Below are 144,179 nucleotides of genomic sequence, written 5' to 3'. Positions count from 1 at the left end.
CACGCGAACCCCTGAAATACACGTAGCTCGCTCCCCCAGGCCCGATCGCGTGAGAAAGTTCACGCGAACCCCTGAAATACACGTACCCCGCTCCCCCAGGCCCGATCGCGTGAGGAACTTCACGCGAACCCCTGAAATACACGTAGCCCGCTCCCCCAGGCCAGATCGCGTGTGTGACTTCCCGCGCAACCCCGAAATACACGTGCCCCGATCGCACAATTGCTGTATGTTGCCACTTTTGTAATGCGCAGGGACGCTACCGCCTGCCTTCGTGTGGCGGACGTGTATCGGCTTGTGCGTGTCTTTCGCTGTGCGTGGCTTTGCCCTATTCGATTCCATGAATACGTGTGGTTCGGGTGCGTGTGGGCGTTCCGTCTGCTTCCATGCAGTACATCCCCAGTTAAGCCCTTGTTTTCGCGAGTTGTTCCCCATTCCGCGCGTTACGCCCCGTGTTCCGCCCACTTTCTGCTGTATGCGCCGAGGTTGTGCGCTTTCACTGTGCACATCGCGCACGTCTTTTGGGATGTTGCAGTGACGTGTGCGCAATGCACGGGTTTGACGCACATCCCGTGGTAAACACGCGCAGGGACTTCCATGCCTGTTTTTTTCCGCTTGCGCCTGCTTGCGCCTGCTTGCGCCTGCTTGCGCGAAGATTTTCGGCGCACGTTTGTTCCATGAATCGGCCCCTAAATGTAGTCTTAGACTTTGGTAAGGGTAAGTCCTGTTTCTTTATGCGTTGTAATTCTGTTAATAGATATGTTCTATTACCAGTCTTACTTGAAATATGACTGGTTCCATTCAGTTCAGTAGTTGACATGGCCTCCCTCTCAAATAGCACATTTGCACATTCTTGGCACACGTTAATAAATTAGGCTCATTAGAAGTTTGCACAGAACATGACACATCAGTCTCTGCTTTTTTAGATTAAGAAACTTTGCTTCCCTGTAAATATTTTTACTTCCTTCTGGCACATTTAGCCATGATCTTTGAAGGCATTCATAATTTATACTGCAGAAAAAACATTTAAAAAAAACATAATTACTATATACATTTCACTGCCTGATCCCTACTAGTGTAACATAAAGTAATAAACACGATTAAGCATTTACCCCATACAAATCCATTCTATGAGCAGTATTAAGGAGAAATAAGAAAAACAGCAAAGGAATATTTAAACAAATAAGATAGTATAAACTGGACAGAAAGTTATAGTTTGCATCTGGTGCAAACTTGCATTTGCTGCACACTGTGTGCTAGCTCAGAACTGCAGCCAGATTTCTCTAACACATACAGCCTCAAGCTAATGTGTTTGTCCTACCTCAGTAAATGCACACACAGTGTAACGCTTACCATGTAAACATATCAGTTTCCAAAATAAAAAAAATAAATTAGCTATCATATCAGCATTGCAAATAGCATTTTTTTTATTTTTTATTGTTTAATCAAAATAAGATTTTTAAAATATTGGGAAATCACTCTTGCTTACACCCATACACCAAGTGCTTATAAAGTCCATTTTTATCTTTGGTGATTCAGCTGCTCTTGATTGTTTATTGTTTCTGGTTAATTGTGGACGTGCACTCAGTTAAGTCACAAATCAGTGGTGAGCAACTTGCTATCAATATGTTCTAAAATATTTGTTGTGGTGATTTGCCAGGCTTTGCGGGTACCGGCAATGAGCCTTGGCCACCATGTCTCTTCTTCTTGTAGGATATCAAATCCTACCATGGTGTACAGATAACGTTGTCTGATTTCTTTGGTGGCTGGACATGCCATCAAGAGATGTCGAATTGTTTCAATTGGTGGAGGGGTAATTTCATGACAGAATCGACAATGTGGCGATTGACTGAGACCTCTGATATGTAGAATTTCGTTAGTTTTGAATAGGTTCAAACGAGCTCGAAGGATTAGATTCCAGGCTTTTTTTGGGGGGAAATTGCTTTATTAGCTCCTGTAATTCATTTCGTTTTGTTGTATTGGCTGGGAGATGTGATGTAAGTTGTAGTTTTGCTGCCATGTCATTGGTCTTTGCCCAGTCCGCGTCTTTGAGTTTTCGTAGAACTCTGCAAGGATTTGTAATTAGTTCCTCCTCATCTGAAGCGATTGTCTGGAGCACGATTTGGTTTTCACTTTGCCATTTGGTTAGCATATCAGATTTTTGCCCATCCATCTCAAGTTTGATCATGCAGAAAATTGCGTGACTGTTTTCCATTCTACATTTTCTAAAGAGCATGATGGAATTACAGCTTACCGTACATTCTAAGGACTGTAGGCTTAATTTGTGTCTAATTGCTACTCCTGCTGTTGAATTCGGGAGTTTAAGCACCCGTCGCCAAAATGAGGCTTCCAGTTTGGCCCATATTTGCTTGGGGATGGTGGGCATTGCTTCCGTGCCGTATGTGATGGCAGGTACAACTTTAATTTTATAGAAGTTGATGATTGGCAGCAGGGAACATTTTCCAAATTTGTTGTCTACAGCCTTGGCTTGGGCCACGAGTTTTTTGATTTTTGTCTGTAGCTCATGTTGCATGGTTATTTCATTCTGTGAGCTGTCTAGGTGTACTCCCAAATATTTAAATGATTTAACAATCTCGATTTTTTTTTCCCTAAACAACAATTGAAGTCTTTATTTGTCGTTTCGTGTTTTTGGAGAATCGTAATTTTAGTTTTGTCTTTTTTAATTTCAAGGTGATTGTTGTTTGCATATAGTAGCAGGCCGTTTAGCTGGCGTTGCAGTCCAATTTGTGTTTGGTCGAACAACGTGAGGTCGTCTGCGTAAAGCAGGCGTCCTATTGTGGTGTTGCCAATCTTTGGTGGAAAAACTCTTGTTGATGCTTCCATCGTTTGAATGTCTCCAATATAGGCGAGAAAAAGTGCTGAAGCTAGTGGACAGCCTTGCTTCACCCCACGGGTACTTGGAATTTTGGATGACAGTTGGCCTTTACGACTCAAGCGCACTCTCAACGTGGTGTTATGATGAAGTGCTTGTATTGGGGCTAGAATGTCCTCCGGGCAGTTCCAGGTTTTTAGTTTATTCCACAAGCGAGATCTTTCAACACGGTCAAACGCTTGAGTGAAGTCAATAAACACTGTGAACTGATGTTGGTTTGTTTGTAGGGCTTTGCCTTTTAGAATGTTAAAGGCTAGGATGTTACAAGTTGTCCCTCCATTTTTTTTAAACCTGCTTGCAGATCTTCATTGCATGGGGCAGAGCTAGCCCATAGTTGGAATTTCTTTAGTAGAAGCGTAGCTTAAACTTTGCCTGTAACATCCAGTAAGGCTATTGGGCGAAAATTTGATGGATCCGCAAGATCGCCTTTTTTGTAGATTGGTATAATTGTTGCCTTAGTCCATGTTGATGGTATGGATCTTGTGTCCGCACAGCGCTGAAAAATGGCACTCAAGAAATCGGCCCACTCATTGGGGTGGGTCTTTAATTCGGCATTTGTCAGGCCATCCGGCCCTGGTGCTCTTGAGTTTTTGAGTTTTTTGATGATATCCAAAATGTCATCTCTGTTTTCAAAGTTGTCCCACTTCTCGACCCCTAGGCAATGGTCATAGGTTGTATCCTCAGTGACCGATTTGAACACTGTTTCAAAATGTTTTTCCGAAGTTATTTGATTGTTATTGTTCAAGATTTGATTCTCCAAAGGTTTGTCTATGGATCTCAACAACGACCAGAATTCTCTACTGTTATTTGTAACTAGCGTTTTCGTAATTTGCTCAGCATCCGCCTGGTACAGTTTATGCCTGTAAAGTCTCACCCAAGTTTTGTAAGCCATTTTCAGGCCTTTGATGTTTGCCTGTCCATCTAGCATTACAGATTGTTTTTTTTGCTAAGCGCAAAGCTCTTCTGTAGATGCGTCTTCTATCAAAAAGCTCCTTATTATAGAAGTGATTTGTATTTTGTCTTGTGTTACGTAAGACTTTTTTCACTTGTCTATGTGGTATTAGCAAGGGCTGATATTCAATTGGATTAGTTATTTTCAATTGTGCCCTTGCATTGTATTTTGACGGTAGGTCGTTGATAGCCGCAGCACTTAGTTTTAGCCTGGTGCCTTGGGCATTTGGCTCAAGTAGGAAATTTGTTTGGGCGCGTTGCTAGGTTGGTAACTGTCATGCTGTCTCTAGCAAATTATGATCGCTGGCTGTAGTGCAACGTACATTGAATGACTTTATGATGTGTAGGAGTGGCTGGGAGACAAAGATGTAATCAATTGTTGTTGCAGAGTTGCCTCGTTGCCAGGTTCGTTTACTGATGGTTTGTGGGAGCGCATTGCTCAGGTTATGTAGTCCACGAGAGGTAGTAAAATTGAGCCATGTTTTGCCTCGTTGTTCTGCAGTGGATTTTAAGTTGCTTGCTGGGGTTTTCTGCTGAAGTTTACAAACTGCATTTAGATTGCCGCATAAGATTATGTTAGTCGTGGGGTCTTTAGTTGTTACCACATCAATCGTATGTTCACACAAAGTAATGAAGTTGTTTGTAGTTATTGCTGCCGTGTTCCAATAGGTGTTTATTATTACAACTTTATTAGACGGGACTTCCATATTGCAATCAGTCTTGTAAACAAATTAAATTGCCAAGATTGATTGATTTGCAATTATTGTCTTTTTGATGACTGCGCCACATCCATTACGACATGCCGTCATTAATCCTGAGGTTGGGCGTCCTGTAGTACCTCTGGCTGCTGGAGCTAAAATGACATGATTGCCGTTTAGAGTTGGTGCGTTTTGCAACCATGTTTCTTGGAGGCAGATAATGTCATATTCTCTGAGGTTTAGCTTTGAAAGATACAGCAAACAAGAGAACGGTCAAGATCTCAACATTATACACCCAAATTTAACAAGCAGCATATTCTCTGAGGTTTAGCTCCCCTGGTTGAGTAAGATGCAAGTGACCTCGTGTGTTCCATGAACAAAACGTGATTTTTTGTAAGTACTCCTCTTCCTGTGGCGTTGACGATGCCTCTGTGCTCTTGGATGGCTATTTCTTACGTTGCATTGTGAGAGCTTTAGGTAACCAAGCCCATATTCCTTGTTTGTCTATTTGCGGTGCTTTCGCCTTTTGGTGCAGAGCAGAATCACCCTCTGTTTGTACTATGGTTCTTATCATGTTGTGCTCACTTTTCTTTGACCGCTGTTGTTCTTTCACTATTTTTTGATTATTTGAGGGGGTGGACCTTGTTTAAGTTTTTCTTTGTTGGTCTTCTCTGGTGTTGGCTGATTCGTCTTGTGTATTTGAATCCTCAACAGATTTGTATAGCTTGTCTGTTCCATTTTCATTTGTCTGTCTTTGTCATGATCACTGCTTCCAAGGAGTCAGGAACAGCCCAACGTCCTTGGAAGCAGGCCCCTAACCGTTATCTTAGGCACCAGCCGGTCCCCACTGGGACCTTTTGGACCTTGTCCTGGTGCCGGTGGCACCAGGCTCATCAAAGCCATCGGTCCCGGCACTGGAAGCGCCGGGCTCATAATATGTATGAAGATGCTTGGGTGGACTTACCTACAGCAGACCATGCTGCTTACTTACCAGCCACATAGGAATCCTCTGTGAACAGGAACTACTTTCTTACCTGGGTGGGGCAAGCTCCACTCCCTGGATACAACACGGGAACTCTTCTGGAACTGGAACTCTTTTCTTATCTAGGCGGGGCCGTGGAGGAAGACGCCTCATCACTCCAAGGCTATTTAAACCACACCCGATTGAACAAACGTGCTTCGCGTTATTCTGCATCTGCAGCAGAACGCCCACCGAGTCTGTTCCAGCCTTTCTTCCTTCCGATCCTGAACCTGCAAGAACAATACTTACCACTCCTGTATCCAGTATTCAGCAGCACCTGCAAAGACAAGAAACAACAGGTTAGCACTGCAACCTTTACACGCAGCGCTTTCCTCACCTGATCCATCGGCAGCGAACATTTCTTCACGCTGCACCTCCGCCTGTGAAGACAAAAGCATTGTTATTATTTACCGGCACTCCGCGAATTCCGGATTTCTTCAACGCTGCAATCCAGCATCTGAAAGACCAACGAAGAGACATTAGACAGGTATTTACTCACGTCCATCGCGCTTGCCACAGTAGAACGCCTGCAAATACTCTGGCGTTTTCCAGCATCTCTTCAGCACAAACTCACAGCTGCAAGGGAAAAGAGACAGTTAGAGCGCTTGCATTTACTTACGCATTTCCAAGCGCTTCATTCCAAGGCTCTGGCTCCAACTTCGGCTCTCTTCACACCATCTCCTATCTCAAGAGCCCTGCAAGACAAATAGGAAAAAGCATTATACAGAGTCCTGTTCTATATTAACGTGCCCACGCACCTAAAGACTAAAAGGACTAAAAAGGTGTCCAGAAACTCACCGCTCGTGCAGTTAACGACGGTAGCGATCCTCTGATGTCAAGAGGCCTATGTTTCACCAGTGAAGGAACTGGCAACGGCACCCTGCACCAGACGCAGATGGAGAGTCCAGCATTCACCTATCTAAGGTGAGCACGTTGACCTGGGGGGCTCCACGGAGAAGCTAAGAAGAGAGAGAGAGAGAGGGACATTCAACAACCCAGATCATTAACCCCCATATTCTTTCACCTGCAGAAATCTCACTCTTCGAATTCGACACACAGTGCGAAGAGGTTCGGCCCCAGAAGCAAATCGAGTCCTGCACATCACTTTTCGGGTCACAGACACCTTCCTGCCAAGACCAGCGCCTCCGTGGGAATCAGGTGAGCGTTACAGAACACGAAGCCCACCGCAAAACTCCTACCCAGGCGCAATGGAAACCTCAGACACTGATCAATTAGTCCAGTTGCTTGGGGAACTAAGAGCAGAAGTACATGCAGCTCGTCAGGAAACAAAATCTCTAAGAAGAGAGCTGATAATTTCCAAGGAGCGAACTGAGGACTTCGCTAGGCAATTGCTACAAACGCAGGCAGGACAGACACCCCTGCCCGCTCCAGGAGGAAGTTATCCTTCTGCATCATCCTTGAATCCAGTGCAAATCAATCTACCCGGCAATGTGCACTTGGCTCCGCCCGAACGCTTTTCTGGTGACCCAAAGAAATTAGCCGTGTTCATTAACCAGTGCCGCCTACACTTCTTATGTCGACCAGCTGCCTTCCCAACAGATCAGACCAAGGTGGCTTTCGTGCTTTCTTATCTCAGTGGCAGCGCCGCAGATTGGTCGATCCCTTTAGTCACTCAGGATGATCCGGTTCTGCATGATTTCCAGGCCTTCCAGTCCAGCATGGAGAAACTGTTCGCAAGACATGCACAAGGTCAGGCCTTGGACAATGAACTTCTTTCGTTACGACAGGGTAATCAAGACCTCTTGACTTATATAGCCTCATTCAATAGACTTATAGTGGAAACTCAATGGCCTGAGGATAAGAGAATAACGCTCTTCTACAGAGGCCTGCGTGGAGAGCTCAAGGATGTGTTAGCTCAAGTCGTGAATCCTCCACAAGAATGCTCAGATTATATTGACTTAGTTGTCCAATTGGACCACAGATTACAGAACAGGAAGGCTGATCGTTCCAAATTTGATACCCGAATGTTTTCTAAACCGCAGACCTCTACTAGGGGAGCTGACACTGTGGAACCCATGCAAATAGGGGGCATGAAAGGACCTTTAACCCAAAAGGAGCGGGAAAGAAGAAGACAGCTGCAATTATGCCTCTATTGCGGAAACTCGGGGCACTTTCTTCGAGACTGTCCAGTGAAACCAGCTAAGAAGGCTGTAGGAGCCGCAGATACCTGTACCACAAATTCTGAGCAGGGAAACGACCTAGCCCGACAAGTGTAGAGGTCCTCTTGCCGAGCATTAAAATCTGTCCCGTGACCTCGCATTTCGTGGTGCCTATGGTCCTCATTAGTCCTGAACGTCCGGATCGTTTGCATGCAATTGAAGCTTACATCGACAGCGGAGCAATCGGTAATTATGTGGACCGTGAACTGGTATCAAGGATGAATCTACCTCTTGTCCCTAAGGCAGTAAAGGACGTCATTACTACAGTGGATGGCACGGAGATAGCCTCCGGACCAGTAACGCACGCCACCCAAGAAGTGATGTTAGTGAGCCAAGATGGACACCGGGAGAAAATAGTGTTCGATGTGATCAAGGCCCCTCAGTTCCAGATCATTCTGGGAATCCCTTGGTTAGAGAAGCACAATCCTCAGATCGATTGGCGAGCAAAGACGGTTCAGTTTCCAGAATGTTTTACCACTTGTTATCCTCGGCCTGATGTTTCACTGGCGGCAATCTCTTCTGAGTTTCCCAAATTACCTCCCGAATACCAGGAATTCCAAGACGTCTTTCGGAAGGACCAAGCTAACACCCTGCCTCCTCATAGGTCTTACGACTGTCAAATAGATCTGATACCCGGAACAACTCCTCCTTGCAGTAGGATTTATGCCCTCACAGAGCCAGAGAATCTTCACCTCAGACAATATCTGGACCAGTACCTAGCTAACGGGTTTATCCGTCCTTCAAAATCTCCAGCTTCCTCGGCTTTGTTCTTCGTTCCGAAAAAGGAAGGAGACCTTAGGACTTGTATAGATTACTGCGCCCTGAATCAAATCACTGTTAAAAACAGATACCCGTTACCTTTGATCCCTGAACTCCTGGACCAAGTAAAAGACGCATGTATATATACAAAGTTGGATCTCAGAGGAGCCTACCATTTGGTACGAATAAAAGAGGGCGATGAATGGAAGACGGCCTTCCGCACCAAGTATGGGCTGTTTGAATATCAAGTTATGCCCTTTGGACTTTGCAACGCTCCTGCCGCCTTCCAGTATTTTATGAATGATGTCCTTAGAGAACTCATTGATGTGTGTGTTGTTGTCTACATTGATGACATCCTCGTCTATTCCTCATCTGAAGAAGAACACCGGAAACACGTTAGAGAGGTCCTCAAGAGATTACGTCAACATAACCTTTTTGCTAAGCTCGAAAAATGCGTTTTCAACGTAACTGAAGTTGAGTTCCTGGGATTCATATTGTCACCTAACGGAGTCCATATGGATTCAAAGAAAGTCGATGCAATCATCAAGTGGCCTTCACCAACCTCTGTAAAAGGAGTCCAAAGCATATTAGGCTTCGCTAACTTTTACCGCAGATTCATCCCTGAATTCTCTCGAATAGTCCTGCCCATCACCGCACTGTTAAAGAAAAACAAACGTTTTGAGTGGTCTACCGAGGCAGAACAAGCTTTTCAGGACTTAAAGACTAAATTCATTCCTGCACCTGTTCTAAAACATCCTCGCCCAGAACTCCCCTACATCGTAGAAACAGATGCTTCTAGTCTTGCTATGGGGGCAGTTTTATCACAAAGGGATCCGGTCACACACCAATTACATCCTGTAGCCTTTTGGTCCCGCAAATTTTCGGCTCCCGAGATCAACTATTCAATTACAGACAAGGAACTTTTTGCTATCAGATCGGCCTTTAAAGCTTGGCGGCATTATCTTTTGGGAGCCAGACACACAGTCACGGTAATGACTGATCACCGCAACTTACAGTATCTGAAGACAGCCAAAGCTCAGTCTTCCAGGCAGCTTCGCTGGGCTCTGTTTTTGGCTGAGTTTGACTTTATAATTACTTATCGACCAGGCAGTAAAAATGGAAAAGCAGATGCCCTCTCCCGGATGGGAATAGATGAACATTTGACCAATCCGGAACCAATACCCATAATCCCAGAACAAAGGATTTTGGGCTTGGTCAGCGCTCAATCCTTTGAAGACATTAAGACTACAGTCAAATCACTTTTAACTCCGGTCGACTTACAGGACTGGCAATTAAAAGGAAAAGAATTCTCAGTGGATCGAGACCTACCATATTTCCGAGGACGATTGTACTTGCCCAGTGAGAAAATACAAAAACAGGTAATCTCCTGTTATCACGATTCACTAATGGAGGGTCACCCTGGCATAACCAAAACCATGGAAAAGGTCAAAAGACATTTCTGGTGGCCATCATGGAAGAAGGACATTAGAGACTTTGTAATCTCCTGCGGTGTGTGTGCCCAGAATAAGAGTCAGAAGGAGAAACCAGCCGGTCTCTTACACCCACTAGACATCCCTCCCTGTCCATGGCATACCCTGTCCATGGATTTCATCACGGACTTACCTCCATGCTCAGGGTATAATACCATTTTAGTAGTCGTGGATCTATTCTCCAAGATGGCTCACTTCATTCCCCTGAAGGGCCTACCTTCAGCTTCAGTATTAGCCCGAGAATTCTTAGAAAACATCGTTCGGTTACACGGTTTCCCCTCAGTTTTGGTCTCCGATAGGGGAAGTCAATTCATCTCCCACTTTTGGCGAAGTTGCTGTCGTTTAGCCCAAATTGATGTGAGACTTTCTACCAGTCACCATCCCCAAACTGACGGACAAACCGAGAGGACAAATCAAACTCTAGAGCAATATCTACGTTGCATGCTCCAACAAACTGAAAACCCTTGGAAGGACATTCTTTGGATCGCTGAATACGCCTATAACAATTCAACTCATTCTGGAACCGGGAAGACTCCCTTCTTCCTATTATACGGACACCATCCTAGAACCTCTAACCTGGATCCTCCCCAAGAATTCGAAACACCTGCTGTGGATCACTTGCACTCGGAGATCACTCGTGCTTTTAAGGAAGCCACTGCCCATCTGCAAAGAGCTAAAGCTCAATTTAAAAAAAGAGCAGATCAGCACCGTAAAGAGTCCCCTCACTGCGCAGTGGGAGATCAGGTCTGGTTATCCACTAAGCACCTACCTCTAAAAGGACCCCGCACTTTCATCCCGAGATACCTTGGACCCTATCTTATCTCTACCATAATTAATCCGGTGGCTGTTAAATTGGAATTGCCTTCGGATATGAAAATACATCCAGTATTCCATGTCTCCTTACTAAAACCAGTGCAACCAGGAACCCGATTGACCGAACTCCCGGAACCTGTTTTAGTAGATGGAGAACTTGAGTTCGAAGTAAAGAACATCCTAGACTCCAAAATCTCCAAATCTAAATTATATTACCTGGTTGATTGGAAAGGATACGGCCCCCAGGAAAGGTCTTGGGAACCCTCAGAGCATGTCCACGCACCTCGTCTGGTCAAGAAATTCCATTTGAATCACCCCGACAAGCCAAAACCCCCGGAGAAGACACGCTTGGGAGGGGCCTTGAGGGGGGGTGCTGTCATGATCACTGCTTCCAAGGAGTCAGGAACAGCCCAACGTCCTTGGAAGCAGGCCCCTAACCGTTATCTTAGGCACCAGCCGGTCCCCACTGGGACCTTTTGGACCTTGTCCTGGCGTCGGTGGCACCAGGCTCATCAAAGCCATCGATCCCGGCACTGGAAGCGCCGGGCTCATAATATGTATGAAGATGCTTGGGTGGACTTACCTACAGCAGACCATGCTGCTTACTTACCAGCCACATAGGAATCCTCTGTGAACAGGAACTACTTTCTTACCTGGGTGGGGCAAGCTCCACTCCCTGGATACAACACGGGAACTCTTCTGGAACTGGAACTCTTTTCTTACCTAGGCGGGGCCGTGGAGGAAGACGCCTCATCACTCCAAGGCTATTTAAACCACACCCGATTGAACAAACGTGCTTCGCGTTATTCTGCATCTGCAGCAGAACGCTCACCGAGTCTGTTCCAGCCTTTCTTCCTTCCGATCCTGAACCTGCAAGAACAATACTTACCACTCCTGTATCCAGTATTCAGCAGCACCTGCAAAGACAAGAAACAACAGGTTAGCACTGCAACCTTTACACGCAGCGCTTTCCTCACCTGATCCATCGGCAGCGAACATTTCTTCACGCTGCACCTCCGCCTGTGAAGACAAAAGCATTGTTATTACTTACCGGCACTCCGCGAATTCCGGATTTCTTCAACGCTGCAACCCAGCATCTGAAAGACCAACGAAGAGACATTAGACAGGTATTTACTCACGTCCATCGCACTCACCACAGTAGAACGCCTCCAAATACTCCGGCGTTTTCCAGCATCTCTTCAGCACGAACTCACAGCTGCAAGGGAAAAGAGACAGTTAGAGCGCTTGCATTTACTTACACATTTCCAAGCACTTCATTCCAAAGCTCTGGCTCCAACTTCGGCTCTCTTCACACCATCTCCTATCTCAAGAGCCCTGCAAGACAAATAGGAAAAAGCATTATACAGAGTCCTGTTCTATATTAACGTGCCCACGCACCTAAAGACTAAAAGGACTAAAAAGGTGTCCAGAAACTCACCGCTCGTGCAGTTAACGATGGTAGCGATCCTCTGATGTTAAGAGGCCTATGTTTCACCAGTGAAGGAACTGGCAACGGCACCCTGCACCAGACGCAGATGGAGAGTCCAGCATTCACCTATCTAAGGTGAGCACATTGACCTGGGGGGCTCCACGGAGAAGCTAAGAAGAGAGAGAGAGAGAGGGACATTCAACAACCCAGATCATTAACCCCCATATTCTTTCACCTGCAGAAATCTCACTCTTCGAGTTCGACACACAGTGCGAATAGGTTCGGCCCTAGAAGCAAATCGAGTCCTGCACATCACTTTTCGGGTCACAGACACCTTCCTGCCAAGACTAGCGCCTCCGTGGGAATCAGGTGAGCGTTACAGTCTTTTTACTGACGTTGTCTTATTGTACGTATTGTTATCTGACTCGCGTTTCTCGAATCCTTCTGTAGCTTCATGATTTTTATTAGATGTTTGCATATCCACTTGTTGCTCACACTTCGTTAAAACCGCATTTGTAGATGTTATGTTCCTGCGTCTGTATTTGTTTGTTGATGACTGCTGATTTAAAATAAAGTATTGCCGCTGCACCGTGCTGATTGTTCCAGGGATCGACAATATTTATGTCTTTCTGATTGCAGGCTTCTTAAACTACCAATTTGGTGCAGGATTGATAGTACGGTTCTTCTGTTTAGAACAAGCTCATCTTTATTGTTAGATCTTTGTGTCATTTTGATTGACCATCTAAGGTTATTCTTTTTTTGACTATAATAGATGTTCTTCTCGTAAGTCGGTCTGGTTTGAGAGTTGTTATTTGCTTTATTGCGCCGTTTGCTTGGTGTTCGTCCTCTTTTTTGTTGCCGTTTATGAGCTTCGACCTGAGGTTTTGTTGATGATCTAGTGTCATAGTTGTGTTTTGGTTCGTATTGATGTTTTTCTTTTGGATCTTGCTGCTGCTTGTTAAATTTGGGTGTATAATGTTGAGATCTTGACCGTTCTCTTGTTTGCTGTATCTTTTTTCTGTCTTCTTTGGAGTTTTTGTGTCTTTCATCAATGTTGTTACTGGTGTCTTTTTTTTCCTCTTTTTTCGAAGGCCCTTCTCGCGATGGATTGTTGTTTTGCACTTCATTGTGTTCTCTCATCTGCATTTTGTACAATAATCGATTTTGTTTGTCTTCCAGTGTTTCAAAATCTCGTTCTTTTTGCTCTTTGATGTTACTTTTGTCTTTATTTGTTCTCCTGAGTGATGCTTCGAAAACTGAAAGATGATTCTGCGCTTTTGTTTGCTTGGTTGAAACTGGAGTAAATGGCTGATTTGAATCTTCATCTTGATATGTACTTAAATTCATTAATGTCTCATCTGCATCAGAAATACCTGCTGAGGTTAAGGTTTCCAGAGGAGTATTGGTGACTTTGTTGTCTGCTGATACAATGGCACTTGGCCCCTTTTGCTGATCCTTTTTTGGAGAGGCTGTCGTTGCAACGTGCCGCTTAATAGTAGTCACAGGGGCCAATTCAGGTTGGCTAGTGTTGGTCGATCGCTGATGTCTGACGTTAGTCGGCAATGTATGGGTTGAATCATCAGCTTTTTCTTTGCAGTTATGTGAATCAAATATTGCATATGAAGTTTCTGGAACCTCCTTAATCGTTTTGTTAGTTATAGTTGGTTTGTTCAGTACTAAGGCTACTTTTTCGACCTTTTTTTTCTTTTGCTCAGCCATAACTTGATGTAAGCTGGTTGTTTTGTTATTGAGATTGTTACATTGGGTCAAGGTCTTTTGAGCAGCTGCCGACTTGTTGTGGTGTGAGCTTTTACGTTGAGTCGGTGGTTTTGTCTGCTCTAACTGGTTATTGTCAGACGTTAGGTCGATTAATGAGTTTGTTTGATTGCTTGAATTCTTTGTGTTAAGGCCATTGACGTTTTTTGTTTCATGTGATGTGTTGATTGTGGATTTAATTGTATTCATTAGTTCACTCGTCAGTTGCCTGATCGTCTCCTCATTAATGTTGTTGTCTTCTTTGGCTGTTATATGTCCTTCAAGGTGTAAGACTTTGGTCAGGATTGTGGCTTGAATGACTTGTTGGTCCTTGACTGTGTCGTTTATCGCTTCATACAATTTGCAGGAAGGATTAAGGGCAATTGTTATTGCCAACATTATGCTTAACAAGTCGTTTTTTCTTGAGGATGAGTCTTGATTGGAACCTGGCGTCTGCGGCATGGTGCGTCTGCCAGGAGTCTATATATAATCACTTAGTCTTCTTTCTGGAGTTTGTGGCACGAAGGCGGCTCTGGGGAGTATGAGCGGTGAAAGATTACCTGCTAGGGGCAGGGCGTGTTTCCTTATGTCGTGATGGATACCCTGTATATCATGTTCTACTTCAGAGGAAGCCTTATTTGGAGATTTTGTGACAACAAGCATTTCACTAGTCAGTTTCTCTTTTTCTTTGGGATTTATTGAACCTGGTTTGTTATTGCTGTCTATCCCTTGGAGCGGACTTGGGTCATATGACTTTGATGTCAAGGTGCAGGAATATGGTACACTCTGGCCCAATGTTGATTCCTGCATGGCTTCCCTCCGGGAGCGCGTGGCAGGAACAATGCTACGGCGCGAGGTATGGAAGTTGGGCCCCTCTGCGGCTCAGCGCCGGTCGCCCGTATTAGAGGTGTGTCTCCAACCTCACACAGCGTTTCCTCCTCTTCGCCATTGGGTAAGTTGGAGACGTCAGATGGAAGCGTGGGGGGGGCCATAGATATATGTGGAGGCTATTTCTTTGTTTGCCCTTTTGGGACATGTACTGCTGTTAGAAGAACCATTAGTGGGTTGTATTCCACCCTTTCTTTGTATTATGGAACCATGGCCTAGTCCTCCACAGCCTTTCTTTGAGCTGCGTAGACTAGGGCTGTTTTCCTCGTCACACTCGGCGTCATTATTCACAGAATTTGTCAATTTTGGTTTTAAGGTCATCTCGCTTCTTTGACTGTGTTTGGCTCAAGAAGGCTGTTAAAATGGAAAGAGTGGGGGAAAAAATCAAGCACAATTTATGTGTCTTACCGTGGATCAGTAGCAGGGAATTGGTGACGGTCGGGTGTTGCAGGGAAACTTGATCTTCTGAAAGTTGTCTTGGGCCCCCTCGGCCTCCCACTGGACCACGACAGACCACTTGCTTCTCCACTTCCTCTCTGCGCGCGCTCTGCGCTGCAAATGATGTTTTATGGTGGTAGCTGCCACAGGGGTTGCTCCTCCTCCAATAGTCACCACAGTAGACAGACTCGAGTAAAGTTAGTGGAGTAGCCCATGACAGACCACTTGCTTCTCCACTTCCTCTCTGCGCACGCTCCGCACTGCAAATGATGTTTTATGGTGGTAGCTGGTAGCTGCCACAGGGGTTGCTCCTCCTCCAATAGTCACTACAGTAGACAGACTTGAGTAAAGTTAGTGGAGTAACCCACGCCAGACCACTTGCTTCTCCACTTCCTCTCCCAGCATTTTACTCAGTTCACATTATAGAATTCAAATGTGAAAACTAAGCAATATGGCACACATCTGCCAATTTAACCCCAACAATGCAAAACCAAAAGTCATCCGAGAAGTGTGCCCAAATGTATTCGTAATAGGACAGGCCACAAAACACTGCATCCTAAACTTTTTCATATCTTCTCAAATACAATCCCCATAAAACCTTACCATTCAGTACACCAACAGGACCTGCAATGAACTCTTATTACATACACTTGCAAAACCCTACACCTTATCATATTGCAGGCGACAATGCCTAATAACAGACTTCCTCTTTTCAGATCATAAAGTGTACTAATCATAGTACAGTATCAGCAAAAGACAGGACACATTCCAAATTCCACTTTTTCTCTATCTCCTTTCACATTAATATTAACTATTCATATTACTACTCAAGCACTGTTGTAAAAGCACACATACTGCACAGAATAACCTTTCTCAGAAACCAGATTTCTAGCCTTCTGTACTCAAAAAACTTAATTAATGCAATTAATGTACCTTGTACCCAACACAGCCAAAGTAATCCCTGAAATATGTATTTCCAAAACACTCAAAAAATCTCAACTTTTCCAAAAGATCCAAAGCTTTGCACATGAGCCAATCTGTCACCATCAGCACACTAGAGGTTCTACAAGCAGAATGACAAGTGCAAAGAAAATTATGCCTATGAAACATTTCAAAAAGCAATGACATTAAAAGGGGACTAAACTCAAAAATTACCAAAATGGCTGACACATTTTCATTTTAATCTATCAAATCCAAGAACACAATAAAATAGAAAAAATCAAGCCTACCAATTGCAAACACAGATATACTGACATCATCCATGCCCCACTGCTACTAATGCTTGAATTACAAGTAAGCATGCATTTTCAAGAATACAGTGACAGATGGAGCTAAAACTGTGTGGTAGTTGGAGACTGCTGGGTGTTTTGAGAAATGCATTTTTGTGAGAAGTTACTATTGACATTGACCTGGGTATGACTGAATTTAGAATTAAATGGATTGGATTGTGAGGAATGCGATGGTCCCATATTGGTTCTAAATTGTTGAGTCTGAGAAGCAAAGGGTAGCCAGATGTCATACTCATTTGTTGTGGTGGAAATTATTTAGGGAATGTACGAGACATGTCTCTCGTATTGGTGAAGAAACAAGATTTTGAAAAACTACTGGAACTTTTTCCTCGCACCACTTTAATTTTTTCCAAACTAACTGAGAGGTAAAAATGGAAGTGGACCACCAGATTTCCTTATAAAATTGAGAAATCTGATATAAGTGTGAATAAAGTATTTTCCTCTTTCATCAGAGATCACACAACTCTATTGATATCCAACAACAACATCCCTCTAACCTGTATAGACATGATAGAGTACATCTAACTGATCAAGGAAATGCACTCTTCCTTGACAACATTAAAGCAGCAATCCAACTTTGCTGACATACTAGACTCAGTGTACCTGTAAATAGTATTTTTAAGGACTACCTATTATACACATATACATATATATAAATGTATCAAGTAAACTACATTTTCAATCTTCCTTCTATGGGTGGCTCTTAAAAGAGTCTTTCAGGCCGATTCATGGAATAATTAGCGCGGCGCAAGTGGGCAAAAACGTGCGAATCGCAGTGGAATAGCGAAAATCGCAGTGCAAGTGCGAAAATCGCACGAAAAGCAGCGCACGTCGATTCATGGAAGGCCGTGCGCGAGAAAACCAGCGGATGTGCGATAAAAAAGTGCGCGGCGCACGTTGGCGCACAGGCCATCTAACAGCGTGCGCCAGGTCACAGCGAAAATCGCACAGGCCACAGCGAAATTCGCACATAGCGCGGCGCACGCAACAAAAGTAGGCGGAACACGGGCGTAACACTCGGAATGGGGAACAACTTGCCAAAACGTGGGCGTCACAGGGGAAGTACAGGGCACAAGTGCGCGGAACGCCCACACGCTCGCCTACAACACGTATTCATGGAATAGAATAGGGGAAAAAAGCGCACGCTCAAACCAGCGCACAGGCACAAACACGACCGCCACAAGAAAGCAGGCGGTAGCGTCTCTGCGGCTGTAAGAAATGTGCGCCAAAAGGTGCGCCAACAAATAGCACCTATATACTGCCATGATGAATGCCCCATACTGTGGCCCTCCAGGAAAAATGACGTGCAAAGGGGTACCCACAAACACGGACACCCGCTGAAAAAAAATACGTGTGCGTGTATACCGGGGTGCGCGGGAAGTCTCACACGCGATTTCAGCAGGGTACGTGCATCACAGGGGTTCGCGTGAAGTTATTCACGCGATCGGGCCTGGGGGAGCGGGCTACGTGTATTTCAGGGGTTCGCGTGAAGTTACACACGCGATCGGGCCTGGGGGAGCAGGCTACGTGTATTACAGGGGTTCGCGTGAAGTTCCTTGCACGATCGGGCCTGGGTGAGCGTGCTACGTGTATTTCAGGGGTTCGCGTGAAGTTTCACACGCGATCGGGCCTGGGGGAGCGGGCTACGTGTATTACAGGGGTTCGCGTGAAGTTCCTCACGCGATCGGGCCTGGGGGAGCGGGCTACGTGTATTCCAGGGGTGCGTGAGAAGTTCCACACGCGAATAGCCTGGGCGCGTGTATGTCAGGGGTGCACGGGAAGTTCCACACGCGAATAGCCTGGGCGCGTGTATTTCAGGGGTGCGTGGGAAGTTCCACACGCGAATAGCCTGGGCGCGTGTATTTCAGGGGTGCGCGGGAAGTTCCACACGCGAATAGGCTGGGCGCGTGTATTTCAGGGGTGCGCGGGAAGTTCCACACGCGAATAGCCTGGGCGCGTGTATTTCAGGGGTGCGCGGGAAGTTCCACACGCGAATAGCCTGGGCGCGTGTATTTCAGGGGTGCGCGGGAAGTTTTACACGCGAATAGCCTTGGCGCGTGTATTTCAGGGGTGCGCGGGAAGTTCCACACGCGAATAGCCTGGGCGCGTGTATTTCAGGGGTGCGCGGGAAGTTTTACACGCGAATAGCCTGGGCGCGTGTATTTCAGGGGTGCGCGGGAAGTTCCACACGCGAATAGCCTGATCGCGTGTATTTCAGGGGTGCGCGGGAAGTTTTACACGCGATTTCTGCACGGTACGTGTATTTCAGGGGTGCGCGGGAAGTTCCACACGCGAATAGCCTGGGCGCGTGTATTTCAGGGGTGCGCGGGAAGTTTTACACGCGAATAGCCTGGGCGCGTGTATTTCAGGGGTGCGCGGGAAGTTCCACACGCGAATATCCTGGGCGCGTGTATTTCAGGGGTGCGCGGGAAGTTTTACACGCGATTTCTGCACGGTACGTGTATTTCAGGGGTGCCGGGGAGTCCCACATGTGATTTGACAGTGTGGGTCCTCCCAGGTGTACCCTGTACACCCTCCACGGCCCCTGCAGGCAGCCCACACCACAGGGGACTACCCTGCATCCCTGGTCATGTCCCGCAGGCAGCCCACCCAACATGGGCATGCCCCCCAGCAAAGGCACATGTCTCCTTGAACTAATGAACACCAACTCATGTCCCCTTGCACCCCCACCCCCCAGCACTGTGGGGCACCTGCCAGCAGGCCCCCACCCATGTCCAACTCATGTCCCCCACCACCCCCACCCCCCAGCACTGTGGGGCACATGCCAGCAGGCCCCCACCCATGTCTCCCACCACCCCCACACCCCAGCCACCAGGGGCACCTTCCACCAGGCCCCCACTCATGTCTCCCACCACCCCCACACCCCAGCAGTGCAGGGGCACCCTCCACCAGGCCCCCACTCATGTCTCCCACCACCCCCACCCCCCAGCCACCAGGGTCACCCTCCACCAGGCCCCCACTCATGTCACCCACCACCCCCACCCCCCAGCCACCAGGGTCACCCTCCACCAGGCCCCCACTCATGTCTCCCACCACCCCCACACCCCAGCAGTGCAGGGGCACCCTCCACCAGGCCCCCACTCATGTCTACCACCACCCCCACCCCCCCAGCCACCAGGGGCACCCTCCACCAGGCCCCCACTCATGTCACCCACCACCCCCACACCCCAGCAGTGCAGGGGCACCCTCCACCAGGCCCCCACTCATGTCTCCCACCACCCCCACCCCCCAGCAGTGCAGGGGCACCCTCCACCAAGCCCCGACCCATGTCCCCTATCACCCCCACCCCCCCGCCACCAGGGGCACCCTCCACCAGGCCCCCACCCATGTCCCCTATCACCCCCACCCCCCCGCCACCAGGGGCACCCTCCACCAGGCCCCCACCCATGTCCCCTATCACCCCCACCCCCCTGCCACCAGGGGCACCCTCCACCAGGCCCCCACCCATGTCCCCTATCACCCCCACCCCCCAGCAGTGCAGGGGCAGCCTCCACCAGGCCCCCACTCATGTCTCCCACCACCCCCACACCCCAGCAGTGCAGGGGCAGCTCCACCAGGCCCCCACTCATGTCTCCCACCACCCCCACCCCCCAGCCACCAGGGGCACCCTCCACCATGCCCCAACTCATGTCTCCCACCACCGCCACACCCCAGCAGTGCAGGGGCAGCCTCCACCAGGCCCCCACTCATGTCTCCCACCACCCCCACCCCCCAGCAGTGCAGGGGCACCCTCCACCAGGCCCCCACCCATGTCCCCTATCACCCCCACCCCCCGCCACCAGGGGCACCCTCCACCAGGCCCCCACCCATGTCCCCTATCACCCCCACCCCCCAGCAGTGCAGGGGCAGCCTCCACCAGGCCCCCACTCATGTCTACCAACACCCCCACTCCCCAGCCACCAGGGGCACCCTCCACCAGGCCCCCACTCATGTCTCCCACCACCCCCACACCCCAGCAGTGCAGGGGCAGCCTCCACCAGGCCCCCACTCATGTCTCCCACCACCCCCACCCCCCAGCAGTGCAGGGGCACCCTCCACCAGGCACCCACACATGTCCCCTATCACCCCCACCCCCCGCCACCAGGGGCACCCTCCACCAGGCCCCCACCCATGTCCCCTATCACCCCCACCCCCCAGCAGTGCAGGGGCAGCCTCCACCAGGCCCCCACTCATGTCTACCACCACCCCCACCCCCCAGCCACCAGGGGCACCCTCCACCAGGCCCCCACTCATGTCTCCCACCACCCCCACACCCCAGCAGTGCAGGGGCAGCCTCCACCAGGCCCCCACTCATGTCTCCCACCACCCCCACACCCCAGCAGTGCAGGGGCACCCTCCACCAGGCACCCACACATGTCCCCCTGCCCCCAGGTCCTGACGATACTCAATCATGGCAGTAATGGGCAGCATACCCAGCACAAACACCCAGGCAAGGATTGCATCCACCCACATAGTGAATGCAATTACATGATACAACCCCAATGGCAAGTCTGTAAATGAACACATGTCCGTCACACACACATACACAATGGGTGCAAGTGAATGTCAAAACCCATATCATGACATGTAAGAAACCAATGAGAAAATACCACAAGTGAAAGTTAAAAAAACATGTATTAAAGATGAAAAATAAGTAAAAAAATCAAACATAGAACAATGGGGATAACAAAATAAATGGTCCATGTCCGAGAACAAATGTAAAAATAAAAAATACAAAGTAATCCAAAAACAAATGTTGTCCAAAGCAAAATCATGTGGAAGAAAAATAATGAAAAACCATTTCCTCATGGTGAACACAATCATTAATAAAAAAAATGTTTCTTCAAAAAGCAAACTATATACACGAAAATTCCAGGGTCCATGAGCCCAACACCATAAATGAAACCTACTACTACCTAATGAAAATAATATATACAAAAAAGTGGCCATTGTCCGAGCGGTCCAAAAAAACAAAAATTAATAAAGGAAACCTAACACTAACTAACTAAATAACTATATACAAAGGCAGCGGGCAAGTCCTGCGGCTCACTCGGTGATGTTGCTGGCCAGGGCATCATCGAACTCCATGTCGATGTCCTGGAGGCGGGACTCTGTCCTGGCCCCGAGGTCTCGCAGGGATAACCCCATGTCCAGCTCAAACTCCCTGCGAGCTTCCTCGAGGCACTCAGCCCGCCTCAACGCCCGACGCATGGAGAACTCCGCCCTGACCATGGTGAGCCGCTCCTCTTCCGCCCGCTGCCGCTCCGCACCTATCCGCTGGACCAACTGCTCCCACACGGAAGACACCACCATCCCAGGGTTGCCCTGCCCTCCGGCCGATGCCTGCCCCTCTGATCTTGAAGGCCCCGAGCCATGATGCCTCCCACGTCGAGCCTGCTGCTGCCTCCGACGCCACTGCCTCTGCCAGCACGACGGCATCCAGGCTGATGGAAACCACCGACGCCGTCGTGCACGTGCCCTGCCTGATGATGCTGTCACATCTTCCATCTGCTGGGGTCCAGTTGCTGTGTTGTCCACCCCTGCTGGACCTCCGACTCCCAAATGTGGCAGGGATGGGATCCCCACCGAGCTGGCTGCATTGGTCGAGGCAGGTCCACAGGGGGCCCTGGTGGCATCTGGGCCGGAAGACGGCAAGGAGAACGACTGGTGTATAGCCTGCACAGAGGAGGAGAGGGCCGCCAGATTGGACAACACATGCAGAAAACCCCCGAACATGGCCGATCCCAATTGGGCCACGTCGGCACGGTGCACTTCGTGATGACGTGCGTCCTCCTCCCGGGAAGCACGCACGGCATCACGAATCACAGCCGTGCGCATCGCGACCCCAATCAGGACCTTCTCCACACGGCCAGGGGTTCCCACGTCCGCAGGTGGAGGGGAGTCAGGTGACATGGACATCCCCTCTACCTGCGGACGGGCCTGGGACGGGGCATCCCTGCTGGTGCATGGTGGTGCACTCACAGGGTCAGGGACAGCGACATGCACAGGCCCCTCCACGGTGACCTGTGCTGCCTCCTGGCCCTGGCCCTGGACTGCACCACTTGCACCAGCAGGGATGCCCCCACCAGGCCCCATGTGTGCCCCAGTGGCGGCCTCCTCCTCCTCTGTGCAAACCACCAACCTGGATGGCTCCTCACCGTCTCCCACCGTAGCAGGCCCCTGTGGGGGCTCACCCACCCCTTCCGCTGCAGCCGTGGGGGCATCCCCGCCGCCTTGCTCCACAGCGCCGTCTCCGCCCTCTTCTTCACTAGCCGCTGCGTAGAGGGAGACAAAGAACACAAGCATCAGGGCACTGTACAATGGTCCCCTAGACAGGAAGCAATAGCAGATGAGCACCACTGTCAAAGTACACTTCCATCATGTCCCTCCACAACACATGGGTCAGTCCAGGCAAAACACACACAGTAACAGGCATGGTGCATGCCATGGACATTTCCATGCATGTCCAATGGACTCTTGAAACATTCAATGATATGTAACTCACATGCATCATGGCTCATGCCTATCACATGCACACACTTCACCTCAGTCACATCCATCTGGCCCCAAACACACCAAACACAGCGGATACAAGGGTAATTTGGCTGCTTCACTGAATCTGTGCATTGTCACACACATGTGTCATGCATCCATGGCATGCACAAGTCACAGACACGCAGGTCAGGCACACAGACATGGCTACCATATATGTACCTGGCATCAGCACCCATCCCTCACCCCCACCCATGTCCAGGTACAGAGACTGGCATGCTCTCATGTTCAGAGTCTTCAGTTCCAGCAGGGGTGGACACAGCAACTGGACCCCTGCAGATGGCTGATGTGCAGGCACCAAATGGCAGGGCACGGTGGCAGCAGGCAGGCAGGCAGGCAGCAGCAGATGGCACGTGGGAGGCTGCTCGGGGCACTGGGGGGCAGTAACTCAGCCTTCTGGGCAGGAGCGTGGTCTTCCGTGTGTTTTCGCGTGGCCAGCTTGATACGGAGTGATTTGGCACGTGAAAATCCTGCACGTCAGCGTGAAATCCGAGGAAAGGCCCTTAGCGCGTAAGCGCGTCAGCACGCATACGCGATTCTATTGGACCAGAGTCCCTCAGCGCGTAAGGGCGTCTGTGACGTGACCCGCACGGGTGTTCCCGACTCAGCACGTGATGACGGGGCACACGTGGAAATACTGCACGTCAGAGTGTCATCGCGTGTAATTGGACAAAAGTGCGCGTACACGCGATTGGCCTATGTACGTGTATTTCATGGGTGCGCGGGCACTTACACACGCAAGTACGTCAGCGAACCTGTATCCCGTGGTGCGTGTGAATTTCCACATGCTATTGTACTGGGAACTGGATTCCAGGGGTGCGCGGGTCACACGCTCACCTAGAACACGCGCAAAGCATAAATTTGCGCACTTTAACAATAACAAGCTCAGACGCCAGGATGAACATACCGTTCCTAGCAGCAGTGGCAGTGGGCTACCAAAGGAGGAGGAGGAGGATAGTCAGGGCCAGAATATTCACACCCAGAACCAGCCTTTTCGGGATGCCTGATGACCAGGTGTATGGGAGGTACAGGTTTCCACCACACATTATACTGGACCTGGTGAGTGAGTGGGAGGATGACCTCACATCACCCACCCTGTGCTCCCAAGCACTCAGCCCCCTGGAGAAGGTCCTCAATGTACTGCACTTCTTAGCCACTGGATCATTTCAGCGGACAAGTGCCATAGTGGGTGGGGTGTCACAGACCACCCAGTCACGCTGCCTACACCAGGTCTTGAACATCATCACTGCACGCCCATCAGTCCGCAGGCACATATACCTGCCCAGAACACCTGCAGAAAGGCATGCTGCCGCCCTGGATTTTTACGGTGTGGCACGATTCCCCAAAGTGCTAGGTGCCATCGACTGCACCCATGTGGCTCTACGTCCCCCCAGGGCATCTGAGCACATCTATAGGAACCGCAAGCACTGGCATTCCATCAACGTGCAGGTAGCATGTAATGCCAAGGCAATCATCACCTCAGTATATGCCAACTATCCCGGCTCCACCCACGACAGCTTCATTTATCGAATGTCCACCCTAAGCCGGGACCTAGAAGCTGGGCGGCATGGCGATACATGGCTGCTTGGTGAGTATGTATGCCACTGCACATGCATGCATGTTGGATACTGAGCAAGGTCACAACCCCACCAATGATACCAATCACCACCTCCACAGTGGACAGTGCCTACCCTCTCAGCCCCCACATGATGACGCCAATTCGGAACCCCACCACGCCACCCGAGGTAAGATATAACACAGCCCACATTACGACCCGGGGCATAGTGGAGCGCACATTCGGAGTGCTAAAGTCACGCTTCCGCTCCCTTGACCGTTCTGGCGGCCAGCTGTTATACGCTCCCCCAGTAGTGTGCAGGATCATAGTGGCAGCATGTGTCCTGCACAACGTTGCAACACGCCGGGGCCTGGCCGTGGACATGGTGGTGGCCCCACATCCCCAACCACATGCACAGCCGCTGCGCTTGGGAGAGGAAAGGGCACGGGGGGAGGCAGCCCGTACACAACTAGTGGCTAATTACTTCACATAGAAATCACACCCCTGTGGAGTGCACACTGCCCTGGCACATTCCATCTGACAATCAATGATGACTCAACCTGACACTGATCCTGAATGTCTGGAGAATGAACCGTGAATACCATATCAGCCTGAGATTGTTCACCTGGAAGTGTCACAATGTGTGCATCCCTACCCACACAGACACCACCAATGCAGTTTTGTGAAGTTACACATTCATGCAGCTAAAATGAATACCCACTTGCAAAATGCAACAAGAGGACAGTGCCATGTCAGCCAACCCAACCCCAGCACCGCCACACGACACACCGTGCCATGTCATGCTAATTGCAGGTAAACAAAGTAATCCCCACAACATGACACTAGTGTCACTATGTACAGTGTCCCTATTAGAAACCTGCAACACCTGAAATGCTCACAGCAATGCCGGACCAACAACATACTTGAGCACGTACTACCATTAACATGACATCACAAATGTTACATATTAGTAGTCTCACCACCTGGAAATGCCTGCACTCCCACCACTACCAACTGTGCAGTGTTGGCGCCATGTAGAGTTGTAGGTGCGCTGCTGCCAACATGGACCCCATCTCCAGACTAGAGGTCCTTGTGTAGACATGAGGAAGGGACCTGCAAATTGGGAGGTAGACACAGAAGAAGAGTTACACATCAATGCAACATGCAGTGTACAACACAACAGCAATATGCACTAGGAATGTATACACAGTATTGACTACAGACTGCCCACACAGCTCATGGGAGTCCAACGTCACTGTGTAATTCACTGTCACTTGGGCACACCCTTTGCAAGCCCATGGAAACGGGAAGCAGGAGGGGTGTGTGTGACTCAAACCCAAGCATCTGAACCAAATACATTACAAGCCTGCATCTGCCCAGCCACAATGCAGCGTATGCCCACAGGAACCACGGAAGCCAACAAATCGTCCCAAAAAATTTGGGAATAAAAGAAATCAAAATAAAAATAAAAATAAGAAACAATCAAAAATGGCCATTGATGGGCCCGGGGGGGTTGGGGAGGCCACCCAGGAGGTCCGAGGACAGGATGCACACCAGAACCCACCTGCGTGGATCCTGGGAAGATAAAACACCTCCATGGGCTCATGGCCCACACGGCTACCCTATTGTGGGAGTATCACTGCTGTCGCTATTATCACCCTGTGCAGCTGCATCCGGAGGTGGTTGCACTATGGGAGGCAGCCCACGCAAGGCCCTAGTCTGCTCCTCCATGGCTGCAAGCATGCGGGTGTGGTAGGTCTGGTTCTGGAGGATGAGTGTGCGGAGGTCCCCATGCAACAACTCACGGGATGCCCGGACCTCCGCCCTCGTTGCCTGCATCTCAGCTGAGAGCGTACGGGTGAGACGCTCCAGCTGCTGTTCTGTCCTTTGGTGTGTTGAAGCCTCAAGCTCAACAAGAGTCGTCCTGAGGTGAAGGAGCTCCTGCCTCAGGGCTTCCCTGTGGCCCTGGGACTCAATGGAGATGGCCTCCTGCAGAGTCGCCAGTGCCGCCCGCCTGTCCCTGTTGGACCCCAACATGTCCTCCCTGTGTGACTGGCAGATGGAGTCGGTTGCCTGCTCTAGTCGCTCCATCAGCCTTTCTGGGGGGACAATGGAAGTGGCCACCCTATCCATGGCCTGAGCCATCATCTCGGATGATGCAGCCTGTTGGGTTGCCATACCGTAAATGGATTGCTCCCATGCGGTATTGCCGGGTGGCGTACGGCCACCACGTCGGCGGGCACCACACCTGTCTAGGGCAAGGCGAACTGCGCCTTGCTGTGCCGGCACTGCCTGAGGCTGCAGGACTGCATTCCCCCTCTGATCTGCTGGCCCAGGAACAGGATCAGATGTCGCGGAGTGTGACCCTGCATCCGTAACCACCGAAGGCGTAGCTGCCAACACTGACATCCCCATGGAGGGTTCTGACCCTGGTGCAGGTGGGTGAGACAGAACAGAATCCCTCCCTGGAACACTCACCTGCGACGGCACGTAGGTCTCATCCGAATCAACACCTGAGTACAGCTCGGGGGAGGTGCAGCCAGAGACACCCCTTGAGAGCACGACCTGCAGCACTTGTGGGTTCTCCCCCACCACCACACCACGTCCCTCACTGGTGGTTGGTCGGCCCTCGGACCCCTCCTGGGTCTGCACCATCTCCACAACCCCAGCAGTATCAGGTGCGTCTTCCCCTGCAATGACATGAAAACAAAGAAATGGAAACAGGCATTAGCACCATGGCACACAATGAGGGCTGAGAAGCAAGAGAACCAGTACTCGATTGACACATGTCCCACATGACTAAAACCCTCCCATGCATGCACCCTCACTGCGTATGAAGTGCAGGCAAATGGCACACACTGATGACACCAAGATGGAAGATGAACACATTTTCTGCATGCTGCCTGGCAGTGGCATCACACATTGGCCTGTGATTGCCAGGTGATACACACATGCCATCACACAGATGGCATGTACCATTGCTATTGAGTGAAGATGGAGAGGAGGGCAGCACCTATTCATTCAGTCCAGTTCCCGCATGTAATCGCTTTTCTAATTCTAACAGGTCAGATTTTTCACCTGGAGCTGCCAGTCTGAAATGGTCCAATTGCACAGGGTCATGTGTGTACAAATGATATCCAGGTAACAAAGTCACTCCACTTTACCATAGCCATGTCAGACATGTGACTAGTGGACAGCGACATGCCTAGTGAAAGTGGTGGAATGCAAACAAACTGACTGAATGAACAGTGAAAAATGAGCAACTATGTTGTGGCCAGGTGACACTTCAAGGGCAACTGGCGTGCAGTTGGGCTAGATGTCTACTGTTGGCAGAAGGGATACTGCTATGGCCAAATGCAGCTGCGCAGGAAGTATTGCATGAAGCACATGGCTGACCCATACGACTCAGGCGCACACACTCTCACCTGGCACACAAACAGAAGCCCTCACACACACACCATGCACATGGATGACACACACATGCATGTGCACTCACCGGACAATGCCTCGTAATCAGCCAGATCTCCCACGCCTTGGATCTGTTCCTCCGTGACGTAGGTCCCAGCGACTGACTCATGTGGAGTGAGTTCCATGTCTACTACTGGAGACCCACCTCCAGTCACTAGAGTTGCGGCATGACTTGAGGCCAGCTTACTCTTTGCCCTGCGCTTTAGGTCATTCCAACGCTTATAGCAATCATTGGCTGTGCGCCTCACGATTCCAAGGGCACTTACGATGTCCGCAACGGTCTGCCAGTGTGCCTGGCGTTGTGCAGGTGTGGTCTTGGATCCTGCAACAATGACCATCTCGTTGTCATGTCCGGACACATACTCGACAAGTGCATTCAGTTCGTCATCCGTGAAGCTGGGCTTCCTGGATGGGCCGGACTGTGTAGCCGTGTCTGGGGCATCAGCCTGTGCCGGACGAGCACTCTTCCTCTTCCGCTTGGAAGGTGGTGGTGATCCTGAGTGTCCTGCGCCGCTCTGGACACTAGGGGCAGGAGCCCTGGTGGACTCTGTATCAGGAGTGTGGGATTGCACACTCAGCATGGGAGTTGGTGCAGGCATTGGCTCTAGTGTGATGGTGTCAGGGGGAATGTCAGCAGCATGGACTAGGACCGACACTGTCCTGGCTGGGTGTGTGAGGGCTGGGGTGGATGGAGCCGCAGCTGCCCCTGCAGCCTCTCCGCCCTGCCTCCTTGGTGCAGCAGATGACCTTGCTGGCCCAGATGCACGTGGCATGGTGACATCAACGTGCACCAGCGCACGTGTCATAGGCCTGCTGACCTGGAAGTCAGCCATGGAGTCAGCCAGATCTGGTGCCACAATGGGCTGGTCCAACAAGGGCTGAGCATGGATGGTGTCAGCCACATCAGCCTCAACGGGAGGGGGGGCGGGATTATGGGTGCCCTTGACTGGTCCTCCACACATGGGGGGACAGGCTCACCCTGCAAGTAACGACCACGTCCCCTACCGGATCCACCACGGCCACCACTTGTGGCTCTTCCACCTTTGCCACCCTTACGGAATCCTCGCCTACCAGCCATGCCACTGATGTAAATGTGCGTATGGGAGTGGCTGGAAACTATTGTCCTGGGCAATTGGGGGTCAAAGGGGTTGGGTACCAGATGGTAATTGTACCCTAGTGCTCTTGCAAGGCTGATTGTAACCCCTGGGGAAAGATGACGGGTCACGCTACGCACAGGAGCCCCAAAAAAGGGAGATGACGTGCACGCAACCCCTCCTAGACCACGTGTGCAGAAAGAAAAACCTGCACTACGCTGTGGCACCCAGTAACACAAGAATGAACGTATGCGTGTCACATGCAGCCTAGAATGACCTCTGAAGGGGTAGGCTACACACGGGGCAAGCACAGATGTTAGATACGTGCGTGACTCACCGTCTGCCTGGTAAACGAGCGTGTAAAAGGAGCACGTTTGGTTGGCAACACCCCCGCCAAAAGAAGATTTGTACGCTGTCTGAGGAGACAGGACAACAGTAGAAGGGAACACTGTTTGAGGGAACAGGCCCAGGTAAACCAGTAAAAGCGAAAAAAGAGAAAAATCTGTCAGAGGTAACAGGGAATACGAACTTGAAACGCCGTGAAGTAAATCGCGTGTGAAACGACAAGAAGTACAGAATTCACCCACTCGCTCTCCACGAAAAGCACGTACAAGGAAAACGTGTTCTACACATACCTTTTATACAGGGCCACACGTCCAGCGTCACTTACACGGCGTGTACGCGCTAGGGCCATTTCTACCAATTACACGCTTTGTCACTTCTGCGTGTAGGGACATTTCCACCAATTACACGCTTTGTCACTTCTGCGTGTAGGGCCATTTCCACCAATCACACGCAATTACACTCTGACGTGCAGTCTTTCCACGTGTGCTCTGTCATCACGTGCTGTGTGGGAAACACCGGTGCGGGTCACGTCACAGACGCGCTTACGCGCTGAGGGCCTTTCCTCGGTTTTCACGCTGACGTGCAGGATTTTCACGTGCAAAATCACTCCGTACCAAGCTGGCCACACCTACGCACACGGAATACCACGCTCCTGCCCGGAAGGCCAAACAACTGCCCCCCAGAGCCCCGAGCACGCTCCCACCTGCTGCTGCCTGACTGCCTGCTGCCCCTGCACTGCTGGGGGGTGGGGGTGGTGGGAGCCATGGGTGGGGGCCTGGTGGAGGGTGCCACTGGTGGCGGGGGGTGGGGGTGATAGGGGACATGAGTGGGGGCCTGGTGGAGGGTGCCCCTGCACTGCTGGGGGGTGGGGGTGATAGGGGACATGGGTGGGGGCCTGGTGGAGGGTGACCCTGGTGGCTGGGGGGTGGGGGTGGTGGGAGACATGAGTGGGGGCCTGGTGGAGGGTGCCCCTGCACTGCTGGGGGGTGGGGGTGATAGGGGACATGGGTGGGGGCCTGGTGGAGGGTGCCCCTGGTGGCGGGGGGTGGGGGTGATAGGGGACATGAGTGGGGGCCTGGTGGAGGGTGCCCCTGCACTGCTGGGGGGTGGGGGTGATAGGGGACATGGGTGGGGGCCTTTTGGAGGGTGCCCCTGCACTGCTGGGGGGTGGGGGTGATAGGGGACATGGGTGGGGGCCTGGTGGAGGGTGCCCCTGCACTGCTGGGGGGTGGGGGTGATAGGGGACATGGGTGGGGGCCTGGTGGAGGGTGCCCCTGGTGGCGGGGGGGTGGGGGTGATAGGGGACATGAGTGGGGGCCTGGTGGAGGGTGCCCCTGGTGGCTGGGGGGTGGGGGTGGTGGGAGACATGAGTGGGGGCCTGGTGGAGGGTGCCCCTGCACTGCTGGGGGGTGGGGGTGATAGGGGACATGGGTGGGGGCCTGGTGGAGGATGCCCCTGGATGCTGGGGGGTGGGGGTGATAGGGGACATGGGTGGGGGCCTGGTGGAGGGTGCCCCTGCACTGCTGGGGGGTGGGGGTGATAGGGGACATGGGTGGGGGCCTGGTGGAGGGTGCCCCGGGTGGCGGGGGGTGGGGGTGATAGGGGACATGAGTGGGGGCCTGGTGGAGGGTGCCCCTGGTGGCTGGGGGTGGGGGTGGTGGGAGACATGAGTGGGGGCCTGGTGGAGGGTGCCCCTGGATGCTGGGGGGTGGGTGTGTTCGGGGACATGAGTGGGGGCCTGGTGGAGGGTGCCCCTACACTGCTGGGGGGTGGGGGTGATGGGGGACATGGGTGGGGGCCTGGTGGAGGGTGCCCCTGCACTGCTGGGGGGTGGGGGTGATAGGGGACATGGGTGGGGGCCTGGTGGAGGGTGCCCCTGGTGGTGGGTGGGTGGGGGTGATAGGGGACATGAGTGGGGGCCTGGTGGAGGGTGCCCCTGGTGGCTCGGGGGTGGGGGTGGTGGGAGACATGAGTGGGGGCCTGGTGGAGGGTGCCCCTGCACTGCTGGGGGGTGGGGGTGATAGGGGACATGGGTGGGGGCCTGGTGGAGGGTGCCCCTGGATGCTGGGGGGTGGGGGTGTTGGGAGACATGGGTGGGGGCCTGGTGGAGGGTGCCCCTGGTGGCGGGGGGGTGGGTGTGATAGGGGACATGAGTGGGGGCCTGGTGGAGGGTGCCCCTGCACTGCTGGGGGGTGGGGGTGATAGGGGACATGGGTGGGGGCCTGGTGGAGGGTGCCCCTGCACTGCTGGGGGGTGGGGGTGATAGGGGACATGGGTGGGGGCCTGGTGGAGGGGTGGGGGTGATAGGGGACATGGGTGGGGGCCTGGTGGAGGGTGCCCCTGGTGGCGGGGGGGTGGGGGTGATAGGGGACATGAGTGGGGGCCTGGTGGAGGGTGCCCCTGGTGGCTGGGGGGTGGGGGTGGTGGGAGACATGAGTGGGGGCCTGGTGGAGGGTGCCCCTGCACTGCTGGGGGGTGGGGGTGATAGGGGACATGGGTGGGGGCCTGGTGGAGGGTGCCCCTGGATGCTGGGGGGTGAGGGTGATAGGGGACATGGGTGGGGGCCTGGTGGAGGGTGCCCCTGCACTGCTGGGGGGTGGGAGTGATAGGGGACATGGGTGGGGGCCTGGTGGAGGGTGCCCCTGCACTGCTGGGGGGTGGGAGTGATAGGGGACATGGGTGGGGGCCTGGTGGAGGGTGCCCCTGGTGGCGGGGGGGTGGGGGTGATAGGGGACATGAGTGGGGGCCTGGTGGAGGGTGCCCCTGGTGGCTGGGGGGGGTGGTGGGAGACATGAGTGGGGGCCTGGTGGAGGGTGCCCCTGCACTGCTGGGGGGTGGGGGTGATAGGGGACATGGGTGGGGGCCTGGTGGAGGGTGCCCCTGGATGCTGGGGGGTGGGGGTGATAGGGGACATGGGTGGGGGCCTGGTGGAGGGTGCCCCTGGATGCTGGGGGGTGGGTGTGTTGGGAGACATGAGTGGGGGCCTGGTGGAGGGTGCCCCTGCACTGCTGGGGGGTGGGGGTGATAGGGGACATGGGTGGGGGCCTGGTGGAGGGTGCCCCTGCACTGCTGGGGGGTGGGGGTGATAGGGGACATGGGTGGGGGCCTGGTGGAGGGTGCCCCTGGTGGCGGGGGGGTGGGGGTGATAGGGGACATGAGTGGGGGCCTGGTGGAGGGTGCCCCTGGTGGCTGGGGGGTGGGGGTGGTGGGAGACATGAGTGGGGGCCTGGTGGAGGGTGCCCCTGCACTGCTGGGGGGTGGGGGTGATAGGGGACATGGGTGGGGGCCTGGTGGAGGGTGCCCCTGGATGCTGGGGGGTGGGGGTGTTGGGAGATATGGGTGGGGGCCTGGTGGAGGGTGCCGCTGGTGGCGGGGGGGTGGGTGTGATAGGGGACATGGGTGGGGGCCTGGTGGAGGGTGCCCCTGGTGGCGGGGGGGTGGGTGTGATAGGGGACATGGGTGGGGGCCTGGTGGAGGGTGCCCCTGCACTGCTGTTGGGTGGGTGTGATAGGGGACATGGGTGGGGGCCTGGTGGAGGGTGCCCCTGCACTGATGGGGGGTGGGGGTGATAGGGGACATAGGTGGGGGCCTGGTGGAGGGTGCCCCTGGTGGCGGGGGGGTGGGGGTGGTGGGAGACATGAGTGGGGGCCTGGTGGAGGGTGCCCCTGGTGGCGGGGGGGTGGGTGTGATAGGGGACATGGGTGGGGGCCTGGTGGAGGGTGCCCCTGCACTGCTGGGGGGTGGGGGTGATAGGGGACATGGGTGGGGGCCTGGAAGAGGGTGCCCCTGGTGGCGGGGGGGTGGGGGTGGTGGGAGACATGAGTGGGGGCCTGGTGGAGGGTGCCCCTGGATGCTGGGGGGTGGGGGTGTTGGGAGACATGGGTGGGGGCCTGGTGGAGGGTGCCCCTGGTGGCGGGGGGGTGGGTGTGATAGGGGACATGGGTGGGGGCCTGGTGGAGGGTGCCCCTGGTGGCGGGGGGGTGGGTGTGATAGGGGACATGGGTGGGGGCCTGGTGGAGGGTGCCCCTGGTGGCTGGGGGGTGGGGGTGGTGGGAGACATGAGTGGGGGCCTGGTGGAGGGTGCCCCTGCACTGCTGGGGGTGATAGGGGACATGGGTGGGGGCCTGGTGGAGGGTGCCCCTGCACTGCTGGGGGGTGGGGGTGCAGGGGGACATGAGCAGGTGTGCAGGGTAGTCCCCTGTTTTGTGGGCTGCCTGCAGGGGCCGTGGAGGGTGTACAGGGAACACCTGTGAGGACCCACCCAGCCTAATTGCGAGTGATAATTCCCGCACATCCCTGTAATACACGTACCTGGCCAAATCGCGTGTGATAATTCCCGCGCACCCCTGTAATACACGTACCTGGCCAAATCGCATGTGAGAATTCCCGCGCACCCCTGTAATTCACGTACCCAGCCGAATCGCGTGTAGAACTTCCCGCACACCTCTGTAATACACGTACCCTGGCCAATCGCGTGTAGAACTTCCCACGCACCCCTGTAATACACGTAGCAAGCCAAATCGCGTGTGATAATTCCCGCGCACCCCTGTAATTCACGTACCCTGGCCAATCGCGTGTAGAACTTCCCACGCACCCCTGTAATACACGTACCAGGCCAAATCGCGTGTGATTATTCCCGTGCACCCCTGTAATCCACGTACCCTGGCCAATCGCGTGTAGAACTTCCCACGCACCCCTGTAATACACGTACCAGGCCAAATCGCGTGTGATAATTCCCGCGCACCCCTGTAATACACGTACCTGGCCAAATCGCATGTGAGAATTACCGCGCACCCCTGTAATACACGTACCTGCCCAAATCGCGTGTGATAATTCCCGCGCACCCCTGTAATACACGTACCTGGCCAAATCGCATGTGAGAATTACCGCGCACCCCTGTAATACACGTACCCAGCCGAATCGCGTGTAGAACTTCCCGCACACCCCTGTAGTACACGTACCCTGGCTAATCGCGCGTATGACTTCACGCGTACCCCTGATATGCACGTTACCCGCTTTGTGTTCCTTGTTTGGCAGCCCTGTAGACTGGTCCAGGGTTATCGCAGCCCTTTGCGATGATTTAGCGATTTTGATGGCTTTTCCTTGCGCGAGGGCGTTCTTGGGGGCGTTACTGGCGCTGCTGCAGGGTCGCTGCGATACTCTGCGCCACGGCTGGTTTGGGAGCCTGAAATCCATGAATACGCTGTGCACGGAAATCGGTTTTAGCGCACGTGCCTGGCGCAGACAATCGCACGCAGCCACCAGGGGCACCCTCCACCAGGCCCCCACCCATGTCCCCTATCACACCCACCCCCCCGCCACCAGGGGCACCCTCCACCAGGCCCCCACCCATGTCCCCTATCACACCCACCCCCCCGCCACCAGGGGCACCCTCCACCAGGCCCCCACTCTGCGCCAGCCGCTTGCGACACTTTTCTGCGAAATTCTATTTATTACCCTGTTTGTGTTTTTGGATGTAATTTGTAGTCAAACATGTACTTTCATTGCGACAACCCCCGGTACTTCTACAAATCCACAACAAATTTGCCTTAAAGGAATCAAAAAAACATGCAACATGTCTCTATCTTATTAATTTTCTTTTCCCAAAAATATAATAATAATAATTTTATTACGAATAAGTCCAAAATGTGAACTTTACACAAATAATACATCCAAACACTTAATACCTACAATCACAGCTTCAAAATAGAATCATATGGATAAGAAAAAATAAGAGGAAGAATACACTGAGACATAAAAACATAAGAGCATAATGGACATAAAAGTGTGGCACATAAAATACAATCAAAATATTAGTACTAAAGGAAACAAACTACTCCTCCAACCATCAAGATGGCATCAATTACAGGTAGTAACCATTCCTAGTCTTGTTCCACTCCAGGCTCTGTGGCATATGGGTGCTTCAATAGCAAACTTAGTCCATACCCTGTATAGTGCTAGCTGAGACCCAATAGAGTCTGAGTTTAGGCAGTAATCCCAGAAGGGCTCTCCCCTGATAGAATCATAACTGCATACCTGTCTACCCAGCAAACACATATATAATGGGCCCAATTGGGAGCACTGTGTTAAAACATGCCTAGCGGTCTCCAAGTTGTCCCCTGTCCCACAGATGCGGCAAGACCTATCTTTAGGCAAAATTCCCAACCGCGGCCCAACAATAGTTAATATCTGTAGTTGGTTAGTGCGCAACCTTAACATGAATTGCCACACTTCTGGGTCAGGACAGAGCATCAGATAGTGTTGGGTCTTCCTGTATCTGTGGATGACATGTGTGACAGCCTCATACCCATTCAGGGTAGACAAGTGGGTGTAATTCTGGTTCCAGTACCATCTATTCATTTTGTGCATAAAAGATTTCTTCAAATGCACAAATGCCATTGTTCTCTTCTTGTCGTGGGACCAGTCTATGTCCTCGAAAAGGGACTTATTTAACTGTTTGTAGCTGTGTCCATTGGGGGCCTTTTTGGCTTCAAAATGATTGCCTGCCAAACTAAGCAATTTACAGGTTGAAGTAGTCAGAGCTTTCAAATGGAACACTCCACGTGTGCTCAAAGCCATACCTTTGAGTGATGTTAATCCAAACTCCAGCCCTAAAAATTGAATGGGGCAGGCAGGGCCCATACCCAAGACTGATCGCGAATACTGACTCTCCAGAATATTAAGCCAGTTCAGAACCTGCATTGCTAATGCCTCCAGGCCATACAGGATGGCTGGGGCAAAACACTGTTGGTAAAAGTTTATAATCTCAGCAATGCTGTACGCTGCTGTCCCCATGGCGAATTTACAGGCCTGAAGTGTAAGAAGTTTGGCTTGTCTCTTTTTTTGGGTAATAATCAGACTCTAGTTAGGGTGAGCATCGCATTCAAAACCCAGGTATGGATAAGATTGATCAATACTAATCCTGCCAGACCTGTCTCTATCCCAGAGCGGGTAGGTTCATTTCCGGCAATTGCCACTATCTTTGTTTTTCCCAAGTCAATAGTTAGGCCCAGTTGGGCCACGTACAGGGCCAACTCCTCTAGCATGCTTTTGACACCCGATAGCGTTTGATCAAACAGTATGAGGTCGTCAGCATAGAGCATGCCTACGATAGGTGTCTCACCTAGCTTAGGAGGGAAATTTGCTTTGGTGGCCATCAGTGGTAGTAGGTCAGCTATATACAAGTTGTATAGCATGGGTGCCACCACACATCTCTATTTAACTCCCATGTTGATACAGATGGGATCAGTAGCCACTCCCTCGTTATCATGTCTGACTCTGGCACTGTTATCACTATGATAACATAACTAGGTCTTCAATATGATATGATATGATATGATATGGTATTTGTAACGCGCCTATACACAAGTGTTTCAAGGCGCGAATACATGTAATATCCAGCCAGGGCAATGACGCCCACTTAGCTTGGACCACAGTGTCTCACGTTTGACTTGGTCGAAGGCACTAATGAACTCGATGAATACTATATACAAGGTGGCATCTCGGTTATTTAGTGTGGTGTTAATTAGTTGATCCAGGACCCTAATGTTATGTGTTGTCCCGGAACCAGGCCTGAAACCGTTCTGTGCATAGCTCAGGATTTTATTTGCTACCACCAAAGACTCTAACTCTCTTTAGACAAGTGTCATGAATATCTTACTAGTAACATCGAGCATGGAGAGTAGTTACCGACATTACACCGGTCTCCCTTCTTATGCACTATTATAAGTACCGACTTTCTCCATGTCGACGGGATCACAGCAGATCTACAGACACGTGCGCTCAGTTATCCGGGTCCTTTTTCAACACTGAGTTTGCTAGCCCATTTGGGCCGGGCGCATTTGAGGACTTGAGGTCTAAAATAGCCTGATTTACAATTTTGTGGCTTAGTGGGAGAGACCAGGAGTCCATTCGTATCATAGTAGAGGGGGCAGATATATTGAGTTTAAAGAATTAAAGAACTTGTTCTTAATATGTTCTACCCACTGCTCCCCACTAATGGGATTCAAAATTCTTAGCCTCTGCTCCCCTCCTGCCTCTGCTACAGTTTGCCATATCTTTCACACATTTCTGCTGCAAAGAGTCTGTATGAAGTTTTCCCATTTCACTCTTTGTTGGGACTTACGATAGTGGCATAGCCATATATGATACTGAAGCTTGATGTACTTAATCTGTGTCACCCTCTCATACTGATTCAGCATACTAGGGTCAATCGCTCTACGGGCTCTGATTTCTCAGCGCATCAATCGTTTGCGGTCCCCGATCTTGATATCAAACTGGTTTCTGTCCACTAATTTCCATCTAGTCTTTACGACCTGTGGCCCCTTAGTCAGAGCCTGAGTGAGGGACTTAATCCACACCTCAATCTCCTCCGGGCTTTTCCCCCGGAGTACACTACTAATCCTACACCCCACGGGGAAGGTCAAAAGATTCCTTCTTTCAATATTGATCTGTGTCCAGCGGATCCAGTTACCAGAATGGTTCGGGATCACATCACTACAGACATTCTCGGGTCCCTTTCCCCCCACCCCCACTAAGGGTCAGGGTAACTGGGGCATGGTCACTAAAGGAGTTGAAAGCAACCTGTAGATCAATGATGTTGCCCAATAGACAATCTGACACCACCACATAATCCAAGACCACCCTCTTAGATCCCACTGCCCAGGTCATTTGGCCAGGACTATCCCCAGTTGTATGACCATATAGGAATGTGCACTTCCACTCCCTTAAATAGTTAATCCAGACATTCCCCTTAAGGTTAGATGTGCCTTGTGGCATGCAACAATAATCGGCTACATTAGGAAAATTTCCACAGATCCACATATCTCGTATTCAGATCCCCACATAAAATAACCGGATTAATTTCATTGTCAGTATTCCAGTCCATTAATATGGTGTCTAATTGGTCACATATAGGCTCAGTGAGTAAAGAACCTGGTGGGTCATACATACCAATGATTAGCATCTCCTGTTGAGTTCCCCCTCTCCTAGAAGGTGTCACCACCACTGCTAATACATTACCACCAGGTATGGGCTCATTAATCAGTCTTGGGTTATAAGTAGACTTAATTCCCATCAACAGTCCACGCTTAGGGTGCCCAAGCTCCCCTTTGGTAGCCACTGCCTGGAAAGTCACATAGCCATTGAATTTCACCTCAAAAGTAATCCAGGTTTCTTGTAATATGATGATCTCATGTGAGAACAAGATCTCCTGAGCACCACCCTCACTTAAGCAATGGCTGAAACCCCTGGTGTTCCAGCTCACTACTGACCAATTTCAATCCAAAGATGTTTTTGTGGCAATCATATTTTTTAACCATTCCCAACCTTGATTATCACTGTATTTAGTTAAGGTCTTGGGATCACTTTTAGGGGTAACTGGTTTAAACCTGGCACATTTACATTTAGTACATCCTTCCGGGTTGTCCTACCTGGTAGCCGGGATGTCCAAGACATAACCCAGGTAGCCCAGTGAAGCAGCTTGGAGCCTAATCAGAGCAATAGTCTCGGGCAAGCTGCAATGGACTTTGGTAGTCTTAGTGCTCAATGTGCGCAATGGTTCCACAAAGTCAAAGTCGCCCTTATAAAGTATCCTAAGAGAGGGTACCTTGTTGAACAAGGATAAGAGCGAGGCACGATTTAAATGCCGTCCATTGGCGGCTACCTTTGGTGCAATAGGTAAAGAGTCTATCACCTCAGATTCAGTATTGCCGGATTCAGAGGTAACAGCCGCCAGTGGTTGATGGTGCCCCTGAGAGGGAATACTGGGCCCTGCTGCATGCTTACAGGTTTCAGGTGCTCGATTAGCAACTTTGTCTTACCTCCTCTATTAACCAGCTTGTGAGTATGCTACAGTCTGTGCTGATCGCCTTTTGCACCGCGCAGCACGTTTCTGCCGTTATTTTGACATATTAGAGCTGCTTGGGCACAACGTTGAATTCAATGGGGGACAATTCACCTTATGCTTGTCCATTAAAGGAGGTAAGTCTGTGGTGGCTTGCAATTGTATCTTTGAGGATTTCTGCTTTACCAGCCTCCCCTGTCGTTTCGTTAAACAAGGGACAAAGTCACAGGATCAGTCAGGCCATTGATCAGGGTGGCAAGCAAGGGCGGCGGAGCCAATTCATAGTTCACTCCCAGTGGTTCCACAATGGCACAATCAGGGGATTCCCCTATAACTGGAGGGGGTATTTGTATAGCTTCCCCCACAGGTCAATGGCTGGATTTTCTGAGGGCTGTTTGAGAGCTATTAGATGTTTATGTAAAATTGCAATAGTCGCCCCCTGAAGTTTCAAGTCTTCATGTATTGTGCCACAAAGTTTTAATAACATTTTTACAAGAAAGTTTAAGATGCCATTATTATGGCTTTTCGAGGTCTCATGCGTACTGTACTCTTCTTCAGTGAGACCACTTGTTGATAATACAGTGTTGTATAAAAGGTTTGGACTAGCCGACAGCCTTGCGTCCGCCCTGTGCTTGGCAGTGGAGTATCCCCAATTTCAAAAGCCAAAGGGATATCTCCCACCGCCACTGCAGGAGGCGCTGTTCTCAACATTACATCACTCTTGTGAGCAGTTGATGCTTGTTCCTCCTCTCCTACTAAGGGGTCTGGACCAGGGGGCTGTGGACCCAATTGCTCTTTAATCGCTGCACCTCTTTTTCCCCATCCATAGTAGGGGAGGAGCATTCCTAGAGGGCATAGCACAGTTGTAGCGAAGAGTCGTAACCAAGATTCAAGGGTAAATAGCTATTTTCAGCCTCTGATAGTGGAGGAATGATGTCCTGAGCAGAACTCCTCTCCATTTTTCTACCTCACTAAATAACTTCTAAACTGTCCACAAATAACAGTATGTATGTACTCTTTAACTCCACATCTTCTAATAACACACCTCTCTCTGAAGACATGGGCCTCATTATGAGGCTGGCGGTAGCAGTGCCTGTAGCACAGGCACTATTTATTTTAGTGGCAATATTTTCCCTTTAAAAAGGAATACATTGCAAAATGTTGTGAAAAACGAAACTAAAAGTGTTCGTTTTTTAACCTCTTCATGCATATTCCATTCCTAATGTTCTCTCCATGCAAGTTCAACACTCATCTTTCCACCCCCAAAACGGCCCTTTTCATAGCCACCCTTCCAAAAAAAAGAAAACAGACTGTATAAATCGACAATTAACTCTTATATGATACATTGTATATTATTTTGTCTTAGGAAAGTGACATTAGTATACATTTTTCTTGATAACCGTGGCTATACTAAAATGTACCAGGATATGAGATGATATGGCATTTATTACTTGTCTATACACAAGTGTATCAATGCGCTACGAGGCAAGGGGGGGAACAAAGGGAGGACAGACAATGATCCTACTAGGCCAGGTGTCATTCAGATCACGCAAGTGCATGGGATGGAGAAGGGGACAAGTGTGGGGGGAGGGGACAGTGCAATACATGGGAATACAATAATAACAAAAAGTAAAAAAATAATGACCAGCAAGTGCAAGGAAGTGCAGACGATGGGTGTCAAGTGCTGATAGTGGCACTCTAGGAATACAGAAACAGTCTCGAGTGCGTGGGTTGCCGGGCAGGCAGTGCGGGTGTGTGCGACTGGTGTGGTAGGGACCTGGGCCCGAGATCTGAGGATGGCAAGGTAACCAGTGCAGTTGCTGTTTCAACATTTTGGTACCCTCCCTATAACTTTGCCCTCCCTGGACAAAACCTCACCATACTTTTCAGAACCTACCCGAGGGGGCCATATACTTTCTTTCCATATTTTGGTGAGTGTTTGTCGATAGGGGGCAAATTTATAAGCTGCCCAAAAAGTACTCTTCCTATGGATTGAGCAACTTAATCATAACAGCACGGCCGCTACCACACCTTCATCTGCCTTATAACTTATTTCATGTCTTTAATAGCATTGTGTAATAGAAAAAGCTTAATAAATGGAACCTAATTGTGTAGAGCTAGTCTTTAACTAGTCTCAAAATGGCTGAGAGATTTAGCAGTGTATTTCCATCCCCTGCCTTGGTCACATCGCCTTCATAGAAATAAGGAAAGGACTATGTTCAGCAGTCAGACTACAATAGAGTCCTTGTAGAATGCCTTTCAAACACACTTTCTGCACTGAATTAAATGTATGTGAACAAGTAATGGGTGGGCTACGAAACGTGTTGTACCGTGTTTTTCTTTGTCCGTGTGGCATTAATAAACTGGAATTGTTTTATCCACTTTTTTCCTTGTTGGTGGATCTTATTACAGGCACTTTCAGGGCTCCTTTGAGTGCAATTCCAAGCGTGAGTCTGTGCACTATCTCTGTTGCCCTTCTATATATATATATATATATATATATATATATATATATATATATATATATATATATATATATATATATATATATATAATCAGTGAAAAAACTGTGTTAAAGTGTTAATCTGCATTTATCCATGGTATAGTTAGCGTGGGCTAATCCAAGATTCAAGGGTAAATAGCTATTTTCAGCCTCTGCTAGTGGAGGAATGATGTCCTGAGCAGAACTCCTCTCCATTTTTCTACCTCACTAAATAACTTCTAAACTGTCCACAAATAACAGTATGTATGTACTCTTTAACTCCACATCTTCTAATAACACACCTCTCTCTGAAGACATGGGCCTCATTATGAGGCTGGCGGTAGCAGTGCCTGTAGCACAGGCACTATTTATTTTAGTGGCAATATTTTCCCTTTAAAAAGGAATACATTGCAACATGTTGTGAAAAACGAAACTAAAAGTGTTCGTTTTTTAACCTCTTCATGCATATTCCATTCCTAATGTTCTCTCCATGCAAGTTCAACACTCATCTTTCCACCCCCAAAACGGCCCTTTTCATAGCCACCCTTCCAAAAAAAAGAAAACAGACTGTATAAATCGACAACTAACTCTTATATGATACATTGTATATTATTTTGTCTTAGGAAAGTGACATTAGTATACAGTTTTCTTGATAACCGTGGCTATACTAAAATGTACCAGGATATGAGATGATATGGCATTTATTACTTGTCTATACACAAGTGTATCAATGCGCTACGAGGCAAGGGGGGGAACAAAGGGAGGACAGACAATGATCCTACTAGGCCAGGTGTCATTCAGATCACGCAAGTGCATGGGATGGAGAAGGGGACAAGTGTGGGGGGAGGGGACAGTGCAATACATGGGAATACAATAATAACAAAAAGTAAAAAAATAATGACCAGCAAGTGCAAGGAAGTGCAGACGATGGGTGTCAAGTGCTGATAGTGGCACTCTAGGAATACAGAAACAGTCTCGAGTGCGTGGGTTGCCGGGCAGGCAGTGCGGGTGTGTGCGACTGGTGTGGTAGGGACCTGGGCCCGAGATCTGAGGATGGCAAGGTAACCAGTGCAGTTGCTGTTTCAACCAGTAGGTCAGCAGGGTAGAAGAGGAGAGAAAGCAGAAGTCAAGAGAAAGGTTTTGAGGTACTTCTGGAACCGGAGATGGTTCTCCTCAAGTTTCAGGGAGGAATGGAGGCTGTTCCAGAGGGAGTCAAAAACCGAAAAGGCTATAGTACATTCTTGTTTGGTGACGGGGGGCCTGACTCGTGAGGGTATAACAATAGAAACAAAGAAAATGAGTCAGAGCTACCTCTCCTTTCAAGTGCTAAGCAGAGATTAGCATGTATCTAGAGTCTAGTGGGACACATTAGATCACACTAGTGAAGCACAAAATATAAACACACCAAATGTATTCTTGTTAAAAAATACTAATATTAAAACAGAGAAATAGAACAGTTTCATGAGGAAATTGACAGTCTGGTGTGTAAGGAATCATACATTCAAGAGTGACATCAAAGCAATAAATGGCATTTTATGTTAACATGAAGGCTGATTCAAAACTTTTCACAGTGCAAGATGCATTTTGTGATGTTAAATGAGTCAGGAATCAATGCCTGACTTATACCACAAGTTCGGGAAACTTGATAAATTCTCTAAAGTGGTTGTTTGATACCGGAGTACACTAATCCAGGTCTCTGCAGTTCTCACAAGGTAAATAGAAAATGCATCTTGCACCGTGAAAAGTTTTGAATCAGCCTTCATGTTTACATAAAATGCCATTACATGCTAATCTCCGCTAGCGCTTGAAAGGAGAGGTAGCTCTGACTTATTTTCTTCGTTCAAGAGGGAGGCCCCAGCCAAAGAAAGATATCTACCACCAAGTCGTTGCTTGGAGAAGCTACTGACCCTGAGGGAGTTGGAGGTGGATGAGTGAAGCGCTCGACAGGAAGATATTTAGGAAGAGAGAGTTGAAGATATTGAGCCCCCAGCGCCAGAAGGCCTTGTGGACAATGCAAAGGGTTTTGAACTTAATCCTTGCAGCCACTTGGAGCCAGTGCAGAGATTTCAGCCCTGGGAAGATATGATCCCTGGGCTTGAGGCCAAGAACAAGTCTTGCAGTCCTGTTTTGGATGAATTGCAGATGGCGGAGAGTAGAGGCAGGCAGATTTAGAAAGAGGCTGTTGCAATAGTCCAGCCTAGAGAGAACCAGATCTCTGGAGACAGTGAACTTCTGGGAGAAGGAGAGGAAAGGAAGAATACCTCTGAGGAGGTTGGGTTGGTAGTGTGACTTCTTAGAGACATCAGAGATGTGAGGGGAGAAGTAGAGTGTGGAGTCGAAGATGACCCCAAGGTTTTTAGCCTCACAGGTGGGAGCAGGAGGAGGGCCAAGGGAGGCCGGCCAGCGTGTGGCAGAAAAGGAGGTAGTGGGTGAGCCGATGAGGAGAATCTCAGTCTCACTGGCATTAAGGCAGATGTCACTGGCAGCACAGCACTCCTGGATGGCAGACAGACAGTCGGTGATGAGGGAAGGAGAAGAGGAGGCTGAAGGTAGCCTGAAAATGAGCTGAGTATCATCCGCATAGCACTGAAAGTTGGGGCAGCGCAGTGGGCAAGAAGTGCCAGGAAGAGGTTGAAGAGCCAGGGAGAGAGGTTAGACCCCTGTGGAACACCAGAGGTAGTGAAAAAGGTAGCGGAGAGGAAGGACCCCAGTTGGACCTGGGAGGGTCAGTCAGAGAGGAGAGAGGTAATCCAAGCCTGGGCCTGACTGGTGATACCCAAGTTATCACAGAGACATTTGAGCAGGGTGGCGTGTTTGACGATGTCAAAGGCAGAGGAGAGATCAAGCAACATGAGGACACTGGGGGTGTTAGAATCAAGGTTGGAGAGCAGGTCTTCATGGAGGTTCAGGAGAGCAGTGTCTGTGCTTCTGGCAGCTCTAAACCCAGACTGATGGTCATGAGGACAACCAGCAGTTTCATATAGCTGCAGGTATTTGACAAACACCTAAAAATGTTGTTTATGCACGTTCACTGACTTCATTATTCTCCCCTTACCCTCCCCATACCCCAACACACCACCCCTACCTCATTATGATGTCCCTTGAACTACTTACACTTATCCACTCTATGTTTGCTATGATGTACTTACATTTCACATATCTGACATTATGGGCATATAGATGTGGTTGCAAATGCGGTGCTAGCCGTGGTTACAGTAAAATTCCCACAATTTCACATGCTGTCCTTTTTCCCCTCCCCACCTCTATCCTGATGTTATCTGAACATCTCTACATCAGTTTTTTATACTTTTAAAGTTGCAGATAATCGTGCCTACAATCGCATGTCTTGTGTGTATGTATAGCTGCGGCTATCAGTAATTTCTGAAGTCTGCGGTTATTCAAAAAGTCTTTGTGTTAAACTTCTTATTTCATACATTCTAGAGTCCACAATTTCACATGCTGTCCTGTTTCCCTTTGCCCACCTCTAGCTTGATGCCATCTCATGCTTTCACACCCTGCAGATAGTATTGCGTACACTTTTTCGAAATACTGGACGCAATAACCCCAAACCCCTCCGGATCTTGAGTAAACGCTTTGCGGCCACGTTGTTTTATACCTGGTCCAATTCCATCCAGTGGTTTCTGCTGTGCAGTGGAGCAAAAATTGGCTTTTTAGATCTATGGGAAAATGAATTGGGACTAGGGGAAACTGTGTTTTTTTCTTATCTTGATAACTTTTTTATTGTTTAACGGATCTTTCCCAAAATGTCCAGTCTGTGGGGTGGAGGGGTTTCTGTGCATACAATTCTGTCTGCAGAATTTCAACCAAAACAGTTGTATGAGTCAAAAGTTAGGTAGAAGATCATTATTGTGATTTCCTATGGTACTCAACATGCACCTTAAATATAGTTTTGCGACCACACTATAAAAGTAAAACCAAAAACTCCCAGAAATTCGGCAGTTATGGTAAGCTAAGTGCTCGGGTGGTCACGTGGGTTTCAGAATGATGTGAGGTCATCCTTAGTGTGTTGTGCGGTGTGACGTGACAGGGGTTCAACTATTGGCCGTGTGCTTGCCAGGTCGAATGTTGCCAGTGCCTCTCGTCTCTAACATACATTGAAACAAGGAATAAGGTTACCATGAACTTACTCACCGAATGATCGTGTCTCACTTACTAACTAGCATACTAGATTGGCAACAAGGATGCGGAGCTGGCGCGGAGGGGGCGGCGGAACGAACGAGGACACTGCCCTCCATTTATATCCATCCCACCTGGTGGGGCCAGCAACTCGGACCCGGTTGTGGATGGTCCAAGGTAGTTGTGCTGGCCGTGCTGTACCGACTTCTGCCGACCTGGTCCCACTGTAGCGGGGACGGAGAGCGGAGCCCGGAGAATGGTGTGGTGAATTTTTATGACACTGTAGCCGGGTGCCCTTGGTGGGGTTTGGAGGCCAGTGCAAGTGCAGGTAGGGGCAGAGCCGAGGTACTGGGCTTAAGCGTTTGCATTGTTGCAGAGTGGTGACAATCTGCAGTGAGGCAGCGGCATCCTCTAGGTTGTGCATCGCATTACCAGCAGGATTGGCCACTGAGGATGGCTGAGGGGTCCCAGGCTTGATTCAACAAAGTCCATTGCAGCAGTGTGTATCACTAAGTCCAACCAGCGAAATGGTCCTTGCTGAGTGGCACCTAGAACATTGTGACCGTGGTATGTGCGGTAGTGGGCAGGCCTTCCCTGTGGAGCCCGCTATAGGACTGGTGATGTTGTCAGTTGTTCAGAGGGTGTTCCAGCATGAACTGCTGGAATACAACATTAGAGATATTGTTTTGGAACGCAACACATCTTCCATGGAGTCCGGGAGAGGGTGTGTTACTGTTCCAGTTTGTAACTGTGGTGAGGAGGAAACGGCTGCATCTAATCTGGTGACACCGGATGTGACACTGGTTTCTTCTGTAGTGTGTGGAAAAAGGGAAATTGCCTCAAAAAGGAAGTCTTCAGGCGGTACCTACCTTCCCTGGGAGCATGCGAAAAGGACATGCTTACATAGATATCCTGTCTGCGATGTGGAAGAGTGCATGCACAGCAGTTGTTGTGACAGCTGTGGTGTCTTACTTCAATCACTTAGGAACATTGATCCAGAGTTGTAAGATTTTTATGTGAGGATAAATAACCTCACATTGGCTGAGGACTGACTGCCAGGGTGTCGGTTGAGGCCAGTGTGTGAGTTGTCGTGGGTTGTGTTGTGGCCGTCGTTGGGCCTGTGTCGTGTGTATTTGTTGTGGACCTTTGTAGTACTGACTGGCGTATCATGGCCTAGGGTATGTTCTTAACAGATTGTATTATTGCTGCAAATTGGTTGTTGTTTTTCCAGAAGTGATTCGACTGGTGGGCACGTAATTAATTGCCATTAAATGGATATTATTTTGCATGGATCATTTTTCCTATGCAGGCGGAGGGACGGACTTGAAGTACAGGGTCAATATTTTAAACATATGTTATTTTTACATGTTTCCTCTGCAAATGGGACTGGACTTGAGGGTGTGGGGTGTTTTTCCCTCATGCATGTGTATTTCTACCCATTTGGGAGCTCGGGGTAGTAGTGTTAGAGCAACTGCGTTAATTTCTAGAAATGTACTTGGTTGGGCTGCTGCCCCTATTACAGGTTCATTGTGCGATTGTGTTGTGGTTGGGGTGGTGTGCGCGTATGTGCAAGCTGTAGCATATGTAAACCCGCGTTTGGTACACTGAAGATCATTGTTTCAGTGAGTGGTCGTGCTGTTGAGTGCATTACATTGTGGCGTAGTGCAGTCATATTATGATGCATTTTTAGTCTTTTTTGATGTGTATTGATGTGCTGAATGCCAGGTGGGTTCAGGGAATGCAGTACCTTGTGGCGTGTGGGTCACTGAATGCCGTGTGGGTTCGGTCAGTGTTATGATGTTTGCATGGTTCAGTGATAGTATGATGTATAGTGACTCATATTATGATTTGTATCGGTGCGCTAAATGCAGGGTGACTTCAGGGAGTGCAGCACCTTGAGGCGTATGGGTTAGTGGGTGGGTTCAGTCAGAGTTTAGGTTGTTTTCGGTTTATTGGAGTGCAATTTACAGTTTTTGCCTCATCCACTTAGCACCTGTTGGATTCTGTTAGAGGACATAGGGGGTCATTACAAGCTGGGCGCAAAGGGATACCGGGCACCGGTAATGACACAGGTGCCGGTAATCCCTTTGCGCCCCATTCCGATGTTTCTTTGCGGGTCCCTTCCTTAACGCCTGGTTTTACCAGGCATTAAGTACGGGACCCGCAAAGGGATACCGGGGTCAATAACGGTACCACAATTTGCGGTACCGTTATTGCCGCCTTCTCCCTTCCCATTGAGCCCTATGGGGGCTCAAATGGGAATGGGGAATGGCATTTCAAATGGGGACTTACCGGTCCCGCAAAAATCGGAATGGACCGGTAAGTCCCCATACCACCACCTCATTGGCGGTACCGGTATTGGAGCTAGTCATGGCGTCATGACTAGCACCAACCTCGGAATGAGGGCCAAAGTGTTTTGTGGATTCGGTTTATTGGAGTCTGATTTACAGCTTTGACGATTTTGGGTCAGAGAAATCTAATGTCTTCAAGCGTTTTTGTTTTTAGGACGTGCCGTAGATGGCCGGGTGGGTCTATGGCAGTATTCAATTCAGCACAGTTCGGTGCAGTGGGGGCCCAGCCGTGTTTTCCCTGTAGTGGCTTGCAGGATACCGGCTGGGTCCTGTCTGGGGTTTGGTTTGGGTTACATTCACGTAATCCTACTGTGGCTTTCCTGTGTTCGTGCGCATGGTCGGTTGGTGTATTTGGGTTATTTGTTGCTAACCCATGGTCGCGCATCTTTGGGGTGTAAGTTGTTGATTATTGGTAGTTGGCAGTGGCCTGGGGCCATGTGATTGTGTTTTGGGTGACATGGGGGTGTTTCTGGGGAGTTAATGTGCTGGTGTTGGCTGTGGTTGGTTTTGTTGTGTGTTTTCTCTGGTGGTTGAACCTGTTGAGTGTCGGGACCTATGGGAAGGTGTGCGTGTTGTTGCTCAGGGCCGAGCTGGGTGGTGCTCAGGCATGGCAGGCCACAGGCTATGAGGGGCAGCTCAGGGCAGAAGGGGTTAGTGCACGTACGGTTTTCGATGGTTAGTGCGGCATAACTTTTGGAATGCTTGGGTGTGGCAGGCCCGAGGTCCAGCCCGGGACTAGTGGAGGTGCGTTCATTTTGTTTTCAGTCCTCGTGGGTTTGGGTTTTCTGTTTGGTTAGTTGTTATAGGGCGTTAGTTTTGTCACGGTGGATCGCAATTGGAGGTTAGGTGTTTGTGCTTTGTGCTGGCGGTGGGTGCTGGTGGTTTGGTGGGTGTCGGTTTTGAGTTAATGTTCCATTGTAGTTGACGGGATGGCGTTTTTGTGTCATTGGAGGAATCCCATGTTGGAGTAGTGGTGCGCTGTGTGGGGGAGTGTGTCTGCGAATTCCGGATGACATGAGTGATGTTGTGGGTATGTGTTTCCATCGGTGGTGGCTTTGTTCTAGTACATTGCATGCTGGCTACACGTTATGCATGCGAGACTGAGCGGTGTAGGGTCCTTTCCTTTTCAAAACTGTGCAGAGGCAGAAGTGTTATAATGGTGCTTGGATGGTCGCATGAGTTTCGGAATGTTGTGAGGTCATCCTTAGTGTGTTGTGTGGTGTGACGTACTGGGGGTTCCCCTTGTGGCTGTTGGTGATCGTTTGCTTGCCGGGTGGGATGTTGCCGGTGTCTCTCGTCTCTAACCTACTTTGTAACAAGGAATAAAGTTACCATGAACTCACTCATCGATTGATTGTGTCTCACTTACTAACCGGCATACTACAGTAAGTAATCATAACTCGCGCCACCACTGTGCACTGCTAAGACTAACACCCAGGACATCAAAGATGACATCACAAATGTCATTGATGACATCACTAATGACATCACATATCTGTGCCACTTGTTTTTGTTCACTGACATATGTAGACTAGTTGTTTTCGTTGACGGACAGTGAGAATTTGAAAAATTCAAAAGGTGCTACATATGTAGACATTAACCTTCTCATATATTCTTAAAGTACTTACCTTACGGTGTTATCTCAGCTCATGGTGCAAATATTAACTTTAATGTTATTGACATTTCCTGGTGATGTTGTTTCTTTCTTCCTTAGGTTAGTTTTCCTGTATGCGCATCTGATTTGTATGCATTGTGGGTCTTCATATGTTTTGATTGCACTAACATAAGTGTGTAGTAAGTCTTGAATTGTTAGCTGGTTATGCCATGTTTAACAGTACTCAAAACTCTCATTACGTAGCATTCATTAATTCACTATGTTAAATTATCAGATTAAAAATATTGTACTTCTATAGTGCATGCTGCAGTCATTGCCTATGTGTATGTATGAATAGGTTCCTTTATTACCAACAACAATCCAATATATTGTTTTATTTATGTGACTACATTCCTTAATACATTAAGTATTTCTTGATAGATCATAACTGGCGAATTTCTGTTTATTTTCAGTTTTACTTGTAACCATAACGTCCCTTTAACAAAGTTTTTTGCACTGAATTTTCATAGGTTTTCACCAGTGCACCCTAATGTGCTACAATTTCCTAATAGCATACTTTCCCCCAATATATCACCATTTTCTGCCAATATAGAAAGTTTTAGATACGAACTGTGATATTCGCCTCCTCTTGGAAAAAATGTTAACACTTCTATCAGCTTACTTTCGTGCACTCTTCTGACAGTGTGACGTGACCACATGCGTGCGTGCAGTGTGATGGTGTGTTTGCAATGTGTCAATGCTTCACCAAAGGGTCCATGCTTCACAAACAGTTTGAAACTGCATTTTCAGCTGATTTAGCAAGGTTTAAGTTGAAAATGTACTCTTGCATAGTTCCTAGACCTATTCTTACTGATTTTCCATCTGCAATCCACAAGAATGCACATGCTGCGAACAATATTAGCACAACTAAAATTTAACTTAAGAAATGGGATCAGCCATGGCCTTCCCTTTTCCCCAGGAGCCACCACTCCCACCTAAAGGGCCTCTACATCTGAGAAAGCGCAATCATGCACAAAATAATCAAGAGGACCAGGAAGATGAGATAGAGGAAATGCCCACCTCCAGCACCCAGAAAGAATCATGGGTGTGGCAGTTTTTTACCACCATTGGGGATGGACTGAAGGCTAGGGCTACAAAGTTTAAATGCACTGAGTGCAACATTGTACTCAGTAGTGGACAACCTGGGCAGTACTCCTACAGGACCACCTCCATGCAATGCCACACCAAATCCAACCACCGTGTTGCTCTCAGAAAGGCTGTTCCTTCCTCAGAAAGTAGTAAGCTCTCTTCATCTATCACATCTTCCAAAATCGCTACTGCTACCACACAGGCCACTCCTGTGAGGTAGAAGATCCCACCAGCTACCTTTCACAACATAAGAGAGGCTATTGATCCATATCTTTCCAAGACAACATTACTCTGTATATACTGCAACACACCACTCTGCAGGGTGGAGCAGTTCAAAATTGCATTCAACGATGTAATCAATGAGCATGGGAAGCACTGCCCCTACCTTACATTTAAAGTACGCCCAACATCTTGCCCTATCCTATCCCCCTCCTTATCTGTGGTTGATGCCCCTTCCCTCACTTCAATCCCCAAATACAAACCCAAAAAGGTTCCTTTAGGAACCACCTTTCACAGTTAAAGAAATAGAACTAAATAAAATAATATTATAGATTCCATCTACTTTACACTTCTCAGTAAAGTAGGTAGACTCAATAAGATTCTTCAACATTTTCATTAGTATTTTGTATTATGCTAATGGTATAATAAGGCAATATGCCCCTCGCCGCCAGCCCATTACTGTGTAAGGTAATGCCTCCGGGGCCCATAGTTACAGGCCCTCACATAGCAAGGGCCTTAATGAAGGCCCCGGGGCAATTACCTTACGGGTTAAAGACCCATCAGTGAGGTTTTTATTGCCATTAGTACCGGTCACAGCAGGGTACTAATGGTGGTTTTTTTTTGGTTGCCAGCTCATGCAGGCTTACCATGTGGTACATTTATAATAACCACACTGAGTATTAATGGACAATTGTGTACCTACTTATGCCATGCCAGCCACCTAAGTCCTAAGCTGGCGAAAATGCACACAAGCATCTCTTAATCTAAACTCTTAGAACCTCCTACACATTGACTGCAGTCATTGAGGGTGTTCCAACCACAAAGCACATTGAGACCATACAAATGGGGAAAGAGCGCCATATAAATAAGCAATACAATACAATACAATACTAGAGAACAACATAAAAGGACAGAAACATTTTTTTTTTCCCAAATACTTTTCTCTAGCATATAATAAGAACCATAATACATGAACCTTTATAACTATCCGCAGTATTCGCAGTCCCCTTTCCAGGCCATGCATCCTTAAAAGACCGGATGGCACATGCACACCATTGCACAGGATATCCCTCCAACATGTTTACTTTCATATTTGTAACACTCTCTCATTGCCTACTTTCAAACAGTCCATCCACCAATAACTTTCAAAAACTCTACATATAACGCTATCAACATATTGAACTTATCACACTTCTGCACTCCAACTGCCACTTAACAAATGCACAAACGCATTGTACAGTTAGAGAAGTGCATAAATAGAAGGGGCAGTATGGAAGGGCAAGTGCTCATGGGAGCCCTGGAGGGAAGTGCTCAGTTATGTCAAGGTGGGAGGCCACTGGCTAACTGCTGGGGCAGAGGAGTCCCAAGCGTGGGGTTCATCTTAACCATAACATCCTTTTAACAAAGATTTTCCTGTCAATTTAATACATTTTTACAAGTGAAAATATTTCATGACGTTACATCACTGTATATAAGTTATTACTAATTCCTCTTTTAATGTATATGAAAAACTATAAACCTCCTTTAACAAACATATTTTTTGCAACTCATACCTATGTAAGTCATTATGAGCAGTGTATGATGGGAATACACATTATTTTTGAATTGCCTTTGGCATGAGGGTCAACCAAACCACCTCTATTATTCACTGTACCTACCCTGCATCCTAGTTCAGTGCCCACTATACCCCAATAATGTGACCAATGCCAGGTGCTCATGGCTTGCAGCCATGGCCAGCCTCCAAATCCATGAGGCATGGGCTTCAGCCATGCCACATTTCCTAATAATAAAACCATAGTACATATTTTCTTTTGCCAAGGGCCAGGCCCACAACCCAGACACCAAATTTATATCACCATTGTTTCCACTTACATTCTCACACTTTTGTAGAATAATTCACAAGACAGATTTGCAAAAGCATGCTTTCCATTCTTGCTGATGCTCATCCCACAAGTCTGTTGTAATCAAGTCCAGAACTTCAGGCTGTAACCACAACCACATTATTTTTTCCCATTCAAATCGAAGGCTTCGGCCATGGCACATCTCTTTATAAGCAAATGACAGTGCACATGTCTCCTTGCTTAGGGCCAGATCCATTGCCCAGGTACCAAAGTTATATCACTTTGTTGTGTACTTACATTTTTACACTTTCAAAAAAATTAAACACTGTACAAATTAGCAAAACCATGCTTGGAAGTTCTTGCTGATGCTCCAAGTGCATATTTGCCACAATCCCATCCACCATTTCAGCCTATAGCCACAAGCAGAATTTCATTTCCCATTCAAACCTATCCAGATTTTAAAAAGCTTTACTGCATAGCCGGTCCCTGGTGGCCATGCCCACTTTAACCCCATAGCCACTCCGTCATGGTCATGGCAACTGTCCATGGCCACAGGCTATACCTCAGTCACCAAAATTACATCACTATTTTTTGTACCTACGTTATAACACTTTTCAAAAAATAAGAGACAGACACATTGCTTTCGAGTCCTTGCCAATCCACCTTGCACAGGTTTGCTGAAAATCCACCCATGTTCCAGTTTTTGAGAGGTTTCAAAATGTACGTACAGAAAATAGTCATTAATTTAGCCATATTGTGACAAAATCCATTCACACTTTGTACAAACATTCAAGGTTGGGTCTATATTCTTTTCCACTACCGTTTCTGCAGATTTGTCAAATGTCAACAAAGTTATAAGACATCCAAAATATTGAAACCCCCTCTAATTTCACCACCTCTTGACAAAATCCCACTAAACTTTGCAAAAACATTGAAATCTGGGTCTAAAATTGTTTTGCAAACCTTTGTACAGATTCGCCAAACACCAACAAATTCATAAGTATTTCAGATATGTTCTAACCACCCCCTCTAATTTAGCACTCTCTTTGCAAAACAGCACCAAACCTCGCAAAACTATTCAGGGTTGGGTCTAAAATAATATTGCAACATTTTAAGCAGTTTTATTGAGTGGCACCAAAGTTATAAGCCATCCAAAAACTCCTATTCACTGACCATATTATGCAGAAATATCAATGGATGCGCCTGAACATCTGAGATGTCTGCGGACACCAGTGAAAGAAAAGCATGATTTTTTTGCTTTATATGGCCATATCCCATCACATCTTCAGCACCCCTCAACTCCCCAGACATAGTTTCATTTCATTAGTTTGACAAGTGCAATGTTGTGTTTTTCAAAATATTTTTACTGCAATGTCCGCGGACACCGGTGGCTGTCTGCGGAGCCAACATGGTGACCGTTTCCAAGGTTTTGAGACACCTCACATAATTTATTAACCAATCAGTGGGCATGTCCAATGTCTGTGGACATCATGCCACTGCCTGGTTGGTCCCGGGAGTTGTCCGCAGAACAAGTAGGGAAGTGAGTCCACGGACCGGACCCAGATATCACAATTCCTTTTTTACCTACATTCTGGCTGTTTAAAAGAATCTACTGGATGGATTTACACCAAATTTAAAAAAGCACACTTTTGGGCAAATTTGGTGAAAATCCATCCAGCGGTTTGGGCTGCAGGCATGAGCTAAATTTTGTTTCCATTGCATTTATGGAGAAAACCACACATTTTGGTACCCTCCCTATAACTTTGCCCTCCCTGGACAAAACCTCACCATACTTTTCAGAACCTACCCGAGGGGGCCATATACTTTCTTTCCATATTTTGGTGAGTGTTTGTCGATAGGGGGCAAATTTATAAGCTGCCCAAAAAGTACTCTTCCTATGGATTGAGCAACTTAATCATAACAGCAGGGCCGCTACCACACCTTCATCTGCCTTATAACTTATTTCATGTCTTTAATAGCATTGTGTAATAGAAAAAGCTTAATAAATGGAACCTAATTGTGTAGAGCTAGTCTTTAACTAGTCTCAAAATGGCTGAGAGATTTAGCAGTGTATATTGATCCCCTGCCTTGGTCACATCGCCTTCATAGAAATAAGGAAAGGACTATGTTCAGCAGTCAGACTACAATAGAGTCCTTGTAGAATGCCTTTCAAACACACTTTCTGCACTGAATTAAATGTATGTGAACAAGTAATGGGTGGGCTACGAAACGTGTTGTACCGTGTTTTTCTTTGTCCGTGTGGCATTAATAAACTGGAATTGTTTTATCCACTTTTTTCCTTGTTGGTGGATCTTATTACAGGCACTTTCAGGTCTCCTTTGAGTGCAATTCCAAGCGTGAGTCTGTGCACTATCTCTGTTGCCCTTCTATATATATATATATATATATATAATCAGTGAAAAAACTGTGTTAAAGTGTTAATCTGCATTTATCCATGGTATAGTTAGCGTGGGCTAATCCATTCATTCATCCATTCATTCATGCACCCATTTAGTATAAGCTATATTTAGCACTATAGTTTGTTTTGATCATAGATCGACATTTGCTGAGAGTCATGCAGAAATATATTTAGCTTGTAATTATGAATGGCACATTGTAGTGTTTCAAAGCGCTATTGTGTTTTGTCTGTCATGAATCCGGCTCATGCTGAGCACGGAGAGGAAAATGTGTTCACAGCCGAAGACATTGTGAGCGATGTTATCATAACAAACGTGACTCTTGGCAGAATATTAGATTTAGCATTCACTGTGAAAATAGCCTTGGCTGGCTGCAGAGAAAGAGATAGCTTGAGACTGTCTTGTGCGAAGAGACAGGAATGTTACACAATATGCTTGCTTTTCTTAGAATAAAATATAGAATATGTCATTGTGAACTAGTACACAATTATTCTATGTTGAAATATGCATTTACATTGCCATAGAATGTTTTCTATGCATGCAATTGCAATTATAATATGTGTTGCGGAGAGGCTGGGAGGGAGCGGGGCAGCTCTCAGTGGTATGGGGTTCAGTAGAGCATTGCTAGAGAAAAGCTGTGAGGGTTGGGGTTTGCTAATAGCACTCATAGCTAGAGAGTGCTGTTTGTTAGTGACTATTGCCATGCATAAATAAATGTGCATTCTGTTTATTACAATTTCTGTATCTTGTGATCTCTCTGTGTCTGTGTGTGTTTTCATTCTTGTTTCAGTATAGTATTTTTAGAGTCTTACAAAAAAGAACGTTATGGTTAAGTTGTGCTAATATAAACCTATCGGTTTCAATGAAAAAATGTTGTTAAAGAGACGTTATGGTTCACTTGCCCTAATAAAAACCTATCAAATTCAGTGCCAAAACTTTTTTTAAGATACGTTATAGTTAGTTTGGAGTAATAGCAACCTATCCATATTATGGTTACAAGTAAAACCAAAAACCCCCAGAAATTCGCCAGTTATGGTAAGCTAAGCAACCATAACTTGTGCCACCGTAACTGCTAAGACTAACACTGATGACATCAACAATGACATCACAAATATAATTGATGACATAACTGATGACATCACATGTGCAGTTAGTTTTCATGAAAAGTGCCTACAAGGGATTATGAGTATCACGTTGACAAAACAGTGTAAGTGGTGGTTGGGCGACGCATAATGAAATACGTACTTCAATAAGGAATGTACTGATATAAACAACATGCCATTCCAGTGTTATTTCTAGTACATCAGCTACTCATACAGAAACATAGGCATTGGCTGCAGCATGCACCATAGAGGTGCAATATTTATAATATTGCAATGTTGGATAATAAAATGGTGAATGCTTCCGTATCAGGCTTTTGCATACTACGCAACATGTCATAACAAGCTAATTAAGCATTACTTACTACACACTTGTACTGCTACAAACAACACATAAAGAGACCACAATGTATACAAATCTGTGGCATATAGAGGGAATATAAAGTAACCCAAAGAGAAGCAGTATCATCAGAAACTGTTCATAACCTAAATGGTTACCTTGATGTACAGAAATAATATCTGTGTTTCAGGCCTGCTTCTTTCCCTCAGATGCGTAGCCAGGATTCTCTAACAGGTTAGCCCTGAAGCTAATGTAGTTACGCCCACCACAGTGACATTAACATATGCAAATGCCCACAGAGTGCTGTTGATTGGGCATTTATATATTTTGGGTGGGTCTTGCTCGCTCAGGCCCTACCCTGTCTACGTCTCTGCTTCCCCTATGTATATGCATCACAAGATGAGACTGAAGCCTAAAGAAAGTACTGTGGGAAAAAATGAGAAGGGAAACGTCTGCAAATCAGTACCTTTTGAATTTTCCCTTTCTGTCAGTGAAGAAAACCACCTAGCCTAGATATGTCATTAACAAAAACAATTGACCCATGTATGCGTTGTCATCAGTGATGTCATCAATGACATGTGTGATGTCATCTGTGATGTCATCGGTGTTAGTCTTAGCAGTGAATGATGGTGGTGCATGTTATGGCTGCTTAGCTTACCATAACTGGTGAATTTCTGTGGGTTTTCGGTTTTACTTGTAACAATAATACGCATAGGTTTTTATTACTGCAAACTAACTATAACGTACCTTCATCAAAGTTTTTGCACTGAATTTGATAGATTTTATTAGGGCAACTGAACCATAATGTCCCTTTAACAGTGTTTTTTCACTTAATTTCATAGGTTTTTACCAGGATGTCCTCCTTAATGTGTGTACATATACCATACAACATACTGAACCCCCTGTTCCAATGCAATTACCACAGGACCTGCGGACCATGCAACTGTTTACAGGTATCGGGCAGCATCCACACTGCCCAATAGCGTGGGGTTCTTTCACATTATGGTAGCATACAGCAAAGAAACAGAACATCTTTAAAGACCAAGTGAATTCTAACGGAAAAAATGTAATAGATCTACAAACTATATTTACAGAAGCAGCAATGCATTTGCATAGAGTGTGCAACATAATCGAATGCACCAATCACAAAAATAACCTGTGCTTCCACCTGTATTTCTGACAGCACAACTCTACTACAAAGTGGTAAGCATACTTTATTTTTTCCTATAACTGTGCAGTTTGTTCTGTGTGCAGTAGTAGTAAAATATTTTTCACTTTTTTTTACACAGAAATGGCAAGCTCCCTGGAATGGCTGGAAAAAAATGTTCCTCGTGATGAAATGAGTGAAGACAGTGGGCCTCATTATAAGTATGGTGGTAAGGCAACAACGGCGCCGGTATCGCTACCGGCACCGTTGCTACCGTACCGCTGTACTACGAGTTGTGCTTTCAGGTCTCGCTCTGCCCACCTAGTCCAACCTGGTGGGTAGTGCGGCACCCGTGAGCACAACTCGTGGATGCACCGGCACCGTTATGAACGGTGCCGGTGCATCCAAGCTCTCCATTCCCATTTAGCCCTATGTCTAACCCGTAATGAGGCCCAGTAACTCCAGTGGTACACAGTGCAGTTTGAAAAGTAGGACAATTAATACACATTGCTGCACTTGTACCTTAAAAATATTTTATTCTTTAATAGTACATACGGAAAATGAAGACAATGGGCCAGAAACAGCAACTCCTTCACAAGTGCATGGGCACATAGAAAATGAAACAAAGACTATACAAAATAAACTAGAGAGCCGGGATGCAAACATTGAACAATTAAACACTTTTGCTGACTTAAAACATTATGTACAGGGACATATCATGGAGAAAATTAAATACCACTTCGCCCCCATGCTCCTGTTCTTCATGTCCGCAAGTTGTGGCATACTTTTAATTAGTTCAAGGACCCCTCCCCTGTCTGGTGAACACTTGGTTGCATGTGCATCACTTCCCCCGAGTCCTATGAACAACGGGCCTCTCTGGCATGTCCTCAAAGTGGTGACGTACTTTAATTAGGTCGGGGACCCCACCCATGTCCGGCAGACACCTGGGCACATGCACATCTCTTCCCCGGGTCCTATGAACAACGGGCCTGTCTGGCATGTCTGCAAAGCAGTGACATACTTTAATTGCTTCGGGGACCCCACCCTTGTCTGGCGAACACCTTGGTGCATGCACATCTCATACCCTAGGTCCTACAAACACTGCTCCTGTTTGGAACTGTCTGTTGCATGAATTGGCAATTTTAATTAGTTTGAGGACCCCAACCCTGTCCGTAGGACACTAATGCACATGTGCACAACGAAGCAGGCGCAATAAGTCTCCTAAGGAAAGCTGTCTCATTCGCAAACGCTTGCAACGTCTTCATGTGACCGTATCCACGCTGAGCATAGGCCCTTATTCACGAACAGGTTCCAGCCCCTGAACACCCAAAAACTGTTTTCTGGGCTATTCCAAGGTATTTTACTGTGAAACTTCACCCTTTCAGACATCCCAGACTATGCCCCTAACCATCTGGATACTTTCGGAAACTTTTTGAGCCCAGCTTAGGGTTCGAAGTGTCCCCGACGCGCATGACTGTCTGAAACGCGCTCCCCAGCACCCCTTTAAAAGGCCACACCGCAGTGCTGCTCAACATTCTCTTTTTGGATTTCCATGACAGAGTACTTGGTATCATTGCCATTACTACTGCTGGATTGCTGCTGCATTGCTATTGCTGTATTACTGCTCAGAGCACATGGCTGCAATTGGCATTGGTGTTGCTAAATTTCCAGGAGTACTGCTGCAGGTTGATTGTTTAGCCTATTGCCATGTTCCTGCTGTTTTGCAGATTTCTCTGTTCCTGGTTCCACGCTACTTTTACTTGGATAATGGCCTTCATATCTACCTCTGCTGCTGCCTCTGCCTCAGCACCAACCCCACCCCCACCAACACCACCAGCACCTCCCCAGGAACATAGAAAGGGAACAGGCATGCCGATTCAGAGGAGGAAAAAGAGGATGAAGAGAATGAGGTAGTGGAAGTCCCAATTAGCACCTGCCAACGTGAGTCTTGGGTGTGGAAGCTCTTTAACACCATTGGAAATAAACCCAAGGCTAGTGCAGCCAAGGTTCGCTGCAAGGAGTGTGACATTGTACTCAGTCGTGGCAAACCTGGGCAGTACAGTTATGGGACTAGGTCCATGCGGCGACACCTGAGATCCAGCCACAAGGCAAACCCAACATCTTCCTCTCTCTATCTGCCCTTTCTTATGCCTGTGGTTGGTGCCCCTTCCCTACCCTCTGTACCCTCCCCTCCATTGTGTGTCATGTTTATAAAATCCGAAAAGAATTCAGAAAACCAAAAAAACTAAATAAAACATTTCTTTTCAGAGCCACTTTCACAGTTAAAAAATAAAAGTGGCAATGAAATGGTGCAGGTCCTCACGCAGTCCGTGAAGTCCACGGGCAGTGCGGTAATTCACGGACATCTGAAGTGCGCACAGTGTGGCAGAATATAAACCATTGTATTCTTTTCTGGGACAAAGTGTTGGATTTGAAAAGAGCCTTTTTGGGGTTTTTCCTTTTGATCTTGGATGTTTTGACCTGCAAACACCTACTGCACAATGCTTGCTATGCTTCCAAAAATAGCTGCAAAGCATTTGGATATTGCACAAAAAACGATGATTGCCACCATCAGTAAGATGGACTCCACCTCTGGGGAAAATGTTGGGTGCTATGAAATGTAATGTTTCATTGTCGAAGGAAGACATACCAAAATCTCGCAGAAATGCGCAAACAGCCTTGCTGACATTGCGCCTGGCTTTCTCCATTTGCGGACCAAATGATGAAGAGCGCAGCCACATCTGTTTCTGGGCAATGCATAAAGAATATTACTCGAGAGTTTGTGAACATGTCCATGACTGTCCCAAGTGCCTCCTTCATCGCAAACTGCAGAGAGATTCCATTAAATTGGCTTAAACTGTTCCCTCCACAATGAACAATAATAACAGCTGGATGATGCTGTGTCACCAAAGTGGCACACAAGGGAAGCAAATCCAGCCACTTCATGCCACACACTCCATATCAGTGCACATCCACATGAGGGAATCCAAGATGTGCACTCACTCCAGACTGCTCTGCATACACCGGCAACCAATGTATCCACGAGTCCCCCAAAATCCACACACTCTGCCTCCTGAAAGACACTGCCATATCCATATCAATCTGCGCTCCTCTCAGCAGACAGACCTTCTGCCACAGTCTCTCCTTTCACACCATACCCAGGAAACCTTATTGACCAATCCCCTGGCCTCCATAGTTCAATTTCCACGCCTGCCATCCTCAAAAGTCCTGGATGTGGCACATGCGATCTGTGACCTACCACGGGGTTCGCGGATAAATCGGCCATTTCAACAGGGTGGGGAGAGGAATGTTTAGGTTCTGAGGTAGAAACACCTTTTGATTTCAATTTTTTCGGGGTGTTTTCTCTTCTTTTCCTCCTTACTGCCTTACATCAACCTCTGCAAAGCATCCCTTCGATTCCCAAATAAACAAGCATTTCCAAGAAAGGTAAACAAAATGCCATCCCCAGTAAAGTAGTAGGGAATCATTGGAGAAAAAAGACATCTCTCAGCACATCGCAAAACGACATCCCTGCCTCTATTAACAAGGCACCTTTGAACATTTTGCTGGGGTTTGAAGACATGGGGATTATTCCACTGTGCTCTAGGTATTATTTCAGAAAAAGACACCTTTGCATTAGGGAAAAACACCATTAGGTCTTTCAAAAACAACTTCAATACAGGAACCAAACTTGGGGCAATGTTGTAGCCCAAATGCTCTCCTCCACAGTGCACCAACAAAACATCAGGACTACCAAAAGTAGCCATGTTTCTGCAAACATCAAGCAGTGCTTTCAAATTGCAGCCAGGCACACCTCACCATAAAGCCTCCAGGCCTGTAAAACCAAGATCTGCAGAAAACCCTCTTGTCATTGCATAGCTCTCCAGATCACATACAAATGAATATCCACTATCCATACAATAACTCCTGAAATATTCACAACACTCCCAACAAAGCAATGAAAAAAATATTACCCTTCCTTCCTATTAAGCACACCTTGAACACCTGATTGGATAATCCCCACAGTCCATGCCAGGCATGCTGAGAAGGCCCGGATGTGGCATGTGCAATTCTTGAACTACTGCAGTGTTCGCGGATCTCGTAACACAGGGGCAGCCATTCTTCCCTTTCCACTTTACACTTTGCAACACTTTCATTGGCTACTGGTAAACAGTCCCACCACAATACACCAATCGCATCCAAGATCTCTACATCTAACTCTATCAACTCACTACAACAGTACAGATCTACTGTTCAACACTCAGAACCTGCATGATTCCCAACCACCTGCATCCAAAAGTACTGTGAAACACTCCACGATTTATACTTCTAGATTCATCCACATCTGCATCCATCAACACAAACTACAGGTATGCATATGTTTTGTAATGCACAAATAAAATTAAAACTATATATATGCATACATGTCAACTGCCTTGACTACCTAGGAGGGACCTTCGACTCCAGAAAGAGGCAGAAAAGAAATTCCCCATAAGAATGTATTGTGGTTTTAGTTAATTCAGAAGGGAGTTAAAAAAAATTGCAATCTTTTTTATCTAAAAATATGGAGTCTCCCGCCTAAATCGGGACAGTTGGCATTCATGTGTGTATTACCAAAGCATTTCAAGTACATAGATTGCATGCATCTAAACAGGGTGCCTGCCACTTGCCCTGTATAACCTACTCAATAATCATACTGGGCCTCATTACGAGGCTGGCGGTAGTACAGGCACGGCTGCCGCCGGTATTCATTTTTTTCTGGCACCCAGAAAAGGGAAATTACCGGGTCATTACGACCTTGCCAGACCCAATTGCCCTTTCTGCGTGCCGGAAGAAATTCTTCCCCATTCTCATTTGAGCTCTATAGGACTCAATGGGAATGGGGAAGGTGGTAGCACTGGTACCGTTAATAACAGTACTGGTGCTAAAGTCCTGTACTGCTCACTGGTGCCAGTATGGCCACCAGGTCAGACCTGGTGGCTGCAAAGGCACCAGCGAGCAGAACTCATAGTATGGCGGTACAGTAGCAATGGTACCGGTAGCGCTACCGGCACCCTTGTTGCCATACTGCCATACTTGTAATGAGGCCCACTGTCATTGGAACCATCTCCTCAAATCAACTGACAGTTACTTACACTGCTGTTTGCATTCACAGTTTTCTTGTACTGCTCACTAGAATGAAATGAAATTATATTTTATGTATATCGCGCTTGTACACAAGTGTTTCAGAGTGCGACCAGGCAGAGGGAGGGGAACAAGGGAGAACAAAAAACAACAATCTTACTAGGCCCAGTGACATTGAGAACACGCAAGTGCATAGGAAAAGGCAAAAGGGGGAAGTGCATGGAGGGGGTGAGAAGTGGAAAGTGCGGAACAGAGGAGAGACAGAATAAATAATAATAAGTAAAATAAATATATAAGGCAATAAACAGTGCAGCCAGCAGGTGGCAAGTGCTTGGTTAAACAGATAGGGTATATCTGATAAGTGCAGAAGAAACATGTTGGGGACTGTATGGGTACAGATACAGACTCCATTGAAAGCGGTGGCCTGGGTCTAGTGCAGGAGGGTGGCAGGGTGAGCAGGTACGTGGGCTTGAAGGACAGAGGGTGGGTAGGTGCACAGTGCCTGAGAGAGAGAAAACAGATCAGCAGGGGAGAAGAGGGGAAAAGGCAGAAGTGAAGAGGAAGGTCTTGAGGTGCTTCCAGGACTGGAGCTGGTTCTCCTCAAGTTTCAAGGTGGCAGGGAGACTTTTCCAAAGGGAAGCCTAAGCCGTAGACAAAGCTCTACCCACGGCTCTTTTTTTATTTTAACAACTTACCCTGTGGGAGTTAGCAGTAGAGGAGCAAAGGGCTTGAGAGGGGAGGTATTTACAGAGGGATAGTTGAAAGTATTTTGGACCCAAGCCCCAGAAAGCCTTGTGGACAATGCAGAGGGTTTTAGCATAACACCTACAAACCACAAATTTCAATTCAAGCACCACTGCCTGTGATTTTCTTAATGAAAAAACACATTAGGAACATTTTCACAGCACATTCAAATACCAGATCCTATGTAAAATGCCCACAGTGCACACACAAAAATGGAAACTGCATGTATGGTAGCAGAGCATGGCAATTTTATGCATTGCACAATTCACCAAATCCATTATTGGGGGGAAGGTAAAGCAATGCATGTCTCCATTGGAAACAGCGCTATCAATAAATGTGTATAAATAAATAAAACAACACAAAACAACTTCTGTACTAAAATAGTGAACATCCATGTGTCACAAAGTTAACAAAATTCCACACACTGTAACATTCTCCTTCCCAATCTGTACATCGTTCTGTTTTTTCACACTATACTATGACTTCCACTAATCCATTTCTAAAACAAATAGTGCAAAAACATCTCACACTCTTTGAAAATGCAGCCCCATTCGCCACAGTTATCACTGCAGCACTGCCCTATACCAACAATGCTAACACTCCCAAGTACCCACTTGTATGTAGTACTGTACAATTGCACAAATAACACACACTAACTCTTCCTGCCAGCAAATTGTCCTAGAATCTAAAACAATGCATTCTCCTACTACTATTACTGTACCATTAACACACATACCCACTAACTTCCTTCTTTTGCAATTGCAGTAAAGAACCGCCTCCTAAAAGCCAGTGACGTCTCTGCTGGAAGATAAAACCCAGAAGAAAGCAACTCTTCACATCCAACAAAGTAAGTGCAGTACTGTTGTAGTGTTCTGCCTCTTACTCAGACAGTGCAGTTTTGTTGTATTGAAGCCTAGAAAATTCTATCCAACCTCAGAGAACTCTCTTCACCCTTACTCATTGCACCTTCCCAGGTCCACTGTTTCTATTCTCATCAGAACACCGGTATGTTACTACCCACTAGTTTTATAAAAACATTATAATGTCCTTATTTTTTCAACCACATTACACTGTCATACACACTGAAGCAAAACTTTCCCACAAAACTTTCCCACACCAACACACACACACCAACCACTACAACCTTGCCAACCAAAAGTATCAGCCATTTGCACAATCACACTCCTCTATGAATGCCTACCCTCATATTCAATCACTCATGCACAGTACACACAAATACATTGCAAAACTTCCAAACCAACACTTTCCTTTTTTCTCCAACTGACACAAGACAATGCCTACCAAAAAGTAACTCAATAGAAAACAATGCAGAAATAGAGCAAACAAAACTCAAACCATGCAAAATGGCCATCCACCTCTAGCAGACTTTGTACAAAAAGTTCAAACAAAACAGCTAATACAGTCACTGAGCAAAACAGAACCAGGTAGCAGAAAGAAAAGTGTGTCTTATCTTCCAAAATGTAAAACTAAAACTAAATGTATTAAGACAAATACGTCTACCAGTAGTACTACCACTACATTTACCAACATTAACATAGCCACAAACAAGCAATCCAAAACATACATTTTACAAAAGATTTTCCTCCCATGGAATGCTTCAGATTCTTATAAAAACAGGAGAAAAATCATGCTCATCCCTTCAAACTTACCGCAGAAAACTGATACTGGAAGCTCTCATAGACAGTGCAGTGCTCCTCAAAAGAAAATTATTTATATTAATTTTAAACAGAATGAAACTACTAACAAAATGAATTAGTAAACTACAAAAAGTACTTTGCAACATACGCAATATCAATATAGATACCTTTGCAAACCTCTGAGTGGATTCACACAACCAACACAGAGCCATATTTCAATGAAGAGGCATACAATCAAGAGCAAACAAACTCAATTGCCATACATAGCAGTGGCTGAGGGCATGAAAAGGTAGACAAAACTATTATGCCGGAAGACATGCTCATTTGAAGAATATCCCCAACAAACTTACAATCAACTCTCCATTCCACCGAACTAATCCGTCCCATCTACAATTGGCTGTGCACCTCAATGTGTAACGTATAAAAACAATCCTTCAAATTTTTGCAGCAGTTCCTCAATCAATATGTGAAAGCCAAAGACAAATTAAAAGATAAAATATTCCAAAGCATGGACTCCTGTCCAGTGCGCAAATAAACAGGACTATGAGGACATTCATTAGCCTGCATTTCTGGACCTGCTTGCAAAAGCACCTTCCACCACATCAAAATGTTAGCAACACACCATTCAAGTATATGAAATCTCATCCAGAGACTTTACTATGCAAAATGTCCTGCTTTATCCACTGGAGCATTAAACTCACCTTCTACTACATGGTACAGCCAAACAACTGCTGGATGAAATAGACCAAATCCAAAGCAAATATTCTGGAAGTGAACAGCACTTACAAAATCCAGTAACTGTAGAACAGAGTAGCGACAACCTTGCAGATACCAACCTTCTGTTACACACTTACAAAAAAGAAGCAGCCAAGTTTAAAAGCACATCTGCTGAAGTACCAAACCAAGTATGTGTCTGTTATTGCAGAGTTTTTTATACAAAGAGCACCAAAATTATAGATATAACATACAAAATAGAAGACAATGACAAATCCCAATGGTTCCAATTAGCTCTCTATATTATAGCAGAAAACAAATACGACATTACTAACCCCTCAATACTTTGCACATACCGCACTGGAAAACCTGACAGTAACCAAATGCCTCCACGGGTTATTAGTAATAACTTGGAACTTTTCCCACTTCGAAAACCACTCCAAAAGCTTCATTTGTATGAGAGCATTATAATACAAACAGTGCAGCCATTTCGAGAAATAATATGCCATAAACCAAAAACAGCCAAGTTGCCTCCTTCTGAATTACTGAAAGGCATCCGTGGCAAAGTAGTTTATTTGTCATTAGATCTTAAAAAAATATAGACACTCTGGGAGTGCCACGGCCAATAGATCAATCTGTGATTATCATAGTGTATGGTGTACCTACAAAATACAAACAACATTTGGCAGCAACTAGTAGACTTAAACAAAGTTAGAGGAGCCCTGCATTATTTTAAAGAGAACAATGAATACTCAAAGAAATAAACATTCAAGTATACCTGAGAGGAACCACAGAAATAATTCAGGATTCCTCATCAACTGGCCAATTTGAACTTCTAGATCCTATTACAGCCTCCAATATGTTAGACTAATATACAATTCCCCCACTGCACTCCAAAGACACCATAGAAGATGCACTAGAAACATATCAAATGAGGCAATTCAAAGCATCTCCAATCAGCATATGGGAAAAAGCACAAGCCTTTCATCTACTCTTTCCTACTGAAAATGGTGGAAGGTATGATGAAAATGCACACAAATAACAACATCAGAATACCGTTCTTTACAAATGTATTCTGTTGTCCCCCTATTCAGATAAAACATTGAATACATATTCCACCTCCTCGTGAAAGTGAACTAGCAACTCTATGTTACAGAGTTGCGCATACATCCAATTTTTTAAACATGTCTGCTAGGCACCTATGTCAAAAGGTGCAAGAGAAAGATGAGGTTTTACAGCCACATATTACAAAACTCTTGGCAAACATGCGTGGTACAAAAGAATACTGGTTCCGACATCACACAGATGAACTGTGTAGGCTACGCAACCTTAGCCCACCCATGTGGTTTATCACTTTTAGTTGTGCAGAGTATGCATGGGAAGACATGCACGATTTCCTACGCATAGCAAAGGAAATCAAAGCTGGGATGGACATGAAAACACCAGGGGAACTGTGCTCTCTTGAGCCTGTAAATGTGTCAAGGTAATTCCATCACCGCTTTCTTGCCATGCTGCACTTGATTTGTAATAGAACAAATTCCCCTCCGCAAAGTGCCAGACTTCTTTTGGAGGAAAGAACACCACATATCCACATGCTTTTGTGGATTAAAGATGCTCCTAAATTTGGGCAAGACAGTGATGCCACAGTTTTGCAGTTCTTTCACAAATATGTCACTTGCAAAATCCCTTCAGAAAGCGCCAATAGGGAGCTACATGCACAAATGTAGCAGTTTCAAAGGCACAAGAGTGGCAAGTACTATTGGCACAAATATAAAAACAAAGACAAATACTATACCAAATGCTGCTTTGGTTTCCCTAGACCAGTTTCAGCAAAAGGACAAGTAAACAGCTTCATGTCTTCTGTTAGACAGAGTGTGAAAGGCAAATCACCTAAAACACATACTGCATAAAAAGAACTGAAGCATCAAAGTACATCAATGATTGCAACACAATAATTGCCCTCCTGTGTAAGGCAAACATAGATGCGCAGTACATTGCAGACAATTCCACTGCAAGTGCACAATATGTCACAGCCTACTTAACCAAAGATGAGAAAACAGAGCTGAAAGTCCTCTGGGATAACATATCATTTGAAAAAACACTGTCACAAAAATGATGCAGCTTTGGCATAAAAAAGCTCTCTCATAGAGAAAGTGAATGCTACGAAGCCGCAGACTGTTTAACTGGCACAGCCTTGTATGGGAAATCTGAAAACATAATCTGGCTAAGCCTGGGTCCTGCTGTATCCAGAAAAAGAGTTTTCAAATCATACCAAGACATAGAAACAATAGCCAAAAACGATCCCAGCAGCCAAGACATTTTGAAAAACAATGTATTGGACACATACTACCCAAACAGGAGTACTACTTTGTAAACTGTGTGTCTATACCACATTTCCCAAAACTTCTCATAAAAAAATATATTAAACCAGATGAGAAAAAAGGTAAATACATAGTCAAAAGTTGTGAGGGCAGCCTAGTAAAACTTACCAAACACAGCCTCATTAATCATATGAAGCTATCATTAAAAACTCTTCAACATAAAGAACTTTACTATATATCCCTACTGCAACTTTTTAAACCATGAAGAAAAGAAGAAGATTTATTTGACACCCATTCCTCCTATGAAGATGCTTTCAATGCAAGTGAAAGCACTATAACAGATATGCACTTTGCACAGTACAAAAAAATGTTGGACAATGAACGCAAACAAGAAGAATTAAATGTAGACACTCCTGAGAGCAGTCCGCCTTCTCTTACCGAAAGCCAAGAACCACTTGGAGACCCACTCATAGTAAATGAGGCAGAATTAGCCATGACTGAAGTAGAAAACACCACGTGTCAGTATGAGCAATCTGAGGAAAATGTTTCTGTACTGCAATCACAACTAAATAATGAGCACCATAACATTTTCATAGAAGTAACTACAGTAATTGAACATGGTGTGCAGCACGAAACTAAAACTTGTACCTGTCAAAACTTTAAACCTGTACTCCTGTATGTATGTCGTCAAGCTGGTACAGGCACAACATTCTTAATAAAAATCATCAGCAATTTCCCCCAAGAATTGACAAACAACAAGCTTTCAGCTATTGTACCTGCCCCCACAGGTTTAGTTGCCTATAACATATGTGGTGTTAATTTAAATTGATTGCTACTCCTTCCAGTAGAACACCAACACAAATCTGACTACTACAAACTTACATCAGAAGCTGCTATGGAGCTACGAAGGGTTTTGAAACAATTGAACATACTCCTAACAGATGAGGTGAGCATGGTCTCCAACCTAATGTTTGCTTTGATTCACCTCAGATTGCAAGAGGTCCTCAAAACGGACTACGAAGTACTCTTTGGAGGAAAGCACGTTATTGTTTTTGGAGATCTTCTTCAATTAACACCAGTGAAAGTTGAACCTATGTTTAAAGCCCTAGGACACAAAGTGTGCCATAACACACTTGGCAGCATAAGAAATGTAAATCTCTGGCAAAGAGAGAACTAACTGAAAACATGTGTCAGTCTGCAGACCTCACCTCTGCCAACATTTTGAAAAGTGTTCCGATTGGTGTACTTTCTAAGGAAGCACAGTCTATCTTAAGTAGCAGACACATCCACATCCATGAGCTATATAGCCATAGCACACCTGCTACTGATTTCATGCAACAATTAGCACACAGAAATGTAAAATGTATGTCCTTAATGCCAATGGAGGGGATGAAAATAGCAGACAGACTCCGGTCTGTTCGCCCGAGGAAATAAAAGGTGCAGCACTTTCTCAAATGTCCTGCTTGCTCCCAAACATGTAGTCCCTTCTTCCTTTCCGTGGCAGACATTTTTTTTGTTTATTTTTTCCTTTTTTCCTATTTTTTAAATGGTCACCATGGAAAGGGAGAAGGGACTACCATCTTTTACTTTTTTATTATTTTCAATGGCTGCCATGGGAAGGGAAGACAAACTTTGTGTTCCCTTCCCTGGCAATCATTATTTTTGTCTTCCTTTCTGAGGAAGCATTTAAGAAAGGAACAAACATGCTTTTACTACCCAGATCCAACTGGCCGGGGCACTGCTAATAATCCCCTCGCCGGGGGCCATTATTGAGTAAGGTAATGCCCCAGTGCCTTTGTTAAGACCCTCGCTATGCTCGAGCCTGTAGCTATGGGCCAGAGGCATTACCTGACTCCATAATGCCCCCGCGGCATGGGGATTATTGCCTGATTAGTGTTGGCTATTTACAGGGCCTCTGAATGGGCCTGTTAAATAGTGGCTGAAATATTTGTGTGACTGATGGAATCTCTGTGCTCCTTTCGTTTGTGCAGCATTTTGATACTCTTGCCCACTGCCTCAGTATGGCTTTACATATGTAGATGTGACACATGCATTTGTTATCCGCCATTTGTGTTATATTGTCTGAAACAACATGCATTAACTTTCTGGTTCTTAAAGGTTTGTCTCATATCTTTTTGCCAAATATATAGTCAGCCTCTTGTATGTATATCTCCATGTCCACCTTCCCCCTCAGTCCTTCTCTACATCTATGTACATTTCCAACCTATCTGTGATAGATGGTACATTGTTTCGCACTCAAGGGGACTCATTATGACTCTGGTGGTAGCCGTGCTGGTAAATATTGGCACGGCTGCAGCAGGAGTTACAAATCCCCATTCCCATCGAGTCCCATTAGACTCAATGGGAATCGGGAGGACGGATGCACCGACACTGTGTGTAACAGTGCCGGTGTGTCCATCAAATTCTGCTAGCAGGTGTCGTTCTGTCCGCCAGGTCAGGCCTGGCGGGCCGAAAGCCACCCGCTTGCTGGACTCGTAGTTTGCCAGTCCGGAAACAGCGGTACCAGCAAGCTTACCGGTATTGTCGTTTCCAGACCGGCAAACTCATAATGAGGCCCAAGGTCTTGCTTATACAGTTAAGCAAAGGGAGTTTTACCTCAATCCAAAGTATGTTATGAACAATGTTCAATGTGTTGAAGACTCTTAATAGGTTTAACAGTTAACATGTTTTTCCAAAAATCATGTGTATTTTTTTGTGGAACCTGGCAACGTTTTCCAGTAAAATCAATGTAACATAGCATTACGACTGCATCAGTTACACCATGAGCAAGCACCTTTGCCTGCAGTTGCATGTTTTTAGCCTTAACAGATTCTCCACAAATTGACAACCTTCAATCACATGCCAACTTTATACATACGTGTGGTCTTTATGTTTTGAGCAGCACAGACAATGCAGCAATAGGTTGTGATAGAACATCAAATGTTATTCAACATTTTTCTGAGGGAAAAGGAAATAACAGCATGCTGCTAACACATATAATTCACAGTGTGGCCTTAGTAAAAAATATTATTACAGGTTGTACCATATCGTTGTCATAGCCTTCATTGTCCAGAGCTTTTAAAGTGTTTTTATTGTTTTATTTTTTACTGCAGTCAGGATTTTGCGCTATGTTGTGCAAAGATTTCTTATAGCCTCCTCATATTCACGTCCTTCTCATCCTTGTTCACAAACCTCTCTGTACAGTGGTACTTTGGGGTTCTCCTGCTGCCTCCCCTGCTTTACTTTGATGACAGACATCTCTGTTTCCTGTATAAGCACATTCTTGATGTAATAACAACATTCTCAGGAAGCTGTAAACAGCCAGTATTACTGAACAGCATCTGTAGCTCTGTTGCAAGCATTCTCGCCCATCATTAGAGGACTCTATGTTTGATAGCATGCGTGTATTGCTATTTCCTGTCGGGTGAGGTCGTTTGTCCTCTCACTCATGGTTTCCAATTAAAGCACAGATATCGTGCATCAGATTAAGGAAAAATGCATACATTGGACCTCATTACGAGGCTGGCTGCCGCCAAATCTGTGATTTTACCAGCACCCGCAAATGGGCAACTACTGGATATGTAGGATTATTTAGCGTGTTTTGGGAGCACAGCACCATTGCATGGGACTAATGTATTGCTATAATGTGGTACAGCAAGCCATGTGTTGCCAATGTGACATGGACATGTAAATGAAGACAGGCTACTCAGTCAAAAACACAGCAATTTTTATCACATTTAAAAACACATTTTTTTTTCTTCTCTCTCACCTGAAATGCCTCTGTTGCAGGAGACACATTAGAGTATTAATGGAGTATTAATGGACTAATATAATTAACAGTACTAACATGATTTTAATCAAATAACATCATAATGTGTTCTCCAGTGCAAAATGAGGTGGAAAAGACAGGCTCAGAAAGTCATTTTAAACGTGCACTTGGATTCATTTTTTATTCTTCTCTGTTCACTGTGTTAGCTGGATGCGAAATCTGCATGCCAGGAAATGAATAGATACAGTTTCTAAACCGTATAAACCAAGCCATTGTTGAAAGAGGAGGATAGATTATTGTGTATTTTGATTGGTGACACGTCGCCTTAAGGGTTGTAACAAAGGTTTCCTGAAGAATCTCGGGGAGAGAGAAAGGCAGTGGACATTTTTACACAGCTTGGGTGAGAAGCCTGAGGGGAGTTGCTGTGGGTCTGCCTGATTGAGGGGCGTCATTCCAGTGTATTGCTGACCTTCACAGGCTGGAGATTCCAGTCAATTGGCACCGGTTTGAGGACCAAAGAGTGCAGATTGGAACTGCATGTCCTCGCCGGGTGTTACAAAGGGAAGCCCGAGCCATTTAAAGAAGGCGACCTGTCCAGAGAGTTTGTGTGCTGATCTGCTACAATTTTGCTGGTAATTATCTTACACAAAGCGAGAATGCGGTGTGTGAATGAAAGCTATTTCAGTCAGGCAGCGTAGCGATAGCTGCGTTCTAATGTTGCTATTCAGAAATGCAAGTCAACTGATGCACTGTTCTTTTTATTGTTGCGAAGAATCTAGTGAAATGCCATGTATTTTGCAATTGCTTCTCTTATGTTTATTCTAGAAAAGACTGCCTCGCAAAACTGGTAATGTATGATTTTGAAATGAAATTGATGTAAATCACAATCCGTGTAAAGGCTTCTATTTGCTTCTGTTTTTCTCTGGTACAGTTAGCCCATATCACCTGATAAAAGGGGAGGTTATTAAGTAATATATGGCAAGCATCCCATGTGGAAAAAGTAATGTTATGAGTAATTATAAGTAGCTGTGTGCGTGGTTCCACTCAGTGTATGTGTGTGTGACTTCCTAGTGGAACACAATCTGATAGTCTGTTGGATGTACATGAGTCAACAGAGAAAGAGGCCTCTGGAAATAGTTTCACTAATGTAAATAAATTAGTGATTATACCACATGTTATTGTGAATACGTTATGGAAGCATAGCTCACTGGTGTAGATAAATCAGTGATAAAAAACATAAGTGGCACTCCATATGAAAATGTGGTATTCTTGAATAATGTAGAAGCCTGAGGCCTCTAGAGATCACAAGAACAGTCTAAACAAAAGAAAGGGGTTTTGTATGTTGGGGTCACAAATAAAACAAAGAAATTATGCTCATCACTATACCACAACGAAATGCATACCAACTAAATGTGTCTGTGTACTGAAATAATGCATATCCACTATATTACTATAATACCAAACCCAATCTGAATGCAAGGAGTGATTATTGCTGAATTACTTTATTTTTGGCGGTAAGAAAATACCGCTAGGTCCCAAATCTACACAAAATACCCTACAGGTCAGGCCGTGTTTGGCGGACCGGGTAATTGCCCATTGGTGGGTGCCAGTAATAAGGGACTCCCCATCCCCATTCGGCCCCATAGGGCTGAATAGGAATGGGGAAGGTAGTAGCACCGGTACCGTTAATATCGGTACCGGTGCTACAGTTCTGTTCAGCTCGCGGGTGCCGTTACGGCCACCAGGTCAGACTTAGTGGCTGCAAAGGCACCCGCAAACAGAACTCATAGTATGGAGGTACGGTAGCAACCGTGCCTGTAGCGATACCACCGCAATTTTTCCTTACCGCCATACTTGTAATGAGGCCCATTTACTAGCCCCTTTACATTTGTTTGTTTACATGCCAGGCACAACAAAGTATCGCTACTTGGACTTCAGAAATTGCCAGTCTGTCGCCTGTAAAAGCTGCTGATTGGTTTTTAGTTATATCGCGGTCCCATATTGTGTACCCTGAAGGTGAGGCGTAGCTAACATTTTGAGGTAAGACAAGACCTTTATATTTGGGTTGTCTGGGTTGTCTGACCTTTAAAAGGACATAAAAAAGGAAACTGCATACACATTACAAAGAAACTATTTAAAGCTCACTGAGAAAATAAAATGTAATCATCTAATATTAATGTGAAATTAAACGAGTAATAAAAGGCTATTAATATTAAACATAATTAAACAGATGTAAAAATGAAAAATACATTACAAAAATAGTTAATAAAAATACATTAATTGGGTATCATGATCAAGTGTCAATACCTGGTACCAACTGTCACCTTTGTTGATAAGTATCCCAATGTACTGATGACAGTGAATTTCATCAGTCAACAGTGCTGTATCCATACCTTTCATTACAGTTAACTAATAAGGCATGAGGCAGACCTATTGTTGAGTCTTCTTTTATCTCACAATGAGAACTACTGGCCAAACCAACAAAACAAAACAATTGTTGGCCACAGACTATCAGCAGACTATATGGTCTTGCGGAAGAAGTTAGAATCTGAAGTCCACTCCAGAGAAATCCAGCTTCCTTCTCTTCCTTCCCCCATCACAGTAACATTCTGTGCTTAGAAGGATTTAGAGGTTGATGTTAAAGCTACCCCCAAGGAATATGATATGGTAAGACAGACATTGTTATCATTTAGAGGCCATTAAACTGAGAGCATTACCTATTTTGATACAATATTGGGCCTCATTACACAATCAGCTCCTGCCACGAAAACAACACATCGGCCTCATTACAACCATGGCGGTCTGGGAACTATGGTACCAGTAAGCATGCTGGTACCATAGTTCCCGGACCGCCATACTATGTGCTCTGCTCGCGGGTGCCGTTTCACCCGTCAGGTTTTTCCTGGCGGGTGTAACGGCACCCGCGAGCAGAGCACATCGGATGCACCGGCACAACTCTGAATGTGCCGGTGCATCCGACGTCCCCATCCCCATTCAACCCTATGGGGCAGAATGGGGATCAGAATGTCCTTGATTCCGGCATCCGCAAATGGCCAATTACCTGGTCGACCGAGCTCGGCATGACCCGGTTCTTGTCCATTCGCGGGTGCCGGTAAAAATGCAACTCCGTCGGCAGCCGTGATGTTTTAACAGCACGGCTTTTGCCAGAGTTCTAATGAGGCCCATCATGTCATTTGCCCTGCAGGGGTGTACATTGATGTTGCATAATGGTCTGCTAGCCTATGTATGTACATTTCTATTTGAGGCTGTTCAAGCTAGGAGGTGTATCTCTGAAAATTACAGACTTGTGACAGGGAAGACCAGACACACCTGGGCCAACTAGCACCTGGCCAGTTACATCCTTGACCACAGCTCATGAAGAATCAGGGATGTGTTTGGGGATGCAGCAATTACTTCCAGGTGGCACTCGCCCCGTAGGTGGAATAAATCTGCTGGCAAAATGTATTTTCGTATTTACTTTTATCATTGTGAAGCATCTCAAATCTCACAATCTCATATTCAGGTTTCACACTTTAGCAATTGGACAATAATATTTGGGAAACAGGCCAAAAATGCAAGCTGCCAAAATTCACAGTTCGAGTCTACTTCCATTGCTCGCCAACGTCGTAATGTCCCTATGGGAATGTTCTCTGATGCAGCTGGCAGATAAATCTGAGAAGGTGCGAGCTCTGGCAGTAACTGAAATGTAAACAGATATATCTAGGCGACAATCAAGGAGTAACCACAAAAATGACACAGGTTCATTCAGGCAGCTTGGAATTAAAAGGCACTCACTAACAAAAGAATGATTGGGCAAACAAGGGACCATGAAACAACCCTGAAGAATTCACAACAAATAAAGGATGCAATAGCTGAACTAATGTGATTATCACTTGAGCGTACATGCATAGTGGGTGTGAATACACATTACTTTCCAACTCAAAAAGGACTGGGATCTAATTGGTATAAAGCTTATTTTCATAAGCACACCAACCCCATTAAGAGGCAACTTTAATCAAACAACAAACACATCTTCTTCTGAACAAATACCTGAGTCACATCACCACACTCAAGGGGAATACAACAACACGATGTAAATGATGTGCAAAACAAATTTACCATGTATATTTAAGTGAATACCAACATCTGTATGTGGCTGGAACGGGGGTAGCAGCCCAAGTTAGCAGCCTGAGCAAAGCGAGGGCCTTTAATGAGGGCTCCAGGCCATTATCCTCATTCCAGCCCTTGGAACAGGGGCTTAATGCCATTAGCACCCTGGGTTACCAAAGCAGTAAATCAGGTCATTGAACGGGATGCCTCATGCACCCCATTCAGTAACTGAAAATACTGTGCTAAGATAGCTGCCATGGAAAGGGAAGCAGGGACTCCATATGGAGCCCCTCTTCCCTTTCCTCAGTGGCCAGAGAAGCTGTGCCACCACAACAAACAGGTAAGTGGGGTTGGGGAGGGGGGTGGTAAATGGAAAAAACAGAGGAAAAACAAAAGGGGATGGAGGGTGGGGTGAAAATGGCAGCCGGGGGATCCAGCCATCAGTTGGCTTGGAACGTTGGCTGATTTGTAGATTTCAGCCTGTGTTTCTAGCCACTTGATTGGCTGGTTCCCCTGTGCCGGTTGCTAATGATACTTAGAAGACATGCCTCTTTAGAAAGCTAAGGCATTAACAATCAACCAGCAGAAGGTATACGAGACAGTAAGGGAAAATCAAGTATTGGCAAGTTCCATATGTTTCGGCTCTCATATATCAAGGGCAACATCAAATGGCCCATAGTGCATTGCAAGTTTGACATAGTCATCATATGGTAAGGTATAAACCGCATGTGCATCTTCTTCCAACATATGTCAAATGCGCTTTCCAATACCCTAGAAATGTGATATATCAAAACTGTTTACAAATTCTCTTTACAAATTTTTCCTGGCCAAGCCACATTTGCCGGACGTTAGCGTCTCTGGGAACAGGGCATGCGCTTACCGTGCACATGGGTGGAGGAGACGAGGAAGTGACAGGCGACAGTGTATGAGGCAAACCTGGGCTTGGTTTGTGTGTGTCTGTGTGTGGGGGTGTGGGAGGAGGAAAAATAACAGGAAGGGGTGGGTGGTGGTGGTGGGCGTGTCCCCCACAGAACACAGGGCACAGGGCAGTGCCGAAGTCAGGTGCAGGGAACTGGACTTTGGTGAGAATGCCATGCAGGGAAACATAGTAGATCCATCATAACTCCATATATATAAATTCATGTGCAGTCTGGCATTGAATCCACAAGTGAATCCTGTGTCACAACTGCAGTTGTCTCAGGAAGCACACTGTTTGTTAGATTGTTCATGACATTTTAACTACAGTCTTTGAAGAAACTCAAATGTTCTTAAATCTGCTGTTTAAACATTTTTCTTGAATCACTTTTTAAATGATTTTTACATAGCACTGTATGCCAAAGTCCTCCTGCTTCTAAGTGCTTTAATAAAAGCTGCTATTACCCAATTTATTGTTAATCAATGTGTCTACCTCAGAAGCAAGAAGGCCGATGCTCAGGTTTGATTGAACGATAGATGGGCAGTGAGTAGAGAGGTCAAAGAAAGAAAATGGTGAAAAAGAATATGATTTTTGCAGATGTAGAGATAGAGTAAGGGAGGCCAGTGCAGTGCACAGGGAGGGAGAGAAACCAGCACTGAAACCTTCTTCCCAGCTTGTCAGAAAATGTAATAAAACCCATATGCCGGACTCTGAATTCAATAAAAAAACATTTGAAACTGTGTTTGATATGATCCAATTGTTAACATATACTTTTTTTTGACAGTCAGGTAGATATGCAAATTGCCAGATTACTTCAGAATATTACTGAATTATTTCAGGTTACTTTGGATCGCTTCATGTTAAGTTGCATTGCTTCATACTACTGTGTCGAGTGTCGCCTCAAAACTCACCAACAAATTACAAAAGTAGTCAAAAAAGGAGTGTACGCCGGTGCAAGAAGTAACACAGTTTTATTCAGGGCCCAGATGCAGCTGGGACAGCTATATTTGAACAGATCTCGGAACAGAACTGCATGAAAAGGCACTGTCAAAGAAACGCCCCTAAATCTATAACTTTTATACAATGCAAAGGGATTAGCATTTGTGATTGTGCAACATGATAAAATGTCGCCACACAAAGCTGATTGGTGTGTGCACTTTGAATTATAGAAAAGCATACATTATGTTCAATAATTGGGACCACAAACCTTCCCACACAGCACTCAATTACAACATGTGATGTCACAATCCACCCCCAATTCCCACAGCACAAAGTTAGTTCATTGAAACATTGAGACGACCAGCAGAACTTTAATCAACTGCCCTGGTCGCCTCATCTGCGTTCACATGAGAAGCTCTTACCACCGGGTCACCGTCAGAGCCTTGAACCACGGACGTACTGCTAGACAAATGTTGCATATCAGGACACTCTATCCTTCTTCACAGAGAAAATGTACTACGGGACAATTTGAAATCACTGTGGTTCTTTTCGGTTCCATTAGAAAATCATATTTTTTTATAATAAAATGGTCATGCATTCATTTTTCGTTGGCAGAACCTGTGAGCACCAATCTGTGACCTTGAAAAATAACAACTATTGTATACTTCTTTCAGCACTGACCTGGGATCACAGACTCTGCACTAGGTCACCAGCCAGACCAACTTTCTCCACACACAAAAAGGCTAACACACGTTTTCTGCAAAATCAAGCTGTTAAGGCCTATTAAATGCATTTCGTCCTACCACTAAATAGAAAGAGCCTCCTCCCCTTTTACAGTGCTACTCTCGCATCTGATAAGTGTGTTCTTTTACACTACGTTGAGCTTGCATCTTTATTACATTATTCCCTCCTTTTTTTATTAATTTATTAATAACTAGATCTTTTTGGGCCTCTCGTTCCTTTTTAGCAACTTTATCTTTATGTGTCCACATTTTTTCCAATCTTGTCATGTCTCCCCCAATCTCTTCCTAGCCATTCAAATTCTCCCCCACCCATACACACCCTGTCCCATCCTTTAGACATTGAATCCAAAACTCTTTATAATTGTCTATGTAGGATCCTCCTCTTCACCGTTCCCCATTATTTTGTTCATACTCTTCATTTCAAAACCTTTTTTGTCAACACTCAAGGGTAACATCAAATGGCCCTTTTGCTTGTTAGACTGTACTTTAATAATGTTCTTAATAACGCAGAAGGTGATGAGAATGAGAACCAACATAGTGACAGTCACTCGAAACTATCTGGAAAGACAGGTGGGTACCCGTGTGTAAAGCTTACTTCTGGTACCCTGCTCGAGTGCATGGTCCGCACTGTTCTGAAGCGTTGCCCCACTGGATAACCTGGTTATGATAGACACCCAAGCCACTCCTTCTCCCACTGATCCACTAAAGAGCAAAAGCTCAGTGAACGGTGTGGTTGGAAGGGGCCCGGTAGAACTCTGAGCATCTGGTAAGATGTGCGAGGAGATCTGGATGGAGACCTAGGGGCAAGTAAGTACAGATATTCAGTATGGGTCTCCTGACTTTCCCCCACCTCCTCCTTCGGGGAGTCTTGGGAGGATAGCTCAAAGGCAACATGCTCGCCTTGGAAGCAAGACAACACGGAACAACACAGGTTCGATCCCGAGGTCCACGCTTAGAAACCACTGCATAAACACGTTGTAAATAACGTGTCATATCATTATGTCTTCCTTAGGTATGCTGGCTGGCTTACAGGAGGTTGTGCGCACTGTGTTTAAAAGAAGAAGGGGGGGCCGAAAGTGCCAGGTAAGCATCTGACTTCAGTTGCTTCACTGTGAGTAGTGGTCCAGGCCAGGTACGATGCACAGGATGCTGAAGGTGTAGAGGTAAGTATTTGTATAGCACTGCTTTGTCTTCCTAGAGCTGTAGCAACTTGAGGTACGGAGCCCGGCTTGTTTTGTATTGTTTGCTCTTGTCTGGTGGCGCAGTGCGCTTTAACAAGTCTCTTTCTCTCTTCCTTTCCACAGGTGCGGATCACGCGAAATGCTGTTCCGGATTGACCGCAACACGAAGGATGAGTGGAGCGGTAACCCAGCAGGACGCCAGCCGGCTGACTGCTTGTTCAGTTAAGTACGTTCTTAATGGGAAACTCGGATAGACATTGTCATTAAACTTCAGACTCTTACTGTAGTTTTCTCTGTGTCAGGAGCTGGGATTGCTGCGGACCTCGATTGGCAATGATTCCAAGTAAGTCTCAAGACACACAGTTCGGACGATGAAGTCTTCAGGTAAGTATGGCTGCAGATGAGTTGAAGCATGTACCAGTAAGTTACAATCTCTGTGCATGTGGAAACAGGAGCGGTAAGCATTACACTGCTCTTGCAGGTAGCAGAAGAAACGCTAAGCACAGGGTGTGGTCCTGGGCATGGTTTTATAGCCTAGGGCCGCACCCTGTAACACTAGACCACCAGGGATATATGACCTTCGAGTCTGCCAGGGGCCATCATGAGTTCCACAGCAGGTTCTACCTTGGCGGCCAGGTTGGTGTGGGTCAAAGCAGCTCCTAATTAACGTCTGCCAGCCAGCCACCCTGCATGTCCAGTATCTTCCTCCACTAACATACAAGGGTGTGCCGCATGTCCTTATGCATGTGCATTGTGTTCTCACTGGGATCATGAAACCATGTGAAGATTCTGTCCAGTCAGTCTTTTGCTTGCACTCCATTAACCTTGCTTCTCATTTTTCCCTGGAGTGTCCGTATCTCTTGGAGGGCTGCATTTAATGTTCCATTTGAGGCATCACCATCAGGTATGGCTGTCCAACAACTGGTCCCAGGTTTGGCGCAAACACCTCCTTTGGTGGCAGTTAGGAGGTCTAGAAAAAAACAATTTTGTTGGGCCACCAAGAGCAAAGCCCTCATCTCCTCTTTGATTGCATTCAAACCTTTTGCTGTTGAATTTGCCTGCTGCGATAACTCATACCGAGTCAGCTGCAGCCATTTCGAATTTGCTGCAGCCTGTACTCCTGGAAGCAACAATGAAGGAAAGAAGGTAGGAGCCATGGAAAACAAATGAAACTCATCCGTGATAGCAGCCTCTCTACACTCTGCACTCTTTTTTGAGAAGTAATTACGTTCCCATTTCTTTCAACTCATCATTTTCTACTGCTCATTTTGCTGCACCATTTTTCCCTGCAGTGCAATCTTCATGGCCGTGCTATTTCGAGGCACCACTAGTGCAGGGCTGTGCAAGGTGACAAGAGCACACACTCCACTCCAGTCAGGAGGAAGATGGGCATATGCTTCGGATATCTAGGCCCATCAGATTTCCATCACTGCTGCTGTTCCCCACGTCAGCACTGGATTCTTCATCACCATGGTGCAGCCCAAATAAGTCCCCAGGTAAATGGACCCACTTGACATGAAGCACAAAGGTAATCATGTAAAGTCAACTGGTTGATGTTTTTCATGTAGCCAGGTTAAGGCATGCACATACTTTCCCCAAACTGTTTGGCAGCTATTATTCACCTTTATCATTCTCCTTGGCTGCCATGTTTTGTTCAAAACCCACCAATCCTTCAGCACGACACTGCATTATTCCCCCCACTTGTCCTCATACCATACAGCTCCCTCTATTCTCATGCGTGGCCTTGTATGACACCAGGGGACGTTTTGCCCTTCATTCGTTGTGCACTGCAATCTTTTATGGTCGTCTTATTTGCAATTCCCCCTTTTAACGACATTCTGTCACAAATCCTATTACCTTGTGCTACACATCCTCTTTTTCCATCAATTCTGTTAATTACACAAAATTATCTTCATATACCTGCTCCCCTTCATCCACCCACTGATCTACTACTACCTTTTTCCTTGATATAAACTCCTAGTTTTGCAGAGTGACAAGTGCATTAGGCATCCTGCTTCCTCATAAGATACTCCCTGATGCAAGAAAAGCTTGGGTGCTCCAACTACGTGTGAAATGAGAGATCAAACGAAGAATGTGCCATGTACTCTCTCTCTCCCCACACACATCATTTGATCATACCAGAGATTAACAGTTTATGAGCTATGCTCCTCTTCAGTTCCATGGTGTAAGCTCTCCCCATTCACCATACTTCTTTTTCCCATCTTTCTTTTTTCATTCATTTTTGTTTCACTTTTTTCTTTCAAAATCAACCAAAGCAAAAGTATTAATAATACACTATAACATGTTAACATCATCACGCTCCAAAAAACAGAACATTTCATTTTCTTCATCACCCTCTTTTGCACAATCTAATTGCTGTAAAAAAATTAGAAAGTTCACTGATACTGCCCATTATGTTGTGCTTTGGGAGATGGTCCTTTTGTCTTTGTGAACGTCAGTAATATGAACCTGTCCTCGCCAACCTTCAAGTTAAACAACAGTTGGTGTTGATTAGATGATGGTATGTGGGCCAGTGACGCGCTCCTCTTTCCACTTTCGAATTTGGTTTCTAATGAGGACTTGGTCGCCCGAATAAAGTGTCTGCTTGGGTCTCCTGATTGTACAGATTGGATTTTAGGCATCCTCTGCAAGGGGGATTTGGTAAATTCTTTGGGATATGTATAAAACCCCTCCCCAGAGTAGGAGAAGTGTGTGTGTCAGAGATTGAACACAATGGTGGAATAGGAGCATGTATCCTGCGCCCTTTAAAAATCTCATGAGGAGTCAGGTGGTGATCTCCTCCAGGTGAATTTCTCAGTACGAACAAGGCAAGAGGCAAGCAATGCACCCATGATTTTTCAAGCGTTTGCCTAAGCTTTGCCAATCGCATCATCAGCAGTCTGTTTATCTTTTCTACCAAACCATTGGCTTGTCCATGGTAAACCATGCATAGTTTATGCTTTATCCCCAGGAGTGTTGTTATCTCCTTTATCAAATCAATAGAAAAGTGCTGACCATTGTCATAACCAATTTCATCTGCAATCCCCCACCTCGGGAACACCTCTATCACAAGAAATTCAGGAGCAGAGCGGGCGTCATTAGGGGCATAGGGACCTGCCTCAAGCCAACATGAGAATGGACACACAACTACAATCAGGTACTTGTAAGAAGAACATCTCTCTTGCATTCTTTGAAGGAACTTGGGGTTGGTCACCCTGGGTTACCTGGGGGCAACCAGACGTGGACTCCCTGCTCACTGTGCTTAGAGAGGCTCAGCTTCACCTCACTGATGAGGTCCAACAAGGCTGAAAACACGTGTATGGGGTTGCTGTTGGTGCTCTTGTTCAGAGAGGAATTGCCATAGCATTTCAGTGCTGGACTGCCCATGTGGGCAGGACAAAGACTGATATGCGAAAGGATATTTCCCATCTGTGAAAGGTACAGTGAGCAAAAAGCGTGTGCTGCAAAATCTCATCTCAGAACAGGTTATCATGCCTTGTTCTTTCTTTCTGGAGAGGAGTGCCTGCTACCTTTTTTGAAATATGTGCAAGGAACTTGGGGTTGGTCACCCTAAGTTACCTGGGGGCAACCAGATGTGGACTCCCTGCTCACTGTGCTCGGAGAGGTGCAGCTTCACCTCACTGATGAGGCCCAACAAGGCTGAAACACGTGTATGGGGTTGCTGTTGGTACTCTTGTTCAGAGAGGAATTGCCATAGCATTTCAGTGCTGGACTGCCCATGTGGGCGGGACAAAGACTGATATGCAAATGGGGATTTCCCATCTGTGAAAGGTACAGTGAGCAAAAAGCGTGTGCTGCAAACTCTCATCTCAGAACAGGTTATCATGCCTTTTCCTTTCCTTCTGGAGAGGAGCACCTGCTACATTTTTTGAAATATTTGCAAGGAACTTGGGGTTGGTCACCCTAAGTTACCTGGGGGCAACCAGACTTGGACTCCCTGCTCACTGTGCTCAGAGAGGCGCAGCTTCACTTCACTGATGAGGTGCAACAAGGCTGAACACGTGTATGGGGTTTCTGTTGGTACTCTTGTTCAGAGACGAATTGCCATAGCATTTCGGTGCTGGACTGCCCATGTGGGCGGGACAAAGACTGATATGCAAATGGATATTTCCCATCTGTGAAAGTTACAGTGAGCAAAAAGCGTGCACTGCAAACTCTCATCTCAGAACAGGTTATCATGCCCTGTTCTTTCTTTCTGGAGAGGAGCGCCTGCTACCTTTTTTGACATTTTTGCAAGAGGGGCCTTACCTTGTTTAGTTATGGCTGGTTTAATTTTGTTGAGTGAAGTTACTAGCTCTTTTGTTTTATTGTTTTCTATAAATTGTTTTAGAGGTTGATGACTATATGGTTTTATTCACATCTGCTCTATTTCTTCTTTCTTTTCTACGGAGTTGCTTTTAGTATGCATTTTATTGTGTCTTTTGGGAAAAGTGAAAGATTGGATTTGAAAGTTGTGCAGTGTATATGCATGCATTGTGAATGGGTGTGTGGTTGTGATTGGAGAGCTTAATACAGTGCCGCGTGATTGTGAGGAGACATATCGGGTGTGATTAGGAAGGTTGTGAGAGTAAGATTCTGTAGAGGTGTGATGGCTTTGGGTTAATGAGTAAGGGAATGTGGTGTGATTGAATCTGTAGGGACACTGTTCTGCTTTCAGGTAATCAGTGGATATTGCAATAGTGGTGTTTGCATGGGAATAGGAAGATTGTGAATGGTGCAATATAATGACTTAGTGTGATAGAAATGTTGGTTTGAAAAGTGTAGTCTGGGGTAATATATAGTGGAACTGTACTGTTGCAATAATATACAAATACATGGTACATTACTGTACTTACTTTGCATGATGTGAGGGTATTCTTCTTATGGTTCTTGATCTCTGCAATATGCTTTTTTCCTGTAATTGTAAAAGAAAGTAAGTTGGGATATGTGCTAACGGTGAAGTACCTTTAGTAAGCAAGGTTGTTATTTTTGAAGGTAGGAGGAGTTATTGGGAACAACATGAAATTGATGGATGTTTAAAAATGTTTGTTTTTATGAGCATTTTCTTGAATGTTAAGAAACGCATATGTGCATTTATTGAATTTCTGTGTGTAACATTTTGCAAAAGAGAAGAAAAGTTGATGGACACAATTTGTAGTACACTTTCAAATAGCAGATGATGTGTGGAAGTTTAATATGTTAAGACTATATGCGTACATGCCAACATGATGCATTCTAATCGGTATGGGTTTATGTAGTCCTAGATATTTTGTTTGTGTTCTGGGTATGCATGTCACAGTTTTGAATCTTCAAGTCCAGTCCTGGCAGAATTCAAAGGATGAAATGAAGACTTAATACGCACCTATAGATTGGAATGGGTGATGTTGGGATCTATGCATGTACTGCCAACATATAAAACTGGCATACACTAAGTGCCACTTATAAATGCTCTACACATCTATTTCATCCGCTTTTCCTTTCTTTTATGAAAAAGTGACACAGTGCTGCCATAAATGCACATATGCATTTTTAAACTTTCATCAAAACATGCTTGCAAAAAGAAATATTTTGAAATGCATAGCATTTTACATGTTTATTTGATATACTTGTTACTGTTTCGAATCTTCCAGTCTAGTCCTGTTTTTTTTCCTTTGCTTTCTGGGACTTATAGTTTGACTTTTATAATGGCAAAAGTGGAATTGGAAGTGACAGAATGCAAAGGAAAAAATCAAGACTTAGTAAGGACCTATAGATTCTAATGGGTGATCTTGGGATGTACGCATGTGCTGCCAACATATTAAAACAAATCTATTTTATCTGTGTTTACTTACTTTTATGAAACAGTGAACACAGTGCTGCTATAAATGCACATATGCTTCGAAAACAAACATTTTGAAACACAGAGCATTGTAATTGTTTGCTGCTTCATATGAGCAGGTGATGAATGCTGCAATGCAAGGCATTTGCTAGAGCGGCTAAAAAAGATAATATGCTTATTGAGAAGCTTATTGCAGGATAAGTAGAAAGAACTATCTATCTATCTATCTATCTATCTATCTATCTATCTATCTATCTATCTATCTATCTATCTATCTATCTATCTATCTATCTATCGCTCTCTCTCTCTCTCTCTCTCTCTCTATATATATATTTTACATGTTTATTTGATATACTTGTTACTGTTTCGAATATAATGAATATATATATATATTATACATGGCCACGGTAGTTGAGTTGCTGTTTCCATAGGAAGAGCACATTTTGGGCAGCTTATAACTTCGCTCCCCCTGGATGAATCCTCACCAAACTGTGCAGACAAAGTATATGGTCCACTGTGAATTGTTTTGCCAAGTTTGGTGAGGTTTGGTCCAGGGGAGGCAAAGTTATAGGGGGGGTCCCAAAACGTATTTTTTTCCCACAGACATAATGGGAAAATTTTTTGCTCACGCCTACAGCCCAAACCACTGGACGGATTTACACCAAATTTGCGGGAGGAGCGGCGCTTGGTCCCGAAAGCGTGCTTTTTTTCATTTGGTGTAAATCCGTCCAGTAGTTTTTAAAAAAATGACAAAAATGTAAATGAAAAAAATTAGTGATATCTGTGTCCGCTTCACGGACACACTTCCCTGTTCGCTCCACGGACAGGACAGGGATTGGGCAAGCGGCTTGCGTGATGTCCGCGGACATCTGACGTGCTTTCCTATGGGCTGCGGTGAAGCGTGCAGTGCGTCTATTTTCAGAGATGCCTGCCATCTTTGTTTATCACATGAGAGGCTTTGTCAACTGGAGCGGGATCTGCTGCCTGGAGAGTGTAGACGTGGGTTGCGCGGGCTCTGCATCGGCCACGAGTGTACATGTAGGCAGTAATGTTTCTTTAAAGGCGGTGCGGCGCATGCCCTCGTGTCTCTCTCTTGTTCCCCCACCCCCTGCTCATGCCCCGTGTCTCTCTCTTGTTCCCCCATCCCCCCGCTCATGCCCATGTCTCTCTCTTGTTCCCCCATCCCCCGCTCATGCCCAGTGTCTCCCCTGTTCCCCCCACTCCCCGCTCATGCCCGTGTCTCCCTCCTTTCCCCCAACCACTGCTCATGCCCCTTGTCTCCCCTGTGCCCCCCACCCCCCGATCATGCCACGTGTCTCCCTCCTGTTCCCCCCACCCCCGCTCATGGCCCGTGTCTCTTTCTTGTTCCCCCCCACCCCCCGCTCATGCCCCGTGATCCCTCCCATTCCCCCCACCCCTCGCTCATGCCCCGTGTCTCCCCTGTTCCCCCCAACCCCCCGCTCATGCCCTGTGTCTTCCATGTTCCCCCCACCCCCCGCTCATGCCCACATGTCTCCCCTGTTCCCCCACCCCCGCTCATGCCCCGTGTCTACCTCCGTTCCCCCCACCCCCCGCTCATGCCCCATGTCACCCTCCTTTCCCCCTACCCCCCGCTCATGCCCATTGTCTCCCCTGTTCCCCCCACCCCCGCTCATGCCCACTTGTCTCCCCTGTTCCCCCACCCCCGCTCATGCCCTGTGTCTCCCTACTGTTCCCCCACCACCCTTGCATGGCCTGTGTCTCCCTTCTTTTCCCCCTCACCCCCCACACATGCCCCTTGTCTCTTCTGTTCCCCCCACCCCCGCTCATGCCCCGTGTCTCCCTCCTTTTCCCCACACCCCCCACTCATGCCCCTTGTCTCTCCTGTTCCCCCCACCCCTGCTCATGCCAACGTGTCTCCCCTGTCCCCCCGCTCATGCCCCTTGTCTCTCTTGTTCCCCCCACCCCCGCTCATGCCAATGTCTCCCCTGTCCCTCCCACCCCAGCTAATGCCCCGTGTCTAACTCCGTTCCCCCAACCCCCGCTCATGCCCCATATCTCCCTCCTTTTCCCCCCACCCCCGCTCATGGCCCGTGTCTCCCTCCTTTTACCCCCACCCCCCGCTCATGCCCTGTGTCTCCCTACTGTTCTCCCCACCCCCGTTCATGGCCTGTGTCTCCCTTCTTTTCCCCCCACCCCCGCTAATGCCCCGTGTCTCCCTCCATTTCCCCCCACTCCCCGCTCATGCCCCGTGTCTCCCTCCTTTTCCCCCACCCCCACTCATGCCCTCGTGTCTCCCCTATTCCCCCCCAAACCCGCTCATGCCCGTATCTCCCCTGTTCCCCCCACCCCCGCTCATGCCCCTTGTCTCTCCTGTTCCCCCCACCCCCCATTCATGCCCCGTGTCTCCCTCCTTTCCCCCCACGCCCCCGCTCATGCTCCGTGTCTCCCCTGTTCCCCCCACCCCTCGCTCATGCCCCGTGTCTCGCCTGTTCCCGCCCACACCCCTGCTCATGCCCTGTGTCTCTCTCTTGTCCCCCCTCACCCCCGCTCATGCCCCGTGTCTCCCTCCTTTTCACCCCCAACCCCCACTCATGCCCCGTGTCTCCCTCCTTTTCCCACCCCCACCCTTCGCTCATGCCCCGTGTCTCCCCTGTTCCCACCCATTTCCCACTCATGCCCCGTGTCTCCCTCCTTTGCCCCCCACCCCCCGCTCCTGCCCCATGTCTCCCCTGTTCCCCCTCACCCCCCGCTCATTCCCCATGGCACCCTCCTTTTCCCTCCACTCCCCGCTCATGCCCCGTGTCTCCCTCCTTTTCCCCCCACCCCCGCTCATGCCCTGTGTCTCCCTACTGTTCCCCCACCACCCTTGCATGGCCTGTGTCTCCCTTCTTTTCCCCCTCACCCCCCACACATGCCCCTTGTCTCTTCTGTTCCCCCCACCCCTGCTCATGCCAACGTGTCTCCCCTGTCCCCCCGCTCATGCCCCTTGTCTCTCTTGTTCCCCCCACCCCCGCTCATGCCAATGTCTCCCCTGTCCCTCCCACCCCAGCTAATGCCCCGTGTCTAACTCCGTTCCCCCAACCCCCGCTCATGCCCCATATCTCCCTCCTTTTCCCCCCACCCCCGCTCATGGCCCGTGTCTCCCTCCTTTTCCCCCCACCCCCCGCTCATGCCCCGTGTCTCCCTACTGTTCTCCCCACCCCCGTTCATGGCCTGTGTCTCCCTTCTTTTCCCCCCACCCCCGCTAATGCCCCGTGTCTCCCTCCATTTCCCCCCACTCCCCGCTCATGCCCCGTGTCTCCCTCCTTTTCCCCCACCCCCACTCATGCCCTCGTGTCTCCCCTATTCCCCCCCAAACCCGCTCATGCCCCGTATCTCCCCTGTTCCCCCCACCCCCGCTCATGCCCCTTGTCTCTCCTGTTCCCCCCACCCCCCATTCATGCCCCGTGTCTCCCTCCTTTCCCCCCACGCCCCCGCTCATGCTCCGTGTCTCCCCTGTTCCCCCCACCCCTCGCTCATGCCCCGTGTCTCGCCTGTTCCCGCCCACACCCCTGCTCATGCCCTGTGTCTCTCTCTTGTCCCCCCTCACCCCCGCTCATGCCCCGTGTCTCCCTCCTTTTCACCCCCACCCCCCACTCATGCCCCGTGTCTCCCTCCTTTTCCCACCCCCACACTTCGCTCATGCCCCGTGTCTCCCCTGTTCCCACCCATTTCCCACTCATGCCCCGTGTCTCCCTCCTTTGCCCCCCACCCCCCGCTCCTGCCCCATGTCTCCCCTGTTCCCCCTCACCCCCCGCTCATTCCCCATGGCACCCTCCTTTTCCCTCCACTCCCCGCTCATGCCCCGTGTCTCCCTCCTTTTCCCCCCACCCTCGCTCATGGCCACGTGTCTCCCCTGTTCCCCCCTACCCCCCGCTTATGCCCCGAGTCTCCCTTGTTCCCACCACCCCCGCTCATGCCCCATGTCTCTCTTGTTCCCCCACCACCCACTCATGCCCTGTGTCTCTCTCCTTTTCCACCCACCCCCCACTCATGCTCCTTGTCTCCCCTGTTCCCCCCACCCCCCACTCATGCCCCGTGTCTACCTCCATTCCCCTACCCCCTGCTCATGCCCCGTGTCTCCCTCCTTTTTCCCCCCACCCCCCGCTCATGCCCCTTGTCTCCCCTGTTCCCCCCACCCCCCGCTCATGCCCACATGTCTCCCCTAGTCCCCCCAACCCGCACACATGCCCCTTGTCTCCCCTGTTCCCCCACCCCCGCTCATGCCCACATGTCTCCCCTGTTCCCCCCACCCCCGCTCATGCCCCGTGTCTACCTCCGTTCCCCCACCCCCCGCTCATGCCCCATGTCTCCCTCCTTTCCCCCCTACCCCCGCTCATGCCCCTTGTCTCCGATGTTCCCCCCACCACCGCTCATGCCCATGTGTCTCCCTACTGTTCCCCCCACCCCCCGCTCATGCCAACGTGTCTCCCCTGTCCCCCCGACCCCCGCTAATGCCCCATGTCTAACTACATTCCCCTCACCCCTGCTCATGCCCCATGTCTACCTCCATTCCCCCCGCCCCCCGCTCATGTCCTGTGTCTCCCTTCTTTTCCCCCCCACAATCCGCTCATGCCCCTTGTCTCCCCTGTTCCAACCACCCCCTGCTCATGCCCATGTGTCTCCCCTCATCCCCCAGCCCCCGCTCATGCCCAGTGTCTACCTCCATTCCCCCCACCCCCGCTCATGCCCCATGTCACCCTCCTTTCCCCCTACCCCCGCTCATGCCCCTTGTCTCCCCTGTTGCCCCCACCCCCGCTCATGCCCACTTGTCTCCCCTGTTCCCCCACCCCTGCTCATGCCCTGTGTCTCCCTACTGTTCCCCCACCACCCTTGCATGGCCCGTGTCTCCCTTCTTTTCCCCCTCACCCCCAACTCATGCCCCTTGTCTCTCCTGTTCCCCCCACCCCCGCTCATGCCAACGTGTCTCCCCTGTCCCCCCGCTCATGCCCCTTGTCTCTCCTGTTCCCCCCACCCCCGCTCATGCCAATGTCTCCCCTGTCCCTCCCTCCCCCGCTAATGCCCCGTGTCTAACTCCGTTCCCCCCACCCCCGCTCATGCCCCAAGTCTCCCTCCTTTTCCCCCCACCCCCCGCTCATGGCCTGTGTCTCCCTTCTTTTCCCCCCACCCCCCGCTCATGCCCCCTGTCTCTCTACTGTTCTCCCCACCCCCCGTTCATGGCCTGTGTCTCCCTTCTTTTCCCCCGACCCCCGCTAATGCCCCGTGTCTCCCTCCATTTCCCCCCAACTCACCGCTCATGTCCCGTGTCTGCCTCCTTTTCCCCCCACCCCCCACTCATGCCCTCGTGTCTCCCCTGTTCCCCCCCGCCCCCGCTCATGCCCCGTATCTCCCCTGTTCCCCCCACCCCCGCTCATGCCCCTTGTCTCTCCTGTTCCCCCCAGCCCCCGCTCATGCCCCACGTACCTCCCTCCTGTTCCCCCCAACCCCCGCTCATGCCCACATATCTCCACTGTTCCCTCCACCCCCCCGCTCATGCCCCGTGTCTCCCTCCTGTTCCCCCGACCCCCGCTAATGCCCCATGTCTAACTACGTTCCCCTCACCCCCGCTCATGCCCCATGTCTACCTCCATTCCCCCCGCCCCCCGCTCATGTCCTGTGTCTCCCTCCTTTTCCCCCCCACAATCCGCTCATGCCCCTTGTCTCCCCTGTTCCAACCACCCCCTGCTCATGCCCATGTGTCTCCCCTCGTCCCCCAGCCCCCGCTCATGCCCCTTGTCTCCCCTGTTCCCCCCACCCCCCGCTCATGCCTACATGTCTCCCCTGTTCCCCCACCCCGCTCATGCCCCGTGTCTACCTCCGTTCCCCCCACCCCCCGCTCATGCCCCATGTCACCCTCCTTTCCCCCTACCCCCGCTCATGCCCCTTGTCTCCCCTGTTGCCCCCACCCCCGCTCATGCCCACTTGTCTCCCCTGTTCCCCCACCCCCGCTCATGCCCTGTGTCTCCCTACTGTTCCCCCACCACCCTTGCATGGCCCGTGTCTCCCTTCTTTTCCCCCTCACCCCCAACTCATGCCCCTTGTCTCTCCTGTTCCCCCCACCCCCGCTCATGCCAACGTGTCTCCCCTGTCCCCCCGCTCATGCCCCTTGTCTCTCCTGTTCCCCCCACCCCCGCTCATGCCAATGTCTCCCCTGTCCCTCCCACCCCCGCTAATGCCCCGTGTCCAACTCCGTTCCCCCCACCCCCGCTCATGCCCCAAGTCTCCCTCCTTTTCCCCCTACCCCCCGCTTATGGCCTGTGTCTCCCTTCTTTTCCCCCCACCCCCCGCTCATGCCCCCCGTCTCTCTACTGTTCTCCCCACCCCCCGTTCATGGCTTGTGTCTCCCTTCTTTTCCCCCGACCCCCGCTAATGCCCCGTGTCTCCCTCCATTTCCCCCAACTCCCCGCTCATGTCCCGTGTCTGCCTCCTTTTCCCCCCACCCCCCACTCATGCCCTCGTGTCTCCCCTGTTCCCCCCCGCCCCCGCTCATGCCCCGTATCTCCCCTGTTCCCCCCACCCCCGCTCATGCCCCTTGTCTCTCCTGTTCCCCCCAGCCCCCACTCATGCCCCACGTACCTACATCCTGTTCCCCCAACCCCCGCTCATGCCCACATATCTCCACTGTTCCCTCCACCCCCCCGCGCATGCCCCGTGTCTCCCTCCTGTTCCCCCACCCTCTACTCATGCCCACGTGTCTCCCCTGTTCCACCCCACACCCGCTCATGCCCTGTAACTCAATTCTGTTCCCCCACCCCCGCTCATGCCCACGTGTCTCCCCTGTTCCCCAAACCCCCCTAAAGCCCCATGTCTCCTTCCTTTTGCCCCCACCCCCGCTCATGCTCCGTGTCTCCCCTGTTCCCCCCCACCCCCCGCTCATGCCCCATGTCTCCTTCCTTTTCCCCCACCCCCCGCTCATGCCGCGTGTCTCCCCTGTTCCCCCCCGCTCATGCCCCATGTCTACCTCCATTCCCCCCACCCCCGTTCATGCCCCGCGTCTCCCTCCTTTCCCCCCACCCCCCGCTCAAGCTCTGTCTTTCCCCTGTTCCCCCCACCCCTCGCTCATGCCCCGTGTCTCGCCTGTTCCCCCCCACAACCCTGCTCATGCCCCTTGTCTCTCCTGTTCCCCCCAGCCCCCGCTCATGCCCCACGTACCTCCCTCCTGTTTCCCCCACCCCCGCTCATGCCCACGTGTCTCCACTGTTCCCCCCACCCCCCGCTCATGCCCCGTGTCTCCCTCCTGTTCCCCCACCCCCTACTCATGCCCACGTGTGTCCCCTGTTCCACCCCACCCCCGCTCATGCCCCATAACTCCCTTCTGTTCCCCCACCCCCGCTCATGCCCATGTGTCTCCCCTGTTCCCCGAACCCCCCTAAAGCCCCATGTCTCCTTCCTTTTGCCCCCACCCCCGCTCATGCTCCGTGTCTCCCCTGTTCCCCCCCACCCCCGCTCATGCCCCATGTCTCCTTCCTTTTCCCCCACCCCCCGCTCATGCCCCGTGTCTCCCCTGTTCCCCCCATCCCCCGCTCATGCCCCATGTCTACCTCCATTCCCCCCACCCCTCGCTCATGCCCCGTGTCTTGCCTGTTCCCCCCCACATCCCCGCTCATGCCTTGTGTCTCTCTCTTGTCCCCCCTCACCCCCGCTCATGCCCCGTGTCTCCCTCCTTTTCCCCTCCACCCCCCGCTCATGCCCACATGTCTCCCTCCTTTTCGCCCCACCAACCCGCTCATACCACGTGACTCCCCTGTTCCCCCACCCCTGCTCATGCCCTGTGTCTCCCTACTGTTCCCCCCACCCCCCGCTCATGCCAACGTGTCTCCCCTGTCCCCCCGACCCCCGCTAATGCCCCGTGTCTAATTACGTTACCCTCACCCCCGCACATGCCCCATGTCTACCTCCATTCCCCCCACCCCCCGCTCATTCCCTGTGTCTCCCTCCTTTCCCCCCCACAATCCGCTCATCCCCCTTGTCTCCCCTGTTCCAACCACCCCGTGCTCATGCCCATATGTCTCCCCTGGTACCCCCCAGCCCCCGCTCATGCCCCTTGTCTCCCCTGTTCCCCCCACTCCCCGCTCATGCCCACATGTCTCCCCTGTTCCCCCACCCCCGCTCATGCCCCGTGTCTACCTCCATTCCCCCCACCCCCCGCTCATGCCCCATGTCACCCTCCTTTCCCCCTACCCCCCGCTCATGCCCCTTTTCTCCCTGTTGCCCCCACCCCCGCTCATGCCCACTTGTCTCCACTGTTCCCCCACCCCCGCTCATGCCCTGTGTCTCCCTACTGTTCCCCCACCACCCTTGCATGGCCCGTGTCTCCCTTCTTTTCCCCCTCACCCCCCACTCATGCCTCTTGTATCTCCTGTTCCCCCCACCCCCGCTCATGCCAACGTGTCTCCCCTGTCCTCCGCTCATGCCCCTTGTCTCTCCTGTTCCCCCCACCCCCGCTCATGCCAATGTCTCCCCTGTCCCTCCCACCCCTGCTAATGCCTGGTGTCTAACTCCGTTCCCCCCACCCCTGCTCATGCCCCATGTCTCCCTCCTTTTCCCCCCACCCCCTGCTCATGCCCCGTGTCTCCCTACTGTTCTCCCCACCCCCCGTTCATGGCCTGTGTCTCCCTTCTTTTCCCCCCACCCCCGCTAATGCCCCGTGTCTCCCTCCATTTCCCCCCCACTCCCCGCTCATGACCCGTGTCTCCCTCCTTTTCCCCCCAGCCCCCACTCATGCCCTCGTGTCTCCCCTGTTCCCCCCCCGCTCATGCCCCGTATCTCCCCTGTTCCCCCACCCCCGCTCATGCCCACTTGTCTCCCCTGTTCCCCCACCCCCGCTCATGCCCTGTGTCTCCCTACTGTTCCCCCACCACCCTTGCATGGCCCATGTCTCCCTTCTTTTCCCCCTCACCCCCCGCTCATGCCCACGTGTCTCCACTGTTCCCCCCAACCCCCTCTCATGCCCCGTGTCTCCCTCCTGTTCCCCCACCCCCTACTCATGCCCACGTGTCTCCCCTGTTCCACCCCACCCCCGCTCATGCCCCGTAACTCCCTTCTGTTCCCCCACCCCCGCTCATGCCCACGTGTCTCCCCTGTTCCCCGAACCCCCCCTAAAGCCCCATGTCTCCTTCCTTTTGCCCCCACCCCCGCTCATGCTCCGTGTCTCCCCTGTTCCCCCCCACCCCGAGCTCATGCCCCCTGTCTCCTTCCTTTTCCCCCACCCCCGCTCATGCCCCGTGTCTCTCCTGTTCCCCCCACCCCCCGCTCATGCCCCATGTCTACCTCCATTCCCCCCACCCCCCGTTCATGCCCCGTGTCTCCCTCCTTTCCCCCCACACCCCCGCTCATGCTCCGTGTCTCCCCTGTTCCCCCCACCCCTCGCTCATGCCCCGTGTCTCGCCTGTTCCCCCCCACACCCCTGCTCATGCCCTGTGTGTCTCTCTTGTCCCCCCTCACCCCCGCTCATGCCCCGTGTCTCCCTCCTTCCCCCCCCACCCCCCGCTCATGCCCCGTGTCTCCCCTGTTCACCCCTCGCTCATGCCCCGTGCATCCTCTGTTCCCCCTACCCCCCACTTATGCCGTGTGTCTCTCTCTTGTTCCCCCCACCCCCTGCCCACGTGTCTCCCTCCTTTTCCCCCACCCCGTTCCCCCCTCCTTCGCTCATGCCCCGTGTCTACCTCCATTCCCCCCCACCCCCCGCTCATGCCCCATGTCTCCCTCCTTTTCTCCCCACCCCTGCTCATGCCCACGTGTCTTCCCTGTTCCCCCCACCCCCGCTCATGCCCCGTGTCACCCTCCTTTCCCACCACCCCCTGCTCATGCCCAGTGTCTCCCTCCTTTCCCCCCACCCCCCGCTCATGCCCATGTGTCTCCCCTGTTCCACCCCACGCCTCGATCATGCCCCGTGTCTCCCTCCTTCCTCCCTCACCCCCCACTCATGTCCCGTGTCTCCCCTGTTCCCCCACCCCCCTCATGCCCATGTGTCTCCCCTGCCCCCCACCCCACCGCTCATGCCCCGTGTCTCCCTCCTCTCCCCCACCCCCCGCTCATGTCCCGTGTCTCCCCTGTTCCCCCCACCCCCCTCATGCCCACGTGTCTCCCCTGTTCCCCCCACCCCGCTCATGCCCCGTGTCTCCCTCCTCCCCCCCACCCCTTGCTCATGTCCTGTGTCTCCCTAACTTTCCCCCACCACCCTTGCATGGCCCGTGTCTCCCTTCTTTTCCCCCTCACCCCCCACACATGCCCCTTGTCTCTCCTGTTCCCCCCACCCCAGCTCATGCCCACGTGTCTCCCTCCTTTTCCCCCCACCCCCACTCATGCCCCTTGTCTCTTCTGTTCCCCCCACCCCCACTCATGCCAACGTGTCTCCCCTGTCCCCCTGCTCATGCCCCTTGTCTCTCCTGTTCCCCCCACCCTCGCTCATGCCAATGTCTCCCCTGTCCCTCCCTCCCCCGCTAATGCCCCATGTCTAATTCCGTTCCCCCCACCCCCGCTCATGCCTCGTGTCTCCCTACTGTTCTCCCCACCCCCCGTTCATGATCTGTGTCTCCCTTCATTTCCCCCCAGCCCCGCTAATACCCCGTGTCTCCCTCCATTTCTCCCCACCACTCCCAGGTCAAGCCCAGTGTCTCTGTCCTTTTCCCCCCACCCCACCCTCATGCCCTCGTGTCTCCCCTGTTCCCCCCACCCCCGCTCATGCCCCGTATCTCCCCTGTTCCCCCCACCCCCGCTCATGCCCCTTGTCTCTCCTGTTCCCCCCAGCCCCTGCTCATGCCCCACGTGCCTCCCTCCTGTTCCCCCCACCCCCCGCTCATGCCCACGTGTCTCCACTGTTCCCCCCACCCCCTGCTCATGCCCCGTGTCTCCCTCCTGTTCCCCCACCCCTACTCATGCCCACATGTCTCCCCTGTTCCCCCCCACCCCCGCTCATGCCCCGTAACTCCCTTCTGTTCCCCCCACCCCCGCTCATGCCCACGTGTCTCCCCTGTTCCCCGAACCCCCCCTAAAGCCCATGTCTCCTTCCTTTTGCCCCCACCCCCGCTCATGCTCCGTGTTTCCCCTGTTCTCCCCCACCCCCCGCTCATGCCCCGTGTTTCCTTCCTTTTCCCCTACCCCCCGCTCATGCCCGTGTCTCCCCTGTTCCCCCCACCCCCCACTCATGCCCCATGTCTACCTCCATTCCCCCCACCCCCCGCTCATGCCCTGTGCCTCCCTCCTTTCCCTCCACCCCTCGCTCATGCTCCGTGTCTCCCCTGTTCCCCCCACCCCTCGCTCATGCCCCGTGTCTCGCCTGTTCCCCCCCACACCCCCGCTCATGCCCTGTGTCTCTCTCTTGTTCCGCCATCACCCCCGCTCATGCCCCGTGTCTCCCTCCTTTTCCCCCCCACCCCCCGCTCAAGCCCCGTGTCTCCCTCCTTTTCCCCCCCACCCCCGCTCATGCCCACGTGTCTCCCCTGTTCCACCCCACCCCTCGCTCATGGCCCGTGTCTCCCTCCTTCCCCCCACCCCCTGCTCATGCCCCGTGTCTACCTCCATTCCCCCCCTGCCCATGCCCTGTGTCTCCCTCCTTTTCCCCCCACCCCGCTCATGCCCCATGTCTCCCTCCTTTTCCCCCACCCCCGCTCATGCCCCGTGTCTCCCCTGTTCCCCCACCCCCTGCTCATGCCCCGTGTCTCCCTCCTTTTCCCCACCACCCCCCGCTCATGCCCCGTGTCTCCCCATTCCCCCCACCCCCCGCTCATGCCCACGTGTCTCCCCTGTTCCCCCCACCCCCAGCTCATGCCCACGTGTCTCTCCTGTTCCCCCACCCCCCGCTCATGCCCCATGTCTCCCTCCTTTTCCCTCCCACTCCACGCTCATGCCCCGTGTCTCCCCTGTTCCCCCCCAGCCCCCTGCTCATACCCTGTGTCTTCCTCCTTTTCCTCCACACACCCCGCTCATGCCACATGTCTCCCCTGTTCCCCTCCACACCCACTCATGCCGTGTCTCCCCTGTTCCCCCACCCCCTGCTCATGCCCACATGTCTCCACTTTTCCCCTCACCCCCCGCTCATGCCCTGTGTCTCCCTCCTGTTACCCCCACCCCCGCTCATGCCCCGTGTCTCCCTCCTTTTCCCCCCACCCCCCGCTCATGCCCCTTGTCTCCCCTGTTATTCATGCTCACCTGTCTCCCCTGTTCCCCCCCCCGCTCATGCCCCGTGTCTCCCTCCTTTTCCCCACCACCCCCCGCTCATGCTCCTTGCCTCCCCTGTTCCCCCCACCCCCCGCTCATGCCCACGTTTCTCCCCTGTTCCCCGCCACCCCCCACTCATGCCCCATGTCTCCCTACTGTTCTGCCCACCCCCCGCTCATGGCCCGTGTCTCTCGCTTGTCCCCCCCACCCCGCGCTTATGGCCCGTGTCTCCCTCCTTCCCCCCCACCCCCCGCTCATGCCCTGTGTCTATCTCCATCCCCCCCTGCTCATGCCCTGTGTCTCCCTCCTTTTCCCCCACCCCCGCTCATGCCCCGTGTCTCCCTCCTTTTCCCCCCACCCCCCGCTCATGCCCCCTGTCTCCCCTGTTCCCCCACCCCCTGCTCATGCCCCGTGTCTCCCCTGTTCCCCCCACCCACTGCTCATGCCCTGTGTCTCTCTCTTGTTTCCTCTCACCCCCCGTTCATGCCCAGTGTCTACCTCCATTCCTCCCACCCCCCGCTCATGCCCCGTGTCTCCCTCCTTTTCCCCACCACCCCCCGCTCATGCCCTGTGTCTCCCCCATTCCCCCCACCCCCCGGTGTCTCCCCTGTTCCCCCCACCCCCAGCTCATGCCCACGTGTCTCTCCTGTTCCCCCACCCCCCGCTCATGCCCCATGTCTCCCTCCTTTTCCCTCCCACCTCACGCTCATGCCCCGTGTCTCCCCTGTTCCCCCCAGCCCCCCGCTCATACCCTGTGTCTCCCCTGTTCCCCCACCCCCTGCTCATGCCCACATGTCTCCCCTGTTCCCCTCAACCCACCGCTCATGCCCCATGTCTCCCTCCTTTTCCCCCCCACCCCCGCTCATGCCCCGTGTTCCCCCTGTTCCCCCCACCCCCCGCTCATGCCCACCAGTCTTCCATGTCCCCCCCACACTCGCTCATGCCCCGTGTCTCCCTCCTTTCCCCCCACCCCCGCTCATGCCCGTGTCTCCCATGTTCCCCCCCACCCCCGCTCATGCCCCGTGTCTCCCTCCTTTCCCCCCTACCCCCCGCTCATGCCCCGTGTCTCCCTTGTTCCCCTACCCCCTCTCATGCCCCTGTGTCTCCCCTGTTTCCCCCTACTCATGCCCCATGTCTCCTACTGTTCCCCCCACCCCCCGCTCATGCCCACGTGTCACCCCTGTTCCCCCCACCCCCCGCTCATGCCCCGTGTCACCCTACTGTACCCCACCCCCCACTCATGGCCCGTGTCTCCGTACTGTTCCCCCCCACTCCCCGCTCATGGCCCGTGGCTATCTCCGTTCCCCCCAACCCTGCTCATGCCCCGTGTCTCCCTCCTTTTCCTCCCCACCCCCCGCTGATGCCCTGTTGTGTTCTCTTTATACACCCCGCCTTCCCTTTCCATGGTGGCCATCTTGGCAAAAGATCTTCCTTCTTTGATGTTGTGGGTGTTAGTCTTAGCAGTGCACGGTGGTGGTGCGAGTTATGGTTGCTTAGCTTACCATAACTGGCGAAGTTCAAGGGTTTTCGGTTTTACTTGGAACCATAACGTCCCCTTAAGAAAGTTTTTTCACTGAATTTCCTAGGTTTTTAGTAGCGCAACTTAACCATAACGTCCCTTTAACAAAGTTTTTTCACTGAATTTCACAGGTTTTTAGTAGCGCAACTTAACCATAACGTCCCTTTAACAATGTTTTTTCATTGGATATATATATATATATATATATATTAAAATATATTAAATGAAAGGGAGGAAAAAGGAGAGACCGCACTCTCTGCGGACCCAATAAAATCCATCAATCCATCAATCCAGATGGAAAAGAAAGCTCAGCTCACAGGAGGTTATTGGAACACCCATTCTAATGAAAAACAGCACAAAATGTGCAAAACAAACGGCTAGGGAGACAGCAAACAAACAGAGGCAGGACGCCTATAGGCACAACCTGCTTACAACGCGTTTCACGCTCAACTGATATAAATATATATATTACATGGACACAGTAGCGTCCATGTAGTTATGGTTAAGTTGGTGTTTCCATAGGAAGAGCATTTTTTGGGTGGCTTATAACTTCGCTTCCTCTGAACGAATCCTCACCAAACTCTGCAGAAAAAGTATATGGCCCACTCTGAATATTTTTGCAAAGTCTGGAGAGGTTTGGACCAGGGGGGGCAAAGTTATAGGGGGGGGTCCCAAAACTTGTGTTTTTTCACATAGACATAATGGGAAAAAACTTTGCGCACGCCTACAGCCCAAACCGCTGGACGGATTTACACCAAATTTAAGGCAGGAGCGGGGGCTTGGTCCCGAAAGCATGCTTTTGCAAATTTGGTGTAGTTTTTTTTTAAAATGACCAAAATGTAAGGCAAAAAAAATAGTGATATCTCTGTTTGCTTTGCGGACAGACTTGCCGGTTCGCTCCGCGGACAGTCCCCTGATTGGCCGAGCGGCTTGTGCGATGTCCGCGGACATCCAACATGTTCGCTGATTGGACGGCGTGGGGTGTAGAGCGCGTCAGATTTTTGGTGGCGCCCGACATCTTGCATTCGCGGACGACCGTGGACAGCGAGGTGAAACTTGGTTTAAAAATTGTATTTAGTGGAGTGTGGTGGTGTGTAAGAGTGTTTGGGGAGGGTGGGGGAGTATGAGATAGGTGCAATGTTGTATTTTTTTATGTGCTAGACGCTTTTGTTGTGTTGGATTTGTCTGCGGACAACACGGCTGTTCTGAAATGTTCGTAAATAAATAGAATGGATTCGGTGTCAAGTTGAAAGTGTTCTAAGAATACGCGTGGGGTCCTGGAATGTTCGCAGGGGGTATCGTGAAGACGTTGTCTGTATTGCTCGTTGTCAAGCTGAAAGTGTTCTAAGAACACACGCAGTGTCCTGAAATGTTCGTACATAAAGAAAATGGGGGTGTCCTGATGACGCTGTCCGTATCGTTCTCTGGCAAGTTGAATGTGTTCTAGGAACTTCCTTGTGTCTGCGGACATTAAAATGGTTGAAATGCTTGAATCTATGGGAGTGATATGCTGTGGTGGTTGTGGCCAGGGTATAGAATGTTGGGTGCATGGCCATTTGGCCATGCACCCTAGACTCTATGCCCTGGCCACAACCACTGCAGCATATCACACTCATATGCCATGCACCCAAGAGTCTATGCCCTGGCCACAAGCACCGCAGCATATCACACTCATAGTGGCTTATAACTTTGGGTCAAAAACAAATTTATAAGGAACAATGTTATAAGCCAGTATGGGTGTGATATGCTGGGATGGTTGTATTTATCATGTTATACTTACTATTTGGTTTAGTAACGGGAGCCCATGTTTTTCTTGTTAATTTCTGTGATAAAAGAAAATAGCATGTTAGTATTATATAAAGACTTATTAAATTGTACAATCACATTTTTTTCTTTTTTTTACCCTCATATTTAGTAGATGACAAACCAGAGTACTGTGCAATTTGCTCAGTTTCTGTGTTTGTTGCTAAAATCATTGGGTCTGTGGGAGAAAAAAAACCCACGTTGGATTAAAAAAAAACCTTTTTCTGTTACGCTACAGTTTATTTGTTTGTTTGTTTTCAATGTTTACTTGTTGGTTCTGGCTTATGCTTTATACATTGGATTGATCCAGTTTTTGGGAGCAGTAAGATATTAGGTATTTGTTTGGACATTGTAAAATTTTAGAGCAGTTAGATCCCAGTAGGCGTATTCTAACTGTTTATTTTTTTATATCATTTTGTGGTATTGCTTTATCTATTTGGATATTTCTAAATTTTGGGACAGTTAGATACCAATTGGCATATTCTAACTGTCTATTTTTTGCTCTATTTGAGTGGTATTAATTTATCTGATTAGTTGTTGTAGCATCTTTGGGCTGTTAGATAGCTTTTGGAATATTATGACAGTTTAGATTTTTTTACTACAAGTGTACTTAAGGTTTAAGTACAGTTTAGTTATCAAATTTTGGTTTTAAGAACAATAAATAAGCGTTTGTAAGATTTGCTGGTAATCTCTGCTTTAGAGTAACGGTACTATCATTACATTCAAACCATCCACATTTCTTTTTTATATATGCAGTGCAGTGCCCTGAGTTGGTTGTGGCTCCTGCTTGGTAAATTATACCTATTGTTGTGAAGGTTTTCCTACCAAGTGATATTTGACCATGTGTGGATCTAGTCAGCTTGCAGTTCTTTTTGGTACCATCTGCATTGTAACATAGAAGCATTAGTATTACGTATTTACTATGTGTTTGTATTACTAACGTGGAGCGATTATCTGAATTGCAGGTCGAACATAATCTACCGTGGTTTGCATTTTGTACAAGTTGCTGAAATGGAACAGATTCACAATTAGGTACTGATATATACACAAAGCGCTCATTGGGGATTTGTTCTTGTGTCACATTGTTGCAGAGAGTGCATGTATGTTTCCACATGTATGAAATCTGGAAGATTTCATTTATAGGTATGTTTTGTTTTTGTTTTCCAGTACTAATAGTAAGTACATTAGAAATTCTTGTGTTTGTTGCCTTATTCCATAAAAACTATACGTGTTGTCAGGATTGTTTGCTGCATTTCTGTGAAGTACTAAAATTTTCAAACACAATGGGTCTGTACTGTGTAAGTAAATATTCTCAACAATTGGTGGTAATTGAAATAGAACATTAATAGCTACATTTGTGTAGCAACTTACACCAACTATATTTGAGAGTTTAAATGGACCAGGTAGTTCTGTATCTGACTGCTTTTGTTGGAGTTTGTCTTCCTTCTTTGAAGAAGTACCTTGTTTACTTTCCCTAATTGATTCTTTTTTTCTTGTGGCACTTGATGAAGTATCACTTTCTTTTACTCTCTTTGGAGGATTTGCAGTGACATCCTGTTGCTTTTCTGTTTGATTTATTTTTCTTTTATAATGTTTTACTTTTTGTGGAACAGAATATGTGTTTAGATGGGGAGTGTATAGTGAACGAAGTCTATTGTATTCTAAAATGCAAGGAATATCAGCGTTTATTTTACTTGCATCAAAGTTGAATAGAAATAGACCGTCAAGGGTACGTAAGCGTGATAGTGCTACATAGCTCATGCCTTCCTTAAACACTGTGTTACCAATGTCTATCATTGCTTTTTCTAGGGTAAGACCTTGTGATTTATGAATGGTGACTGCGTATGCAAGAGTTAGAGAAAATTGTTCTCTGCGTACATACATGTCTTTGAAGAGAAGGAATCGAGCTGTTGAGCGTCCTATTCTTTTAACTTCTGAAAGTTTGTCAAAGAGAATATTGACAAACTGAATTTTGTTGTCACGTGGGTATGTTTGAAAGCCAACAACTGTACCCAGTAGTTGTACACCATTAACTAGTCCTTGGTCCACGTCAAGGTTACATTTCAGCATTACTCTGCATTTTAAGGATAATTATAATATCTTTTCCAAGCCTGCTGTGTATGAGATTGATTTTTCTAAACTATTTAGTCTTGTTGTGGCTTGGTCACACATGGGTAGTGTCATTCCATGTACATCTAGTTTGTCTGTGGCACTAATTTCCATTATTGGTTGCATTTCTTTACTTAACATTATTTCATTAAATTTGAAACAGCTTGCATGAGTTGGCATTAAGGCCATACAATTGACATTTTTGTGGGCTAATTGTTCCATAACATCTGTAGCACATGCATTATCACCATAAAGTGCATAAATGTGCCGGGTTTTCAATATTGCTTCTGCTTCTTTAGAAAGTATACCAACTCTGATACTTTTTAAGATGTTGGCATAAGTGAGATCTGCAGATTGGCGCATGTTTTCTTTTAATTCTCTGTATTGGAAATGTTGCCAAAGGTTGACATTTCCTATGCTGCCAACAGTTTAATGGCAGAGTTTGTGTCCTAATGTTTTAAAAATAGGCTCACCTTTTACTGATGTCAATTGAAGAAGATCTCCGAAAACAATAATGTTTTTTCCTGCAAAGAGCTCTTCATAGTTTGTTTTGAGTACTTCTTGTAATCTGAGGTGAATGAAAGCCAACATTAGGTTGGACACCATGCTCACTTCATCTATTAGTAGCATTTTCATTTGTTTCAATACTCTGCATAGTTCCATTGCAGCTTCTGCAGAAAGTTTGTAATAATCTAATTTGTTTTGGTGTTCTACTGGCAGGGGTAGTAATTGGTGTAAAGTGACACCACCTATGTTGTAGGCAGCTACACCTGTGGGGGCAGTGACAACAGCTGACAGTTTGTTGTTTGTCAATTGTTGAAGGAACTTACTGATGATTTTGATTAGGAATGTTTTGCCAGAACCAGCTTCACCACTGACATACAATAGTATAGGTTTGTAATTTTGACAGGTGCATTCTTTGTTTTCATGTTGTACACCATGTGCAATTTCTTTTGTTACTTCTTGAAAAATGCTACGTTGCTCATTGTTTAGCTTTGATTGTAGTATAGTTAAGTCTTCTTTTTCTTCATACTGACACATGGTATTTTCTGCTTCTATCATAGCTAATTCTGCCTCATTTGTTGTTAGTGGGTCTCCCAGTGGTTCTTGGCTTCCTGTGACAGAAGGTTGACTACTGTCAGGAGTGTCCTTATCTAGTTGGGCATGGAGTTCTTCTTCGTGTTGCTGTTCATTGTGCAACATTGTTTTGTACTGTGCAAAGATTACATCAGTTATACTGCTTTCATTTGCTTTGAAAGCGTCTTCATATGAGTCATAGTTATCTAGTATTTCTTCTTCTTTTCTCCATGGTTTAAAGAGTTGTAGCAGGGACATGTAATACACTTCTTTATGTTGAGGAGTCTTTAATGACAATTTGATATGATTAATTACATTTCGTTTGGTGAGTTTTACTAAGCTGCCTTCACAGTTTGTCACTTTGTATTTACGGTTTTGTTCATCAGGTTTTATATTATTTTTCTATGTGTAGTTTTGGGCTATGTGGTATAGACTCATGGTTTCCAAAGTGGTACTCATGTTTGGGTAGTATGTCTCCAATAAATTGTTTTTTAAATGCCTTGGCTGTTGGGATCATGTTTGGCTATTGTTTCTATATCTACATATGATTTTAGAACTCTTTTTCTAGATTTAGCTGGACCAAGATTTAGCCATACTATGTTTGCAGATTTACCATACAATGCAGTACCAGTTAATCAATCAGCTGCTTCATAGGATCCACATTCTCTATGGGACAGCATTTTTATGCCCAAGCTGTATAATTTCTGAGACACTGTTTTATCTGATGACAGGTCATTCCAGAGGTCTTGGAGCTCTGTCTTTTCTGATTTGGTTAAGTATGCTGTGACATATCGTGCAACTGCAGTAGAATTGTCTGCAATGTACTGCACGTCTATGTTTGCATTCCATAAGTGGGCAATGATTGCATTGTAATCATTGATATATTTTTCTTCTTCTTTTCTTTTTATGCAATATGTATTTTTAGGTGACTTACATTTAACACTATGTCTAACTGAAGACATGAGGTTGTTCACTTGAACTGTATTTGTAACTGGTCTAGGTAAACAAAATCGGCATTTGGTGTAGTATTTCCCTTTGTTTTTGTATTTGCGACGACAATATTTGCCACATTTGTGTCTTTGGAAATGTAAAATTTTTGCATGAAGATCACTATTTGCGGATTCGGATGGAATTTCACAAGTGACATATTTTTCAATAAACTATAAAACAGTGGCATCACTGTCTTGACCAAATTTAGGAGCATCTTTAATCCATAAAAGCATGTGGATATGTGTTGCTCCTCCGGCTTGGTAATCTTTTCTCCAAAAGAAGTGTTGCACTTCTCCAAGGGGAGGAACAGTTTTGTTACAAATAAAATGTAGCATAGCAATGAAGCGATGGTGAAAATATCTTGAAACATTAACAGGATCCTGTGAACAAAGTTCTCCAGGTGTTAGTATATCTATTTTTGTTTTGTTTTCATTTGATATGTGTAGGAAAGCTTGTAAATCTTCCCATGCATATTCTGCACAACTTAATGTAACAAACCAAGTGGGTGGGCCAAGGTTTCTGATCATACAACGTACATCTCCATGACGTCGAAACCAGTACTCTTTAGTACCACGCATATTTGCTAATAGATTTGTAAGATTTGCTTGTAAAATATCATCTTTTTGTTGAACTTTTTGTAATAATTGTGTAGCTGTCATATTTTGAAAGTGTGATCCTGATTTTAATATGTGTGCAACTCCGTAACATAAAGTTGCTAGTTCACTTTCAAAGAGTAGGTGGAATATGTATTCCACATTTTGTCGAAATCTGGGATCTTCAGAATACATTCGTAATGAGTGATATTCTGATGCTGATATTTGAATAGGTCTATTATCGTATCATCATCCTTTGCCAGTAGAAAAGAGTAGAGGAAAAGCATGTGCTTCTATACTTTTTTCCCATATGCTGATTGGTGATCCTTTTGTTTGACGCATTTGGTACGTTTCCAGTGCATCTTCTATGGTGTCATTAGAGTGCAATGGATGAATTGTATAATAGTCTAAAGTGTTTGATATTGTTGCAGGATCTAGTAGCTCAAATTGACCAGCTTCTTGTGTCTCTTGAATTATTTCAGTTGTATCTTTCAAGTTTCCTTCAATATTAATTTCTTTGTAATATTCATTATTTTCTTTAAGATATTGCAGGGCTTCTCTAACTTTATGTAAATCTACCAGTTGTTGCCAATTTTTTTTGTCTTTTGTAGGTACTCCATTTACCAAGATAATTAAAGATTGCTGCATTGGACGTTGCACTCCTAGAGTGTGCACATTTTCTTTTAGATCTAATGGTAAATGCACTACTTTTCCACGAATACCTTTTATTAATTCGGAGGGAGGTAATTTTGCAGTTTTTGGTTGAAGGCGTATTATTGTTGAAATGGGTGCACTGTTTGAATTATGATGCTCTCATATAAATTAAGTTGTTGAAGGGGTTTTGGTAGTGGATATAATTCCAAGTTATTTGTGAGAGCACGTGAAGGAGTTTGGTTGTTGTCAAGTTTTGTAGTGCAGTAACTGCAAAGTATTATGGGGTCAGTTATTTCGTATTTGTTTTCTGCTATAAGGTAGAGAGCTAATTCAAACCATTTAGAATCTTCATTGTCTTCTATTTTGTATGATAGGTCTACAGTTTTTGTGTTACTTTTTATAAAAAGTTCTGCGGCAACATACACACACGTGGTTTGGTACTTCAGCTGAAGTACTTTCAAATTTTAGTATTTCTTTTTTGTATGTGTGTAGTGAAAGGTTGCCATGTGCAGATTTGTTTCGAAGTTGGTTTACAGCTAATTCATCTTGTAAGTGGGTTTCACTTCTGAAATATTTTGTCTGGATTTAGTCGATTTCTTCTAGTAGGTCTTTTGCTGTACCATGTAGAAGAATGTTATTTAAATTGGCTAGTGCTAAAGCAGGACTTTTAGCATAGTACAGTTTATAAACTAGATTTCTTATACTTGCATGATGTGTTGATATCCTTTTGATATCATGGAAGGGTGTTTTGCAAGTAGGTCCTGTAATGCAGGCCAATGAATGTCCTTGTAGTCCTGTGTACTTGCGTACTGGACAAGCATCCATATTTTGCAGTAGTTTAATTTTGATTTTGTCTTTGCTTTTCACATATTGATTGAGGAATTGGCGTAAAGACTTGAACATTTTTTTGGGAATGTTACACATTGACGTACATGGCCATTTGTACACTAGATGTTCTGATTCAGTTGAATGGAGGGGTAAATCTACGTTTTCAGGGCATATTTTTGTAAGGAGTACTTCTTGTTCCATTATGGTATTATTAACTTTTTAATAACCTCGACCACTGCTATGTATGGCAATTGTATTTGTTTGCTTTTGTTTGTAGGCTTCTTCATTAAAGTACGGTTCTGTGCTTGTAGTGTGTCTCCATTCACCTCCACATATATTTAAGAAGTTATTTCTGTTGACATTTCGTTTATTGAGAAGTCTTTTTTGTAATTTAGTTATTAGTTTTGTTAGTGGTTTCATTCTGTTTAACACTAAAATAAATAACTTTCTTTTGAGAAGAAGTGCACTTTCTATCAACGCTTCTAAGATTACTTTCCTACGATAGGTTTGCAGTGTTGAACTTGGTCTCTCTCCTGTTTTTATAAGGTTTTGAAGGACTTTGTGACAGAACATTTTGGCTAAAATACTTGGTATGCTTACTTTGTACTATATCAAGATTTATAGAAGAAGTTTTATTTGTAGTGATAGTTGATTTTTTGTTAATTATTTTTTGGGTTGTTTTACTTTTTGATAGAGAAGGCAAGGATTTTGTACTAGAAACTTCTTCTGTTTCACTACATGACTGTATTAGCTGTTGTGTGTCAACTTTTTTTTACAAATTCTGCTATAGATGGATGTTTATGTTGGAGACTTTTCTTTTCATTTGCTCTACTTCTGCGTTCCTTTCTACGGAGTTGCTTTTTGGTAGGCATGCTTTAGGGTTTGTTGAAAAAAATACAGAAGGTATGGGTTGGGGTGTTCTGCAATGCATGTGTGTTGTGTGTATGAGTGTTTGAGTGAGATGATAAAGATGTATGTAATGGTGTGTGATTGTGCATTTGGAAGTACAACTACTAGGGATGGGTATTCTTGAATTAATGTGTTACTAAACTGGGGTTCAGATGACAGAAAAAAGTAAGCCAGTGGTGTGGAGAAGTATAAATAGTATATCTAAAGCTATACAATTAAAACAGATGTTTCTTCTACAGCATCTAAATTCTAGCGGCTGAGTTGGGTAATTTGTGTGGCGAAAAATAGGAATTTTTGGCCCATTCTGCCAGTAAATCACTGTTTAAAACAGGAGGATTTTTGGTCAGAATGGTGCAGAATCTCTATTGTTAGGTACAGAAGTAGCATGAATTAACCTTAGAGTGTGTTTGAGTAATAATTCAAATATTATGGTAACAATCTACTTACTTGTTTTCTAAAATGAGCAGTTTGCTTCTTAGTTGTTCTTTGTAATTCAAATTCGGCTGCTTATTTTCAGGAGAATAGTCTTCACTGCAATTGTAAAAGAAAGAAATTAGTAATTTGGTTTGTATATAGCACTGTTTTTATTTTAGACATAGATTTTTTAACTTGAAATGCTCAGCGCTGTCCTCAAAACCATTAAAACTATCTTATGACCAACTGTAGTAAAGAAAATATCTTTACTATGGCTTGTCAAAATCATAATGTACCACTGTATACCACTATTCCTGTAACTAAGCTTTTCCACGTAATAGTGAGTCCATGTGATAGCCTGCTTTTCCACTTAAGAGGGAGTCAATGTCATAGCCTGCTTGTCCTATATAAATGTAAGTAATTATATAAACTAAAAAAATTAAAACCAAGTATGTGTTTGTACAAATATTATTCTTTGAGATTTGATGATAGAGTGTGCATGCAATTTTGTTTGATCATAAGTAGTCTATATATTTTATTTCACAAATGTTAGTTTAACATTATTTGCATGTGTGTGTGTGTGTATGAAGAAATTAAACAGTATAAAGGTTTGTAAATCACAGTTCATTTTAGGAGAATGAAAAAATGATCGTAGATTCATTTTACAGATTATACAAGGTAAAAGTCGGTTAGAAAATGTGTTCATGTACTGTATAGAAAATATGCATACTTGTAGTTTGTGTTCATGCATATGGATATGGACGAAGCTGCAAGTAGAAATCTTGGAGAATTGTCTAGTATTTCTCGTAGATCGTGCTTGCCAATGGTATGAGACTTGTAGTCCGAGAGATTCACCGTACATTTGCAGTGCTGATCTATGATGATGCAGTTACATGTAGTGGTCTTGGATTTGATTGGTGGATGGTCATGTGATCTCTTAGCTACATCCAATGAGGGAATGGCACAGAGAGCGAAGTGGAAATGGTAGAAGGGTTGTCCATGTTACGATATGTTCGCGGACATGGCAGTAGTTCTAGGACACGGCGTATTACATCCAGGGAATTTGGGGTGGGGAGGCATGCAAATGAGATTGAATGTAGCAAGGGATTGGTCAGTAAAGTTTAGTGAGTGTGTTGTGCTAGGAGAGGTTTTCTCAGATATTCTTTTTGCTGAGAGAAGAACAGATAGCTATGGCTGAGTGTTTTAAAAAACAGATTGTGTGGATTTTGGGAGACTTGTGGATACATTGGTTGAAGGTGCATGCAGAAAGATGTGAAGTATTTATAGATCTTGTATTCCCACATGTGGAAGTGCACTGGCATGGAGTGCGTGAAATGAAGTGGATGGACTTGCTACCTCTCTGTGCAACTTTGAAGATAGAGGAACATCCAGACATAATTGTAATTCATTGTGGAGGGAACAGTTTAGGACATGTGTCTGGAATTTCTTTGCAATTTGCAATGAAAGAAGGACTTCAGAAGATCATGGACATGTTTCCAAACTCCAAAGTAATTTTTTCAAGGATTGCGCAGAGACAAATGTGACTTCGTTCTTTCTCATGTGGTCCACAAATGGAGAAAGCAAGGCGTAATGTCAATAAGGCTGTTTGTGCCTTCCTAAGAGATTTTGGCATGTTCTGTTTTCACAATGAAAATATTATGTTTCGTAGTACATATATTTTTCGCAGAGATGGAGTCCATCTTACCTATGCTGGCAATCAGATTTTTCTAAGAAATGTACAAAATGCATTGCGACCTTTTTTAGAAATGCAGCATCCATTTTGAACTAGGTGTTAAGTATCTATAATTGTTTACATACACACACCTCCCAAAGGCTCTTTTCAGAGCAACCACTTCCAGAGAAAAATGAAATGGGTACAATAGGGTAGCATCCCAATTTCTTTTTTATGTTCGCGAACTGTCCGCAGACTTTCAAGAAATAGAAAGGGCCCTACGTTATTTATCTTTACTTCTGTTTTTTAACTGTGAAAGGCGGCTCTGGAAAGAGCCTTATTTTTTATTTGATTTTTGTTATTTTGTATTTTTTGGTTTTTTACACACGACACACTAGGAGAGGAGGGGAAAGGAGGGTAAAGCGGGGGATACCAACCACAGGGATAAGAAAGGGTGAGCTGAGAGAGGAAGATGTAGAGTGGGTTTTATTTGGGTAGTGAGCAGGTCTTCTCGTGCTCTGAGACGATAGTCTCAAAAGCACTGCGAAGTCGCTCCCCCCTGCAGAGTACTGTGTCACAGTACATACATACAACTGTGACCCTCGAAAGGTAAGGGTCAAAAGATTTCTGTATGGCCTGTGAGGCAGCTTGAGGAAGACGTTGTCCCACAGAGGTGTTCCTTGTGGTGACAGGATCAGAAACGGATGATGAAGTAGAGGCAATCAACCTACTACGCTCTTCGCAAGGTACAACCTTGCGAATGGCCCCAGTGTGGAATGAGTTCAGGTGTCGCTTCATGGTCGTAGTCCCAAAGCTATACGAACCATGCCTCCCATGACTGAGTACCATTTTGCACTCATTACAGGTGACACGGTTCGCACGAGCCTTAGGACCATTCCCATGAACGGTAAACAACTGCCACACCCAAGAATCACGCCGAGGGCGGGTAGTAGGGTTTTCCTCTACCTCATTCTCATCATCCTCTTCTTCCTCCTCTGTATCCTCACTCCTGTTCCCCTCTTCAGGCCCTTGGGGAAATGGTGGTGGTGGAGGGGGTGGGGGTGGTGCTGAGGCAGATGTAGCACCAGGTGGCAATAGTCGAGCCATGGATGTCATCGGCTTGGAGATGGAAATCTCAAAATCTGCAAAGTATGCAGCAAAATGCAGTGTGCTCTGTGGAATAGCCAGAAACACAATGAGAATGAGCTCTAGTGCGTGGTCTTTTATAGGGGTGCTTGTGCGCATTCACGGACATGCGCGCCGTCCACAAGTCAGATCGAACACCAAAAAAGTTTCAAAAAGACACAAAAACTATGTGGAAATTTAGGATTAGTATGTGCGATTTGTGGTATGTTGAGTTTTTAATGAGAAATATTGTGGATTACTTGGAAATGTACTTTTAAAGTGTTTGGGGACACGAACAGTGTCCGCATTCAAAACACGCGATCAGCGTGGGCACGGTCACATGATTGTTTCATGAGCAAGATAGCAGCCGTCCGCAGGACACCCAATGTACGGACATTGTTTTGTGCATGCGTGGTGATGTTCTACGGACAGTGTTCGGGTCCTGAACTAATTAAAAGTGCATCACACGTAAAACTAACAGTTACAGACAGCCATTTGTTCATAGCACAGTTTAATTTACTTGTGCACAATATGGACAGACATAGCGTCTCAAGCACACCTCCATTTTTGTTTATTTATGAACAATTCAGGACACCACAAGTGTTCTTAGAACATTTTCAACTTGCATGAGAACATTACGGACAGATATAGTGTCCTCAGGACACTTACATTTTCGTTTATTTACAAATATTTCCAAACAACCGCGCTGTCCGTGGACACCTAAATTGGTTTTACCACAAAGAACTGAAAGTAATTACAACACAATATAAAAAAGTTACTTTATTTAACATATATAAACAATTTATGACTGAGAAGGTGGGGCAGAAACGGAAACAAAAACAGGAGAATTAGGGTTTTCAATATAAGTGGGATCAGGTGAAGAAGGGATGGAAATCTCATCAAAACGTTGTGGTCCATGGAGAGAGTATGGGGTTAAATGAATGGGATATGGTGAGGGGGACAAGTACAGGTGGGACAATGGTATGTTGTTGGTGGTTTTAGGTGATCTTCCACAAAGTTCTTTAAATCCGTAAAATTTGCCATAAGTTGGTCCATTTTGTGGGTAATGTGTTCAAGAGTGTTATCCACCGCTTCTTTTTCTTTGGAAGTTGCAATTTTTGTATGGTCTGTAAAAAAAAATGTATATGTTGAATGTATACAAAATAATATTTATTAATTGGTTTATATAGTAAAGTGTGTACCATTAGGTGGACTATCTTCTAATATTTTGTCTCGTGGGAAATGCTCCTCTAGCCAGTCCAGAGTACTACACATTTCTGTGAGAAAACAAAAAAGTAATATGTTTTTTTTTCTAATGTAGAAAGTTTATAAATATATGAGTAAAATGAAGTGCACTTACTATTTCTGGTAAGATATGTAATCAGTAGTCTATACGTCTGGTCTTGCTGTTAGTTGTGGAGTGTCTGTGAGGTAATTATGTTGGAAGCCACTGTATCTTCTTTTGGTATATTCCATTTTAAAACATATTGTATTTAAATGAATGGTTAGTGTGTTACATGTATGGGTTACATTTCTTAAGTATTACTACATATACTTTGTATGTGTGCTGCTTTGTGAATTTGTTAAATGTTCTTATGTTATGATATACAATTACACATACCCCCCCCCAGAGTTTTTAGGTAGTGGTACTGTTGTCGGAACATGTCCGCGGACCGTCAAATTCAGTAGAAAGGGTTCAGTATGTTCCATATTACATGTACATAAAGTCAAAGTTATTATTGTTAAGTTGTGCTACTAAAAAACTATAAAATTCAGTAAAAAAACTTTGTTAAAGGGACGTTATGCTTAAGTTGCGCTACTAAAACCCTATGAAATCCAGTAAAACAACTTTGTTAAAGGGACGTTATGCTTAAGTTGCGCTACTAAAACCCTATGAAATTCAGTAAAACAACTTTGTTAAAGGGACGTTATGCTTAAGTTGCGCTACTAAATACCTATGAAATTCAGTGAAAAAACTTTGTTAAAAGGGACGTTATGGTTCAAAGTAAAACCGAAAAACCCCTGAAATTCGGCAGTTATGGTAAGATAAGCAACCATAACTCGCGCCACCGTGCACTGCTAACACTAACACCCAGTTTTGTTAGCAGGCATTGTAAGAGTACTGACAATGGCTATAGCTATGTTTTTGAGAAGGGCGAGTGTGTGGATTTTGAGGGACTCTTGGGTCCATTGATTGAAGCTCTATGCAGAACAGTGTGAATTGGTGAAAAATCTTGAATTCCATGATTTTGAAGTGTAATGGTATGGAGTGCGAGGGGTGAAGTTGGTGGACTTGCTCCCATTTGTTCATATATAATTCAATTGAAACATCCAGACATTATTTTTCTTCATTGTTGAGAAAGCAGCTTGGGTTATGTGACTGGAATTTCATTGCAGTTTGCAATGAAGGAGACTTTGTGAAAATTGAAGGAAATTATCCCACATTCAAAAATAATGTATTCTCGCATTGCTCAGAGACAGATGTGGATGCGTTTAAGTTTATTTGGTCAACAAATGCACTTTTAAACTGTTCATGTTCACAGACACTCTTTGCGGACAGCCGCACGGGTGCGGTCACATGATGACATCCGGGGATTTCTGTGGGCACGATGGTTGAATCAAAGTGCGCATGCGTTGGGTGTCCGTAGAACAGACACAGTGTCTGCAGAATAATTAAAAGTGCATAATGCGAAACCCGACATATCTGGGCATTGTGCATGTCTGGCGCACATTCATTTTTACAGTAGACACCCCCAGACATTTGTAGTGTCCACTGATTCATAATGGGGTTTTTAAAAAAATACATGTATTTATGAAATGGATGGAGTATCAGAATGGGAAACTTAAATGAAAGAATTTGGAATTTCTGTAGAATAATGATAAGAGGAGGAAGGAAGTGAGGATTCATCAAAGCGTCTTTGATTTACTTTTCAAAATATGATGGGGTTAATTGCAGGGGACAAGAGAGACAGGTGCAAGAAGGGCCGTGATACGGGACATTTTTAATAAAATGATTTTTCACATATTGTAAAAGCTCTTTAAAATCATTACTTAGTTCATCCAATTTTGTAGACAAGTTCATGATTTGATTATGCACAGTTGGGGATAGGGTTTCTTGTTGTTGTTGGGATTGTGTAAAATTCAATTGGGGCATTTTGTTTTCATGAAAAATATGTACTGTAAGAAAAACAGAAATTATTATTTTAGTAAAGTGTGTACAAATGACGTTATTTATTTACATTGAACATGTATTGTGTACCATTAGAGATGTTATCATCAATCATTTCTTCTTTTGGGAAGTTCTCCTCTAACCACTCAAGTGTGTTTGCCATTTCTGTGGGGGAAAAAGTACAAAAATACAAAGAACTTACTAATTAGTGAGAATTTGTTTTCCAATAAGCACCTGGTGTTCCTCAATCTGTATACAGAGTTCTACTGAAGAGCTTATATGAAGTGTACACTTATCGTTTTTGATTGGTGCATTCCATTGTAATGTGTGCTGAATGAAAAAATAATTAGTATTGTTTTAAGTAATTGTTTGTACAAAAAAGTGTGTTTGCCTGTTGTAAACAGTAATGATGTTATGTACACCTGTTTGTTTATTGATGGGTACAACATTTTTGGGTTTCCCCTATGATTCTGGGCTTTGTGAATGCTGTCCGACATCAATGGACTACCACACTGTACGAGGACTACATATCTGCCACATTGGGGGTGAGTATAATATTGATATTGATTTTGATTGTTTATTTGTGTAGCGCTTATACACAATGTGTTTCAAAGCGCTTCAAGGAGGGAGGAAACATGGGAGAAATACATTTACATTCTTACAGGTCCTTGAAAACAATTAGAATGTGAAAAAATACAACTATTGTAATCAGCCTGGCAACATTTCTGATAGCACAAGTGCAAATAACAGTTAGGAAGGGAAAAGGGAAGGGAAGAAGGAGACAAACAAGCAGAAACATTACTATGCCTGACGAGAATTGTTGTAGTGCATGAGGAACAAGAGGAGAGGGAGGGGAAGGATGGGGGGAATGGAGAGAGTGAGGAAGAGAGGAAACAAACAGGAGACTATCACGGAAGGTCAGACGACCATCAGAGTAGTTATGGGGGGAGTGGGAGGAGAGGACAAAGAGGGAAAGGGGGGACAGACAAGCTGCTATCAGAGATCATGGAACAAATGAGAGGAGTAAGTGCTATGAGAGGGGAAAAGTGTCTGCAAGACAGGAGGAGGGGGATAGCGAGAGGGGGTAGGGAGGAGGAGGGGAAAGTAGCTGTAAAAGGCGGGCAGCTATTATTACTATGCCTGACGGCAATTGGCGTGGTGCCGGCCTTAGACAAGAGGTGGGAGAGGGGGGGATAAAGGGGTGAAAGTGGAACAAAGTAGGGGGGCTTTAAGAGGCAGGCGGCTACAAATACTATGCCTAGCAGCAATTGGGGTATTGCCAGCATTTAACAGGAGGAGGGAAAAGGATAAAGGGAAAACAGGGGCAACCAAGGCAATCGCAGGAGGCAGGGATTGAGTGGGGGCAGAGAGAAAGTTTGGGGTGTAGGCAGGTGGGTGAGGGTGCACTTTCAGTCACATGAGGGTAGGGAGGTGTGTGGGGGCACTATCAGTCACATGGGGGGCAGGGAGGTGGGTGGGGGCACTATCAGTCACATGGGGCAGGGAGGTAGGTAGGGGGCACTTTCAGTCACAAAGGGGCAGAGAGGTGGGTGGGGGGAACTATCAGTTACATGGGGAGAGGGAGGGGGGTGGGGGATACTTTCAGTTACACAGGTACATGGAGGTGGGTGGGGCCACTATCAGCACACAGGGGGCAGGGAGGTGGGTGGGGGCACTATCAGTCACATGGGGACAGGGAGGTGTGTGGGGCACTTTCAATTCACATGGGGCAGGGATGTGGGTGGGGGGCACTATCAGTCACAAGGGGAGAGGGAGGTGGGTGGGGGGCACTTTCAGTCACATGCAGGGCAGGGAGGTGGGTGGGGGACACTTTCAGTCACACGGGAGCATTGCAGTGTACCGTGGTGGACAGGGGTAGACAGGGCCTTCATTGTGGGGCTTAGGTGGTGTGGCTGGCTCCCGCCTCATGGTCGCTGCCATTGGCTTAAGGCCCAGAGGCAACCAACAGTAGAGGGGGGCGGGAGCTGGCCCAGAAACTAGAAAGACATTTCATTCACTTGCCTGCAAAATTAGGAAACAACCATCTTGGAAGGCCTTAAAGCATGGTGGTAATAGGCAGTGCAAAACATATTCAATAATGCAGCCGGTACAACAGGTACGGAGTGCAGCTTCATTGAAATAGCCGCACAGATAACATAAGCACATTTGATCGTGCCAAATTGCACCCAAAATGAAGGTTGTTGCTTGCTGCCACATACAAAGTCATTAAATATCAAAGGTCCTTACCCCCAGCAGTGCACATCTAGTGAGTAGTCCGGCGCAGATGGTGGTTGCTGAGGGGCGAAGAGAACGCACTCCAGCATGTAGGGAGGTGAAAGTAGAAAGAAGCAGGATGTAGGCAGGGCCCCAATGTGGGCCTTAGGTAGTGTGGCCGCCTCCCGGTCACTGACATTGGCTTAAAGCCCAAAGGCAACCAATGGTAGAGGGGGAAGGAGCTGGGCCAGAAACCAGGAAGACATTTCATTCACTTGCCTGCAAAACGAGGAAACAGCCATCTTGGAAGGCCTTACAGCATGGTGGTAATAGACAGGGCAAATATATTCAATATTGTAGCCAGTACAACAGGCACGGAGCGCAGCTCCATGGAAATAGCTGCACAGATAACATAAGCACGATCGGATTTTGGCAAATTGCACACAAAATTAAGGTTGTCGCTGGCCGCATACAGCGTCATTAAATGTTGAAGGTCCTTACGCCCAGCAGTGCGCATTGAGTAGGTAGTTTGGCGCAGATGGAGGGTGCTGAGGGTTAGAGGGAAAGCACTCCGACACGGAGGGAGGTGAAAGTACAAAGAAGCAGGATGGAGGAAGGGCCCCATTGTGCGCCTTAGGTGATGTGGCCGGTATCCACCTCTTGATCGCTGCCATTGGCTTAAGGCCCAAAGGCAACCAATGGTAGAGTGGTTGCTCTAAGTAAAACCTATGAAATACGCTCAAAAATGTTTGTTAAAGAGACATTATGGTTATGTTGCACTAACGAATACCCATGCAATTCAATGAACAAATTTTGTTAAAGAGACGATATGGTTAAAAAAACTGAAAACTCTTGAAAATTACCAGTTATTTTAAGCAATCAATCATAATTCGCGCTACCTCTGTGCTTTGCAAAGACTAACACCCAGTACATAAAAGATGACATCACAAATGTCATTGATGACATCACCAATGACATCACATATCTGGGCCAATTCTTTTGTTCACTGACATATCTAGGCCATGTGGTTTTTGTCAACAATAGAGACAATTTTAAAAATCAAAAGGTGTTACATATGTAGACATTAACCTTGTATGTTGTTACAGCACTTTCCTTAGGATTTGGCCTCAGTTCATGGTGCACATACTTAGGGAAATAACCAAGCATTACACACCCAATTTATTTGTGTACTTCATTATGAAGTCTAATGTTACTGTCATTTTTTGGTGGTGTTGTTTCTAGCCTCCTTACTGATGTTTCCCTGTATGTGCCACAGATTTGTATGCATTGTGGGTGTTCATAGGTATTGTTAATGCTAACACAAGTATGTAGTATGTCTTGAATTATTAGCTATTAGCTTTTAGATATTTATTCCATGTTCATCATTATCGAAAGCTCTGATAAGGTACCATTCATTATGTTACAATCCAAAATTACCAGTTAAAAAAATATTGTACTTCTATAGTGCATGCTGCGCCCACTGTTGATGTGTATGTATGATTAGGTTCTTGTATAACAGCAACACTCCTATATCATGTTTTGTTCAGATGAGTACATTGTTCAATACTTTAAGTAGCTCACAATAGGTATCACGATCACCCCAGACATCGTGTTGCTAACATTATTAATAGAACCCCTTTTAGAGAATTTTTATCAAAATGAATGTCATATGTGAGGTCATCGGTGATGTCATCAATACAATTTAATGTTAAAAAAAAGACAAACGTTGAAGTTCAGTTGTTTTTCCAAAATCCTTCTATCAACAAAAAGTTCTGTCAAAGAAAATGAGTCTCATAAAATGAGAAGTCACTAATGCTTTCTTAGTGAGGAAGAAAACGCCACTTGTATTTTTCATCAGACCAAAAATTGCCAATGCATTTCGGAATTACATTTCCTTCTTCAGGGCAAGTCTACAGATAACATGTGCAAGTTTATAACATAGAAAAAACAGTACATCATGGTGCACATCCTATCCATTTCGAAATGTAAGGGACATACCAATCCATTGTAGTTCCAGAAGTAGTCGAAATTGGGTAATGAAAGAAAAAAAAGAAAAAAGAACAATAAGGATCTGTTTGCTGTGCGTTTAAGGATAACACGAAACGCAGTGAGCATTTACCTGAAAATGGTGGATTACATGCATGGGGAGTGGCGTGGTCCAGGGGTACCGTGTGGTGGACAAAAGCTGCCTGATATGCATCAGCGCTGATATTCAGCCTTCAGTAGATAGGCTGCAATGTAAAATAAGCATACAGAGTTGGAAACGGGTGGGATACGTGTGTGAAAACAAAGTAGCAGCGTGAAGTGTGCTTACCGTAAGAGCCGCGAGGAAAGGAGTACTCCTCTTGCTCGCTGGAGTGTGACTGCGGTTTGCGCATCGGAGCATTGCAGAGGCAACGCTTCTTTAATATAACACGTGACCGTAGACCCGCAGGGGCACGCGGTCAGAAGTACAAGGCTGCATTCGAGTCTCTGAGCTCGATCTCAGAAATTTAAACCAAATTACTGCCCTAATGGGTATGGATGTGGAATTATGGAATGAAAAAAAATAAAAAAACAAAAAATAAGAAATAGTAGAAATAGAAGAAATACTGATATGTAAACAATGTAACAAAAATCAGAAAGGAGACATGTGAAATACCACAAAAAAGAATAGAAAATAGCCCATACAAACAGATTGCTGGGCGGCACCAGGGGTGGAGTTCAGGAAATACAGAAGTAAAGGAAGATTACAATGCACACACATGGATGTTAATGTTAACCTCACACATTTACATGCTTGCGCCCCAACTGGGGGGTGTTGTCAAGGGACGGCGCCTGGGGCGTTGGCAGAGTCATAGGTAAATGGGATAGATCGCTAAACAAGTTCTAGCAGTTAAATTTTGGCAATTAAATTGTTCATTAAGATGTTACACACCCCTACTGAAAAAAGGTGTCGTTGCCAGACGGCACCTTGGGTCCTAGACAAATGTCCAGGAAATACCGCAGGGTAGCCTTAGGTCCATATTGTTGCATCACACAGGATATACAACAGCATATAATACTGATAGTTAGAAACGTATACATGGAAGCAAAGAAATTGTGAGATCATAAAAAACAGTGATAATTGATCTCTTCATTAATTCCATTGGGAACCAAACTGACAGGCCAGTTGGCAGAGACATAGATAAATGGGATATATCGCTAAACAAGTTCTAGCTGTTAAATTTTGGCAATTAAATTTTTCATTAATATGTTACACACCCCTACTGAAAAATGGTGTCGTCGCCAGACGGCACCTTGGGTCCTAGACAAATGTCCAGGAAATACCGCAGGGTAGCCTTAGGTCCATATTGTTGCATCACACAGGATATACAACAGCATATAATACTGATAGCTAGAAACTTATACATGGAAGCAAAAGAAACTGACAAGGCAGTTTGGTTCCCAATGGAATTAATGAAGAGATCAATTATCACTGTTTTGTATGAGCTCACAATTTCTTTGCTTCCATGTATACGTTTCTAGCTATCAGTATTATATGCTGTTGTATATCCTGTGTGATGCAACAATATGGACCTAAGGCTACCCTGCGGTATTTCCTGGACATTTGTCTACAATTTACCATACAGTGGGCAGTTTTGTTCTGTCTATTATTCTATTTCTGAGACCATGTTTCTTCATGTATTGCTGGTTAACTCCTGCCAACTGGTGACCTTCACTAAGTTACGTTTGGTTGTTCTGCATAGGGACATACATTGTTATAACTCTCTGGAATATGGCCATGGGAACTCGGCAGACCAGGTGTATTTTGACCAATCCAATCAGTGCCTTAAACCCTTGGGTATGGCATCTTTTCTGTTGCTCCTTCCTGGCTTCACTACCATAAACTAAACCCCGGGAAGCATTTGCCCACCCTTCCTAACCAATCATTGCACTGCATTCAGCTTTTAGCAGTATGAATTGTTGCAACTTGGAATGGGTGTGCCTTTCTGCAAAAGTCTGGCAAATGTTCTAATTAACACAAACGGTCCAAGTCACAATGTGCCAATTAAATTCCAGTCTGGTGTTTATTGTGATGGTAAGACAGCCTGACACGTGTTTTGAGCTTTTCTAGCTCTTGATCTGAGGCTTATGTATGGAGTCCAATTCTGAATATGGCAAAAGTATGCCTGGTGTGAGTTCAACTCTGATGCTTCGCAATTGCGGCGAAATCTGATATGAGGACAAGTAGCAACAGTATAAACTTGAGCACGAAAACTAGCTAATGTTCTATGCTGTGGGGTGATGGGGAGTGTGCATGCTTTAAGAACAACAAACTAAATCTTGTGGCCTACATTTATTGTGTATTAACCGAATGCAGAATAGTGACAATCATATATTCATCCTTATGCACACTTCCTCTACATTTACATGACTGATGTTAGAAGCTGCTGGATATGATTAAGGGTACATGGTTATGTTTATCTACAAGCTGTGTGCTATTGTCTAATTAAAGCATGACTACCAGTGCCTCATTGTGCCTATGCAGGAAACACTTCATTATATCGAGCTGCCCACTTCTGTACCTCATGCCTTTTTATGGTGACTTTCACAGCTTGTATTTTCATGCACGTTTAGGATGTCGAATATACTATCCCATATTTTCATACTCCACTACAGAAGATTGTACCCTATGACACATGTGGAGTCAAAGGCACCTGTAGCAACTGTGCCTTAGATGTGTACCACTATGCATCAAAATCTAGATTGCCACTCAAAACTGTAGAAGAAAGTGTGAGATTGATCTTGTATTAAATGGATGGAGGCAGTTACCTCAAGCAGCCTTTTGTTGGTGGTTTTATGAAATCATGTTCCTACAGGACAAGGCAGATTGGCTATGAATAGTTTACCTTTTGCATGAATATGAGAGAAAGAGTATGGAGAAAAGCAGGGGTATGCTTGTTACTCTGGGAAATTGATTGGACTGTTATGCTCACCTGGTGTCCACAGGGACGCCACCCAGCCGGGTTACTCGCTGGTATGCTTCTCAGCTTTGCCCTGATGTGGTCTGCGGGGAAGGTTCTGCCTGAAAATACAGGAGGACTGTGTTCACGACTGACCGACTGGGGTAAGTATCCTCCCTCCACCCCTGTATGATTTCAGTCCCTCTGGTGCCCTCTCCTTACCTTGTGGTAGAATTAGGCGTGCTCTCTGTCCTACCTTCTTTGCAGGGGCGTGTTGTCTTTCATGGGCGAGTGTGGTCCAGTTACTTCACTGACGCCGGCCCTTTTGATATTGTTCAGGTAGGTCTTATTGCTGTTCTTTAGTTTTGTTGCTATCCTGCATGCCTTTCTTTGTTTAAAATGTCTCTTTTTTCTCCCTTAGGTATGCAGAGCTTCAGTGCGGCGAACTGGCTTGGTTGAGCCCCGCTGGTAAATGATGGCGCATTAAGAACGCTATGATGCAGTAAGTAAGCGCTATGCGCAGCACTGCGAAGTCTTTGCTAACCTGTGTTTTCCTTCCTTGTAGGTCGCGGTGTTCTTCAGCGCGAGTGGAATGTCCAGAGTGGTGCCAGCCGAGATGCGACCAGCCAGGTAAGCCTTTTGAGCAGTTCATAATTTGTAAATGTCTCTACTGCTTTCTTTAATGTTGCCTCTATCTTCCTCTTTCAGGTCGTTCTGTCCGGGAGGCATGCAGATTCAAGGAAGCTGTTCTCAGTAGCTGCGAGTGTTTAGAGATGAAGACTGCAGGTAAAATGCTGCTGCTAATGATGTTCCTTTTGCTCCTTGCAGGTTCTGCTTCTTCGAGGTTCGAAGGAATAGCTGGACACAGTGAGCGTCACGTTGCAAGCTGCAAAATAACATGAAGCGTGTTGTCTTGCTCGGGTGTGGTTTAAATAGCCCCAACAAAATAGTCCAGGTAAAATAGTCCCTGGGCTACCACACCCAAAACACTAGACCACATAGCTTGGTTCTTAGGAACCAAGCTATGTGGATGCCTCCATGTTGGCTGACAATACAATAAAGTAGTTCCCAAGCACATTGTTTTTTCATGGTGTATGAGCCTGGCGCCATAGGTGCCAGGACTGGCCCCATGAGGGCTTTTGAAGAGGATGCCAGGCTCTAGAGGCCCGAGTCCTGACTCCACCTGGCCTATGGGTTTGCCATAGTGGGTTTTGGGCGAGGGTCGTGACAGCGACACACTCTGCATCCTTACTATACATAGTCTCTTTCCTAATACCCTAATGTACCATCACCACACAGCCCAATAACCTCAAAGTATGGAATGCTGCAACTGCCTTTGCATTCACCTACAGATTAGAGCACAGGTTTATCCTCACAGTTAGCCCTTTATGTTTACATACAAATAAGACTGCCTCTGTAAGAGTTATATTTGGTTACAACCTTCCGACCACCTGCTTGTACTCTGCAAACAGCTTCAATCTCACCATTGGATAACAAATGGCACCTGCAAAAACCTGCTTACCATGTTGTAAGGCATCATGGGAAAGATGTGCCTAATATTTTAGACCTAATCCTTCCATACAGCCATATGTGTTCTAATCAACTGAATGTACGCTCTGCACCCCCAACTATTTATGTCAGGAATGGCATTAGGTATTCTCATTTCAAGCACTTGTTCTATGGAACACATCCTTCAAGCCTCATTCTTGGACCCACAGAAAAGCCATATGGAACACTACCACTGATTTCACATTCAAGATTTCTGTGCCCATACCAGTAGTTGTACATCAGTGTGCAGATTTGTGAATCATTATTTATTATTATTATTATTATTATTATTATTATTATTATTATTATTATTATTATTGCATTTGTTGAGTGCTGACCTAATTTTGAGAAGCAATGGAGCACTTTGCCGGTATACAACAATATAGATACACAACGGAGGGATTTACAGAAGTATACAACAGTACATATGTAACCGAGCACATTTCAGAGGTCACAATAGAACAGATATACAGTGGGGGTAGGATACAGAGGGGCACAGAGCAGGGTTACAGCTGTTCAGGACGGCGGGGAGGAGAGGGAGGACAGCGTCTAGCAAGTCAGGTGGCATGGGAGGTGATGTAATGGCCTAGCTTTTGAGTAGGAGAGACACCTTGAAGAGGTGGGCTTTGAGTTCCTTTCTCGATTGTAGGAGCGTGGGGTGGGTCTGTTGCTGATGGGAGGTGGTCCCATATTCTTGGGGCATTGTCAGAGAAAGCTTGGTTTCAGGTCCTTTCCAATTTGCAGCGGCGTATTACAAGTCTGCACGTGCCCTCACTTCTGGTGATACACTCTCCACTGGAGATGCTGAGTTTCTCTGCAAGGTAGTTAGGTGATTGCCTTATAGATTATTCAGCAAGACTTGAAGGTGATTCTTGCCTGCAGTGGGAGCCAGTGAAGGTTGATGAGAGCTGGGGTGATGTGGTTGCATACCTTGATGAGGCATGTGGCCACGGGTAGGAAACTTCTCGGGGGCACAAGGGAGGATGGCGGGAGACTTTCGCTGAGGGAATAAGACCAGTGATTGAGAAGTGCATCTACAGCTGTCCTGAGATAGGAAGGGCCTGATGTTCCACAGGAGGGAGAGCTGTTATCAATCTGTCTGCATTTTCTTTGCTATGTGTGTCTTGGAGGAAAGGTGTTTGTCAATCTGGAACCCTAGGGACTTGACACAGGAGGTGACCTCAGGTGTGAAGCCTTCACCGTTCATGTTTGCTAGCCAGGTTTGTATGTCTGGGTGTTGTTCGTGAGAAGTAGGAATTTGACAGGATATGAACCTGTGGATATCCTTGATGGAGTTGATCTTGTGTATAGCTGTGTGCCATCAGAGTATTGGTGGATGTGGATGTTGTGTGGAGTGTAGCTAGAAGGGCTCCCAGCAGCCCCATGTATATATTTAAGATCACTGGGGAGAGGATAGAACCCTGTGGGACTACACAGGTGATTGCTTCCTCATGAGCATACACAATCTTGAGGTTCTCTCTGCCATGCTGTAAAGTAAAAAGAAAAGTAAGTGAAATACATCTAATTGTAGTTCCACAGCTTTTGGGGAGAAGCTCTGTCCCCAAACACAACACCACCACCAACAGGTTTGGCCTCATAAATGGCTTACTGGTGAGTATCTAGGCCAGCTCTCTATTTTTCACCAAAGAGAATCTAGAAAAACAGTGGTTTTGCCGAAAGCAAAATAGTCATTATTCTTAACTCTGCTGGGGTCTACCTGCTGCGCGTCTCTGACCTGTTTCTGATTGAGTAGGTGGGTTCCTGTTTCTTTTCCTTTTCTTTTTCTTCCCTTCTTCTTATTTTGCTCTTCCCCCTCTTCTTCCTTTCTTCCTCTTTTCCTCTTTTCTTCTATGTGTTTCCTTCTCTTCTTCTCTTTCTCCTATTCTTCTTTTCCTCTTCTCCTCTTCTCCTCTTCTCTTTCTTTTCCTCTTCTTCTTCTTTTTCTTTTCTTCTTTTTTTCTTGTACTTTTTGTCACATTTGAAATTGTTCACCCTTCATGTATACTTTTCTATAAGCAGTCTCTTTTGTCTGTTTCCAATATTTATTTATTTGTACACTTCTAAAGCACACCATCACCAACAAGGGCATCATAGCGCTACTGGTAAGAAAGGACTGGACAGGAAGAAAAGGGGTCCATAGAAGAAAACAGAAAAGAAAAAAAAAACAAAAACAGAAAGTATTCAAGGCTCAGCGGAGGTAAAATGACCTTGTAACGCAAGCAAGGGCCACGCAGGGGAATTCCATCGCCTGGCTGCTGCCACTGAGAAGGCCTGCCCTCCAAATCCCGAATGATAGACACATGGGACCTGGATCAGAAGCAGAGATGCTAAACAAAGAGACTGAGAGGGAACATAAAGAGGACACTTTTAACATAGGTACTCAGGACAACAACCATAAAATGCCCGATGTACCAGACAGAGTGACTTAAATCAACCCACCTGGATACACGCAACCAATGCAGAGAGACCAAAATAGGAGAGTCAGAAGCACGAAAGTAAGCCCCGGTGGCAAGGCTTGCCACAGTGTTTTGCAAGACATGTAGACGGCAGAGTAGATAAAGAGGCTGAGTAAGGTAAACCGCATTACAATAGTCCAAACTGCCAGCCACCATGTAGGATATCACTACAGAATGAAGGTAAGGCGGCAGGTAAGGTAGGACTTTACAAAGTACCTTAAGTTTAAAATACATGGACTGGCACACTGCACTAACCTGTGACTTGAAGGACAGTGTGGATGAAAGTTTAATGCCCAGGTTTTTAATGACCATGGCAGGTTTAGTTAATGGGCCTGAGGAGGAGGATCAAACGCCCATGGTCCAGAGGGTCGAGCGGTCAACAGAGGCCACAACTAAGATCTCTGTTTTATTGTCATTTCGAAGAAGCCAATTATCACTCATCCAGATGTTAATCGCCTTCAATTAAGTCCAATTGTATGCTGCTGAAGAAGATCAAGGCGCGTATGAATTTTGGTATCATCTGTGTAAGAATAACACCTAAACCTGAAAGAGTGACTAAGAAGAACCCAAGGCTGAATATAAATATTAATGAGAATGGGGGGCAAACACCAGTGGAAGACCGCAAGAGATGGGCAAGGCAGCAGAACAAAAAGGAGAAAGAAAAAGAGACTGTGTGCGACCAGTAATAAAATAACGGAACCAGGCAAGAACTGAGCCGGAGATGCCTACTGAGGTAAGCCTGTCCAACAACAGCGAATGATAAATAGTGTCGAAGGCTGCCGATCGATCAAATAAAATAAGCACGCCAAACCAGCCTGATCCACCATGCGGGACATGTAGTCCGCAATGGACACTAACACTGATTCCGAAAGCCAATTTGAAAACAGTGTACGAATTCGGAATCTTCCAAGAATGAGCAGAAAGGGAGCATCACCAAAGATTCGAGGCGTTTCATAGAAAAAGGTAGACGGGAAACAGGACAGAAGTTAGTAAGGACATCAGGATCTAGAGGGGTTTCTTGAGCAGCGGAATTACCAAAGCGTGTTTGAGAGTGGATTGCAACTGTTTATGAAAAGAACAATTTATAGCAGAAGACACCCAAGGGAAGATCAGCGGAATATACTTCTTTAAAATAGGAAGTGGAATGGGATAAGCAGGGAAGGCTGATTTAAGGGCCAAGGTCGTCCTCAAAATTTCCTCCTCACTAAACAGTGGGAAACACAGCCAGCTATATGTAGAAGGCACATGCTTAGGAGGGCTCACAGATAAGCAAGACTGAGATCCTGAATCGACTATTTTCTGTCGTATTGTGGCAATTTATAGATAAATAGATATTTTAACATAGCCTTATCACTTAGTAGAAAGGGGGATATATTTCATCAAGCATTTCAGTTGACAGGTGCCTCATCCCTTTTCCGCACTCCTTGGACCTCAATACATTTGATTACACCCCAAAAAAATTGTATTGCCCCAAAAATGTTTATATACATTTTACATAAAATGGATTAGATCCCCAATACTGTTAAGATACATTTCATAAGCACCCAATAGTTGTATATACATTTGAATAACCCCCAAAAATATAAATGTTATATACATTTTATATAAAATAAATAAGAACCCCCACAGTAGGAAATAGATAAGGATGTCGTTGAACCCTAGAATAACAACAGAGTGCCATAATCAATGCGCTGATACCGGATTAAACAATTTGAAACCAATTGATTGCAAATTAAAAATTACAATGGTGTGAGACAGATGAAGATTTATTTTCTATTTCTTCTCTGATTTTTTAGGTGTGCCAACACGTGTCTCAACTTATACGGTCTTTATCAAGGCAAGTTAACAAACACATTTCATCACCACATTATCAATTGTTCATTATAAGTAAAGACAAACCCATGATATAAAAAGAAAGATATCAAAAAGTTCCTAGCCAGTGAGGGTGTTTGCGTTGTCAGCATCTGGGAAGGGAATATGAGTGGCGAAGAATGGTGCAAAACAATCCGAAAGTCATTTTCTTAAAGAAAAGAAACTGCCCGATCCCTTAAAACCCTGGTGAGTAAATATTCTAATTAAATGTTACCAGTCTATACCCGGCTGTGAACAATGAGAAACCATATCCGCTAGGACACCCCAACATCATAAGGGACCATTTTGGGGATATAGACTAGTAGTTTGGTTTGATCAGGTGCAAGGTCTATCAACCCTGAGGCCTTTATTTACTGGTGCTGCCCCATAGGAGACAAAACAGACCAGTTGTAAGCACATGGATGAAGGACAGAGTCCTACAGGCCGCTTTAAAACATGGCTATCAGCTGGGGCACATAGACGAGATATGGTATTTTAAAACAATCACCCCAGAGCTGTTCAGTGACTATATTCAGATGTTCTTCCAACAAAAACAAGGGGAGTCCGGCTTTCTGGCATGGTGTGTGGACGATGCCACTAAACAAGCTTACATGGATGATTACAACCAACACCAGGGTGTTTCTTTGCATATGGAACACATCGAGGACAACCCCGCTTGGCGGATGTTCGCAAAACTATTCCTTAAGTCATTATTTGGCAAGTTTGCACAAAGAGTTAATTTGTCAAACGCAACCATCATCACAGACCCCAAGGTGCTTCATGCTTATTTATTTGATAATTCGTACGACGTGCACAGCTGTGTGTTCATAGATGATGAAACTGCATATTTATGCTGGCGATACACCGAGAAATATCCATCAAATTCTGTCAATACCAATATATTCACAGCAACATTCACAACCGCTCATGTGCACTTGAATCGTAGGGTGTGATGGAGCAATTGCAAGAGAAGGTTCTGCATCATGACACTGATATTATTATCTTTGTCACTACCCCTGGGGAAGTCAAACCGGTCACATGAGATTATCTAGGGGATCTAAATTCAGAGCTAGTTCCTATCACATTTGACAGTTGAAAATATCTTGTTCTGTACTATAAACAGGGCTATCATGTTACAAAGCTGTGTATTGTGCATGATAAAAAACAATTGTGTTTAATAAAAGGACACTAGCACCAAGTGGCTTGATGCATCCCTACAGCTATCGAGTACCTGGTGTTATGTATACCAGACTAAAACATCAGTTTGCAAGTGTGCTGGACGGCCCTTCCAGCTGTGGTTAGAAATATTTTGTCAGAAAACCTCTAGAAAATGCCCACACAGCGATTACATACGGGCTCATTAATGTTGTCTGGCTGTACAGCTGCTGCAAGCCTCTTTTTTATAAATTTAGAGCACCAGCTTAAACAAATCTGATTTGTAGAAGGTATGCTGGACAGTCTAAACAATGATCAACTGCTAATGCTGAGCATGGTGAATATGGTAATCCTGGATGATTTTATCACAAGGGTGGTTAGAGTGCTGAACTACAAAGAGCCTTTACTCTATGTTCGCATCACTGCATCATGCAGAACTTGATCAACAAGGGTAGCAGCAACAGATCTATAATACTAAATGCTAGTTATATAGTGTTATTTAAACCCCCTTGTGATAAGCAACACTTGGCCATGATAGCACAACAGATATATCTGTCCAAAACATAATTCTACAAGGATTCTTTTGAACACACTACCATTAAACCCTACTGATATCTGTTGACTGATTTAAAAGCAACCACTCTAGAGGATTATTGATTGTGCACAAATATATTCCTACCTGCTGCACCCGCTTTCTACATCTAAAAAACACCCTTAACTACAGTACCACTCTAGCAGCTGTTAAATCTTACAGCATATCAGTGGGTATACAGAGAAACATTGTGCTGCTCAAAATGTTGTATACCCCATGCTCAACAACACATGGTCATTCTAGCAACAGCCTCTGATGACCTAGTGGATGCTAATTCTGAGATTTCCCAGAACACTTTAACTTTAAACGACCATGTCTCCCTAACACACCGCCAAGTAAGTGTGTTAAAAAAAGAAGGGTGTCATCAAGAAACTGGTTAATAAGTGAATATCGACACAGGCAAAAAGAAAAGTGGTCTTGCAGGCCAATGGATTCATAAGATTTCTCATAGGCATATCCCTACCGCTAATCACCAGATTGCTCAGGGGTCAGTGTTGGAGCTTGCCCTCCATTTTTCTGTTTGGCAAGATGATTGGCAATCACTGTTGTCACACTCCCATGACATCTTTTGAAATATTTGTGGCAATATTTGTGGCAGCTGTTTTAGCTAATTTGAAGCTGTGGCATAGGTAGGGCATTTTTTTTCTGAAGAGATTGATAAAGATACAACTGAGCTCAGCTCCATACATTACAGTACTCCCACTAAAGTATGGCTGATCGCTGTAGCCGGCCTGGGCACTGTAATATTTCATATAGGCTCTGGGGTCCCCATAGTTCTTAACCACGGCCATTGTAATGCTGTTTGCTTAGTTTTTCAATAGGAGTGGTCTGAAGTGCAGCTGCAGCCAGAGTTGTCCATATTTAAATGATACAAAGGGTCCTTGATTGTCTCTTATCTGTATGTTGATGGTGTTGAAATGAATTTACACACAGGGACATAATTGGGTTTGCTGTATTGAATGTTCACAATATCATTGTTGTTTCTTCTAATCTCTGCAGTTCTAAGTAATGGTGCATCGTTATCCCCCAGCCTTTTATGCTAACAATATCGCTGTAAATCAGTCCCCTGTTAATATCAGCTCGGGTATTGTCCCACGGTTCTACACTTACAACATTTTGCACAGTTCCCAATATGTTATGTAGTCTCCCTGCTGTTGAATATCTGAAACACACGTCCAGACCCTGGAGAAAACCTTTCCACTGGTGCAGGTCTAGATGTAACACTGTATCACCATACTCTGGTATGTTTGATGTGCTTGTGTTGATGACTCTGAAAAGATCTTGTATATTTGGGTAATAATACTCTGTGAACCATCCCAGTGAAAGTCTCAGTGGGTTTCTTCATTTTATTGAAAACGTGATGTCCCCACCACCTAGAGTATCCCACAAATGGGCGTATTGAATTTCTGTGAGCACCACAATTTACTGTCCTTTGGAATGTATGAGTTTGGCCAGCTTGACAGTGAACTTGAATATTTTGTTCTCGGGGAATGTATATGCGGAGGCGTTACTGGGGAAAATGATATAAAAGGGTTTAGACTCCATGACTTTTCCGATATACACCCGTGGCCTCTAGAGAACCAGTATCCACCCAACTATTGACTTTCACAGGACACACTAACCATTCCACAAGATATTGTTTCTTAGTTCCACAGCATTTACTAGTTATAACGTGTTCTATTCTATAAACTCAATGTTGGTCTTTGCTGACTTTCTGGATCTCCTCCATATAAAAACACCTTGAACAGCTTCTCCTAAGTAATCGATTAGTCTGGATATATAAAGACCTTCACAGAGAGCCACTCCATCTATGTAGTTCTGTTCATACACCTTTGAAGAGATGGCCTTGAGTTTTAAGAGCCACACATATTCACCCTTTGTAAGGAGAGTTTGGGTCCCCTTTTCAGAAAGTCATTTGGCATACAGGTTTTTCCAGACCTCCAAGGAATTCTGCGGTGTATCAGTTGTGGGGTTGGTTTTAATAGAACTATGCTGCGTTTTGTTATACACATTTATGCATGCGGTTAACACATCCACATATCTACAGGTGTTTTGAGCTGTGAAGAAATGCCAGATGATCTGTGTTTTAAAAGTTTGTATAAAATGTTCTACAATAGCGGCTATAAATTCGGAGCGTGTTTTGAAATGGTGCCCCTGGTGTTGTTTTAGAAAACAAACACTTAGAAACTCCTTACCAGGGTCTGTCTGTAGTTTAGGTACACTGGACCCTGTCTTGTCCTATGAAGCCTCAGCATAGGCGTACTTTGATAGGATGTTGATGATGCCTAAAATATAGCGGAAGTCATCATTGTTCCCCTGGAAGTGATTTAATCAATAAGATCCGCCTGCCATGGTTTATCTATATCAGATACCAATGTCAGTCATCATTTAAAATGTTTTTGGACAGGTTTTTGTAGCGTGTAGGGACTCCTGATACAAAAGGCACGTTTTGACAGCGCTCCATGACACAGTCTCACCATCAGTTTATTATGCAAGCCTTCAACACCTACATAACTACCAACACTCCCTTCATCATAACATATTTTAGACAGCTTTACGCAGGACATGCTCACCCCATAAGCATTGGACATAAAGACATAAGAATGTTTTATAAACAACAGATTTATACTAACATTTATACCATCAGATTTTTATGAACATTTACACCATCAGATTTGTATTCACACTGCAATCCACCTAGTTGTTCCGATTCTGTACAGTTATCAATCGGCTACAAATTCTTCAGTATGAGCAATTACCTGATACACACCCAGCCGTTCACTGCATCAATAAGCTAGCATGCGCAATATAGCTGTGGCTGATGGAAATTCATAAAGCTTGCGAGCAAACATTGAATAGCCTTTAACAGAAAACAATGTTGTATGTTGTACACCCACAGCTTCAATGAAAGTCCCATAGGAGTTCTTAAATCATCAGAAACCCCAACGCAGTGATTATGCCAGTAGCTGCCCATTGTAGGATGGCATCTGCTGGAACATATGTTTACAATACATATAACATTGTTACATTCACATTTGTATGTCCACTGTGGTGTTTTCAGATAACATAATATCCTTAAGTATAAAATGCCAAGATGCTCTTTAAGTAAAGACAACGTTAATTGTTCTAGACATCCACTGGCAGGTTTCACATTGCAGTGACAGTTTTGCAACAGGTGTTCATTTTTTATGTCCTGCAAATAAACTTAAATACATGTAAATTATCTACATCCTGAATCTTCATTGGTCAGTTTATGGGGCACCATTCACATTGCTCTGCTGTACTGAGTTAGACATACCGTATTCCCCAACTTGCAAATGTGTTTTTCAATTATGCTTATAACACACGGTGTGCACGGCCATATAAATTGCTTCATTTTCAAGAGGGATTTATCTGCCACTTGTATAGCCCACATTTTAGACACATAATGTTCCGGCCCTTTCCCAACCCTTAGCTTGGTTAATGGCTGAATTAGGCAAATCATTTTTACAAGACGTTTAGGGCTCAACATGTAACATATTTTACATAACGATTTATTGGTATACATACTGTCCAAACATTCATGAACATCCTGCTTCGGGTTGTCAATTTTATGCCTGGCGCACCATCTGTGAAACTGTTATTTAAACAAATTCTCACCACTATAGCTGTGAAGCCCTGAATGGCCAGGTATGAACCCAGGTCACAACAGCTGTGTCCACATCGTCTTTAATGCTATCGGTCTTGATTAGTGAAATACATTCCTTACATAGGCTATTATCGTGATTCCCTGGGTTTTCAATTTGATTTGAACAGCAAACGCAATAAACATTGATCGTGTCTGCGACAGCTGAGCTCTCCTAACTGCTCTCCTTTTTATCAGTTAGAAGCTGTAGACAATAACATAAATGCATGTTTTCACACTGGGCTAGTTGTAAAATATACCCACCAATTGGCACACTGTCTGATATCCAGGCTCACTGACCCACCCTTTTTCTCAAAGGTCCAGGGGGTCAGGGGTCACCCTCCATAACCATAACTGCATTATTCCGCATGACCATGGATTCATATCCATTCTCTTCAGGTTCCCTTTCGCATGAACATATTCACAACGGCACCACTCCTAGTGGCTGCTCAAGAACCACGGCGTCAGTACTGGTGCCATTACCAAATTTGAAGTCTCTAAGGCTGCACTCGCCTGAGTGTTTTCAATGACATCTCCAACAGACACCCCATAGCCGTGGCGATGAGAGGCAGTTGATTGCTGACAGAAAGTGTAGCCATTTTCTTGCACAGGTCCCCAGCTTTAGAGTCCGACATCACATCCTGAGAGGCCTCCATTACATCAAGACTGTTGGATCCTCCCATAAGATAGTAAGGTGCATAACTATCATTGTAATTGTCAGAGCTGCTGGGACCTGTTTCCCCCTCAGCATGGCTCTTCATATTTGCAGTTTCCTTCATACCACGCTGGATAGCCCCGAAAAGTCTGACGAGCGCACATGTTTTCAAAGGCCTACATCTTGGATTTTTTTTTTGATCCAGAACTTCCCTTTTCACGTCAATATCTGTGGATACAATGTTTGTGGGGTAGTAGACAATCTTTATTACTAGCTCTAACTAACATCCAAACCCATTTAACTGAGAATTGATTTAGAGTTGTAATAGACAGAGGGGCTCAGATTAGTCTCAAATTAGTAATGACACATGGAGGGCGCTGACATAATGAAACATGTTTACTACATCTGGGGCATATCCATTTGGTAAATATGTGTAAACAATGTGTTCCAGGAAAGCAAAAGAATTGAATGAATAGGTATAAAGAGAAATATAAAGTATAGGGCATGAAAAACTGTGAGAAGGTAAACAAACGAGTGATTTAAGAGCACTGTATTACGTTTGTATGATATGAAATGGATGTACTGTTGTGCACTATGATAATAAGCAGGAACCTTTTAATGAATTAACACCTGCCAATGTGATACAATTAAACTGATGATCATGAAGGGATCACAGCTTGTAGAAATTACGCGAGACAGCATAATACATTAATTTTGTCATCTTAATTTAGTTACCAGTATATGTGTATAATATGATCTATTTTTATTAACTTCGGTTTTAGTTGTTTTTAATTGGTTGCATCTAGTAAGTTGTTGGTAGAATGGTATGTTAGATTTTAAAATTAACTATTTCTGTTTTAAAGGTTATGTATGTTTGTAAAGGCACATTCGTGCCGAACACAAATAAATATTTTTTTTTAAAAAAGGCCTACAACAACAGCTATATATCAGCTTTGTAAGACCCATTCCATAGTAGCATCATAGCCTTAGAAAGGCCAATAGGCATATAACCATTTATGTTCAATTTGTTGATACTCTTATCCATTTTTTTTATATTTATTTAAATAATGTTTAGGGTTAGGTTGGTATCCATTTCCTATCAACATTATTGGGTTTATATCAAATTTATATTAAAAAATGTGGGGCAATTACATTTTTGGCATACAATCAGACGTATAAGAGTTTGGGGCATGGAAAAGGTGGGCAGGCATTTGTCAACAGAAACGCTTATCTTTTTGGCTTGCAATTTATTTTTCGGTCCTTAAAACCTTGAATGCAGTTAACCCCTAAATACATCAAGGTTTGGTACAATGTAGTTCTTTAGACCCCATACTATTCACAGACCGTAATATAATTCTGTATTGTCTCATATTTTCAGCAGCAAGTACACTTTCCATTCTTGCGGCTTGCGATTGTATGATACGAAATGATATGATATGAAATGATAATGGATGATATGCGATTTATAACGCGCCTATACACACATGTTTCAAGGCGCTGCGATGCAATGGAGGGGGAACAGAGGGAAGACAGAGACAGTGGCTGCAACGGCTGTAATGTGCTGGTCAGTCTTGTGCGACCTGCCCATATTCTATTTATCATTGCGTCTTGCTTCTTGTTTCCTGCTCAATCTATTGTTTGAATTCAGGGATTACATATGTATCTTGTGGGTTATCCTCCAAGATCTGCTGAATCAGGAATCCCTTTTAAAAGGGACAAGTTTATGTGTCTTCTTCAGGTGAGACGCTGGATTCATAAGGAGATGCGATCCATCTCTCAGGTAAGCCAGATCCCTTTTTCATTCTTGGCACCTTTATTCATGATACACAAATATATATTTAATTGTGATTAAAAACAATGAAATTACCATCTTGCAGATGAATAGAAAAAGCAGGCATATTGGCGTGCCTGCCCTCCGCATGCCTATCATCCCTGTTTTCCTCTTTACTTCTCTGGTGGATATCTCGGCTCCTCTACTGGGCGTCAGTACTGTGAATTTAAATAAACACCAAATAACGCAGGCCACGTGAAACATCAATAGTGCCAAGGGCTGCTGTGCCGTAATGGGGCACACAAGGAATCAGAGTACCTGATTAAGACGGACATCCTTCAAGTAGTAAGAAAGGCATGTTATTCCAAAGCTTTTTTTCTTAAGGTAGCTTTTTCGCAAAAGGCACAGAAACACATGGCATGAAATCACTAACCTTTCGAGACGCCCTGATAACCTGGCTGTGTGGAGAGGCATTCTGCATGGACCCCAACGTTTGTGATCTGTATTCGAGTGATTTGAGCCCTTCGACTGTACAAAATCATGGGGCCTTTGTATTGCTCATGTGCGTGTATATATTCGGTGTGAGGTTTCAACTGATTGTTTTAACAATAGCACTGTCAGCAGGTTTATAAGTATACGTTTGTTTTAAATGTGCACTGTGTTGAGCACAATGTCACAACAGTCCACATGCTAATATCAAAACCCGCTTTCCCGCCATCATGTCATTATGTAGTGATACGTTTACAGAACACAAAATGGCAGCGCTGTAATCTTCCTACGGGTGGTGTTCTTTCAGCGTGGAACGACAAAAGCGCTCCATGATTAGCAGGAGGACGCTGGTTTTCACTCTTCTTGCAACACATTTCAAATCCCACGGCTTTGTTTGTTAATATAAAAATACACAAGCAGCACAAGATTTCCCTGTAGAGTTTTAACAAAGCTATTTTTGTGTTTCTTATTAATTAGATCCAGTTGGAATTAATGCAGTCACAGTTCTTTGTTCAACCACTGCTCTTCGCACCAGTTGAGTGGCCGATTGCGCTAAGAAATGATCATCTGACCAGTCATACCACACGCACCGACAGCGATGGGCTGCAGGACAAAAGCCCCCATTGTTCCACGTTAAAAATGCCTTCTTTCTGTTCCAGGAACAAAGCAAGTAACACGTGATTTGCATAAAAAGGACCTCTTTCGTTTTCAGATTAAGATGTGAAATAGCAGCCAAAGTGATGTTAAAAACCTTTGTAAAAATGCCTGAATTAGAAGCTGGCAACAATACAGAGAGCGGATGCAGGGAGACCATGCAAAGCAAAAGAGAAGACACCATTAACATAAAATACGCTGAAAACAATGGAGCCAAAGTGTGAAGGCAAAGTGATGACTTACTGAAGAAATATTAAACATGGAACAGAAGGCATGAATGCGTCAACTACAAGGCAAAGGTGTGGAATGATGCCTTAAATCTGACCACCTTAACTCTCTCTTAACAAATGGTTTGTCGTTGACTTTCTAGGGTGTTGCTATACCTTTCATTATTATTATTATTATCATTATTATTATTATTATTATTATTATTATTATTATTATTATTATTATTATTATTATTATATTTATTGAGCACAGACCTAGCTTCCAGAAGCAATTGAGCGCTTTACAGAGGTATACACCAATACCTTAGTTTCCTTAGGGCCCCACTAGTCATGGCTTTCTGCCGTGGCCACTTTACACATTGTACTAATAGTTTTCTTTTGGACCCACTAGCCATGGCCTTCAGCTATGGACACAGCCGAACATGTTGCATAGTCTTTTGAGGTCTCACGAGCAATTGCCTTGAGCCGTGGCCTCTGTACTTGTTGCACTAACATCTTTCTTTTGGGCCCACTAGCAATGGCCACTGCCATGTCACACCATTCATTTGTTAACACCAATTGCCCCCTGCCCAGTATAGGAAGTCACTGCAGATTTTAAACTTTGTTTCTTAACTACATATTCCAACAATAATTTCTCAGTAATCATTTCCAAAAACAGAAATTCCTGTGGTAGAGTGGTGGGTTGCCTATTCCTGCGATAACAGGAATAAATACTGAGAATAGAAAAAGTCTTCCATGTCCTCAAAGGCATTCAACATGTTTCCCCACTTCTTTTGTCCAGGACCGCTCATGCCACTCAATTGTTTTTCCCTCTCCAACCCTCTCCCATGACCTTCTATGAGTTATCGCTTTGTGTGACATACAGAGTGCGCCTTGCGGCGTAGCCGCTCTAATCTCGTGAGATTCAAGCAGTTTGGCCCTGATAAACCAAAAATGTTCTACCCGTAACTGGCTCCCCAACCAACCCTCAAACACCCAACTTAAGATGTCTTCTTTCCCACTCCCCACCTCTAGCATGATGTGATTGCTATTGCTATTGATTTGGTATTTATATACAGCCTACGGCCAGGCCATCTAAGTATTGTCGGTCAAAACAATCAGTGTTCCCAACATACTAGATAAAGAGAAGAGTTTTGAGTCTCATTCTGATGTCGAGAACGTTGTTAGGCTCTCTAAGATTGCGGGGAGTTAATTCCAAAGTTTGATGGCATCCTTTTCCCCTTCCAAATAGTGTTTTGAGTTCTTCCAGTTGGGCTTCTCCCAGTAGCATCGTGGGAATCACTCACATCGAGCAAAATGCCTTGAGCAGACGAGTGCCCACAGCGGACGAGTGCCCACAGTGGATGAGTGCTTAGAGCGGATGAGTGCGTAGAGCGATTAATGCGTAGAACGGATGAATGCCTAGAACAAATGAACGCCTAGCAAAGATGAGTGCGTAGAATGGATGAGTACGTAGAGTCGTTGACTGCGTAGAGCAGACGGAATGGGCGAAGTATGTGGATGGAATGGGTGACGTATGTTGATGAAACGGGTGACGTATGTGGATGGAACAGATGACGTATGTGGATGAAACAGGTGACGTATGTAGATGGAATGGATGAAATATGTCGATGGAATGGATGACGTATGTGGAAGGTACGGGTGACGTATGTGGATGGAACGAGTGATGTATGTGGATGAAACGGGTGACGTATGTCGATGGAACGGGTGAAATATGTGGATGGAACCAATGAAGTATGTGGAAGATACTGGTAAAATATGTGAACGTACGGGAAGTATGTGGGTGGTACAGATGAAATACATGAATGGAGTGCATTAAACAACGTAGATTTACACGGAATGGCTTGGAATGCATGGAAGTTTGAAAAAGCATGTAACCCATCATATCACATCACCATGCTTACTCTCTTCTTTACACCACCATTCAACTAGAACACAGAGATACTATGACACCATTCGGTATAGCTGTTCTCATACGAACATCTGCCGCATACTCCCCATCACTCTACACTAAACACTGCTGGTTACACTCCCCCAGCCAGGCGTTCTCCTCAGGCCTAACGCAGCCACAATCGATCTGGATAAATCCTGCCAGAACGAACACATACTCATGATCTCTCAACCACCACACCTACCGCTAAGAAGCAGCTATTACAAGAATGCCACACCAGCTCCACACATATCCAGTGCTCACACGCACCTTTGACTCACTCAACTCTCTCTACAGACTTGAACTTCCGTTCCCAAGGGCGTTCAACCTACCAGCGCCTGTAGACCATACCAATGGTACATAAGGCGCTATATATATGCAAAGTAACATAACATAACATAACAAAAGCCCACAAACATAATACAATTAATTTACCTGCGCTCTACTGAACAAATTCATAAGGTTTTGCCACATGTTAATAGTTCTGTTAAAATGTTAAAAAGAAGAAGAGAGAGAAATAGACAACATATCTCTATCAACATATTTTTCACATTTCCACAACTATTTTCTTTAGCTTCTTGCATATCGATAGTTGCACTTGTTCAGCTATGCCCAGAGGTCCTCAGTCACATCTTATATTTGTTTTTGGAGTTAGTGAATACACTCAACTATCACGGCTTGTTCTGATGTTGGAGACCGTTGTTCATCAGCGGTGAGGTGCTGTGCTTGTGTCTTTCCGCAGGTCGGTCAGATGTACCCAAGCACGACAATTTTTGAGCTTTGCAGCCATTGGGGTTGTGAACTCCACTTCGTGTGGCCCAGTGAACTTGGGCTCACACCATATCCATATGTGCTGTCTTGCATAGGCTTTATTGCCGCGTTGTACCTAAAGAGGTACCTTGTTGATCCGGTGGGGCCTGTTTTTCTGTTGTGCTGTTTATCTGTGAAAAGTTAACTTTGCACAGGTTGATATGTTTCTGAGATGCACACGGAATTCTTCTCCTAACAAATCTGCACTGTGATGCGCATCTGACACTGTTCATGAATATGCTGCTGGAGCAAACATTCTCCTACCTTTCACCACCTCCTTGGATGTGAGGTGGTGATCTTTGCTAGGCTGATTTCGTAAAGTGAATAGGGCCAGGGGCAGGCAGTGAAGCCATCTCTTTTTGAGGATGTTGCAGAGTTTAGCTAACTTTGTTTTTGGGATGCAGTTTACTCTCTATACTGCCCGGTTTGCTTGTGGGTGGTAGGCTGTGCACAGCTTGTGCCTAATTCCTATCAATCCAGTGACCTCTGCCAGAAATTCATTCACAAAGTGGGAACCATTAGCCAACCTCAATATCTCATGGATACCCCATCTATGGAACACTTTCCTTACTAAAAACCTTGCAGCTGATTTTGCATCTGCATTGGCAGAGGGCCCTGCCTCTATCCAACAGGAGTAATGGAAAACTACAACTAGTTCAAAACTGTAAGCATGCGTCTTCCTTCAGAGCGAGGCAGAGTGAGTTCTTTTGCAGTCTAGGGGCCTCATTATAAGTCAGGCGGTAAGGGGTTAACGGCGCCCCGTACCACCTCATTACAAGGTTTTACCAGACGTGCAGAGCGGGTCCCGCGAGGGGAAGAGGAAGCAAACAATGGGCCGCTCGTAATCGGCCCGTCGTTTGCTCCCTCTCCCATTCCCATTCTGCACTGTGGGGACTGAAATGGGAATGGGGAAGGTCCGGGCCCGGGTTCCTGAAGGGAGGAATTACCGGGCCCTCCGAACTTGGAATTGCCCGGTAATTCCCCATTCTGGGAACCTAGACCCGATTTTGGTGGCAGCCATGCCGCCAATGGCGGCATTGGCTACCGCCAAAGTCGTAATGACGGCCTAGCAGTATTATAACAACGGCGTCTGTGGGTCTAAGTGGCTACAAAGCATTCAGCATGTTCACTGTTTCCAAAGCCAAGTGACATCCTTGTGAAATTTACATTTACACTGTGTATCAGCGAAGGTTGTTGTCTGGACCCCGCTGACATCTGGATCTATTGCTCCTTGGTAGATTGCCTATAGCTGCCGGCTCAGTGTTCAGCTACTCTGCCTGCCTGCCATTCGAAAGCTCAATATATCAGGGAAGGGAACAGCAAGTAGCACTCACGTGCAGCTTCTGGTAGAATGAGTTATTTTGCAGTCTGGCAATAACAACTGCGTCTGTGACTATACGTGGATACAAGTGTTTCCAGCATGTTCACCATTTCCATAAGCCAAGTGACAGCAACGTGAAATTTACATCTACATTGACTTTGTATCAGTAGGGGTTGCCATCTGGACCCTGCTGACATTTGGATCCATTGATCCTTGGTAGATTGCCTATAGCTGCTGGCTTGGTGTGCAGCTACTCTGTCTGCCTGCCATTTGACAACTCCATACATCGGGAAGGCACAGCGCGTAGCACTCGCATGCTGCTTCCGGCCTAGTGAGCTATTTTGCAGTTTGGCAATATTATAATAATAACTGTATCTGTGGCTATAAGTGGCTACAAGTGTATCTACAAGTGTTTCCAACGTTTGTTCACCGTTTCCATAAGCCAAGTGACAGCAAGTGAAATTGACATCTACATTGCTGTGTACCAGCGGAGGTTTCTGTCCGCTGAAATTTCGATCCATTGCTCCTTGTTAGATTGCCTATAGCTGCCGGCTTGGTGAGTAGCTACTCTGCCTGCCTATTATTAGCACATTTCGCCTGCGTGCTTCTTCCATATGAGTGAGGCAGAGTGAGTTCTTTTGCAGTCTGGCAGTATTATAATAATAAATGCGTCTGTGGCTATAAGTAGCTACAAGTGTATCTACAAGTGTTCACCGTTTCCATAAGCCTAGTCACAGCAACGTGAAATTTACATCTGTGAAGGCATCATGAAGCAAGACACAGACAACTGATTCAAATCTGTACTCAAAGTTTTATTTAACTTAAAAGGCAGGATGGAGTAAGGCCTAACTTGCCATTTACTAAGGTGGGATTTCGCTACCTAAAGATCCTTACAGCTCTCTATTGTCAGGCTATGGTAAGAACAATTGAAACACCACTTACATGTCCCAAAGTACTGAATACCTAGACTCGGGAGGCTTCCACATCTTCACCCCTTTCAAGAGACAGAGCACTGCCGAATGTTCCCCTATTGATCTCCCTTCTACCTTGACATGACCCGCTGATATTACAGCCCTGTATATGATATGATATGATATGATATGGCATTTGTAACGCGCCTATACACAGGTGTTTCAAGGCGCGACGAGGCAGGGAGGGGAGGAAACAAGGGGAAACAGACAACGCTCCTACTAGGCCAGGTGTCATTCAGATCGCGCAAGTGCAAGGGTGGGGGAGGGGGAAAAGTGCAAGGGGAAGGGGAGGGGGGGAAGTGCAGTACAAGGTAAGTGGCATAAAGTAATAAATAAATAGGGCCAACTGGTGGCAAGTGCAAGGTAAGTGCAGAACAAGTGCTGGAAAAGGGGGGGGCTGTAGGGATACAGAGACAGTCCCGCAGTGCAGAGGGGTTCCAGGGCATCAGTGCAAGTGGAGAGTGGCTGGGCCCAGGACCGAGGCCGTTAAGAGTGGTCCAGTTGCAGAATCAGTGCAGTTTCAGTGAGGAATATTAGCTGTTCAGCAGGGGAGAGGGAGAGAGAAAGCAGAGGCAAAGAGGTATACACCTATTGTCCTGCAGGCGCAGCTCTCTCTAAATCTCTGTGCTAAAAAGTTCAGTATATGTACTAAAGGGGCCAAAACGGGATTAACACTAACACTGACATTTGTGCAGTCGGTTGCCCAAAGCCCCCAGTGGCACCATATCTCCTGATGGAGGAAGGCACCCAGTGGTCCCTAATATAGTCGGCAGCTAGTTGTGAAATGCCCAGCAGTTGCCATCATTGCCTGAACCCTGCACGCCATATGACGTAGGGTGCCCCACCACTACCAGTGGGTGAAACTGGCCATTCAGATCCTGGAGAATGGTTTCCCTGTGAGGAAGCAGTCTCGGAAAATCTGCAGAAAGTTCCATCACTACTGCAAACCACGGCTGCAACTTCCACATCGGAACTATGAGCACTAGCTCTGCCTGTTCTCTCTGCACCTTTGCTAACACTCTCGTCAACATGATGAATGGTGGGAATGCATAGTGGACTGCTCCTGTCCACTGTTGCAGGAACGCATCCGTCCCTGCTGCTTCCGGGTTTATCCTCCAACTGAATAACTTGGAGATCTGAGCGTTGAGCCGGGAGGCAAATAGGTCAATATTCATGGTTCCCCACAGTTGCTGGATCTGCGCAAAGATGGCCGGGAGTGGCTTCCAGTCTCTGGAGTCTACCAGATATCGTGAATTCCAGTCCCCCACTAAGTTTTGAGCGCCTGGTAAATACTCAGCTGACACTGATATTTGCTGCTGCAGGCAATGATGCCAAAAATCCTTCACTAATTCTGCTAACATCTTGGAGGATGTTCCTCGCAGTATCTTTATATGTCGGGCGGCTTAGTTGTCCAACTTGAGAATGACATAACGGTTGGCACGGTCCTTGGTGAATACTCGGACTGCGAATGATCCTGCTAGGAACTCCAAACAGTTTATGTGGAGCTGTAGCTCGTCTTCGGACCATTTCCCTCCTGTTTCTATGCTTCTGTACCATGCTCCCCAACCTACTCTGCTGGCATCAGACTCTATGACTAAATCTGGGGTGTCCCCAAATATTGCTCTGCTGTT

Source organism: Ambystoma mexicanum, chromosome 5q (genome assembly GCF_040938575.1).
Source record: "Ambystoma mexicanum isolate Mex_15411 chromosome 5q, UKY_AmexF1_1, whole genome shotgun sequence".
NCBI lineage: Eukaryota > Metazoa > Chordata > Amphibia > Caudata > Ambystomatidae > Ambystoma > Ambystoma mexicanum.
The sequence above is the reverse complement of the archived record's forward strand: the minus strand, read 5'-3'. Positions refer to the sequence as shown.